The sequence below is a fragment of the Hetaerina americana genome, unplaced genomic scaffold (genome assembly GCF_022747635.1).
Source record: "Hetaerina americana unplaced genomic scaffold, ioHetAmer1.1.p SCAF_5, whole genome shotgun sequence".
Taxonomy (NCBI): Eukaryota; Metazoa; Arthropoda; class Insecta; order Odonata; family Calopterygidae; genus Hetaerina; species Hetaerina americana.
The window spans coordinates 90,430,462-90,574,640 of NW_027287095.1; the positions used below are offsets into that span (position 1 = coordinate 90,430,462).

Sequence of the window (144,179 nt, forward strand, 5' to 3'; positions counted from 1 at the left end):
GTGTTTAAGAAAATGGTTCGAGAATTGCTCATTGAAAAGTGTTATTATAGTGTAAAAGAATACCCGAGGCTTAATTTATAAATTTGTAGCATTTTCTAATTTTGTAATATTTCTTATTTTTGTAATAATTTCTATTTTTGTAAATCTTGTACTTGACAAATCCTATGCACTTGCCAGTATTATTACTATGCACGGAGTCTCTTGGACGAATAAATATTATTATTATGTTATTGATAAAATGACAGCACACACACCATTATATTACTGCATATATGGCAAAGTGAAAGATATGTGTTAAACTCGTCCTCCCTAAGGTCTTTCGAAGGATGACCAAATGAGCAGAGTTGAGTGTGTCTGAATGCGAAAACCTCCTACAAGGGCATTGCATTGATTCCCTGAACTCCTTGCAGTCCCCCCACCTTGGAACCAGCAGCCTATTTCCTGTTCCAAAAAGAGAAATCCTCCCTCCAAGGACACCACCATGGGACCCTAAGAGCCATCAAAGAAGCTTCCCCAGGTACCCTTGAGGACCTTCCCGAATCCATCTACCAGGGAGCCTTTGAGTGATGGAAAAGCCACTGGCAAAAGCATGCCCACACTCAAGTGATATACTTTAAAGAATTTTGAGGCATTGCATCTAAAATAAATCTATTTTTCTCAATAATCTTTATACAAACCATTTATGCTAAAGTAACTAACTGCATGGATTATCAAACTATGAAATCACCATAACTAAAAGAACCATAACTTCTGAATTAAAGTAATGGAAGGCTACATAATCTGTACATGCTGATAGGATGAGGAGAAGCTGATGATTTTAAATAACAAACACAACTTTTTCAGGTTTAATCAAAAATCATACTTCTTCATAATTTCTATATACAAACTGTGATAAAATGTGGCAATAGAAAATATTTTATATTTAAACATTAGAAAAATACATAAGCACAATGCCGCTTACACACTCACAAAACAATAATATATTCATCGAAATTTCAATATAAAACACATCATAATGAACATCATTATTATAGGAATATTTCACAACATATTTGAAAAACAACTATTTTACAAGGATATATAAAAATACATAAATGCATTAATATAAAATGTGATCAACAATATGGTTTTGACAAAAGCCAGATGCACATGGGTTAATCACCAACACTTGCACCAGCATTTCCCGGAAACATCTGACGTGGTACACAACACCAATTTTACTGACCATCTTTTCACCATTAAAACATTAATCACCAATACTATTTTCATGAATTAATTCACTGTGATGATTAATGGGTCCCATACTGTTGAACATTTAATGCTATTCAAGTCATCAGCTTGAATTAGACACGTCAGTGATGCATTCCAAATACAGTGCAATCATTTGATGTGCTTTCCCCTTCCCAGAGGTAAAAAATTAATTTTGGGCCCAATGAGTTGGCAAAGGCGAAAGCATTGGTGTGATGATATAATATCATGGTACGGTAGAAGGAGCACCTTTTATTTTATAGGGCTGCAGTGAGTCCAAATGCAGATAATGTAACATAGCCAATTTAAGTAATACTAGGCACTCAATGGTGTGGCAAAATGGAGGATCATTATTTTACACTGACATTCTTGCAGTGTTCCATACCTTGGCGTGCTTTAAAGCCAAAGGTTATAAAAACATGTAACAATTTTTATCACATTAGAAATAATCTGAACCCCACTTTGAATAATGCTTTCATGGAGAAAGGGACATTAGGGGATACAAATATCTGATCACAATTGAAAAAAATAAGTAGAGTTTTAGATACAGGCATACAGAGGCTTCTAATGTACATACAGGTTCAACAATTGTAAACATGGTAAAAAATAAGGCCATTAAGTGATGTATTGAGGCAGATTTTCTGAGAACTGTGGCCATGCATACCTGAAGTTCACCTTTTCCCCAAAGTTAGTTTATCAAACATTACATTAAAACTGGGTTCAAAAATGAGCAGGTAAAACGATCACCGTGGCAGTCACCTAAACAGGTAAGAGCGCAATCTACCTCTGGGGAGTTGACATCATCATTGATACAGGGCTAAGTTATTTAAAAATATCATTTCATACTAAAATTAGAAAATTCTTCCTCCATGACAATCATGGAGCTGACAATTTTTTAATTCAAAGTTAAAAATTATCATATGAAGCTAAAAATAAAATCACTGTAGGCAATTTGATGGCCCTACCTCTCTGAACAGCCCACTAAGGGTCGTGATGAATGTTGGTTCAGAGACAAGAGGCACGCTCAACCACATACTCCATTACAATGGCACACATTGTACTATCACATTCTCTTGACTATTAAGTCAACAGGAAATAATTTTTTATAATTACTCTCTGAACACACAAAAAATAAAACAGTTCCACATCATACATAGAATATCATTGGTGCAAATAAAAACCATTTGTGTTCAACAGAACAAAATCCAAGCAAGGCTGACCAAAGTTCATTTTTTTATTACAAAATGACAAATGCACTTTTAGTTGAGGATCTCAGGTCTGTAAAAATAAAAAGGAGAAAGAAAATAATAAAGTACAACATGGTGAAAAAAAGAGTACAGGGAGCCAGCACCAAACAATTGCAGCCATGCATTTTGAAGTTAAGAAAGCAGCCATAGGGACTGAATTACAAGCACCATGTTTTACAACACATCACACAAGCAACTGACACAGGGGGGGATGGACATAGGCAATTTATCCGCAACCAGCACATTTTTCAAATTGCTCAAGTAGTGTGATAGAAAAGAGTGTCATGATATGCAGTGCTATGCAGGGAATTGTCCAATATCACCCGCTCTATTCAATTAATACAAACACATACACACATGAATATGTGTGTATGTATGTATACTTACAAGGTCTGTTCATAAAAAAGATGAGACTGCTTGAATAAATACTTGATTTCATTAGTTACCTTTTAATCATGCTTATCGCCTTCAAAATACACCCCTTGACTGGCAATACAAGGCTCACAATTTTTTTCCAGCTTTTGAATGCCACCTGCAATGATTCTTTTGGTATAGCCTTTTAAGTCTGCGGGACAATTTTCTTGGATTTCTTGAATAGTTTCAAATCGGCGTCCTTTCAAGGTGGATTTCAACTTAGGAAATAAGAAAAGAGTCCGCTGGAGCAAGATCCGGAGAGTAGGGTTGCTGCTGGATCACCGGTGTACTGTTTTTTGCCAAAAACTCGATAACAATCAATGATGCGTGTGTCAGTGTGCTGTCGTGATGAAAACACCAAGACTTGTTTCTCCACATTTGTGGTGTCTCATACTTTCTCTTAACCTCTAAATAGTGCTGTCCGTTCACTGTTTGTCCTTTGGGGATACATTCATTGTGAATAATCCATTCTCAATCAAAGAAAACAATCAACATCACCTTGAAATTCAATAGCTACATCCGAGCTTTTTTGGGTTGTGGAGAAGATGACCTCTTCCGCTGTGAAGCATGGGCTTTGGTTTATATATTATCACCATAAACCCAGGTTTCGTCACCTATGATGATTGTTTTCAAGAAGTTTCGGTCATCATTTGAACAATCAAACAGTTCCTGGCTGATGTCAAGATGTTTTTACCTCTGCTCATCTGTTAACACTCACGGCAAAGATTTGGATGTTGACGTGCTGTATGCCCAAAATTTCTGTCAAAATGGTGAAACATGATCCAACACTAACCTCAACTTCATTGGCAATCTTCTTGAGAATTAACCTATGGTTTGCATACACTAAATCATTCACACTGTAAATGTGAGCTCGATGGATGTCGATGGTCGTCCACTTCTCGGTTCTTCATCGGTCGAGGTTAGTCCACACTGGAAGCGGTTGTGCTAATGCAATAACACTGCGCCTGACTCATTCATTCATTGTCGAAAGCCTCTTCAATCATTGCATTCCAGTTCCAGTTGCACTTTTTCCAAGGTTAAAACAAAAGCCAATGCAGAAGTGATGTTTCTTCATCACCTTCAATCTCATTGGTAGAAGATTTTGTACCGCAAGCGGGTGCAAACTCAGACAAAAAATGCTGTTTTACACAGACAAGTCGAGATAGGGCCACGAGCAAGGTGGTGTTTTACTTCTCGCAGACGCTTCTAAAAGGCATTACCTCACTTGATTGTAACCCCTCAAGCAGTTCACGAGTAGAAAGACCAGTCTCATCTTTTTTTGTACAGATCTAGTATATGTGTGTGTGGATGTTTAGGGAGGCAAAGTAGTGCTGGAGGCAGGAGCGAAGGTAGGTGGGGAATCCATAGAATTAATCTTGTAGGAGATCAAGCTTTAGTAGACCAGTCAGCCTAGAGGTTACATAAGAAATACCAGGAAGGCTATGCTAAATGCTGAAATCCAAGGGCAAAAAACTAGAGCAGGTGAAACTACATCCCTACCCTGGCAGTGTTAGGAAAGTGAAATGAAAGTGGTAGGAAAATAAGGTGAACTCCAATACGCAAAGAAGATTTCACAAGGAGGAGGGCATTGACGATGGTGAAAGAACATTACGAAAAGATTGGTGAAAACATTGTTATATTTGTTAAAGCATGGCATTGATTGTGGATTGGAGGCTTTTGAGATGTGGAGAAGGATGGAGAAGGTAAAGTGGACAGAAAGGAAAACAAACGAGGAGTTGCTGGGCATGAGGTGGGAGGAGGAGGAGGAAGGATTGATGGGAGAAATCATAAGGAGGCAGGAGAAAGATGAAAGCAGGGCATTTGGATTGGTGATGCGACGTTGAAGACTGTGATGGAGAGGGGAGGACGAGAGGCAGGCAAGGTAGGAGGAGGAGAGAGTCATGAATGACGGGTGGCAAAAGAGGACATGGGGAATTGAAGAAGGATCTATTTTAGTAGTGGGTGTCATTTTGTGTCCTGTTAGGCAAGGCTAAGAAATGCGGTGGTGTTCAGCCTGTGTCCACCCAAAACCTACCTTTAAACTGTAGAATATCACATAATGTCAAAATACATTCAATTATAAGTTTCAAATTCCCTTCATAATTTGGTCATTGGTTCACAATAAATGCCACACTCTGACCACTGCACAGAGATTATAAATCGGTTACTTATCTTATTACTTAATGTTGTCTGGTTACGTAGGAAATTTATTCTAGCCACATGTTCAACTCCAATGAACTAAACAGAATGAGTAACATGTGGACTTTCATCAAAGGAGAAAAATGAATTCTAAGTAATCGCTCAGAAATTATTCAAGACACGTTTTAGCATTTGCTGTTAAATACATGAAACAGTTTTGAGTAAAATATAAACAAAATCTGAAACATAATTTAGGAACAATAACTGCCTCATTGCTTAGGACTAGATTTCTTTGGCTTGTCAATTACAGCATATTCAATTTCATTATAAAATGTATGGTTTGGTACGTTCACATTACCTGCATCATCACCATCCAGTGTCTTCTTTCTTATCATACCATATCCCAAATGTGAATCATCGGCAAGTCTCACAGCTTGCATGCAATTTTCAACATCATCATATGCATTCCAACTTAACGTTTGATACTCAGGAGCTATATCTTCAGATACGTTTTTTGACTGTATCGGAGTCTGAGATTCGATATTACTCAAGGTAATAGGCGTAACATGTTTATACCTTGTATCTACACTGCTAACACTGCGCTTGGAACTTTGAGTGCCTAAATGCTGGAGCTTGTCATAATTGTCATCGTCGAAATCACCCTCCTGAGAATTCATCACAATTTTGGGTTTGCTGGATGCTTTAGTCGGATCACTTTCTTGCCGCTCCCAATGCTTTTTCCTTTCTTTTGTGAAATTGACATCACTTTCCGCTTTCGGGGAGGTCTCTTGGTGTGGCATTTCGGCAATACCCATCGTTCGCCATGCATCTTTCCTGAATTCAACTTTATCGTAAGAATGCTGACTACTTAAATCACTCTCCGGAGATGTGTGCTCCAACTTGCCGCCTTTCATTGGAGTGAACATGTTTACTTTTTGCTTGGCGTTTGCCCCGACGACGGGCAGGGACACTTGCGGCTTCTTGGCTGGTTTGAGGGGCTTCATTGTATTCCTCGGTGGCTTCATCGGAGCGTCCTCCAGAGAGGAGTTTATTGTCTCCACATTGATGGACAGGCCCGATCCAAAAGGCGGCATAGCCGAGAGGGGACTGCGAGATCCAGCCTCCATGCTGTTGAGTGCTGCCTGGAGGATATCATCAACACACACAGTCGGTGCATTGGAGAGGGAAGTGTTTGAGCCAGAGTCGTCATTCTTCGATGCCGACCAATAGTAACTGATGGGCAGAACACCCGATTTATCCATGTCCTGCGAGGCTAATGGAGATGGAAGCAATGGCAGCTCCCCGCTATTCCCTCCATCGAGTACTTTCCTCATATTCTTCATGCGACTTGAAATGCAGCGAAAAACGTCCATTCCATTCACGTGTCCAAATTGGAAGGAGCCAGCACCCGATGGACACTTCCTCCCAGCCTCAAAGGTGAAAGTGCCTTCCCTCTGTCCATAGCGACGAATGTATTTATACGGCCATGTGAGAAGTATTCTTGACTGCCCCATTAATTGTATTTCCGATTCAAGACACAACAAGGTGTAGGATCCAGGAGCTAGTCCACAACGCTTGGAAGCTTCTGTAGGTATGAGTTTAACATAATAAACACCTGAAGGAAAAAAAGAATAACATACCATCAGAAATTGTTGCAAAAAAGACTACAGAGGCATAATTAGCTATTAAAAATTTTTGTCGGCAGAGGGACCAAGGGTTCAATTGTGGATCTTCATAACCCAAAGTGCATTCTTATTATCATAATTAATAAAAGAGAATAATTAAAATGTCATAACACCTCTTTGAATTTCAATCTATGGAAACCAGCATCACAGTACAACTCCTGCCATGACCACAAATCATTGGAAGTGAGTTGCAAGCTTCAGGATCAGAAATCTACAGACAGGAAACGGTTAGCAGTAGCAATGACGAAAGAACAATGACTTTGACATCACAACCTCATCTCCACATTGCACTACACCTTTCAATATAAGCCCCCAATAGCTGGCAATGGCAAGCATCCACACCACAGAGTGAATGTGGGCAATACTGAAAAGCAATAGCAGGGGTAGTCATTAAGGTCAAAGGTGACCAATGAGAGAGATATCATTTTCACCATTAGAGGGATAGGTGGGAGTAAATTGGAGGAGGTAAGATTTCCATGGAATGGGTGAAGGGTAACCTGGCCACACACAGTTTTAGCACCCCAACCAATGGACAGCATAAAGATCTCTCCGAAAAGTAGTAAGACTTATTTTTTCATGGATAGACGGATGGATGGGTGGTAGTTTCTCTGGCTGGGTTCGAGGGAAGGGAGTCTCAGGAAAGGCTGGAGGCCGGTGGCAGTTGGCTCTCAGCCCTTGCGGAGAGTGGATCGTTTGCTTGCTAAGCTTCTACAACGTAACCTCATTATGCTCTGTCATGAACCAGTTATTGGATCAGTGATCAGCCAACAAATTTTGCGTAAAACTGGGCAAAACCAGGAAAGAGACTCATGACATGCTCAAGGCTGCTTATGGTGATAACGCCATAGATAGATCGGGTGTTTTTGAGGGTCACAATTTGTTTCCGGAGGGTTGAGAAGATGTCGAAGACGTGAACATTCAGGACACCCTTAGACCTCAAAAAGTAAGGAAAATCTCGTAAAAGTGAAGGCTTTGTTGGACAGGGATCACAGATTAAGTGTTTGCATGCTTTCTGAAGAACTTGGCATCCCTAAAAGTAATGTGCATCTACTTGTGAGCAAAAACATGGGCATGAGAAAGGTGTGTGAGCAAAGCTGGTGCTGCGTGTGCTCTCGGACGAACAAAAGGAAACTTGCACATAGATCTGCCAAGAGCTTCTCGCCTATGCTTCAGCCACCTTACAGCCCTAAAATTGTCCCACCAGCCTTCTTCCTCTACGCCCCCCTGAAATAAGGGCTGAAAGGACCTTACCATGGCTCGGTGGAAATGTAATAGCAGGACGTGACGACAGAGCTTACCAGCATTTTGAGTTCCGCCTTCCAGAAGGCGTACAGGACGAGGAAAATTCACTGGCAGTGGTGGGTGGATCCATAAGGGTGACACTTTGAAGACTATTGAGTGAATGTATCAATTCTGGCAATAATTATTTTTAAACAACTCATCCTACTACTTTTCATACAGACCTTGTATTGAAATTATTTTCAGGGTTAGGGCAAATAAATTGCACCACTTATTGTGTTCCATAAAAGTTCATTTACTATTCACTGCTGGTACGGGATATCAACCATAAAACAGCCGCTCATATTAGTCAACAGGGTACCACAATCCACATACAATTGCCCAATGATAGCATGTGTCTTGAGGTATCAAGGAAACCAACTCTTGTGCACCACAATTACTGTTTAAACACTAGCCTTATCTTATACATAATTGGTACAAGACCCAGACTTTCCCCACTAAACATATCACAAAATAGCTATGCATTCATAGTTGTGCTATTCAACTTTCTGGCATCTTTGATAACACCAACACAATGATTACATTTTAAGTATCACAAGCATAAATGTAACATTTATAATTTATAGGTGTGACATTTATAAAAGCCTAGAATGTCGATAACTACATCTCTATTTAAGCTTCTGGATTTACAAACTAAATCTTTGCCAAAAAAATACTGGCAGGTATAATTAATTGCCTTGATTTCATTTGCCTAATGCCTTCATTGTGAACCTTCTTTTGTCCATGGGTAACATATTGTGTGTTTTAGGGGGAGACTATGTTGAAGGCATCGACACCTCTTCTAACAGATGTTGAATAGAAAGTTTTGATAGTGCTGGCATGGGAAATGTATACTGCAGCATTCTAATTTGAGAAATGGATTTAGATTTGAACGATGGTTTTACTTAATGAAATTAAGAATACAAAGTAACTTTCCACTATCCGTTATTAGCGTACAACCGGTTTCAACGCTCAAGCGTCATCATCAGGTACAAAATAAATCAGTCGCAGTTCACTTATATACCAATCATGAGGGAGAGGAGGGGTGGGTGAGAGAGGGGGGAGAGGAGAAGGCGAAAGAAAATGGAGTTGCGATTGGCATTGATGGGGAGGGGGAAGAGGGGTGTTAAGTGTCAGGACAGGTGCTTGGTTGGTTTAGAGTGGGGTGGGGTGGGATGGGGGGGTTTGTCGGGTCTATCAGTGAGGGAAAGGGGTACTTCCGAGAGGGGAGAGGTATTCAAACAATAAATCATTAACCACATGACCCATTTTTAAGTTCTTTCTGATTTCAAGTTCTTCCCACTTGTCCATCCTCATTCCTTTTTCACTCTTGTGTAACAGTTCTGGGTTGAAATCACTCCCATGGTTTTCTTCCCATAGATGTTTAGCGAAGTGTGATTGTTTGAGGTCACAAGTTCTAAAACATTTGGTTGTACGCTATTAAAGGACAGTGGAAAGTTACTTTGTATTCTTAATTTCATTAAAATGAATTTCCACAAGGTTGAGCCAGGAACAATTGAATGGTTTTACTTATTAGTCATTAATATAGTAGGATAATTTTTCAAACTTTATTTGATTTCTACAATTCACAAACAATGCAGAAAAGAGAAAGCAATTTAAGATATAGGAGTAAAACTGTGCAGAGTAAAATGAACACAAATTCTCGTTAAGGAGATAATAGATTTCAAGAAATATGATAAGTGACAGTCAAAAATTATAGAATAAAAAATGCAATTAATGGAGAAACAAGAAATGAAGTGAAAAATGACCCGAGGACAAATTTGGAGACATTAAGCAAAATATAGCCATGCGGGATCAATGAAAAAGTTTACCTAGAAATCTGAAGGTAAATCAAAATGAAGGGAAAACCTTTAACTATTTTGGGAGGTGAGATGTGATAGTTGTTGAAGAAGGGTTTGAATTGAGATGGGAAGGATACAAGGAATGATTGCACAACAGACAAAGGGGACCTTGAAATCCCTTAAAAAGACAAAAAGGATCCAGATGAAGGAATTGGAACAATCAAACCCCAAAAGAGTTGAAGTACAGTGAAGTTCCAGAGATAGATCTAAAACAGGAGGACTTCCACAAACGACGGAAATTAGCTAGTGGTCTGATGCTGTCCAAACAGATCAGGCCTTAGAAGCACTTCAAGTGATTAGCAGAATGTTAACATTGAAAGGAATCAGCAAAGTTATGAAACATTTCATACGAACCTACTCATGGATTGTGAAATTGTGAAGGGTAGAAAGATTATTTTTTTAATGGACAAAAAAATTCTCTTGCATGCATAGATATGACATTGTTAAAAAAATGTATGAAGCCAAGTCTACAATGGCGATCAAATACACATATATTGAAAGAGAACATTTCTTCTCCCTGTATTCCAGCCAATACCAGAAGAACACTTGATGTGTACATAAGTAACCATTTGATGGAAACATGAGATTTTTCATTCAGGGCTATATTTAGACAATTATATCCATTGAAATTATATGCAGGAAGCGTTCTCCTCTTTCTAATTGGTGTCCTTCCCAAATTTTGTTTTCTACGAGGGGCGATGACCAAAGAAAAATGCCAAATTCACTAAATACATTTTTTATTATTAGGTAATCTACCTTAGTTCAATAGTTTCAGCCTCAACTTTGTGGAAGTTCATTTTAATAAATGAAAAAGAAACACTTTGTTCCAATCCCCCACTTTATTACAGGTACGACTAGTTTCGACGCTACGGCGTCATCCTCAGGTACCTGAGGATGACGCCGTAGCGTCGAAACTAGTCGTACCTGTAATAAAGTGGTGGATTGGAACAAAGTGTTTCTTTTTCATTTATTAGGTAACCTACCCGTTAAGGTAGGTTTTTGGATGGACATAATTACTAATTAAATAATTTGTGACCCCTAGGAAAACACAACATCCTACTTTACATCAGGTCCCTCTTCAGCTCCGAGTACTTTCTTCCTCCCTTCATCCCGTCCAACATCCCTATCCTGTTCCTTCCCTTTCCTCTTTGGCCCAACATTGTCCCCTCTATCACAGTCTTCAACATTCCACTGCCGGTCAATACCCCCTTCATCCACTTTTCCTGCCTCCATAGGATTTCTCCCAACAAACCCCTCTCTTCGCCCACCATACCAAGTACTCCCTCATTTGTTTTCTTCTCTGTCCATTTCACCTTCTCCATTCTTCCCCACACCCACATTTCAAAAGCCTCCAGTCTACGTCCATCCTCCTGTTTCAATGACCACGTTTCCGCATCGTACATAGCTACGTTCCATATCAAAGTTTTTATGAGTCTTTTCTTGATATCCCTACTCAACGTCCCTGTCATCAACTCCCTCCTCCTTGTGAAAGCCTCCTTGCCTAGCGCAATTCTTCTCCTTACTACTTCGACCGTTTTGGTCCCAAACACTCCCGAGATACGTAAACTGTTCTACCTGCTCTAGTTTTTGCCCTCCTATTTTAATGTTTAGCTTAGCCTTATTCTTTCTAGAGAATCGCATAACCTTTGTTTTATTAATATTGATTTTCATCCCATACCTGTCGCACTGAATTTCCAATTCACTCAGCAATGCTTGCAACCCCTTGGCTGACTGACAAACTAAAGCTTGGTCATCAGCAAACCTAACTGATTTTACCAATTCCCTGCCCACTTTCATTCCTACCTCCAGTTCTTCCCATGCCTCTTTAATCATTTCCTCTGCATACAGGTTGAACAGCAATGGTGATAATGGGCAACCCTGCCTTACACCTCTTCCTAAAACTGCCCAACCGGACTCCCTGTTCCCCACTCGCACCTGAGCAGTCTGACACATGTCCAGATTAGCCTCCTTTCCCTCCAATCTATTCCTATTTTCTGCAATAAACTCATTAGTTTTTCCCAATTCACTCTATCAAAAGCTTTTTCGAAATCTGCGAAACAGGCAAATACCTCCTGGTTGTGTTCTATATTTCTCTCGATTAATAATCTCATTACTGCAATGGCATCTCGCGTACCTCTTCCCTTCCTAAACCCAAACTGATAATCCCCTAAGTAATCATTTTCCTTACTCTTTATTCTTTTCTTTATGATCCTGAGAACAACTTCAGCTGCATGTGATATCAAACTTATCGTCCTGTAGTCCTCACATGATGTAGCCTTTACCTTTTTCGGAATAGGAACTAAAACTGATCTCACTAAGTCTTCCGGCCAAATTCCTTCCTCAAAATACATAATTTTCATTAAATATGCTTTACAAAGACAGCAATTTGAATGAAATATAAGGTGGCTAATAGCCATAATGGATTAACAAGAGTCAAAGATGAGGAATATTGATCGACTTTCTGCATTTATTTTCTTGTTCTTCCATGTGGATAATCAAACTGAAAGTTGAAAATCTCAGAACCCAACACCATGAGATGGTATACGTGTCTTGCTCATACTCATTACGACTACCAGTAATCACTAATATTGCAGCAGTTTTACCCACGTACCGATGCACATGAGTCAATCGATCTTTATTCATCAAAGAGCAGCGCTTGCCACTATGTCGTCAAAAGGAAAACATATAAATACATACGTCCATTACCATGGTAGTGATAAACATGGATTATAATTTCACTATTGATAAGTCCAGTTCAACATATCCACTTTTAGAATTGAAGGGGCTTGAAATCAACCAATCCTAAATTACATTTTTGAGCCTATTATAGCCAGTCAATCTTGCAGTGCGGGGAAGTTTGCTATAGAATTTCAAGGCAAGGTTATCCGACTGGTTAAAGGTTTTCGACGATCTGCATTGAGTAATGCCTAACATATTTCTTGACCTTTCATTAAGGCTGTGTATACTGCATCTAAATAAAAAGTTATGTACATTATCTTCTACATGCATTAAGCACTGGTAAATGAACATATATGGCCATCATTGCTCTTAGCCTGACAAATAGGGAAGGAAAATGATCATGATGGCCAGAGTCGCTTATAATCCCAACTGTTTTCTTTTGTAACATAAGCAGAGCTTCTGTGACACTTGCACGCCATTTGTACATGCAGGCTTTTTGCCTTAGGCCATGACTCAGGTGACTTTGGGAAAAAGGCAAAATTAGGCAAGTCTCAAATGTTCCTAAGGAATGTCATTTCAAAGTATCCTGATTAGGAAGTGATTCTTGGAAAGTTTTCTTGGAGACTGCATTTGCATGTATTTTCCAGGAAATATTAAAGAGTCAATAAAAAAACATTAGGAGCTTGACCTTAAGCTTTGAGCTTTACCTACACTTCTGATGTCACATAGAAGATATTGTGTTTTTTTCACAATTTGAAAATAGTTTATTCGCTGAGAAACATTCACTAGCTTGTTGTTGCACTTAAAAAAGAAATGACCTTATTTCATATTTTTACTGATCGTAACTTTCAGTGTTCCATGATGGCTAATACGAACACGCTAGATTTCGCCCTAAAAATGCATACATTAACACATTTTAGGTAATTTTTGAAGTAGACACCCTAACGGTGGAAATACCAAAAAATATCACCAATGAATTAAATACTAGAATTAACACTATTCCAAATGGAATGAAAATATGACAACAAAGCATACATAAGACTGTGTTACATGCTACCTGTACGAAAGTAGTACTCATGGATTAATGTTTTAAAATGTACTACTACCACTACTTGTTAATTAATAAATACAAACCCTCAGCAGAACTGCAGTAAAGCTCATTATCTTCCTCGACAGTTTTCGCCGTGGTTTCACAAGGGAAGGCAACCGACTGCAACGCGACTACCCAATCCAGCATATCTTCTTGCGAACAAGCAGCAAAATACTGCGTAACAGTTTTCGTTACAACCTATACAAAAAGTTGTCATTGTAATGGTGTAGGTTTAAGGACTACCATAGTACATAGTAATAGCATTCACACATTACATGATGGGCTTACCATAATAACGAATTGCTGATGCTTTTGGGAATCTTGACTGATTTTAACACAATTCTCTAATGTTATAATACGAACAGAGCTTGACTTCCTTGCGTCATCTTCACTATCAAATATTTCTAAGCGTTCAATACCATGTTGACTTAAGTTAAAGAGTTGACAGTACTTCTTGTGCCATGATTTTTGAAACTGAAAGTCACATTGATAAGGATTACTATTTCACCAATTTGAAATGGTAAATAATTAATGAACGAACACAAAACCTTACCTTCAATTGTCCTAACATTCCATGAGGAGGAAATAATAAATATCCTTCTTTCACAGAAGTTTCAATCTCCATTGCTTCATTGACACTACGCACTATTATTATTCTGCATTAAATTTGAATCACCTCATCTGTCTTCCTTTAGTTGCTCTTACATTAGCAAACGAGGCGCAAAACCGACAACAAGACTGACAACAACGGCACCAACTAATCAACATATAGTTCACCGACGTTGCCAAATTATACGTTCCGGAAATTCCGCCAAGTGAAAGTTGTAAAAAATGCTGAAATAAAATATCAAAGTTGATAAAGTAAAAATAATGTATATGCTACGTATTTCCGTAATTTGTTGCGATTAATTGGATATTGAGATAACTGAATTATAGCCACTTATTATATAATCTGAATACTATTTGAAGATTATTACGATGGTTACGTCCTTGATGGTTGGTGGATCTACCACTTAACCAAGAATGAGGAGGAACAATGGACATTCCAACGTAACAATGTAAAATAAAAGATTAGGCCAAAAAAAGGCTTTCAATTTACTCATTTTAGGTGGTGTTGAAATCAATGGCCATAATTCGGAAATAATTCATACGAAAGTATTGAATATTATTCATCATGCATAACAAAATGTAGCGTGAATAAAGTACTACGGCTTCTGGGTAGAGAACTCGAATCGTTTCTACCCGGTCAACGATTGTTAAACGAATTAATAGCTTCCTCATAATAGTAACGTATAATCATCTTCGTCGAGTCAAAATAATAACCAGTTGTTTGCGGGCAATAGACGGGATATATTTATTGCACGTAGAAGATGTATGTTCACTAAAAAAAGATACGTTGCCGCAAAATCGCCGGCTCTTACTCATCCGTTAAAAGCGTCCCTTCACGCCAGTCCTTTCCGAAGCTATATTTCCTTACCAGTCACTGCTGATAAGCATATTTCAGAGGAAGAAAAACCGCAGTCCATCGGGTTTCCGGTATAACTTATACGCATCTGAATATTCGGTTATGTGTTTTTAACGAACTGCTCACCGCCTGTGGTGAGCTACAACCATCAATGTGTTTCACGGTCTAAAGCGGTAGCAAGCGAGTATCGGGCAGAGTTTAACCTCACTGAGGGGACGGAGTTGTACCACGGCCTGCTACCCTGCCATGAAACTCCGCCTGACTATATTTTCAATATGGTGGTATATAAATCGGTAGTCTCAGTTAATAAAAACATTAGATTTGAGGGTAGGAGAATGATAAACGCTACCATCTTGAATAAAATGTGAACTAAACAGTTGAATAAACACATGAAGTAGAAATGGCTATGTTGGTTTTCTTAAAATATCTCACAAGAATTACGCCCAACTATATTCTGTCATTTAGATGCAATTATTAATTTTGTAACAATATTCTGTCCAGAAAATATTTATTTAATTTCAAAACAAGTCTTATTTGCAGCGTTTAACTATTTGCATGAATATGCCTCTGTGGGTGTAATTAATCTCAAATAAATATTATGCAGTGATCATATACAGCCTCTACGACAGTTGCGTTTCAAGTATAAAAACAAATGCAAGGTATGAACCATATTCCACAATAACCACAAATTTACTGATGTGATATCAGCACATTCAGAGAGTAGTAAGTAGTGTGCCTGATTGCTGTTCTTGTGAAGAGATTTTTTCCTTCATGGATTTCACCAAAACCACTCCATTATCTGCCCTCCTTCTAAATGGAAAACTTCTCAAGGGAGAATAATTAATTTTGCTGGGTATTCCCTGAAGCTGCAGAATTACAGGCGGTGTCAATTCAAAGGTCTAAGGGGAATTGTATGAATGTTTAAAGCCACAGCTGTTCTAATTCCTCTTAAATGTAAAATATTTGGATACCCTGGCCCACATCAGGAAATTTCTTGTTGATGATTCCTCTCCTTCAATTATGTGGCTCCTTCTCCTGTGAGTAAACAGTAAGTTTTATAGAAGAATGGTAATACCAAAGAATACTGTCATTTAATATAATTAGGTATTCAATTACTGACAGAAAAGATATCTCAAAAAATCTTGTTCCTGTCAACTCATTTCTGAAGAGGAAAAAAATTAAGATTTAAGCAGTGATTAAACACTTCAAAGAGAAATTTATGAATGCAACGGAAGTTCATCCAGACTGTCAGAACACTCTGGGGGACTCAGCTCCTTCATACTCAACTATTGCCAAATGGGTGCATTAGTTAAAGTTCGGTCTGGACAGCTTAGATGACGATCGGCATACTGGTCGGCCAAAATGTCTGGCCACTACCCATAAATTATTGCAAAGATGCATGTAATGGTCATGTAGGATCACCAGCTGAAAGTGCAAGAAATTGCTGAAGCTGTAGGGATGTCATCTGAACAGGCATATCACATTTTAACAATAGAATTGGACATGGGAAAATAATCTGATAGATGGATGCAATGTATCTTCATGTAATATCACAAACGCATCAGAATGAAAATTTCCACACATGTAACTTGAGTCCACTTCTTTACCCCAGAGACGAAACAGCAGTGGAAACATTGATTTACCACCACCAAAGAAAGTAAAGGAAATACAATTGCCGGAAAGGCAATGGCTTCAGTTTGCTGGGATGCAACAGGTATTCTGCTAATAGTTTATCTTCATACTGGTCACACAATTACAAGAAAATATTACGATAACCTTCTGGACCAACAACATCAAAAGATAACCAGGAAAGGGTCATGTTGGACAAGGAAGAAAGTCATCCCTTGGTGGATGGAGATTCTCTATAAACAAATAACTAACAGCCAAAGTAGACGAGTATTTTGCAGGCCTGAAGGAAACTAATTTCCAAGATTAGATAAAAACATTGGAACATTGCTGGACCAAGTACGTTAGTGTAAAGAGATATTACTTTGAAAAATAAAAAAGTTGCACTGAAGTAAGTTGTTTATTTTTATTCCATTCTTAGAACTTTTCAAATTACCCTAATATTCAATACCTTCAGTAAAATTATCATTTCAGATTACAATTGGATTAAGGGCTTCGTAAAACAAGTATTATTTTTAATGGAAAATTCCACCATACATTTCAACAATCTAAATTTTAATGTACCTTTCACAAATTCAAATAACTAATTAACTATGGTAAGAATATCGATTAAAGGAACTGAAGGGGGGGACCGAAGGATATTATTGTACATTTCTAATATTACCTTGACATCATCAATGGCATATAAAAGTGAACTTCTAGAATACAATTACAGGTGACAAATGAATCCTTGAAATTTCACACACACAGAGAATGTCATTGAATGAAATTCAATATTTTCTATTCAGGAACTTTGTGAAATCAAATGTTTATTAATGTTGAACATAAATGGAATTTGGGCTGCTCAGACTTAGTTCAGATGTGACAAAAATTAAATATGATAAAACTACTGAAAAAAACTTTCAACAAAATCTTGCAGCAGTAATTATTTGAGGCAAGAAACCGGTATGCTAGACAAAAAAAATCTTAGCATTGGTAACTGCAGCCATATCGTTAGTATACTCAATTCCCCCATCTCTCCTCTCTGTTAAATTATATGATTTCTAAAATACAGAATATTTTCAAAATTCAAGCAAGAACGCTTTTGTAGAAAGAATACTTCTGTTTAGAACTTAGGACTAATTTGTATAAATTCAAGATCCATCTGGGACATATATGATTTGTCAGTTACAGAGAAGAGAAAGTAGAAAAGAAATGATAAGATTAGGAACCTGGAATAGGATTCATACATGATGTTGGGAATGTTTAAGATTGAGAGAAAGTATGAAGAAATCAAGAGAATGACTCAAGACAGGAAGACATTGAGCTCAACCTCGAGAGAACCTGCCACACAGTAGTACTACCTTTGATGATGATGTTCAAAGAAACCCAAACCCTTAGTTGTGGCAACTTAATATAACACTCATTTCGTTTTTTAAGGATTCTGCAATGGATCTCCAAATATTATCATCCATTATTAAGATATCAAATATTATCGTCCTAACTCTATTTGCACCACATACATCATAAACACAATCCAATCCCCTTCAGAAATGGTGACCGAAAAATAATGAAATATGTTTCCTGTTCAAAAGTTTCCCAAACTTTTTGAATAGCGCACCTCCAGTTGGTTATTTCTTAATCTGTTTGTAGTCATTGTGTCCACTCAAACTTCCTAAATAACCACCTTCAACTACTTTGTTGATTAGTTATAAACGTTTATATGAAGGGGTGTTGGTGGAGTGCAGCAAAAAATCGGATCCAAGTAAATCAGCTCTTTGAAGGAGCAGTGTTGTTCGGTGGAATTCTGCGTGAAACCTTGCAAATCCTTAATGGAAACTTTTGAGTTGATTGCCAAGGCGAGTGCCAAGAATATGGTGAGGATGCTATGGCACGTACTGCATGTTATGAGTGGTTTACCCAGCTCAAAAAGGGGTGCAATCAATGGAAGATGATGAGCATTCCATAAGACCATCAACGTCGACTGATGACTCCCACACAAAGAAAGTGAACAATTTCGTTTGTGCAAATCGACGTTTGACTGTAAGGGAACCTGCGGAAGAGTGTGGTATCTTGATTGGTGGATACTATGAAATCCTGATGGAAAAATTGAGGATGCATCAAGTTTCCAGCAAATTTGTGCCTCGACTGATGGAAACAGATCTGAAAGAACATCGAGTTCAAGTCTGTCTGGAACTGTTTGATCGAGCTGAAGAGGATGAAATCTTCTTGCCCAGCATCATAACAAGGGATGAGTCATGGGTTTATGGATACAACATTGAAACTAGAGCAATCTAGGTGAACCATATTCCTATCTCCAAAAAAGTTTGAAAAGTTCGCTCGAATATCACATTGATGTTGACTGTTTTTTTCCGATGCGAAGGGGGTTGTGCATCACGATTACCTACTTAAAGGCCAGGCAGTCAACACCAAGTACCGCCTGGGGGTTATGAAATACCTAAACTAGAGAATCAGGTGACTAGGGCCTGAACTTTGGGAGGAGGAGCAAGTGGTTTTTTCACTTTAACAACTGGCTCGTTCATCTCTCAGAACTCTTTTTGAGTTTTTAGCCAAAAACTAGACCTCTGTGCTTCCCCACCCGCCTAACTTACCAGACCCGTACTCATCTGACTTTTTCCTGTTCCCCAAACTAAAAACCCTGCTCTTGGATAAGTGTATAAGTTGGGCAGGGGAGTACTTTGAAGGGAATTCTGACCGATAATTTGTTAGTGAAGTATTTTTTTCTAATTAAAAAGTTCAGTCACCTTTTGAACAGAATTCCTATGATTAGAACAAAGTGGACCTAGATAAAAAATTGTTCTCTAATGGAGATACTGTGTGATGATACCACATTACTTCCTGTAACTCGCCACTTGAACTTATAATGGAGGATAAGTCCATACTCACCAATGTCATGTAATAAGTTGAATAGCACTTCATGGAAAACCTTACCGAACCTCAAGTGAAGGGAGAAACTTAATTCTCTTGGAAAAAACACACAGGATTTACTTCTTTGTTATTAAAATAGTAAGGCACAAACTAACCTGACCTAGAAGTGTTTAGACCAAGATGGTCAAAGTAGTATAGACAAAATAAGAATAATTGCATTAGGTAAAGAAGTGTTCACAAGGAAAAGGTAATTGATGACAGGGATGTTGAGTAAGGATCCTAAGAAAAGTATTATCAAAAGTTTGATATGGCTAGTGGTTTTGTATGGTGGGGAAACATGGCCATTGAAGCAGGATGATAGGCGTAGATTGGAGGCTTTTGAAATGTGAAGGATGGAGGAGATTAAGGGCACAAAAAGGAAAACAAATGAGGAAGTGCTGGGTATGGTGAAAGCAGAGGAGAGGGGATTGTTGGGAGAAATCTTGAGGCAGAAAAAATGTATGAAGGGCATATTGATCAGCAGTGGGATGTTGAAGACTGTAATAGAGGGGAGTGTGTTAGGCAAATGAGGAAAGGGGCCAGAATAGCATAGATATGTTGGATGGAATGAGAATTTAAGAAAGGCTAATTGTGGTGTGTAGTGTCAGGTTGTATCTAGTTAAATGAAGCTAGTAAATGCAGCAAATTTCAGCGTGTGCCCAATTAATACAGACTTTAACTGGCAGTATACCAAATAACAATAATTTACCACTTCGGTTTTACTATCAAAGACAACTTAGGATGTTGTTGCAAACAGCCAAGATAATTTTATACAAAAGGATTATTTTAAATTACCAAGGATTTTCAATTGCAATTATTATTTGCTTTACAAGGTGAAGTTTTTTCATTCGAAGCATTAAGGACAGAGAAGTGCTTCCTGCACTCTGCAAGGCCAATGTCATGCTGATGACATCGCTCCAACTTGGTTTAAGGGACTCAGGGAAGGACAACCATTTGAATTAAGGTTTTTATTGGTCACATCTGCATACGGTGCCTACCACACGACCAATGCAACCCACAGAATTCAATAGAACAAAAGGTAAACCAAATATTTATTGGTCTTTTGGAGCAAAACATTTGCCAGTATTCCACAACAAAACAAGATATTGTTTCAATTTGAGGAGTTCATTCACTGAGAAGGGAGCTAGCTCCCTTCACATTCACTGAGAAGGGAGCTAGCTCCCTTCTCAATGAACAAAAAGGGAAGAACAAGGTTTATAAAGGAATTAACAATTGATAAAGAAGTTGGTCACATTAATTCGACAAATAATTTATTTATTCCCCTTTTTTAGTGGCATGCATTTTTTTAAAAGATAAAATCAATAGGCTTCTCAGATGTATAACATAAATAACAAATAATGCCATTTTTGAAATGGGTCAATTTTAAAATAGAAACAGTGCACAAAAGGAAACATTTTAAAATTAAGTCTATACATTAAAATTAAAATCGACTTAAGAGACAACTGCCATGCCGACACTTTACAGGTACAATAGAAAATTGACAATCATCTCTCTTTACAAAATGAATCACATCCGTGAAAATCATAAAAAAATATACATGCATATATATATGTGTATCTGTGTATGTATGTGTACATATATTTATGAGTGCACATGCATAGAGATATATATCTATATACACACACACATGTATATATATGTATCTGTTTGGGTGTGTGTGTGTGCATATATATATATATATACATATATATATGCAGTATTTAAAATGCAAGACAGAATTTAGAAAATAATGGAATACTTAACGGGATATTAATGATTACCATCCTCATGTAGTAATTTCCCATTGTTTCCTAAATTCTATGGCATAATGATATGAAGCTGACATTTGAGAAATATTATAAACCCAAAGTACTTGGGTTCAAAACTTTCAAATTCTTTTGTACATAAATATTTTGTCTAGACTTGTTTTACCTAATTACAATTCAACATAAAAATATTATGCTTCATGGTCATAGAATTTGAGGTTGTACTCTAGATCGGCACTGGTTGAGCCAAACCAATGGTCACAGCTTGCAGATTGAAATTGGCAAACGTGGATTAGGCATGAGTGGTGTCATCTTCCACGAAGTCATAGGCAACTTCTCTGGTAACGCACTCAACGTGGCTCACCTGAATGAGTATAGCAGGAGAAATATGTTACAAGAAATTCACAAAATGATTCAGGAGACAATTAAAATTTATCGATTTGCTGAAACCCTCAATCCAAATGATTAAGGGTAACAGAGAACTTTGAATCGGTTCTCCGTGGTAAAAAATGAGGGCTAGGAGGCAATAGTAATTGTTTATCAGGGACTCCAGAGGCTTGAATCACAATCAGACCATAAACTAAGTACCAGAAATACCATTAAGTGATATCGCCAATACTCAAGCTGAGCAGCATACATTAATTTATAAGTGATGGCACTTTGATCATACACTAAATTATTACGACAATAAGGGACTAGTATAGGAAAGTGGTCAAAACTAACAAAAGCACTTTTCAGCTTAGGGCTTAAATTAACACGGAAAGGAGAAACAAGTTCAAAAGACAACACGCAGCAGAAGGGGAAAGGAAAATAAGGAGAATTTTAAAAGATTAAATAGAGAATTAAGAATTGAGATGGACAAAGCAGGAAAGAAGTGATGTTGGCCCGGACGCTGGCAGGAATGTAAAGCAAGAATGCAGCTTCATCATAACTGTGATTTTTGGAGCAACATCAGATCTTCCGGGGAATCCACAATGGTGGCATAGGGAGTGAGGCACTTTGCTTCCATATTATGACTTACACAAGGTTTGCATAAAAAGCACCAGGAACAATTTTTTCATAACGTGACTGTATGGTGCCATCTCGGTGGTTGGGGGGGAGGGGTGACCTATAACATGCACCAAATGCCTTTGAGCATTCGTTCAGGTTATATCGTGTTTTTGTGTCCCCCGCCACATGCCCTTGCAGCGGCTTGCGGGGTATTATGTAGATGTAGATGTATTTTCAGTGTACCTCTGTTGAGTGACTCGGTGCAAGCACAAAATGCAAAGAATAATTGAACAGCGGTATGCCATCAAATTTTGAGCAGGACTGGGAGAATAGAGTACGGAAACGTTGGGTATGATTCGACAAGTGTATAAGGATGAAGGAATGTCATAAATTGCAGTTTTTGAGTGACACACAAGCTCTTCGAAGATAGCAGAGGGAGTTTAGAAAACGAGCTCCCCATTGAACAACCGTTGACGTCAAGAACCAACGACAACAAGCAAGACAAGTACTGAATTCAGACCACCGGTTAAGTGTGCGCATGATAACAGAATGGTATTGATAAAGAGTGTGACAGTGCACATAATATCACTGAAAATTTGACGATGTGAAAGGATATGCGCTAAACTTGTCCTCCCGAAGGTCTAAATGGACGACCAAGAACAGAGTCAAGTGTTCCTGCTCGGGATGACCTGCAATGGCATTGCGACAATTCTCCAACCCCCTTGCAGTCCCTCCACCTTGCACCAGCAGACTATTCCTTATTCTCAAAAGCAAAACCATCAAAGGATGTCACCATGGGACCCTAAGTCACAAGGGTTTTTTAAGAGTTAAATGGAAGAAGGGACAATTTTGTCTCAATTTTGCCCATATAGAGACAAACTCGCTCACTAACGCAAATGGAGGTTACTTTCTGGACAGCCCTTTTATTCAAGTGGAATTAGAAAACTAGGGGTGAGTATATGACGAATTTCAAGGGAATTTTTCAACATCAAGATCCATGCAGTTTTTTGGCACAAAGGAGGCCTTTATTTATTTTTGATGCTGAGGTCACTTTACCCTGTCGCTGCTTTGCAGAGTACTTTGTGGCTCAGTGTTTCTCTTGCACTGGGGAGTGCCTTCAAGAGCAACATTTGCCACTTTGCTCCTGTTTTGCCCCCTTACATGTGAGAGAACCACTGTACCACAGAACACTTCACAGGACAGCCATACCCTTAGGTAGCCGTGAAGGCACCAAATGAGCCATAGAAAAAGAAGAAAATAAATTTTACCGAGTATCATTTGAGACATTACCTTATTTCTAAACTTAACTCCATAAAATTTATTTGCATGTTCCAGCAGCTCAGGACGGAAAGTTGTTGTGATAAACTGAGCATCATTTGACAGCTCATGGATCATATTAGCAACTGCTCCCCTGTGCTGTGCGTCCAAGGCCTGGAAAAGGGAAAGAAAAAAAAAATAGCCACAGCATGTACAATGCAAACATAATCACACCAACTTGTTATGATAAACGACAGAAAATAGAGATGCATGCACCATGGGAACCATCCCACAGAGATTAAAAAACTATTTTCATTCTTTCAAAAGGGTTTTGGAAACACTGATGATGACTACAGATTGCAGGTTTTCCAGTAGCTGCTGAATTTTCAGCATTCTGCTACTTGTGCCTTGCTTAGCCATCGTCGGTCACATGTGATGACCAGGCAAGGTTTTTCAACTAATGATACCAGTTCCCAAAATTATCCAGTAATTTATAGAGACAATGTCACCCACTCCCTCCCAAGTCCGTATTTTATTCCTCCCCTATCTTTATGGATGGAGATGGAAGAAAAGAAAATGGCATGCCAAAGGAGGAGATGGTGGGGCTATTCTCAATAATTAAGACAACCCACCGTATAATACCACCATATCCAGGGACACCACAAATGCCCAGAAAGAGGAGCGAAAACATTCTCTGAGGATGATAATATGAGCTCCAAAAATAAGCATCTTCAGCTGCTCTATTCAAAGTGTTGGGATTGTGCACCTGTGTTGGTGATTGCAGATAGCATTTGACTAAGAAGTCTTATTTGGAAATTTCCAAGGGATTACGGTTAATTGGAATTTGAAATATCTGGGCTCAAAACAATGAACTACTGCCCATGTAAAAGATGTGACTATTGCTTATGGTGAAAATACTGAAGCCATCCCAGAAAGTATCCATCCAAGCAATATTTTGAGAAAAGTAGCCGAAAATAGAACAATGAAGAGGCCATAATTGTCCCCTTTGAAATAATCCCCTTGGCACACTTATCCCAGAATCTCTTCCACTTTACAAAACAATTGGCAAAGTGCTATTTCGGAATGGTAATCGGCTGCATCATCCATTCACGACTTTATCTCGTCAACCAACTACTCGGAAGACTGATTTGGTTTAAGGGGCATATCCATAGACTCATCTCTGGCGACAAGTGACATTGACCAAATCAATTTGCAACATCCGAACATTATAAGCTATATTAATATTCCTAAATATTTTAACAACATCAACAAATAACACTAGTGAACGTGATAAACATTAAGTACTGTGCATTACATTTTACGACTGAAAATCATAAAAGAAAACTTGTGTTGATATTAAGTGTTCATTTATGAAAAAAAATTGATTAATTATATTAACAATGGAAATAAATAAAATAAATGGGATTACTGAGACAATTGAGTACCAATTACCATTGCTTTGTAAAAAAACTTATGAATAATAAGAATGATAAACAATTTTTGAAGAAAATTGGTGGAATGTTTAATTTAAATATGATTACATGATTGTAACGAATTGGTATATTCTCACATTTTGGGGTTCTGTTAAGGAATATGGAAACATTGGAAGTAGTTGACGACTATGGGAGCACAAAATTGGGAGGGGCAAAATGTTACTTGTGGTTACATGCGTCAACACTCCAGATAATCTGGATTTCGCCCAACCCACACATCCCCCAGCCCCATATTATCCAGATTAGCAAGCATTTACTGTAACTGGGATGCAAATGAAGAAATTTTACTGCATTTTTATTCTACTATTGCTTTATATTGGCTAATTAATGTTTAGATTGCTGTTAAGAATTGATAGAGCAATGCTTTCCCCTGCATTTTATATTTCCCTAGAAATTACCACGAATTTGATTCCAATTTGAATGTCCATGTATTAACACACTACAGTTGATATTTACTAACTGGCTCTGCCCTTGAAGCCTGAGAAGAATATAATTTTTCAGGGTAACTATCAGGAATGGTCCTGTCACCATGCTGAAAATATTATTTCAATGTTAAGCGCATCTGCAACCATCAAGTCATATGAGAATCCAAACATCTGAGGATTGAAATGACGTGACATTGGCACGCCTCATCAATAAACTCACAGACTCAACACAGGGATGCTCCTCAAAATTGCCTGCCTCCACCATTCTGTATTAATTAACTCTTAAAACTGAATGCCCAAGGCCATGCTTACCTGATCTATTTCATCAAAAAGGTAGAATGGTGCTGGATCACATTTCTGAATCGCAAAGATTAAAGCCAAAGCCACCAATGACTTCTGACCTCCAGAGAGTTGATTCATTTCCCTCATCTCAGCATTCTTCCCGGTGAATGACACACGAATGCCGACTCCAGTGAACTGCTCCACAGAGAGGACGTTAGTCTCCTGAAAAACCACCAAGAATAATCATGAGAAAAATGACATCAGCAAATCATTATCTATTATTTGAGGAAGACAATCGGAGAGTTGAGTATCATTTAAGTGCACATTGCCTTTTAAATTCAAATTGGCACTAAACATTAAGAATGTTGACTCTTGAAAATACAAATCTTACATGCATGTAGGTACATGTAAAGCTGACATGCACACATAGTTAGGAAAATACTGGATGAGTGAAAGCAATGACACAAAGTCAAAGCCTACGGGAAAGTAAAAATGCAGAGAGTAAATATTTAGCAAACAACATTAAGTTTAGATATTTTGTTGTAAGCATTCCCTAAAAAACTAAAATAAATGTTAAATATACAGAATGCAGCATGATTAGTTCCTTTTCATATGTGGTGCTGAAACTTAATACGTATCTGTTGGGCTAATGGGTATGCCTCCCCTCTGTTAATATGAAAATACAGTGTCTCTCACCATATAAACTCAAAGAGTCTATAAGTGTAAAACCTTAGTAGTATTGGAGTGTTGTAAAAGCATAGAAAATGGTTGCTCTTCAGACAAATTTCCATAATATCAAAATAATAACAGAAACTAAGCATTGCATCAAAAGTTAAAATGATGATAACCACTCATGGGATCTCAAGAGAGAAAATTGTCATATAGTATCACATTTGAACTTGAATTTACAAATTATACTCCAGAACACAAAAACAAGGCAGGTGAAAGATATTCTGGACCAACCATGATGGATTTCCACCATTCTAAAATGAATTAACTTTAATAATATTCAGGTAGCTGCTAGTTTTTCAATGCATAAATTCAATTTTCTTCATATTAAGTGTTAACATCAAAATACTTTGATTCTCTCCCGTTTGATTCAAGTGTTTTTGGTTAATTCTAACCTGAGTAATCAGAGTGAATCTCATGTACCTTAAATATAAAATCTAATAAGGTGGTGTGATTGTAAGGTGACACAATAATCATCAAAATAAAATGTATAGGACAACAAGGGCGCACGGGTATGACTCATTGGGAGCCCTCAGTGAAGACTGTATCACTACAATTGAGAGTCGGAAAGGGGTAGTGTCAGGGGCCAATGGGGGGGGGGGGCAACTTGACAAGGAAGAGGAGAAGAGGGAGTTGCATTGTTAGGGGCATGACAGTTCATTGCATTTAGATAGTTAAAGAAGGAACTACTGAGGACAAAAACTAAAGAGAAAGACTGATGATAAACAATGGAAAATAAGTGATTGACCATACATAAGATTTGAAAGAATATGTCTTGACAAAGAATTTATTGTTTATGGCAGTAAAAATAATGGCAGAAGGAGTTTTCATTTAAAAGTTACTTGGCAAGGAGAATAGTCTTTTGAGTATTTCATCCTGATGATGGTACATTTCTATTAAATGATTTACACTAACCTTCATAAGGTAACTGTTTCTTGTTAATTTGTTTGTAAATATGATTTTGTAAATTATTTGAATAGGTTTTCGGGTTGCCTTTTCTGGTATTGCAAAAAAATTGGGTGTGAAAAGTATCCGCAAGATGGGTACTGTAATTGGAACACTTCACTGGAAACCGGAAGCATGGGTTTGATACAAGAAAAACATCTATTTGGGTAGATTTTTTTCAGCACAATCTCCTTTGACTTGATACACTTTTCCTAAGGTCTCGCCAACTTTTTTTAAGCCATCCAAAAAGTAGGATTTCGTTAAGTCCTCAAAACCCGAATCTGTGCTGGTCATGACCTCTTTGTTTGATGTGAATTGTTTTTGGCTGAGGCATTTTTTCAAGTTTGGAAATGGAGAGAAGTCTCTAGAGGCAATTTCTGGAGAATAAAGTGGAGGTTGTAATCAACCAAACTATAATTCCATAATTTTTGCCATCGAAACTTAACAGACCAGGTAACCCATCCAGATGGAAGATAATTTTTTTATTTGCCAAATGAGGATTTCTTTGCTGAACCATGGCAATAACTAAGCATAATAATCTCCATTTATCATTAGTTCTTTTTGCAAGTAATCAATGCAGATAATTCTACCTGCATTGCAAAAAACCATGACAAACTCCTTGTCCACCAATTTCACTATCTTCGCCTTCTTTGGAGCGCCTTCAGGAACCCACTGTTTCCATTGTTCTATTGTCTCTCGAGTGCAGTAGGGTACACAGCAATGCTTCGTCCACAGTAATGCAATGATGGTGTAACTTGTCAGGATTGCGACAGAAAAGTGCCAAACTAGCCATTGAATCAACCAAACAATTGCATTTTTTAATCTCCTCCGAGAGCAATCGCAGCACCCATCTTGCCAAGATTTTTTTTGCACCCAATTTTTTGTGCTTAATTGAAAACACTGTACCTTGAGATACATATACCTGTGGCCTCCCGCTAATTCATGAACTTTCATTCAATGATTAATCATCATTAATCATATTGTGGATTTTCTCAATCATTTGGGAGGGAAGTCACTTCGACTGGATATCCAAAATCATTATTGAAACACTAATCCTGCTCTTCCTGCGATTTATATTATCTAGTTCTCTACACGTTCCTCAAGCTTTGGCCATTTTGGAGCACATGATTGCAGTTTTTTTCACTTCAACCTTCATTCGCAAAATCAATTTTCTTTTTCCTCCATTCTTGTATCATCTCCTCAGTCAGAGGTGTGTTGAAACACCTTTCATCTGCTGTTTCCATGCTCTTAAGTGTAATTTTCGACTTCAAGTTTAAATGCAATTCTGTATAACATTCTTCTCTCTTTAAATCCCATGAGGTTAATCCAATTTTAACTTTTTTACAACAGTTAGTTTATGTATTTACATGTAGGAATGCACAGCAAATACAAATGAACGTGTTTATTATGAACTGAACAACACTATGATTGTATAAATGCAATTGAGTGCCTGTAGAGCCGACTTAACCGCGAGAGATACAATGTTTGAGCAGAGGGGTGACATCCCCATTATTGAAATACAAATCAGTTTTGAAGCTGTACCAGTGTGTTTATGCTCAAGGGAGGTACTTTGAAGAATTTGGAGGCATTATCTGAAATAAATCTATTTTTCCAAAACTTTTCCCAATACTTTTTATAAAAACCATGTATGGTTATCATTATGTACTAATGCCATAATGAGAAAAAATTACCATTGGATATTTTTACATAAATACTACTTGATATAATCACATACACATCTTTTCAAAATTACACATATATATAAATCTATTTTCCAGATACTTTTTATACGAACCATGAATTAGTTCAAGAAACAAACTCTCTTTGGCATGGTTCTGGTTCTCAAGAATTGTAAGAGGCAATGCATCACTACTAAACTCATAAGCTAATTAAAAAGAATTCAGCTGTATCCAAGCAACAATAGGGACAATTTATAACCGGGAAATGGCACGTCTTCCGGCTTGGTGATTCGATGAGAGAGACTTACATCCTGCTGGGAGCCAGAGGCGTCTTCACTGTCGGCCGTCCTCATCACCAGCTGGGCATGTCCAGAAGGCACGAGTTTGTGAAATACTTCACTGAAATACTTGGACACCTGTTTGAAAGTGAACTGGATCGCCTCAAACTTTCTCTGTTCCAATACCAACATTAACTCCTTGATTTTTTCATCTCTGTAAGTAAAAAATGAAGAAAATGCTTCAAGCTACAAACAAATGTTAACAGAAGACCTCTAAGCACAAATATTTCATTAAACTAATAATAATAACTAGTATAATTAATGAATTAATTTTATTGTTATAATGGCCACAAGTGTCCAGCTAATCAGTTGAGAACATTTGGACAGCTGTTGTCTCAGAGAGACCTCCTCCTCCTCAATAGCGCTTAGAATTAAGAAACAGAATGCCTGCCATGGTCAATTGAAGTTTTAATTCTACTGAAATTAACTGGCAACAAAAAACTCCAGGGATGGCACAGCTGATGGATCCAGGCTCTAGATAAATGGCATTAAAAAAATCAAATCCAGTGGCAGCTTATTCATAAGAGCCACTGAGCTGCAGGAGTCCCTCTGGATGCTCATAAGAATCAAGTTTCTTGGTGGATGATGTGACATTTCAAGTGTCACGGGGAAAGCAGGAGCCCATATATTTTAGGCACCCATTTTTCTCGAATGAAATGCGAGGAAAATTGCCCCATATGAAATGTGAGGAAAATTGTCCCACATGTAATGTGAGCATAAGCCCCACGACGTAACGTGGGGCTTATCCAGACCAAGTGCAACCGCCAGCTCCCGTTCCAATGGAGTCTGTCAAGAAGGGATAACAAGGACAATGGGAGGGATGGAACAAATATTTAAGGAGATATGGCACTATAAAGCCTGAAGTGTTGAGCTGAGCAAGGACTGTGCGGGGCAAGTGAGGGGGTGGGTTGCTTGAGGCAAGAGGAAGAGGCATGTGTGGTCTGAATGACATTCCACAGAATTGCAGACAATGTGAACAAATGGAGAGCAGGGGCTCTCTGTGGAGGGAGTTTGGCACTGGCACTCGAGGAACCACAGATAGTGTGTGGTACAGTGGTGACACTGTGCACCACAGATGGAGCACCTGACTATGAGATGCCTCAAAAGAATGCATACAAGGTGCATGAAGTAGCATTTTCTGATTGACGAATGTAACATAACTGTGAAACCACAAGCAAAAGACTAGCCCCATTGAATTTATAAATTTATATTTGCGTCAAATTTCAGCAAGTGGAACCCAAAAGGTTAAATGGCTGTTATACGAAAATACAATGTTTCCTTTCTCTTGGCAGTGATGGACCCTATCATGGATTCCAAAGTATGCAAAATACAAGAAGGCACATGTCTTTGAAAATAAATACGAACGAGGGCTCTGAAAAGCACATTTTAAATACAACAGGCTTGGCAACCTTTCGAAAAGACTGAATATGGCTTCTCGGATAAGTGAAGCACAGAAAATTAATGTAAATAAGCACAACATTAAGAATTGGAAACAAAATAAAGAGGAATATTCCTGAATATATTTGTCTGAATCAAGTTTTCGAGAAAATTTGCCATTGAGGCCACAATCATGGGTTTGCATGGATATCATCAGCCCTGAGTCCATATCTTTCATGGACTGTGCCGGTATTTACTGATGAGCCCATTGAAAACCGGAGATAGCATACCGAATCATCAGCTGAATTTAAAGGAAATTTTAAAACAACGCACAATGCACTACTTGGCAGCAATTTGGAAATAGGAGGATCAGAAACAGTTTTGGAAATTTGCTAAGGAAAATTCTTTCCCGCATGACATGACGGATGTATTTGAAAAGACACAGGAGACACTTGTGGATATTTTGACTCACACGAGGAAGGAGGAAAATAGCAAGAGAGATTCTGGGTGCCAAAATCTCAATTTACTGAAGGTTTGCTAAAATATATATTGGATCAACTCATCATCATGCTGAACAGTGACTGTGAACAACTATTGGCTCACGCATTTGATGGAACTGCACCATGAGTGGGGATAGAGACAGCCTGCACGAAACAGAGAAAAACACACAAAAATGCTTATTTCGTCCATTGCTATTCTTATCAGTTCAAGATATTATGGAGAAAGCCATATCCCAAAATTTATAGGTGCATATATTTTTCAGCAAGGTAGCAATTATCTCACTATCTCTGCAATGCATCTCAACATTTGATACTGACATCAAAGAGAATTCCAAGGAGTTCAAGCACAAGGTGGAATTTTAATAGCAGGATTATGACCACAGTTCACAAAAATATGAATAATCCGAGAGAATGATTCCCTGAACTTCGGAGGGTGCGGAATGATTAAACAGTGGTAGCAGCACTAAGAATCTTAAGGCTATCAAATGATCAAGATTTCCTATTTAAGGTTCTGCTTTTTTCAAGCAGTAACACCCATTGTACATATCTTATTTGATCAGCTGCAAACCTACTCTCTTGATTTTACCGCAGCACACTCACCTTTAGAAGAGTTTCATAAAGAAGTTTTGACCATCAGGAATCAAGAAACCTTTCAGTAGAGGAAACAGTGAATGTTGCCAACACTAAAAAACCAGAAGTGGCCAACACAGTACAACTGCTGCAGAGGAAGTCTGTGATATGATTATGTTTCAAGTAAAAGAAAGATTTGAATGCATGGGCACCTGTCTGCAGTGGGATTGCTTTATTCCCTAACTTTTTCAAAGTATGCCTGTAATTGGCTACACTCAAGGAAACTGTTAAAGCCTATACTGTAATTACTTCACAAAGACTGAAAACAGAATTACACATTTTTTCTAAAGGAAAAGAATTCCACCAAGTGTGTGGAACTCTGAAACTAGCTACAGAGTAATGGACTTCAAAACTTGCTGGGTGAAATGCATCCTCTGGCATAAGTTTTACTAACAATACTTGTGACATCCCCTGAACTAGAGTGGCGTTTCCCTGAACTTAAAAGGAGAAATACACTCTTGTAGAGAACTATGGTTAACAAAAGGTTCTAGCAATGTAGAGCAGAAGTAAGGAAACAACAGAAACAATGAGAAATTCAAATGACAAAATTACTGAAGAATTTTTGCACCAGAGAGGAGAGGAGAATGGACTTAACATTTAATGAACTTAGGTATAGTTCCATTAGGTCATTTTCGTGCTTTAGCTACTTGGCCACTTACCTACTGGAGCAAGTTCAATATTATTTAACTCTCATCCTACCTACACTGAGTAAACTGACCTATAAATGGAATAATACCATTCCTGTACAACTGATTTTTCCACAGTTTATTGAAATATTTAACTAGATGAGGACTTCCCTGGAATCCACTAATTACCATACCTTGGAAATCACTAAATGGACATCAAGTGCCATGTTTCAATGCCATACTCAACATATCAGGATTTCTGAGCAATTGAAAATAAAACATACAAATTGCTACAATTTAAATATCAAACTGATAAGTTCTCGAAATGGCTGATGACTGACCACTGCCTGATATACACCTTGGAACATGACATGTAGATGTAAAAATACTACAACCATACCCTCAAGCTGTTTTTGCAGTTTTTTAGGGAAGGTGACCAACAGCTAAGGTCATTTGTGCCATTAGGGATGGATGGAAAAGGAGGAAGGGTGCAGAGAAACCTGGCGTTGGCATTAGTCTACTCTTGTCGAAAGGCACCAAGGGGTCTGCAGTTTAATGCCCCATCCAATGGATGGCATAAACACTCGAAGCGCTCTCCACAAAGCACCACAAGTAGGGATCGAGATACCACTGAAAAGTATTTGTCGTCTCCAGGATTTGAACCAGGGTCCTTTTGGTGGGAAGTCTGTATGTTAGCCACTGAACTTACCCTCGATCCAGTTCCTCTTTCCTTTTGACGAGCTTCTCTTTCTGGTCAGAGAAACTCATGAATTGGTCCAGGGCTTTCTTGTTGACATGACTGTATTTCTTTAACTGGCTGTTAGCCTTCTCCATTTCTTTGAACAGCTGTGAATCACAAAGAGAGAGAGAGAGATCCTTGGTAAAACATGGGTCATAATTCAACATAACAATCATCAGTGCCATAATTTGGACTGAGCACAGTTAAATTTAAAGAAATATTATTTTTTAAATCAACTGTGGTTGAATAAAAGTCCACAAATTGAAACATTAAATATGTGCTTTGAGGTTTATGATGTGCTTTAGAAATAGATGGACGGACATCCAACACCATCACAACAACCTAACGGTTGTCGTAACTACAGTAACTGTAACGGTAACTGTCAACCTAAAGGTTGATTTGATAGATGATGGTAGATCTCACCTGGTACAACAAGGTTTGTACAAAAAGTATCAGTAACAATTTTTTTCTTCACATGTGCATGAAATGCTGAATTCAGACTGTCAGTTTAAGCGAGCCCACGATTGCAGATATTGTATTATTGGCATTTATTTATTTATTTAGCCATTAGTCCGAAAACAGCACTCTGGCCTTTACATCGGACTATTAACAAAGAATAACAATGGAGACGATTACAAACATCCAAGCCCTAGGTGGAAGAAAACCCACCCAGGCGGGAATCGAACCCGCGACCCATGGATTGGCAGACAAGGACGTTACCCCGCCGCCACCGAGGCCGGCATTGATAAGGCAGTGACAGTGCACACTGTTATCACTGAAAATTGGCAAATACAAAATATCTGCACTAAACACGTACTCCCGAAGGTCACGACGGAGGACCAAGAGCAGAGTCATGTGTCTGCTTACAAAGACCTCCTACAATGGCATCCCGATGATCCCTCAACCCCCTTACAGGCTCCCCACCTTGGCACCAGCAGACCATTTCCCATTTCCAAGAGTGAAATCCTCTCTCAAAGGACACTTCAACTATGGGACCCTAAGTCAAGCCGTCAAATAAGCTTGCTTGTGTACACTTAAGGACCTTCCGGAATCCATCTACCAGGGAGCCTTCGAGTTGTGGAAAAGCCACTGGCAAAAGTGTAGCCATGCTCAAGGGATATACTTTGAGGAATTTTGAGAGGCATTGTAGCAATGTTTAAAATAAATCTATTTTTCCAAAACTTTTCCCGATATTTTTAAAACAAACCTTGCATTAAACTGGCACTCTTAAAACAGACCACATCCACTAACCTGTTTCGAGCTGAAGTTGACATACTTGTCAAAGGCATCCGACGGCAACAGAGCCAGGTCTCTTATTTTCTTTGTGCACTCTCCAATCTTAGTCTGGAGCATGTTCTGCTTGGAGGCCATCTTCTCAAGGTCCTTAGCATCCTCCTCTATCCTCTCCACTATCTCCTTCTCCTTGGCCTTCCACTTCTCCATTTCCTGCTGGGCACCTTTTTGCTGCAATGGATGAATGCACTGAGAACACCACTTCACTTTTGAGGGAATAATATTATGCTATCATCTACCCAAAATATATCTGTTGATGCTGATCCTGGCCTAAGCATTTAAAAAACTCATATGACAAAAATTTTAATTGTTTAGCCACACCCAAACACTTATTAAAGGAAAAAGAAGTAAAAAAATGTCTAAGAAAAACAAGCATGGCATCAACAAAGAAGACTCCACAAAACAGCAATATTTACATAACATTCCTGGAAGGGCAGCATACTGATGAACAAATAGTCCAGTGTGAAAAACATTTAATCTCAACTGCATGCAACGCTACCTCTGCAAAAATGCACTCAACTCAACAGGTTTTTGGGGCCATTAATATAAAATCCACGTTTTAAGGGAATAAGAAGTGTTCCATATGGGTATTATATACACATAAATAAGTTAATTATTAAAATAGGCCCACCTATGGACTACAAACTTAATGTGGTGGAAGGGCTTGTGCATCTTGATGACCTATAGAGCTATGCCAATAGATAGGATAGGTCAAAGGTTAGCAGCCAGACGAAAGGTAGTCCACGCATCTGTTCCTCAGTGAGGCGGCTACTAAGGCATCTGACCCCAGTGGGGCGGCCATTAAGTGATGGTTTCACATTTAACATTAACTATTGAGGAAGGCAATGTGAAACCACCTCAATTGTTATTCCCAAGAATGGACACCATAATAAAACTTGAGTCCTGGCAACCATGGGAATTGGCTTTGTTGGTTATGCGTCGTGCCCAGCAGTGGGAAAGGTGATGCTACTGTGGTCATCATCTCATGAAATCCTAGCAAAGCAAAAGCAATGACAGCGGCCAAATAGAAGATGCAGAAAACAACCAAATTAGTTAGAATAGGAACGTGGAAGGTGAGGACAATGACAATGGCAGGAAAATTAGAGAATATAAAGCTAGAGATAGAAAGAGGAAAAATAGATGTCTTAGGTATATGCGAGGTGAGATGGAAGGATAGGGTGGATTACTGGAGTGATAGTTATAGAGTAATACACAGCGGAGGGGACAAGAGGCAGCGAGATGTAACCATAATATTGAAAAAAAGGGAAAGAAAAAGCATAGTTAACATAAAGCAAGCAATGGATAGAATATTACCAGTACACGTAAAGGCAGAACTGAGGAACATGGTCAATGTTCAGGTATACCTGGCACCAAGCAATCACACTTAGGAAGAAGTCAAAAGGGTATATGATCAGTTAGAGGATAAAACGGGAAGTGCTCCTTCAGGGAAAAATTTGATAGTGATGGCAGATTGGAATGCGATGACAGATATGGGATGAGAATAAATGTAAATAAAACAAAGGTTATATGGTTTTCCAGAAAGAGAAACACAAAGTTAACGTTAAAATAGGAAGGTAAAAACTAGAGCAAGTGGAATAGTTTATGTACCTTGGAAGCATTTTGGACCACAATGGTCAAAGTATTACTGACATAAGGAGAAGATTTGCATTAGACAAAGAAGCTTTTACAAGGAGGCAATTGATGGCAGGGACCTTGAGTAAAAATTTTGAGAAAAGTCTTGCTAAAACTTTGATATGGAGGGCACTTATGTACGGCACGGAAACGTGGTCACTGGAGCAGGATAATAGAAATAGATTGGATGCTTTTGAAATTTGGGTGGGGAGAAGGATGGAGAAGGTTAATTGGACAGACAGGAAAACAAATCAGAAATTGCTAGGTATGATGGAGGGGGAGAATGGATTTTTGGAAGAAATCAAAAGGAGGCAGGAGAGCATTTTGATTGGCAATTGGGGTTACTATAATAGAGGGGAGAACTGTGTGCAACTGAGGGAGGGGATTGGCATTCTGGACAGAATGACAAGAGGAAGGAAGTATGCAGAATTAAAGATGTAGCCTATTGTAAAGTTGGATGTCAGGTCATGTTTTGTTAGGAAAGACAAGTAAATTATAGTTTGATTCCATCCAAAACCCAATTAGACTGGTAGAAAAACAATAATGATAGACACAAACTTTACACTGGGAAGTGGATTTTTGAGAAAATAAAGTTAAAAGTGAATCATAGATGATGTGAATCCAGAGAGAAGGTTCATTATAAGGAACCCTCCTCCTGGCAGACCTCGTCACTCCAACACTGCTTACCTTTTTCATCAACTCCTGGACTTTTTTCTCCGTCTCCTTGAATTGCCGGTTCACTTCTTCAACCCTTGCCTCGATTGCCGCAAGCTCTGACTTGCTGTTATCCAAATGTCTTTTTCTATCCTCTACTGAGATCTCTTGCAATGCCTGCCAAGATATGAAATGAAATTTACAACAACTGAAATTGAAAAAGTATTGAAAATCAATTCTATAGGAATTATATATGAATCCATATAGAAACCATATGTTTGAAAAGTTTTGCTCCATATTTTTAAATCTTATGCCTTTTTTGCTTATATTTACATCAGATTGCATGAAAAACTGTTATTACAGCTTTCAATTGATTTATTACAAGCCAGCAAGACATTTGTTCATTAAGTGGACATGAAAATACACTGTTTAAAGTATTTTTCCAGAAACAAACAATCATACTAAACAATAGAATTACTAATATTTTTCACTGATCCTTTCCAAAATGTTAATTGCCAAGTTTCATTTCATTTTCAAAAATGTTTTACTCGCACAACAGATGTAAATACTACCGACTGGCAACAGTATAAAGCAGGGTGGCAAGTGTAGTGTGATAATGCAATCACTTACCTGAACAAGTTCATCTTTGCGACGAATCAAATTGTTCGTAAGGAGATTCTCCAACTTATTTTTCTCTGCCTCCAACCTCATACGGGTGCTGAATGCTGATTTGTTCTCTTGTGTCAGACGACGGATGTCATCATTCAGCTTGTCCACTTCTAGTTGATCCTGAACTGACAGCTGCTCCATCAAGTCCTATGGATGAACAAACACTTGTTTGATTGTTTTTGCTTACCTCTGATCCATTAAATTTACACAAGACAATTAAAGTTATATTTTTGAACAATACTGCTTTGGTTGAACATCGAGCATTTTTCAGGTAAAGGAGCACACAACACCCAAATATGCACATATATAATATAGGGAATAAAAGTGACGTGGACTGGTTGTTATGAACAATGGGGTGATGTTAGCATATTATGCGTACGATTTTGCGTTTTCTAGGGAAGAATGTGATTAGGTTATGGCATTTTTGGTGGTTTGTTTCGAGACGAGAAGTGTATTACACAGGTTTGAGGATTTTCCTTTTTAGGAAAATTTCCTGGGTATTTTTCATTTTTGAGACTTAAGTTCAAAGAAAATATCCTTAGGCTATAATAAATTAGCACCACTCATCTAAAAGGAAAACTATAAACTGCTGTGATGGTTTGTGGGAGAAGGAATTCCACGACGGTGAGCAAACACAGCCTCTCAACCAGACTACCCTTTGGAATTGGTTTGCGCAAATGTTACTTCCTCTTGCCAGTGACCAACTACAGACACAAACTCAACCCAAAATGGGATCTGTCACAGGGCTGAATGGACTCTTCTAAGGATGTCTGGGTTACGACCACATAAACACTCTCTGTGATTGTTTATGGGAATTAATTCCGTGCCAGAGACAACCACAGAGCCCACACACTCACACGATCAACGAGGGCCTAAATACAGGGAGAATATTACTCACATTGAGCAAAATCAAGGGATAGCAACAAACGGAAAGATGAGGGTTTGTGACAGATATGCATATTTTGACCACAAGATGACCCTCCTCACAAACTGAAGGAAATGAGCACTTGCAACAGAAGGTTTATAAGTTAATATATATCATAAATCACTCAAAACCTTTTGGTTTTATGTGCAAATTTTCATAATATTTCACAACATTTTTAAAATGTCCCCGAAGAAAAATCTTTGAGTAAATAGCCACAAGAGAATAAATATATAGTAGAAATGAAAAGTCAAGTAAAGGAAAATTGGTGAGCTTAGCTGATCTACCACACACATCAAGAGTCTGTAGACAACAATCCGTCTTAGATGCTTGAGAGATATTTGAGATGGATTCTTCAAGGAGAGTGGCAAGAATATCTATGTGATGTTTAAGTATACTCAGTGATGCTGACCGTTTGATTTTCATATGGATAATTGAAAAGTAATTGCAATGAGACACTATTAACAAGAATATCATTTGTGAGAGGAGAAAAGTGATTTTGTTTAGAAGATCTTAGGATCATCTACAAATGAAGGAGTATTTAAGGGGAGCCATGCATGGTTCCAGAGTTTAACAAGAAGAAATGCCATCCATAGCATTGTGAGGCATGGTGAAGCAGTAAGTTCCGAGTCAAAGGCAGCAGAGAACTTCATTGGTGACTTCAAGAGGCTCCTAGATTTTGAGGGTTACCGGCCCCAAAAGGTTTTTAATTGTGACGAGATGGGACTCCTATGAAAGAAGATACCAAAAGCAAACCTATACGTCTACACGTAACAGTATCAGAGAATTCATAGCCTAATCAACAGCCAATGAAAGGCAGTCTGATGCTGCTGCTAATTTGTGCCAATGCAAGAGGCGATCTAAAAATTAAACCCCTGCTGTAAACAGTGACCTTTGTTTCCGAGCAAACCCAAATGATTTAGTGACTGTGAATGTGGACATGTGTCCTCCTTTTATAGTTTTTCATTCCTGTGTATGATTGATGGGTCACTGTGAATATCACAGTCATAATAAAATCATAATGTAACATGACAATTAAATTGTAACTGTGTAAATTAAAACAACTTGTGTCATTTTCTTAATTTGATTTGTAGAAATGACAAAGTCCTTGTTCTAATTATGCAAATCCATCAATTCATGCAGGGGGAGGCAGGCATTTGGTACTCATGGTCACTGAGGAGACCCCGAGTACAAAATGGTAAGAGCAAAGAGCAAGGAGCCTTAATTAAAGTGCAACTTGGCTAGTGACGCACCTGGTGTAATTCCGATTCCAAACCCTCTTTTGTGGTCAGCATGGCCTCTAACGATGACTTGAGCTGGGCAAGAGAGCGCTCCTTGGGAGTCCGGGACCGTTCAATCACACTCAGTTCCTCTTTCATGAGACGTATGTCAGCTTTAACTTTATCAAAAATATCTCTGAAATCAGAAATATGCAATTTCAAGTCATCAGCCAGGATGCGGTTTCACGATAATGGACCCTTCATTGGGAGAACAAACAGTATTACTTACTTGGCCTTGCTGTTTTTCGTCTCTGTCTTTTGCATTTCTGAAACTATCTTGTTGATCTCACTCTCCGTTTGCTGGAGGGTGGACCTCAGCTCCGCTAATTCCCCTTCCGACTCACGAATCTGAACCATTAGCACGGAGCGGTTCTTCTGGATTTCCAGTCTTGAGCGAGACGTGTTGAAGTAACCACCAGTGAGTGAGCCTTTCGATGACACCTGGAGAAAATCACCAATTATTTAAAATAACTGCCATCAGGCAAACATTTCAATCTTGTCTTCAGTTTCTCTCAACATCTCATTCATTCATTGTTACAACCTGAAGACTAGTCGACTACAATTCACCTCTCTTTAAGCAAATGTACTTAAATACGGTAATTCTCTCTTACACCAATATACAAGTGCTTCCCGGCATCCTTTATCTGTCTGAATGGGGCCTCAAGTGTCTGGCGAAACAGTTAAAGATGAATCATAGGGAGGTTGTTGACAATGGTGGAGGGGAGGGGGAGTGAGAAGAGGGGAAGAGTGGGGAAAGGGGTTTCTCGTCAGAGAATCCACTGTAAAAGAGCACCTGCGGAGCCGGTTCAAAGCAGCGGGCACTCACACTTGTGGGGAGCAGCATGGGATGATGGGTAGTCATCAGGGTAAGGATGCAATATTAAGGAAGAAGGGGGAGTTAGGGACAATAGGTCTTAGGAAGAGGATCAATGGAGAGGAGGGAATAGGAGAGAGGGGGAAAAATATGAAGTCTGAAAATTATGCAGATGGCAAGTGCCATCTGCATCAAGCAAATGAGCATGAGTGTCATATTTTTGTGTTTCAAAGTGCCATCAACTGATCCAGCTGGTCCTGTGCAGACACCCTGGGAGTCAGTATCCCAGCACTCTACTCATATGGACAACCGAGCCATAGTGATATCAAATGCGGTGACGTATAAATACTAATTGCCACCTCTGGAAAGTTTGCCTTTAAAGAATGAACACGCAAACCCAGAAGTGGCCCTGGGGAAGACGAAACCCATGAAAACAAAGACTTGGAACACTGAGTTATTAAAAAAGAGACTTTTAAGAACTAACTTGAAAAAGGGAACCAAAGGCAAACGGTTATTCACCCACAGGCCTGGAGCTTCATTAACTTCAAATTTGCATGGCACATGAGGCCAAATGTGCCCCTCAAAACACACACAATTGTGACTGTGCCAAGGATTGCCTCGGCACACCACTCCCCGCCTCCACTCACCTGATCACCGTCCAGCGTCACACAGTCTAGGGCAGTGGTTCGGGCAAGTTGAGTGGCCACCTCAAGATTACGACAAATTAAGGTTTTTCCAAAAATATACCTGAGGGCTTTGTCATATTTCTCTTCATAGTTAAGTTTGGAGACCATTGGAATGGCATCCTGAAAAGGAAATCAATCATTCCGTAAGTAAATTCATGTAGGCTGCAACATTTATGAATGTTGTTTAACCATAATATGAAACTTCATTCATTGTCCTTGGCAAAAAGTCACTTCCACCAATTCTGGTGTACTGATTTTTATAATATCTTAGAGCTTGAATACCAATATGATGAAGATCCTTAATTTTGACAACTCAAAGTCCAAAATGCAGTAATACAGATAAAATTGATGTAATGACATAGAATATAGGAAGAATCATGGTAAGTTATGCACAAGGTGAGTATATTGCACATTGTTTTACTGTAAAAATAAATTGGTAATAGTGGTCAAACAATAAGATTAGAGATTCAACATCTGTGCAAAGATGGGCGTCTTAAAATTGCACTATAATGATAGCCCTTTTCCACTAGATATCTCGCTGAAGTGTTAACATTTGTTCATTATAACATTCCACCATATCATGCCTGAAATTATGCAATTTGTTCTTAAAATTGCATTTAAAAAAGTTGATTACAATGCCAAGCAAAACATACTTTGCACCATATTAGCCTGTCCATTCAAATTTTTGGGCAATTGTACTTTTAATGGCTTGTTTGTTTTTGACTGACTTTCATCTCCATCGGACAATGGCACCATCATGTTCACATAAAATTACCAAATAAATTTTACTAGAGTATCTTCAGATAACTAGAGTATCTTGAAAGTGATAAGAATTGGCTAGTAAGTGATGAAAACATTGCCATGAGTAATAACAAGAGCTCAATATATCAAATGATTTTTAAGGAATTGTGAGGTAAATTGACAAAAAGTTATTATATAATACACAAATTGTCAGCTTAAGTCTGAAAATTATTCCTTCGACTATCAGGTACTACTCATAGATTATGTTTGTTGACTGGCATTGGTCAATAGAGAGTGAAAATATTTTTATACATCATAATATCAGAGTTCTTGTAGTATTTTGCTTTCAAACAATTACTCTTCTCTATATCTACCATGCAGCCAAATTACGCTATTCCATATTTAATTGTGGTCAAACCTTATTCATTGTCAACTAAATTGAAATTCTTTGCAAGTTGGGGCTTACGTTTGTTTGGGGATACTGCTGCTGTTTCACATTCAAACGATTCAGGGGCATGAAGGTCACTTCTCCAGGTAACTTCTGCCTGTTCATTTCCTTCAAAATTTGAGTGCCAACGCGATCAGACTCCACAATGTGATGAAAGAGTCTGAAAAAGTGCGATTGAAGGGAGGGAGCATGAGGAAATGACACTCATCAAGGCATAGCAGGCAACACACATCAAAGCAAAGATAGTTTACAAGGTACCATTGGGCACAGAACACACCTGTTTCCAGCCGTTACCTCAACAGCTGTATAAATGCTTCTTTCACAGTCAAAGTTTTCTATCACTGGTCCGTAATACGCCTCTGCCACCTGCTCATACTGGCCACCACGCTCTCTGAATGTGTCCAAAACTTTCCTTACACTGTCTCTGCCATTCAGAATTGGCTGAAATAAGCAATCAAGTAATTAGGACGAAAGCAAAAAAATGAATTGTTCTTGGCTTGAATGCTACACTCATATTCAAGACAATTCAATTAATTCCATTGATGAAAAAAACCATAAAAACCAGAATATAAAAACAGCAAATTTTCAATTGAAATCTTAACCTATTGGATGAATAAACAGTTCAAAGTCGCCTACGACTGCCAATTACAACAACTGTCACAAGTTTTTTGGGATAACACAGCAAAATTTAGAATGCTTTACGCTGGCTAAAGTTGAATTGCTTGATTTGCACACACATGGTCTAAATCAGAAAATAGTAAATCAACCAAATAAACAGTTGCGGCTAACAAAAAAAAGTTATGACATTATGAGGTATCCTCTCATGGAGACAATATCAATCGACATTTCAGTAATAAATATAAATCAGCTAACTGCATGATATTGATTCTGCAAGTTCCACAGGTCCTTTCATTTGCAGATCTTGCTTTCCATTCCCCCTCCTCGGCACCACAAATTCTACCCAGACGTTCTTCTCCACCCCTGCCGATGCATCGGCAGGGGGGGAGAGATGGACACCGACACAAGTCAATCGCCCTTGGATTAGGAGAAGTCTCGATGGGCACACAAAGTTGGCAGGTGGGTGACAGTTGAGTGTTGTGCCATAGACAAGAAGCAAATCAAGTATCCCTGAGTTCCCTGCTCTTGAATCCACTGAACCCAGGTTCCCTCATTGTGAGGGAATAATATTTCTAATTTTAAGAACGGCTACATGAATATAACAGCAATAGTTTTCTGTGTCAGATGGAAATTTTGAGTGGGTGGATTGGTGGGAGAGATGCACTTAAACCCTCACAGTGCATAAATTCACACAATTCAATGTCATCAAGACATTATACACCTCTACCAATCCAGTTTCACAAGGTGGGGTCGTTCTTTGCGGTGTGCCGTTTTAAGTAATGTTCCAGACTTTTTAAAAACAGAGGAACTTAAAAATTTTTCACCTTTGTGACGGACCATGTCCTTTCAAGATTATGATGTTAAAATACTAGGCAATACTACCACATTAAAAAAATGTGTCAAGCGAAGACAATGTACACAATAATGTTCATTGATGTAATCATTAAGATACATTAAGTGGTTCAATAACTACTTCCCCACTTACTGATGGGTGATGTCATTTGTTTTACTGCAACTGTTTCATGTAGCACTTCATCCTTAGTCATGATTCGTTTCCCTTTTCCCTTATGATGGAAAAACCTTAGCAGAGACACTCAAAGGCTGCAGTTGACAAAAATCAATGCTTCTTTGGCATATCATGAAGAACCCAGAAGGAAAGTATCTTGAAAGCTAGTACAAGTATCATTTGTATTTTTCAGTCATTCATCAGTGAGTACAGTGTGGGATAGCGCACTAATTGCTAGGCTGTACACCCCTCGACTGATTACCTTTCCAGCCATGGAGCGGAGAGATTGATCTGCCTTGGCAAGGTCTTCCTTGAGTGAAGAGAGATTCTGCTGAATGGTATTTTCTTTCCTCCAATGCTCACTGGAAAAAATAGAACACGTGAACCTTAAAAAAAATTTCTAAAACAGGACTACTATATGAGATCTCCCAACACAATCTCTTTTGATCACTTAAGTACAAGTGTATCCATGTAGTAGTTTTTAGGGGAGGTGACCAACAGCTGAGGTCATTTGGTCATTAGGGACGAATGGGAAAGGATAAAGGATGGAGAGAAACCCAGCATCGGCATTAGCCAACTCTTAATAAAACGTACTAAGGGGTCCACAGTATAACGTCCCATCTGACGGACGGCATACTCACTTCAAGTGCTCTCCACAATGCACCTTAAGTGAGAATCCAGGTACCACTGAAATATACCATCTCCAGGATTCGAACCTGGGCGCTATGAGTGGGAAGCTAGTATGTTAGCCACCATACCATCGCGATGCCCTGTATCCTCGTGTAACCATGATGAATCATATATGACAAGCTCATTTGCCACACTTTTGGAAGGCATGCATGTATGAGCAAATCTGGTTCCATAAGCCTAACTGATAATCCACCGCAAGAACCAATCCCAACATATTATTGTGATTGTATTGGCCCAACAAACTCACTTCCTCTCACTCTGCAGTTGATCTTTTCTCTTCTTCAGTTCGTAGAAGCCTTTGTTGTGCTCGTCTATATTTTGCCTGTAGTTTTCCATCTCATTTGTTTGGTCCTGAAAGAAAAACATGATCATGAATATTGAACTAGGCACCACTTGGATTACAAAATAATTCATTAGGTGGTGCACAAGGAATTAACATTTTACTTGCATAAAACAAATAGAAAAGGAATGCAAAAAATGAGAGCAAGGGGAGCTAACCTCAATCTTCTTCTCCAACATAACTTTCTTTTCAGCATCCTTCCGCAAATCTTCTGTTAACCTGTCGATTTGCTCCTTCTTATCTTTTAAAGCCTTGTTGAGAGACCTGCCATGAAATAACATAAAAAAACAAGTTAAGGAAAGAATAGATTATTACACAAGTCAATAATAAAACGAAAATATGCTGATATTTAACACTTAATGAATGAACTGCCTGAAGTAGTATTGGGAGTACTTTTCAATTCACTTTGGTTAATTCAAGGTCATGATGATTTCCTATTTTTGTCAAAATGTTCTGCCCAGTACTTAATAGCTTCCATTCAGAGATACATGTGAGAGAAAGAAAGACATCCTTGTAATATTACAGGGCAAGAGGAGCTGAATAATCAAGGATAATGTGACAAACACCAAGAGAATGGGGGTTAGAGGAGAAGCCTGGCGTACACCAATACAGAATGCAAAATCCTCCAAACGGCATTACATGAATGAACCAGGAGGGCTACATTTCAAGAGAAGCAAAACAGTCCCACGCACTTGAGTTCTTTCTGGATCCACTGATCCCGCTGCTCCTTGGATGTAAACTGACTCCCACGACCCTGCTTGGCGTAGAGCTCCTTGCGCTTCTGCTCCTTCAGTGCCAAACTGTAAATTAAAGAAAAGTCCACAACATATTAGATTCTTATGATATTCGAAGCAGAGCCACGGGAACTTGGCAGAGGGACACATATACTGTTTGTATAAAAAGTATCAGTAACAATTTTTCCTGAAAGAGCATGAAGTGCTGAATTCAGACCGTCGACTGTGTGCACATGATCGCAGATTGTATTGGCATTGATAAAATGACAGTGCTCACCATTATCACTGAAAATCTGGCGATGCAAAAGATCTGCGCTAAACTCATCCTCCAGAAGGTCTTGGGATGGACGACCAAGAGCAGAGTCGAGAGTGCCTGCTTGCGAAGACCTTTTACAACGGCACCGAAACAATTCCCCAACCCATTACAGTCCCCCAGAATTGGCACCATCAGACTATTTCCTATTCCCAAAAGTGAAATCCTCCCTCAAAGGACACCACCACCATGAGATCCTAAGTCAAGCTGTCAAAGAAGCTTGCATGCGTACAGTTAAGGAAGATTCCACTTACCAGGGTGCCTTCAAGTCTTGGAAAAGCTGCTGGCAGAAGTGTTTCGATGCTCAAAGGTGGTGCTTTGAGGAATTTTCTAAAAATCTATTTTTGCAACATACTTTTCCTGATACTTTTTATACAAACCTGTACATAGTAAAAGTGAATGGAGACTTACTCTCTCGTGCACTCCTCCTCCCTTCGCTTCATCTCCTCATACTTTGGTTTCAGTTTCTCCAAGTCTGCTTCCTTCTGCTCAATGGTCTCCCTCAGTTTACCCAACTCCTTCTCAGCTCGTTCCTGTAGTTGGTGAATATGGTCGAGTTATTTAAATGTAACGCTTGACAGAGTAAATACTACTAACTAAAACAAAACCTCAATAACGGTAAAAAGAGGAATCTCAAAATCAACGCATGAATGCTATTATTTAAGATGGAATTACAATCGGTTTACTGAAATAAAAAGGAGAACCTACGTTTTATTCCTCTGCAGTGATATGCACAATGTTATTTCCCTGGCAAACATTACTAGAACTATTTGGCTACAAAAACACACCCATTGCCCAAATGTGAAAAAATCTACTGATGGAGTAGAGGCAAAGCAGAATTTGCATCTAGGATTGGCAACAATAACTACAGATATTAGATTGAAACCATTATTGTATTGACTACGTTGAATAGCTGAAATAAGGAAACAAAAGTAGAATCTAATAGCGAACTTTAGAAAACAACACGAGGTTATCCCACATGGAGTTGAAAAAGAGTCCCTTTCCTATGTCCTCTGATTGTGACATATGCACCTTAGATTTGTTGTCCCCCAGCACTTCATCCAAGAGATCCTTAATGGTGAGCTCCAATTTCGTCCTCTCCTTGAACATTTGCTGTTGCTCCGCACTAAGGGTGTCACGTTCCTCTTTGGCTGTTTGAACTTTGCCCTTTAGTTCTTTGACTTCCTTCGATGCTTGCTTGGCGCTCTCCTGGGCTTTTTGCAACAAGGATCGGTAGCGCTCCTGCTCATCCCCACTCGTCTTCCTCTGTTTCTCCATCTGAAAAGAACAAGGAACTGTATGATGCAAACTCAAAAACAATCAATGAACAAAACACCAGCCGGAGCAATAAACAGAAATTAATAGACATACATCCTCCAGCTTCTTCCTTGTTTCCTTCAGTTCGCGGTCGTGTATTGTATACTCCAGAGCCCTTCTCATTTTGTCCCACCGCTGGTATTCCTTCAACTCCTCCTTTTCCTCCTCCAATGTCTTTAACCTGTCCTCAATGGTTCGGAGGAACTCGCCAATCTTATCAATTTTACCTTCAGTTTCTGCAATAGAAGACAAAAATAAATTGCTGCAATAAAATTGAAAATAACGTTAAACATGATAAAATATTTCTGCATTTACAAATCAAGCATTACAATTAAAAAATACTTGATTTATCCAATCTTTCATTTGGGCACACAATTATCAAAATTCACGATCACACATGCTGAAATGACTGTATTACATGATACCTGCCAGCAAAAAGAACATAAAAAACCTGTATCAATCAATACATTATTGATATGTATTATATCTTTGAAAGATATTTGAAACTATGGAAAATTTGATAAAAAACATAGCATCACCCAAGTGCCATTAGGGGTTCATGTAAATACCTATTAATACAGACAAGAGTCATGTAAATATTGTGAGTTATTTATCGACTTACCCTCCTACATTCTGAGCATTTACTGAGCTAAAAATATAGCTATGCAACACTGTCCTTATGAAAAGACAAATTTAGCAGGACCTGGACCACTTCCTTTGGAATTCACAATATACATTCTTGGCATGACAAAATAAATACTTTATATAGTCATTATAATTAGACAGTATACTATATAACTACATCATAAAAAGATGCCATGAAACAGTAAAAAATATTATCTCATCATTACAATTATTACTACTATTATGATCAATGGTTTAACCCTTCAGCCGTGGTAGCTTGATCCTTTTCTTGCGTCTCTAAGTGGGAGGGAGGAGTGGCATCAGACCACAACATTCTCTTCTACAGGTAGAGAAAAAGAAGGCAGAGGACCTTCATAATCAATGCCTTGAGTGGGAGCCCTTTCCTTTCCTCACATCCCAAGGGGTGGCTACCACAGAGCACAATTGACTCTTTGTGACTCATCAGAGGACCTTTAAGTCTAGATATTATTTTCTGAAACTTTTAAATTTTGCATAATACAAGTGAAATATTTTTTCTAGCAAAAAATCTGATCGATAAGACATCAAGAATCATATAAACCCTTTGATATTGACAATTTCACATACTGCTTCCTTACTGGAAGTGGCATACATTTGGAAAAGTGTTTTCCATACTGCTTCCGGGAATGTGTAACCATCAAACAGGTTGGCTTATAGGACAACAGTTTTGCCCCCAGTCCTGGAGGCGTCTTCAGGTCAAAGTGGTATTTGTTGCAATTTGGCTGCTATATATAGGAGACGCTAGTTGGCCTGGAGTGCCCTGATTGGCTGTTTCTAGGCGGTAATGTGGAAGTACCCTTTTCCACATCGAAGTCAGGATGCAGCTATTCTCACATTTGAAATTCTTAGAATTGTTTTCATTATTTCTAAAAAATGCTATTTCCCAAGACTCACTGGAGAAGCAGCAGAAATGATGAAAAATCCAAAGAATTTCAACCATGAGAATAGCTACACCCTGACTTTGATGTGGAAAACGGTACTTCCACCTTACCGCCAAGAAACAGCCAATCAGAGCACTCCAGGCCAGCCAGCATCTCCTATACATAGCGGAAAAATTGCAACAAAGACCACTTTGACCTGAAGGTGCCTCCAGGACTGGGGGCGAACCTGTTGTCCAATAAGCCAACCTGTTTGATGGTTATCCTAAGAAGCAGCATGGATGCTTGATCAGATAGACATCACGGAAGCCTAAGGATTAATTGGAAAGAGTGCTATCGTATCTTGTGACGGTGGAAGAGACAAAGCTCCAATACATTGAGCCAGGGAGGCACCAGTTTGCAGGAGGAAGGAGTTGGCCCTCTTCCTTGCCCTTGGTATAAAGAAAGAAAAGTTGGGGGTTGCAAAGATAAACATTAGCCCTGGGAGTGAGAGACGGAATGTTTCCCCATTAGTTGCCAGTGCATTCATACTAATACACTTCCCGCAGCTCAAGAGTTAACATTGAAATGGGAACCGTAATGACTCTGCAAATACATTTATTTACCTTTGAGGATGGCTTTGGACTCTTCCTTCCTTTCATCATACACACGAGTGCCAGCAACCTCCCTCAACAATTTCAGTCTCTGTGAATCTGGAGCAGTGGCCATTTGGTTAATCTGATGGAATAATCATTTATACTGTTGCATTACCAAGAAGACTTTCAAATAAATTAACAAAATGATTTAAAGTCATACTGTGGTCCTAAATAATTAAGGTTATGTCAGGGAAATAAAAGGGAGGCATCCAATCATATAATATTCATTGAAGGCAGAACATGGTCATATTATTCCAGACAACATAAGCAAAGTCGAAACCCTCTACAAATGCTATCATAATGTCTACGTATCCAAAAATTTAGGGGTATAAAATGAATCCTCTCACACGCTTGAAGAGCTTTCCATCAACACATTATTATACCTGAAAGGAAAGAAAAAAGCTAAGAAATATAAAAATGAATAGAGCCAAAGATCAAGTTGAAATCCCACTAGGAACTTGCTGGAGACATTGCAGCTTAGTTGAAAATTTTTGTTTATAAGTCAAAGTTTAACATCGCACAAATGGAAGCTAGCTCACAGAACCCTCCCATACGAAGGTGGTGGTAGGGAGGACCCTCGCAAATAAAGACTGATTTTTTTACCATTGATATCCTCTAGAATCTTAGAACATAGTATTATCTGCACATGACGGCCGTCCTTGACAGTAGTAACGTACATTGCTGTAACCAGCACAGGTTTAAGAAAAGTAGATCATACAAAAAAAACTGGGTATTTTTCTTCGTGGTTTCCAGAAATTGGGGAAAGGGAATAGGAAATATGGATGTTTTTTTTTTGGTTTCCGAGAAAGGCTTCAACAAGGTTCCTTACAACAAACTGATGCAAAAACAAATATTTTATAGCATAAATTAATAAAACTTTCCCTGGGATTTAAGTAGACCAAAATGATTTCATTTCATTTGAGGTTAAAATAAGAAAATATACTAGGTATTTCCCATTGATAGCAAGCACCTTGCACTTTTTTATACCCTTTCTTGGAAACGCATGTCGTGATCATGTGCAACTATTACTGATACAGCGGACCTAGTAATATCATCATGAAAATGTATAAATAGAACATACATAATTCTTATCTTATAAAAGGCAGTTTTCAGACAAATGAACGGCTTAGGCCCTTACCTTAGCCGTTGGCGGGGAATGGTTAAGACATCTGTATCACTTATACTAAATTTTGATGGGTCATTACCATGTACATTTATATTATTTTCATTTTTTATTTCACACATTTCAATTCACAGTTCCTTCAATTCATTGTTTATGAACGATATGATTTTGCTGTGGCATGATCTTTCATGAATAGAAAATGAAGGATTGATCAGACACCATTGCTCCTGGTCTGTGAGCGCGTGTAGTCTTCTAGGGTTTAGTTTTCGACATTAAGAACTGCTCCTTACAAAAGTACCCGTGGAGAAATAAAATAAAGTGCTGACAGTATCATACACTGATTTTTAAGCTTGAAACCACTGATTTTGAAAAGAAAGGAATTCAAGAAAAAGGTAGTCGTGAGGCAACCTGGAGCTTCGGCGTTCAAGATGCGAGGGGAGGGAGGCAAGAAGAAGCAGTCCTAATATGACACACCAGAAGAAACGTGTGATGAGGCGGAAGAGATGTTTCCAACCAGAGTGCAAAGGAGACGGATTCTTCATTGGGTTATTTTAGAGACATCAAATACACATGGAGTGTATTTTCAAGCTGCGAGAGTTAAGTTGTCATGACGGCAAAGTGAATGACGAAGAGGACCAAATGTAAAACAAAAACCGCACCCATCACAGGCTCTTATGGAAAGAAATACAAAGGAATCTCAATTAACGAGCACCTCACATAGTGAGTTATTTGAATTACGACCAAAGTTGTTGGTCCCTAAAATGACCCGCTTAACGAGTGACTTTTTGCATAGCGAGTGGCAATTAGAGGGGAATTCCCAGAATGATTGAATACTGGCTGCTTCAGTTTGTGCTTAGCACTCGTTCCGCTAGCATCTTAGCGACGCTAGAGATCACAAATTTTTCCAAAATTCAATTCAGACTTATTATTACCAGTGATTCCTTGGAGCAAAAAATTAATAATATTTTGAGCATACTTTTATAATTGAATCTGAAGAAAAAACTGTAAGAATAAAGCCACAAAAGACTAAAATAAAAAGCTAAATCGTTGAAAATATGTAATATGCGTGAACATGGCTGATCAAGGGTGCACATCAGCAATTGGTCCACATCAATGATTTTCATTTTCTTAAAGAACAAAATTAAGGACAGCTTTATACAGAGTGACCAGAAAATCTATGCAAAGGGCACATATTCTCAACGATGTTGAAAGTTTGCTCCTCATATGGATTAAGGACAGCAATTTCAATGCGTCACTATTAGCCAGAATATGTACGTATATATTCATTGTTTTAATTTAAACATTTTTGTACTATCCATAAATACTTCCCATTATCGTTTCCCTCGCATTAACTAGCCCTGGGAATTCCACATTCTCTTTTAAAGCAAGTGCAAATATATGTATGCAACAAATAAGTTATTGACTGCATTACTGCTACTACTACTGCATTACTTTAATTTATACCATATGATGAATATGAATCCAAATCAGTACATCAGCAATCCTCAGTTATTATTTGCCCTTTGCCAGCCATTTGTTTTCTTCCTGCTCCCTTGATTGGTTTTGCTTTCTGAAGAAAATACGTTCTACCATCCAATAGTTCTCTGTTCTTGTAAAACTCCTATTCCACCCTTATTAACATGGATGAAAAATGGAAAAATTTCTGTATGCATATCCGTTTAAGTCACGACATTTTTATACCCAATTTGGTTACCTATACTTTATCGTGCATCAATTAGCACTGATAATCAGAGAGTATGTTGAAAAATAAGAGTGTTTTATCTAGAAAAATTAAATGTTATTAAAAGTAATCTAATGTTTAAGGTAGGTTTTGGATGGACACAACTACCAAACAAATATTTTGCTTCTCCTAAAAAAATATGATCCAACATCCTCCAATAAAGCAAACACCTCTTCATATCTATATGCTTCCTTCCTCCCTCCATTCCATCCAACATCCTTATCCTGCTCCTGCCCTTTCCTCGTTTGCCCAAAATTCTCCCCTCCATCACAGTCTTCAAAATCCAATATGCCCATCATCCAATTTTCCTACCTCCTTACGTTTACTCCCAACAATCCCCTCTCCTCGCCCACCATACCCACCACTTTCTCTTTTTTTTCCTTTACAGTCCATTTTATCTTCTTCATACCCAAATTTCAAAAAAGCCTCCTGTCTACGCCTATATTCCTACTTCAATGCCTGTGTGTGCATGCCATACATAATTAGGTTTCATTTTTGAACAGACTTTTCCAACGACCCTTGTACTGATAATACTAATCAGTAACGTTTTAATTTACATCATTCCACATGAATGAACATTTTTACTCAACATGACCAGCAAAACAAAATGTTACTAAGAAGAATTTCTATAAAAATAAATTCTAAGCAATGAGATACATTATACCCATGCATTACTAAATGATAAATATTTTATCCCTAGTTTTTCACTGCATAGAAAAAAATTGCAGAGACACCATTAGTTACAATTATAATTGGAATACCATTCCAACCTATCAGGTTTTAAAAACCTTTTTGATAATAATGCGCTAGTTAGTTTTAAGGTGCACAGAATTGGTAATATTACCTTTCCCTGTTTCACAATATAATATGGATTTGATCTAGAGAAACCTGCTGACTCTAGGAGGTTCATCACATCTGATCTAGGAACCATTTTCTTGTTAAGAAAGTACTGGTCTTTCTTGGCCCCAATAACTCGACGGAGGTACACCTCTTCTCGGTCAATCTAAGAATAAAACATGAATTACCCATTACTTTATTCAAACAACACATAAAGGACAAAAGTCATGATTATATAAATGTGCATAATTCTATCAAAATCCAACAAGAAGTAATGATAAAACGAAAAGGCAAATTCATAATGCCGAAAAAGTTAAAATACAGTACTGCAAATACATGTATTTGGAAAGAGCAAATGAAATGCAATACGTCAGAATGTGCATCACCACAATTAAATGCACATGTAATTGTTTATTCCATAGCAAAATATGCACCAGTGATTGAATCACAATTGTTGAATCACATTTCTTACATGCTGAAGCATATCAGAACTATTTGTTTTTCAAAATTTTCATGCGCTCAGTTCTCCAGGAAAATAGTGATTGATTGAAAATGGCGATTAAAATTTGATTGAAAGCCATTAGCAGCTCTAAAAGAGAACCTTCGAATATGAATTAATAAATTTCATTTTAAAGTACCTTCCTTTGTGTTGAAATAAAGGCTGAAAACTGGATAACTGTTTTAACAAAATTATAATATTTTACGTTTTTAATGAAGGGATTTATTCAGAGGCTTCATTTTTTTTTAAACATTTGGGTCTACCTAAAGAGAGTCTGCAGATAAATGCATCCTTTTTTTCAGTACAGGCTTCAACAGTGCCATTTGTTGAACAGTGAACAACCTTGCTTAACGAGCACCTAATACAGGGTGCGGCAATATACCTTCCTTTTTTGAAAGCATTTTGTATTTAAAAAAAAAAAGGAAGTTATGTTGCCATGCTCTCTATAGATAGTAATTCTAACCCCAAGCAAATGTATTGATCCTGGAGTTAAATTGGTTGACAAGACACTTTTTGCATATCGAGCGACGAGGAGATGGGACTTCTGGGAATGATTGCGCTCCTGCCACTTCAATCTGTGATTAGCATTTAATCCCCCCGCATCAGACATTTGCTATTGACCTTATATTTTTTTTCTAAACTTGTGTTCAGACATTTTATTTATGGTTTTTGGTGCAAAGTTTAATAATAATTTGAACATAGTTTTTAAAATGCCACCGAAGAAATCTTCGTAAAAAGAAAGCCACAACAGAGTAAAAGTAATGGTAGAAATGAAAATGTAAAATCATTGAAAATCAGGAACAATGTGTGAGCGTGGCTGATCTAGCACACACATCCGCAATCGGTGGACATCAACCATTGGCCTCTTCTTCGAGAACACAGACAAGACTAAGGAGGGATAAACGCTTGAAAAAAGAGTGACGAGAGTATCTACGCCCCAGTTATGCATTCTCAGTGATGTTGAAATGTTGATTCTCATATGTATAAATAAAAAGCAATTACAATGCATCACTTTTAATGTGAATATCACTTGAGAGTGAAAAGGAATTAGGAATGTAGCATAAATAATAAACTATTTCTATTCTTTTTTGTTTTTACAAATAGTTTAAATATATAATAAATATTTATTCAAAATAAGAATACAAATGTGTGTACATAAAATTTGCTGTATATAAATTAATATATATATACTCTGAGAGTAATTAGAACTTTTTACATAAGCTATGTTACTTTAATAATAGTTAAATTTTTATCTGCCAGGTCTTGTCAACCAAGCCAGTCAATTCTAAAAGTTGAGGAATCACGGAATGCCATTCCCCGTGCTGAAGAAGACACGGCTGTCCCTAGAGGACTAAGCACAGGAAAAATTTGAAAAACCATACGGTTGTGATATGCTGCAACATGTAAGACCCCATGACGCAAAAATAATTGTTTGGTAAAATGATAATGCCATCAATTATTTTGAAATAGGATACTTATATTTCAGAGAATAACCTAAGGCTGATTTTATCACCGAAAAAAATAAGAACTATGGCTTATGCTTCCAACTCAATTAATGTGGCTTCGAGTTTACATACCGGAAGACGTCCATCAGTATTGTCGAAGATGATTTCAACATATGCAGATATAACACGCGGGCCAGTGCCCTCATGGAGAAGGGCCTGTCTTTGCTCTGGGCGCAAATGAGAGAATTCATCACTGAGAACAAACTGGATAGCTGAAAATTTAAATGCAAGAGAATAAAAAATTAATTCAAGCATGATAACAAAATGAATTATTAAAAATAAAAAGAATACAATGAATCATTACTGATAACCAGAGAACCCCATTAACACTGATGATCAAATCGATGATGACACAATAAACCACTTTCATTTCACACATGACATATATTGGTACTCCACAAAAACTACGCAAACCAGTTTCAGACTCATTTTACTGTTGAGGCAGCAAGCCTGAATTCAATTTTAGTGAGAGGGTATTTCAAAGAAGATACCATGAACATAAGTGTTTCACAGATCTAACAGATTTCCCCACTGATATCATGTTACAAAATGAAATACACAATTAATTTAATTCATAGTAAATCTTTTCAGGGATGAGGAATTCTTGTCAACTGATGTTTGACATGTATCCGTTTTATGGTCTAAGCCAAGTAAAACTGTCTCCAATTCTTTTAGCTGAATTTAGAATCTTATTCACAAACATGGAAAATCTAGTGGTAGTGCATTTATCACACCTAGTCATGTGTGTCTTGTGATAGATATAAAGTAAGTGTTACATACAATAGTGACTATTACAACGATAAAACCAACCAGGAATCTCAACCCAAGGGTCGGCTTGATATTTGCTGGTAGAGTTCACGTAGTACTATGCCCGACGGCGTGTGAAATTCACACACCACGGTAGTAAGGGGGGCCAGTTCTTCCCCTGTGCCGCCTATGATTTATCAGGAAGTTCTGGTACCCGAAATATCGCACACTTCGGGTGACCAAAGAGGCGTGCCCGGGAATCGAACCTCAGCCCTCCTGTCAGTGGTCTACCTCTCGAACTACCACGCTACCCAAAATACATGCACCATAATTTTTACTCATTTCTAAATTTTAGTAGGGCATATTTTGAAGGCACTTAAGTGCCTTTATCTTCTCCTAAGCTTAAATCAACCATCATATATACTAGCTTGTTTTAACTCACTTCATTTCAATTTCTATTTTAAAATCTGTAATTTGATGCGCATCATGTATTGTACAACTAATTTCGAAAAATGTAAATATATATTCCTCACATCTATTTATTCCTAATACATTCCAAACATGTACATAATGTAAATTGGTAATGAAATATTTGTATATAGACCTTTCCATTAATACATTCTTTAATGTCATTTTAAATTAACTCCTACCAAAATATTGTTTCATAAAGAAATAATTTCATCGCCAATGGAAAATATCCAACAAAAAACCTCTGTTTACAGGTTTAAAGCTTTCGTATTAATTACATATTATGATGGAAATGATTTTGAATCAACTCGTTTAAAATTAACCTTTACATACCATAGAAGAAATTGCTCTTGCCGGATCCATTACGTCCCACTGAAAGCAAAAAGACCGTATGATTTTGAATTATGAGTTCCAGTACAGACATTTCATTTTTAATGTAATACGACAAGAACCACTTACCCACTACATTATGGCACGGATCAAAGGGTTCCACGACTGTTTGCTCTCGATAGCTTTTGAATCCTTGTATAATCACCTAAAGAAAACAAATGTTAACGTTCAGTGCAGGTAAGACTAGGCTGTAAACATAACCATCATTCCAAAGAATGCACTTTAAAGCAAATTCCACTGAAAATCACTGGAGGTAACATATACATGCAAAACCAACACCCTATGTCAAGCCTTTAGCCAACTTTTATCATGCTACGGCTAATGTACATATACCCAAGCGTCCAGCAGTAAACAAATAACATTACAACTAGGTGCAACTGAGGTTTTCACAACAAATACTGCAAGAACGTACCTGTTTTATGAACATGTTTACTCAATTGGCAAATTTGACCTATACTTATGTCATTAGCATGCCGAATACAACCCTCAAACTCCTTTTCCCCCCAAAACAAAGTTGACATTACATCTAACTGTAACAAGGCGGGAAGGAAGTCAACACCCCGACAATCAATAGAAGTACCTATTCATACTTCTCCAATAATCCTCAACTGCTAAATAAGTGGTGTAAAAACTATTGTTGTCGAAGAGCAATGCGCATTAAAATATATGATGAATAAAAACATGTATTGTAATTAACCTTTGATATTTGGAAGGATTTGTAGTATGGCAAAACAACGGCATATTTTCGCGGGACATTCGTATATTTAATAAAACATGGATATTTATTATTTATATAATATTTTGGGAAATGTTTGCGTCTTACACTTTTCATTAGATTCCTGATAACATTTCTAAAAGTGTGGTATTATGCTCCCACGAGATTAATTCTTTAATAAACTATGAGAATAACAAGTTGACCTTTAGGTTTGCATTAAATTTTTAAGTGGCTTTCTCCGCGTCTCATCGCTTGGCGTTGAATCTTCCTTTTATAAACTGATTTTGTTCATCCAGCTCTCAGTTGAATTTTAGCTCCTTGACTCAATCAAAGCTATAGTATCAATGTTTCCTTTGTTTTCGTTAACGTTTTTCTTGATCCTTTCGCAACCTCTTACTGCCGAAGAAAAAGCCAGGACAATATTCGGTACAAAGTTTTTAAAATACAATTTACTTTTAACTTTTTTTCCTAATTACATCATTTCACTGTAATAATCCAAAGATTTCTTTATTTTTCACATCTTCTTTGAACTTTTTTCTAGTTGCACTGGATGCAGTATTCTCTTCTATGTGGGATCCTGGCATATTTTCTGCAGTGAAATCCTTTGCTCATTTAGCAACTAAAAAGTATCTTCAAGAAGGAGCTATGTCAGTAACGTTTCTTGATGATGAGAATTTCATCTTTAAGAAAGGTATGATCAATAGTTGTTCTTAATAATTTACACATATTGATGGAAAAACATATTTTGATTCAATTCTAACGTCGACCTAGGTGAAAATGAACTTATCATACTTTTTACTATTGCTCGATGCAATGACACATGGCAATTGTACCATCAGCTCAATAAGGATAATATTCTTCAAGTTTCAATCACAGGTTTAGTATTCCTTAGTAGTAGTTACATCTAAATTATTAATGGTAGAAAAAAACCAACCTACCTAATTGAGTGTCATTTACCAATCATTGGAATATATTTAGGCAGCTGTAATAATGTAATGGAGAATAAAATTATATTGTAGAACCAGACTGTCCACGGTTACCCATCATGGAAGCATTGACAATACCTCTTATGGATTTTGAAGAACAGATTTCACAGATAATTCTTGACATAAGGTCAGAAAATGTGCTCCATTGGAAAGAAGCAATAATTATATATGACGACTCAATTAGTAAGTTTACTCTGGTAATATTTTCACATAAAACCACATTTATAATTTATTCACCACACACAGGTTTATTGAAGTTTAAAAATTAGATCTCTAATAATGATTAACATCAACTTCACAACATTTTAAAAATAGGTAACTGCTTTCACGTTCCATTCCACTAAATGTATTGTGGTGGGGAGTTCACTTGTGGCATAGGAAGTCCTGTCAAAGGCCCCCATTTTAACAATCATCATTGCTATGAGATAGGAATTATTTATATCAATAAGTACCTTCATGGATTTTAGTCTTCATGCATTGTAAAATTGCTATCATCTGGTTCTGTGTTATGTAATAGATTCAGTGATTGAGAGATGTATTATGTTTTAATTTTTCACAACATTTATCTCAAATCAATTCCAAAATGTTATGCCCGGGACTAGTTGGACTGAAAGTTGGTTTAGATTCATTGATGTTGGGAGGGTTGAGGGGGAAGGAAGCAAATAAAATATATTATGCAACACATGAAACAAGGAACCCTATATGTATGTTAAAACTATACTCTATTCATTATTCTTTAATTACACTTAATTATCGTACATGAAACTGGAGCTAGTATTTAAATTGGTGGTTACACATAATTCCGACAGTTTAAGGCAGGGAATCATTTTTTATCATTTTGACAGTATATTTAATGAAATTGACAGTATATTTAATGAAATCATTAATGATATACAACGCTGCAGTAGTTACCTAATTAAAGATTTTCTCATTGAAGAACATATTTAGGATTTAATTATTAATTGCACTTAATTTTTTGATTTGTCTAATAGTTTATGTAACCTATTGAACACTGAAAATTTGACAGTTTCTCTACCCATCTAACTGGTATTTTTATAATTGATTCACTACCCCATGTGTTGTTGCACTATCCAGAATGAACCTTCAGCTAATTTAAACTTCGGTTTAGGGACAAATATGTCTAACAATAAATTCTATTTCTGTGAAATACATTCTGCACTTGAGAAGCTTGTATTGATTTTTTCACTTTTATTTTATAAGATGAGTAAATTTGTGGCTGATGTGTTGCCTAGGTCCTTGGTGCTACTCCAGAACGAAATTTAAATCATCAGTTTATGCCACATAAGCTCATATATCTATATTACCCCTAAGTAGGATTGAAAGCCACCAGTTCACAATGTTATTTGTGCATATATGTGTTGGGTTGCATTTTCTAAGGCAGGTGCTCCATTCCCTCTTCATTCCCATGCTATCCAATTGATTGCAGGCAAAGCAATAAGTTTTTCATCTCAGCAAAACTTGGTTGCAAGTATGTAGCAGGAGGTGAATAAAATACATATAACTACTGATTGATACTACTGATATTTATTACTGCAAATAATGATACAGCATTGACTAATTAGAAGGATAACAACTCTGCAATTCTTTCAAATCCTAAATAGATTTTCTTTGAAAAAAATATGAGAAAAATGAGCAAAATCAAATGCAAGGAACACTGAAAGTTTAAGCATAAAAAAAACTGAAGTATGTCTAAATAATTTATTTAAATTTTTTGAAACCAAATTTAAATTTGGCTCTTTATGCTTGAATTGAGAGAGACCCATCCATTGTCTGTTTACCCTGTCTCTGAGGTATATGTTAAATCATAGTTTATAGTAAAATAGTTTATAGTTTATAAATCATAAATCATAGTTAAATCATAGTTTATAGTATCAGGAAAATTTGTGGCAAAATGGATTCATATCAGATATTGCTACAATGCTTCAAAATTCTTCTAAGTACAACCTTCGAGAGTCGACACACTTTTTGGGCTTTTCCAAGGCTTCCTGGTAAGCAGATTCCCGAAGGTCCTCAAGGGTACGCAGGCAAACTTCTTTGACAGTACTTTATGGTCCCATGGTGGTGGTGCCTTTGGAGGAATGATTTCTCTTTTTTGAATAGGAAATGGTCTGTTGGTGCAAAGTAGAGGGGACTGTAAAGGGGTTGGGGAATCGTTGCAATGCTGTCGCAGGTCTTCGCTAGCATACACTCAACTCTACTCTTGGTCGTCCATCAAGACCTTTGGGATAGATTTAGTACAGATCTTTTGCATCGCCAAATTTTGAGTGATAATGGTGTGCACTGCCATCATATCAATGCCAATACCATCTGTGATCATGGGCACACTTAACCGATGGACTTTTTATACAAATCTTGTAAGGCTGCGCTGAAAAATATTGCCAATCAATTAAAAAAGAAATTTCTTACTTAATGAAAAACACCCCTCCAAAATTTTTCATATGATGTGTTTTACATTATAAGATTTTATATAAAATGGGTAAAAGAAAAGCACTTTGAATGTTCAAGCATTTTACAGTTTAACATAGAATTTTTCATACAGTAACTTATTGAAAACAGTTTCAGGGGACATGATTAAATTTTGTATTATGTTTAGATTGAGAAACTGTGAAATATCTTTTGCTACAGTGATTCTACTCAGAGATATAATATTATGAAAATCTGGTATTTTGAAAAAAAGATTTTTCTGAATTTTGTAAAATGCTTTGAAATTCATATTTTCTTCCAAAAAAAGGCCAACATATTCTACCAATTTTATCCAAATCCAATAAGTCAATTGTCAACTTGTCTCTGAGAAGTGTTGTATAATAACCCTTTCTGTGTATTGAGATGGAAAGAGCATTTGGAGAAAATTTATGAAGAAAATGCTTGCAAGAATACTGAAAGAAGGGGATACTTTGGATAGCGATGAGATAGGAGACTTCATCCCTTAGTCTGAATTTCACTCTGAAGTCAGGGGTAGGGCAAACTCACTTAAGGGCAAACAGGGCACTGAGGGTTGATGATATCCCCTCAGAACCCATGAAAAAGTCTCAAAATAAGACTCTGACATACCTATTCAGCCCAACATGCTATATGCACATGAGAGAGAGGAAATACTGATTGGGATACCAGCAGAATGCAATTAATCGCCAGTGGAAGACTCAATCAAATTCAAATCCAAAGCCTCCAATCTACTTCTATTATCCTGCTTCAGTGATCATGTTTCTGCACCATACAGAACTATGCTCCATGTCAAAGTTTTGACAAGCCTTTTCTTAATTTTCTTACTAACTTTCCCTCTCATCAAATCTCTCCTCATTGTGGAAGTCCTTTGCCAAAAGCAATTCTTCTAATTAATTTGACCATTTTCATCCAAAAAACTTCAGAGATTCGTAAACTGTTCCACATGCTCTAGTTTTTACCCTCCTATTTTAATTTTATGCTTACCATTTCTCTTTCTGGATAACCACATTACCTTTGTTTTATTTACACTTGCTCTCACCCCCCCATATCTATTGCTCTGAATTTCCAATTCACTCAGCAATGCTTGCAACCCTTTGGCTGACTGGCAAACTAAAGCTTGGCCTAACAAACCTAACTGATTTTATGAATTCCCCGCCCACTTTAATTCCTACCTCCATGCCTCTTTAAACATATCCTCCACATGTACGTTGAACAGTACCGGAGATTATGGACAACCTTCCCTCATTCATATATGTGTGTATATATATATATATATATATATATATATATATATATACATACACACATATATGAATGTATATATATATATATATATATATATATATATATATATATATATATATATATACATTCATATGTGTGTATATATATATATATATATATATATATATATATACATTCATATATGTGTATATATATATATATATATATATATATATATATATATATATATATATATATATATACATTCATATATGTGTATATATATATATATATATATATATATATATATATATATATATATATATATATATATACACACACATATATGAATGTATATATATATATATATATATATATATATATATATATATATATATATACATTCACATGGAAATAGATATAAGGAAAAGGGATAGGAACACATATAAAGAACAAACATAGGAGAGGTGGGAAAGGCGTTATCTAGCAGATCACTAGTGCAAAAATATTTCCTTGACTGGGACTTGAACTATTTATCTTTTGACTTTCTGGGCTGATGCTCTAACCACTTGAGCCATCAAGGAAACATAATTTACATGGATATCTGCTGGGGCTTAATGCAACCAATTGCCCCAATTCTTTGGCCAAGAGATGGTGTTGGGAAGCTGTTTCACCCACCAAAGGAGAAGTGGACAATGATACAAGAGGCAAGGACAGTAAGGAAAGCAATCATATTGCATCATAAAGGATAAAAACTATGCATTTTGTGGCACGCATAACCAGAAGAAGGAGACGAGCCACATTGGCCAAATACACATTCATCCTGGAAAAACCCACCATATTGCAATAAATATTCATTCACAAGGATACAGACATAAGGAAAATAAATAGGAACACATAAAAAACATACACAGGAGAGATGAGGAAGGCAGAATCGAGCAGATCACAAGTGAAAAAATATTTCCTTGATTGGGACCTGGTATTCCTATCCATTTTCCTAATGTCTGTATCCATGTGAATGAACATTTGTTCTCCATATGGTGGGTTTTTCGTGTTTGAATGTGTGCGTATATATGGGCATACACACACACTCTGAGCTGATTGTTGTACTCTCCAAAGGTAGTATTTCGATGGGGGGTAAGGCCTTCTTGTTCTAGTTAGGCTATTTTTCTCAAAAGATTCCATAGCCATATCCTTTTACGGACTTTTGCCTATTCTGCATGCAACAGAATTACATTTCAAAGGAAAAAACATCATGGAATCATAAATTTGATGCCAGCACAGAAATATATATGCTGCAAGTGGTCAGATTTTAAATTCATCATTTAAACAAGGATGAAAGCCATTATCATGCTGTCATTTACTCCATGGTATAAATCATGCTGAGCTTCAGTGTTCCCATATGTAATCTCTAAGAATCTAGCACATTATCTTTTTTTCACGCTTTATCTTCAGGTTCCTCCTTGATAGATAGAATCGTGAAAGTTCTGTCCAAGGAGGTATCTAACGGTGATGGCCAAGTGGTGCCCTCAATGTCAACTGGCATCTTCAGGGTGGATGAAACTGAAAGAGACAACACAATGTAAGAGCATCCAGTATGGTTGCAGTTTAGTTTCCTAAAAATCGTTATGATAATTATTAAATTATTTTTCCAGTCAAACACAACTCACACAGTTCTTTAAGAATTTCAAGGCCTCCAGGAAACTCGCAAATTTTATAGGTTTTTTGAAACCAGAAAATATGGCGATAGCTTTGCAAGTGGTAACTATATTCACATCTAACAATAAGTACCTAGTAAATGCTATAAGATGTCCGCCAAAGTTAAAAATTCTGCTTTTTCATTCTTTAGGCTCAACATATGGGTTTGGTGCACACTCACAACCAGTGGCTGTTTTATCTGGAAGATCTGAAAAAAAATATAACTTCTTATGCACCATTGGTAATTGAAGGAGGGAATGTTGCCTTTGTCTACTCAACACAAAGGGTGCCTGAGTCAAGGGCACCTAGGCAGAATGAGAACATGCATCACTTGGCTGTAAATTGGGGAAACTACATATCTGTGAGTTGTTGAATATTTCAAAAATAAGCTCTCATTCTGCCATCCTGATACACTCGAATCTCCCACATTCATCTCTATAGCATCTCACAAGAGAGGCATACGAGGTCTAATGAAAAAGTATTGCTATTTTTGTGTTTTTTCAAAAATTATTTATTCATGAATATCTATTTTGTCCCCTTCAAAGTAATCCCCAATGGATATTATGCACTTGTGCCAACGTTTTTTCTAATCCTCGAAGCACTTCAAAAAATCATTTTTTGCGATCTTGCTCAGCTCCTTCTCCGATGCAGGTGTTTGGTAGGTGATGGTAGAGTACACCTAGTGTACTAAGCCCGACTGTATGTGAAATTCACACAACAGGGTAGGGAGGCCAGTTTATTTCTTTGTGCCGGTTATGGTTTCCCAGGATGATGTGGTATTCGAAAAATCATGTAGCTCTTGGGTCGAGCTGCAGGTGCCCAGATTGCCTTGCCTGGGAATCGAATCCGGGCCCCTCCGGTCAGCAGTCCAACGGTCTACCCCCCGGACTACCGCTACAGCGACCCATATATATTATATATATATTGCACACATTCAACCAGGAAAACCTGCCATATGTCGATAATATATTCATCCACATGGATGCAGATGTAAGGAAAAGGGATAGGAACACATATGAAGGACAAACATATCATTAATACATTCAGACACACTGTAATAATTTTTCTTGCAGAGAAATGTTTTAATTTGTCTGTTAAATTGTGTTATGTCTCTTATGTCTTTGTGTTTCTGCGGTAATGAATTTATGATATAGGCTCAGTCCCATAGTGTATTCACATCAGTTAAGGAGCAGAAAGAAACTATGAAAACGCAGTGGATTAACACCAGTAAGCCATTGTAACACATGTCTTTATATGGCGCTTCTTTGAAATATTTCATGCATTTTCAGATAAATTAGATTCTTTAGGCCGAATCTACGGAGAAAAATATTGTTTCAATTGAGAAAAAATTGGGTGGGGGGGTCCCAATGATAATTTGCCACTTTTCAGTTCGGGGAAATTCCGGGAAAGCAACGATTTTATTCGATTCATCCCACGTAGGATTCACGAAGATCATTTACTAGAGGCTCAGCCATATCTACGGGGACATGATGTATGAAATCGACTTGATGATTTGCCTAAAACTCAAATGACGTCTTCACAGGTTAAAGAAAAAGGGCTAAACGAGGTGAATAATCTACTCCTTCAAGAAGCGGGCCAGCTGATATTCGCGTTGGCGAATAGCTTGAAGCAGCTGAAAGACACAGAGAATGAGCTCTATAGTAAGGTTTCTGAAGAGGAGTGGGAGGCTTTGAAACCCACTCCCAAGGATCAACGCAATGCACTGCTATCGTATTTAAAGGTAAGTATTTGATCTGGTGAAACTAATTTTGAGATCATCATTGTTTAAGCATTATGGAATTTTTTCATGGCGATAATGCTTTGGAACATAAATATTTGTGATTTATTGGTCTACGAGGTCGTATGGCATTGGAGGAATCCTTGTAAACCCTGAACGAGTGGTTGAGTGCGACTCACAAAGGTCTAACACACGCGAGTGATTGAGCGACTGAAAACGTGAACTTGGGTCTTTTTTTAATTTTTATTTCAATTTGTTTTTCATTCCTGTGTGGGTACAGTGGGTCTCTGGCATTAGAGATGTTCTTGCACACCCTGAGTGCGTGTGTGTGTGAATGCGATACACGAGAGTGACTGTTATTCCTCAACACACCCTAGTGATCGAGTGACTGTCAGTTTGTTTCCTTATTTATCAATTTTGCATTGTTCGTGTGTGATTGAGGTACAATTGGGTCACTGTTTCCAAAACACACCCAAGTGACCTAGTGTGTCTGTGTCCTCCCTATGCTTACCCCCCCTTACTTGTCACTTTGTTTTTACCTTCCCCCATTTAAACAAACCAAGTGCCAGCCAAGTTTACCGTCTAGGCTATCGTCTAATAAATTGTAGGTAATATCGAAACAAAATTTGGTTTGTATTTTTTGGTGACTAATTGATGAAATTATATAAATTTTATATTACTAGGCATTTGCCTAGCTTACTTTATCTATATATTTTTAACTTTCATATTTTTAATTTTTTTAAAAACCCACCCATTAATGTGCAATCTTGAAGGTTTTTTCGTTCTGATTATCCCTAGAGCTGTCCTTGGGTAGCAATTACAATTTGTCCGAGCACGATCATGTACATAAAGTTGAACCAAGGTAAGGAGCCAAGTTATTTGTATTTTGTATGTTTTGATACCCTGCTAGTCACCGCTAGGGTGAGTGACAGTGGGTGAATCCGACTAATTTTGACCCGAATACTTTTTAACCTCTACCGCGGTTGGATGATGCTATTCCGATCAATTATTGTTCGTGGAAAAAATGACATCTTAAATCTATCTGTTCTACTCTTAATCTCTCTTCTTTTATTTACATGATCTCTCCTACCGAAGTACAATAAGGGCCATAATACATTTCCACCATCACTGCCAAAGACAACCTTCCAATTTATGCAAGAGATTTAAACTGTAGTTTAACCTTTTCTCCGCGAGTGATTCCCAGCCTAGTTCCTCTAATAATTTTTCTCAGTTTATCATAAAAACAGTTCACAAATCAAGCTCTTCTACGCTGCAGGCGATCCAATTCGGCAATCAATCCAACTTCGTGAGGATCCCACATCCTAGCAGCATATTCTAAATTAGGCCTAACCAGCGAAAATGAACACTCTTGCAATAATTTTGTATTGTAAACATGTTTTAAGGTTTCCCCAGTTACCACGGGTGACGTAAGCTGAATAAACTAAATAAAGAGTATAATGTATTCATTCCCCGTCGACGCCTTTAACACTGGTATGCGTCAGACACCTCTCCGGCGTCAAAGGAGCAAAGCATTTAGTCGTCGCCGAAGGTTAACGATGCGGGAGAGCGCTGTTCACTCCTAATTTCGTAATACATAGCGTGAACGCATTGACGATATTTTTCATCTCGGCGGACATTCCACCTGACGACCACCGCCAACGATCAAATCCAGACAGAGGATAAACACGCCAGTTTGACCGCAATCCTGCAACAGAGCTCGAATTCTTACATTGTCCTCCGGGGAAAGATGTTGTGACATTACATTTTCACGTAAAATAATGACTGTCCCTTTTATAGAACATTACAATTACGTGTGTCACACCTTTGATATGTTACGCAAGCATTACACAAATATAGATACACACAATGAATCGGAGAGAGTTTTGCGAAAATGAAGGCGATTTTCTCGTTTTGAATTCTAAGATATTCATGTGCGTAGGCACATCACTGGAAAACACGTTTCTGGATATTTCCGATATTTTTAAGACCGCATTCACATTGATTTTAACCCCTCTCAAGATTAAGTCCAGCTGGCTAGCTCTAATAGTGTCAGCTGGCTAGCTCTAATAGTGTCAGGGTGGAGGCAGAAATAGAAACATCGAATCAAGTTAATTCAATTCATTATGTTCAGCACAACTCACCAAAAACTTGTGCTCGGAGGAGGTCACCTCTTCACTTGAAAACTTCACGTGCATCTATAGACACATTTCACGCGACAAATTTTTCAGAGATTACTATTAAAAAAATACAGTGTCCGTTCAATAAGTATCGGGACTGGTTTCCTGTAGCCTCAACGGAGCAGTGGATGGGGGTCCGATCAGTCGGTTCGGTAGAGGGGTCCCCCACCACTCAGGCGCACTTTAGTTCATCTACATCTACATGTACTGAATACCCCGCAAGCCGCCGCAAGGGCGTGTGGCGGGGGGTGCTAGGACACCACCATAGTTCTGTCGCCTCCGGGCATGCGTTGAGACAGGTTGATTTTCGTGACGTGTGATTGTTTGTGGTGCCGTCGCGCCAGCATGGAGCGCTCTGTCGAGCAACGCTACGCTGTGAAGTTTAGCGTTAAATTCGGGAAATCCCCTTACGGTTACCCTTAAGAGTACCCTTAAGGTTACGCGTGCAGCTTCTTTGAAGGCACTTAGGGTCCCATGGTGGTGTCCTTTGAGGAAAGATTTCACTTAAATAGGAAACAGTAGTCTGCTGGGCCAATTCAGGACTGTAATGGGGTTGGGGAGTCGTCGCGATGACGCTGCAGAAAGTCTTTCCAAGCAGACACTCATGACTCTGCTCTTTTGGTCGTCCGTCCAAAGACCTTCGGGAGGACGAGAGTTTAGCGCAATCTTTCGCATCACCTTATTTTCAGTGATATAATGCTGTGTGCGCTGTCACTGTCTTATCAATGCCAAAATGCGCACACTTAACCGACGGTCAGCTGAATTCAGCACTTCACGCACACGTCAGGATGATATTGTCGCCGATACTTATAATATTCAAGCCTTGTATGCCGTCGGCCGCTTGCGGGAAAGAACGAAATCATCTCGGGACGTCATTGCGTTGTGACAGGAGAGCATCGGAGGTGAGGAGGCGTTGGGCGATGGGCAGACGCCGCGGGCGTGTTGCCGGCGGCCATCCGATTCCCTGGAGTGGCGTGTGGCGGCCGTGGAGTCGTGGGGCCTGGCAGCCGGGGAGGTGCCCAGCGTGTCTGTCGTCGCCAGCTGGAACCCCAGGGTGGGCCTCGTCTCCTGGGACCACTTCTTCCCCCACACCCACCACGGATTTCGAAGGAAGCATATCCTGGTGGCCACATTCCACGTGAGTTCGGGGGAGAAAATGGTCCGAATCTTTGGGGTCAATAACCTTGTTTCCGGATCGACGGTGCTTGGCCGTGATCAAAGCAGGCGTTGGTCGGAATATTACCCAATCAATCTGAATGATTGACTAAGCGAGAGCATTAGTTTCCGGGTACGAATTTGAAAAAGAATCGAAGTCTTCATGGAAACGTAACAGAGCATATTCTACTGTCCATCAGATGGACTGTGAGGCGTGTTGACTTCATGTGGGTACGAGCGACCAGTGGATCGAGATCTTCTGAATCTATATTTCGCCCGTAATGGCGCGGCGGGGTGGTGCTCGTGGATCTGGTGACGCAGCAGATAGACATGTAGATATTTTAAAACCGATGGACACAGGAATCACGCTGCTCGGGTTACTTAGTTTGTTGTACGGCGATAGAATGCGGTGGAACCCCATGATACGAGCACAATCCATTCCACGATCTTTCTAGTAAAGTGGAATAAGTAATTGCATATAAATTAATGTAAAATACGATAATGCGTTCCATACTGAGAAAACTTATGTACGAGGTTAATTCAAAGAAAATGATGCGCACATTGTTTTGGATCGCGGATCTCGTTCACCTTTCTTTCAACCTCGGAATGAAGTAAACTGGAATGCGAACTCGATTTATAAAAGCAAAAAGAGATCGCGATAAATTGTATATTATTTTTGAAAATTCTCTAATTATTTTTACTTTGAAGTTGCCAAGAGACATTTGTTTTTGCCGGCGTTTCAACATTTGGTAAAAATGCGACTCGGGATGATCGTAAAATAAATGTATGGCGAGGCATTGCCGCTGCCTCATTGGGGCGATGCCTCGTGCGCATGGCACGATGCATCGTATGCCTGCAAACATCACACCCGTGACTTACACAACACATTTAACCTGCTGTTTTGGACTTGAAACATCTTGAAGGCTCGTGGATATTCTGAATGGTACACAGGCATGGGTTTGATTTTTAAATCGCTGCTTGCATTTGCACAAAATAGCAGCGTGAGACGGTCTGTCATTGGCTTGTGGCCAGGCAATGTATTCTCTTTTACTGTTGCGTCCATAAATTTAGGTTCGCTTCGGTATCTTCTTCCATTGGAGACCTGTCTCATCAGAACCAAAAACCGTTTCGGGCCGGACACCCTCAGAATCCACTTGCTTTTTGAAGTCACCGATGAAATACTCTGCCGCCTTTGACTCATATCTTGCTGCTTTTCACGTTAATGGTGTCGTATTGCAATTGCTTTTTGTTTATCCATATGAGAAACAACATTTCAACATCACTGAGAATACGTAACCGTTGTGTGGATACTCTCGCCACTGTGCTATTTGAAGCATCTAACTCTCCTTAGTCTTGTCTGTGTTCTTGAAGAAGAGGCCAATCGTTGATGTCCACCGATTGTGGATGTGCGTACTAGATCAGCCACGCTCACACATTGTCCCCGATTTTCAATTATTTTAGTTTTCATTTCTTCCGTTACTTTAAACTCTTTTATAGCTTCCTACTTATGGATTTTTCTCCGGGGTCATTGCTAAAACAATGAACAAAATATAATGAAACTTTGCACGAAAAAATTAATATGAATATTAAACATATTCATAGTAATTTTTTCGTTTCGTAAACACACGTTTGGAAAAATGTAGTCACTAGCGACGCTAAGATGCTAGCGGATCGAATGCTAGAGACAAACTACAGTAGCAATCTTTTAATGAATTCGGGAATTCTCCTATCCACGTCACTCGTTTTGTGCAACTGAAGTGAGTCGTTTCCGGGACCAATAGTTTTGCTCGTTATGCGAATTACTCGCTGTGCGAGGTGCTCGTCAAGCGAGGTTCCACTGCATGCCTCGTCCACCACAAAAATAATGGGAAATATATCGTCTTATGACAATCTGTGATCCGGCCCCTGGGTGACACCGCTCACTTCCTTCGCCGATGCTTCAGATCGCTTCAAAATGGGAGACTTTACCGCTGACATTGGCCCTTAATGTCAGTAGCACGAGTGAAGAAACGGAATATATCTTAGCTGCATTCTTGCCACGTCCGAAATGAATATTCCACGCCTGAGGCGTGCGAGGGGAACCTTTTGTTGATGACGAAATAACTGGAAACTTGAGACGAAGATCGAATTCGGAGCAGGTGGCCTCGCACGGCGAGGCACGGCGGAAGACCATGCAGCGATCTTCCTGGTAACGCGTAAATGTAGAAGTCAGAAGCAAGAAAACTAAAAGAAGCGCGCTATGCGAACGGGACAGTTTCGTGCCCATATGACCTGGGAACTCGGTTATAACGGGTCTTTAACGGGGTTTATCAAGGGGCTACTAGGGACCGAACCCTATTCTAGGTTTTGGTTTTTAAGATTTTGGCTGAGGTTTATGGTAATTAGTTTTTCTGCCCTTGGAATTAATTTCTTATAACATTCATGAAAAGGATAATTTGAGCTTCTTGCGGCCTTTTCTAAGACGACTATATTAAATAATATTTCCTTAAGCCGTAAAGGGTTTATTACACCACTGTAAAAGTCAATATGAGGGGAATATTGAGATAGGTGTGATTATTTACGGGGAAAGTTAATCCCTCGCCAGTGATCTGACATGCATTCAAAATATTAGAACAATCACTTTTACACAGGGTGAATTTCCCGTATAGATTTACAAGAAAATTAATCCTATTGCTAAGGACCTTATCCGGGGAATTTACAAATACTATATACACATTTTTTTAGTAGAGATCTTTCTTTCAAATTCTCCCTACACTTGAAATCCTGAGCTGGAATTTGTAAACTGGGGTTACTGGAGTGATAGTTACGAAGTAATGTACAGCGGTGGGGACGAGAGCCAAAGAGGGCTTGCCGTTATATAGAATAAAAAAGTAGAAAAAAGCGTAGTCGACATAGAGCAAGCAACTGATAGAATATTACCAGTAGAGATCCGAATGGACGAACTTGGTTATTGTTCAGATATATGTACATGCCACCAAGCAATCATAAGGAGGAAGAAGTCGATAGGATATACTATCACTTAGAGGACATAATCGCGTGTGTTCCTGCAGGGAAATATTTGATAGTGATGGGGGATTGGAATGCGACGTTAGGCGAAGGAAGAGATGTGATGAGGTGGGGGACTACGGTTTAGGCACGAGGAATGACCGCGGGGAGAAAGCAGTTGAGTTCTGCAGGAGACAGGGGTTAGTCATCACCAACACCTAGTTTAAACACCACAAAAGGCGTATGCCAGGTGACTCAGAAAGGTATCAGTTAGATCATATCATGGTTAGGCATAGGTTCAGGAGCAGCGTGATCATTTTACACAGCTTCCCAGGAGCGGATGCGGACTCTGACAACAATTTAATTGCTAAAAAGTGTGGCGTCCGTTTCAAAAAGATAAGGAAGGGACGGTGGGTTAGGAAATGGAATGTAGTAAAATTAACTGGATTGACAATCACGGACAACATCCGTGATTTTCTCTAAAGCAGACTGCAGAGAAAATCACGGATGAGGATAAAGAGCAGAGTTCGATCGAGGAAAAAGGGGAATACATCAAAAAAGGGATATCGAAAGCCGCAAAAGAAACTATAGGAATCGTAAATGGGAAAAGGACAAGGGGACCATGGTTCGCGGAGGAGATGGTTAGGAAGATAGATAAGGGGAGGAAATGGAAGAATGTAAAACCTTGGTCGGAGAGAAGAATGTACAAAGAGTAGAATAATAACTGAGACGGGAGACGAATAGAGCGAAAGAGGCGTGATGGCAAGGATATGGAAAGTTTACAAAGGAAGGATTAAAACGGTGTACTGTAGAGGATGGTGAAAGGAATGTTGTGAAGCAAGAAGGGAAAAGCCGTGAAAACCAGCAAAGATACACAAATTATCTTTGAACCAAGAATGATTGAAGAGAGACGGAAAAAATATGCAGAGGAATTATATGGTAACGGCATTAGGCCAGCGAGCTTGGACATAGAATGAGAATACGGCGTGTGGTTGTTGATTCCGTGTCCGTCCAAAATCTACCTGAGGCGGTATAAAACCAATAATAATAAAAACAAAACATTTATGGCATCGAGCTAAATATGGTATGCACCACAATAATAATAAAAAATAGAGGGACTCTTTATCTCAATTTCCATGAAAATCTATTACCAACAATGTTGCCCATTTTAATGTACCTGAAAGCTTTTCTTGCTCCAAATCTTTGTTCATTTTTCGAAATGGCGTCTTCTTTGGGCGCTTAACCGCTCAAGTGTGCCCTTCACGGAATTCAATAAATTTCGTATGCGCTACGAACTTCCTTGGTACACAGGTTACGCGTGTCATTACAGCATCCTCCTTGGAATGTCCTCTACCTCAACGACTCTGGCAGTATTGTTGACCGTAAAGGATTGGCGTTTGAAATACTGGACGAATTGGCGAGGAATTTGAATTTCAGGTGAGTAATGTTTTCCTGATGTATTTACAATATGCTAGAGCTTGATTAGAATTAAGAAATTGCGCAATCGTCTGAGATGCACAAACCATGAGCCACTTATAGTTAATCATTCCTGTTTACGATGCCACACTAATGGGAATAGTAAAATGTGAATCTAACCGTGTTTTCCGTTAGTAATAAGTTTAAAATGTTGTCGGCGTTTCTCATACTTAATTGAATATTGGCCCATAAAGAACAGAACGCAAGTTTTACCGTTATTCCAAAGCCCGAATCTAAGCTCGTTATCAGCGAAGTTGAAATCCCAATGGCATTTCCATTCAATCCATGTGAATCGGCTCCGCAACATTTTGCTGCAATGCCAATCATTCACTCCCAAATGCTGTCATTTGCTCTGTATTGAATAATACAAATCAACACACGGATATTACAATAGTTGGGAAATGTAGCGATGAAAAAGTGAAGTAGAGATAGTATTTTTATTCAGTAAAACCCAACATAGAGATACGGCGAGCTTGCGGCGTTCTCCTAAAAAAAACACTGTCTTCAGAATTGAAAAATGGACAGAGAAGGGCCGACAAGTTCACAAAATATTCCCACGGAGAATCAAAAAGCGTCACACGTTCAATACAAGATCGGGGATTGAAACCCTTGGACCTGCGAAGAGTTGAAGCAGAATTAAAACTGAAAAAATACCAACCGTGTGGTGTTGCATCTAACATTTAAGATATAACTAAGACCTCCAATAACATAGGCAGGACAGACAACTGTCACCAAACACAAGGAGAGAAAATAGACTGCTGAACGAATAGATTCAAGCATTAGTTTTTCCAGCGCATTACATGATTTGTGTAAAAGTATCGGAAAAATAGATTTATTCCAGATATTGTTACAATTCCTCTCAAAATTCTTCAGAGTACTCTCTCCCCTTGAGCGTCGACACACTTTTACCTGCGGCTTTTCCATCACTCGAAGGCCACCTGATAGGCGATTTCTGGAAGGTCCTTAAGGGTTCGCGTGTGCAAGTTTCTTTGACGGCACTTAGGGTCCCATGGTGTTGTCCTTAGAGGGAGGATTTCACTTTTATAGGGAATAGGAAATAGTAGTCTGCTGGGGGACTGTAAGAGAGTTGGGGAATCGTCGCGATGTCGTTGTAGGAGGTATTTACGAGCAGGCACTCGACTCTGCTCTTTTGGTCATCCGTCAAGACCTTCGGGAGAACGAATTTTGCGCAGATCTTCCGCAACGCCAAATTTTCAGTGATAATGGTGTGCACTGCAACTGCCTTATCAATGCCAATGTGATATTTGCGAACCCTTAAACGACGGTCAGCTGAATTCAGCACTTGACGCGCACGTCGGTAAGCCACCCCCCCCCCTTGGGATGGGTGGTCCGGGTGCCGTGTAAATGATCCAATTTCATTTGTGAATTGTCAGTCCTGCATGAGTGGAAGTTGGTGACTGCGTTGCATGCTATATCGTTCTTTTCAATGGAATTCCTTTTTTGTTTTCTCATTGTGCAGTCAGTGGAGTGGTCACTAACAGCATAATAGTTGTAATGCGGGTTACAGATGTTGCATGCATGAATGGCGAGTTCTTTCATCCCCTTCCCTTGTACCCTGTGTGTTCATACGGGCTTCCAGGTGTTTTTGGAGTAAGTGGAGTAGAAGTAGAATGGCTGGTGACCTAACACCCCGTGCCACACTTTCTTGCGATGGCCTGCGGTGCAATAGTATAATAGGGAGTCGGTAAATATTCTTATCCATGATTAGATAGTTGCCCTCGGCTCACCGTAACTCATTTATTCCATGTCACTGCATCCGAAATCGATAAACCGAACAAATCCATTTACAAATTCCAAAAAACTGCGGGAGATGCCGCAACATTGACTTTTGTTAACGGAGTCATCCGCTAATATGCATTTCAATGCAACAATTTCAGAGATAAAGAGGACGCCTCGATAGCTTAACTGAGTAAAGCAGTCGACCAGGCATTTAGGGATCCGGGTTCGAATCCCGGGGGGGGGGCGAATGATTTTTTACACTCTGAAATTGTTGCATTGAAATCCATTTACATCTATACACTGTGTTCCGCAGTGCTTCGCAAGGAAGTGTGGCAGGGGGTGTTAAATCGCCATCCACATTTGTACAACTAATCCAATACTTCCGTTTCATTTGTTTTATCGTCCTTTGTAAAATGGGCTTTGCATGTCGTCGTGATTTGGAGTTGCACTGAGATTGTAAAGAGAACCAAAAGAGAGTAAGCTATTCGATGGCCTCTTGCCTAGTGTGTACTTGTGCCAACCGTTGAATTCGCATCCATTCTTCCATTTCAGCTACACGCTCCTTTACGAGAAAACCAGGGGAAACGGAATCTACTTCGACGCCAAGAAGCAGGCCTTTCCTACGTTTTCTCAGAAACCGGAAAACCACTCCTTGATTTCCGAGCACGTCGTTGAGGTGGTGCGCCGCAAAGAGGTAACCATTACAATGCATGCTCACACGAGATTGAGATTTTCCATCGATTTTAACCATTTCTCGAGATTTTCACGAATTTTCGACGCACTCCCTAATCCCATGAAGGCACACCTGCCTTTTGCAATCCTACTTCTTTCCAAGGTGTTCCCTGATTCGCCGAAGACTGGTGCCTCTTTCGGTAAGTGCTGAGGCAGTGTTCGTTTTCGAGGGTGAAATGACAGTTGAATTTCGCTTCCGATGAAAATATATGATTCATTGCCTCAATCACACTGTTTTTACGCATACAAGGAGAGGCAGTTGACCGCACCCTGCAGAAACCTACAGCGGGAACACCTACCTAGCCTTCCTCTCCAGACAGACCGATTCGTTGACACACGCGTACGAGAGCGCCCCTACGCATTCGCTTCGGCACGGACGTCGTACGCTCGACTAAATTAATAGTCCAGGCCAGGATTGATCGATGCTGGCTTTTCTCCGTCTTTTAAAACTCCGCTCGGGTGATCTTGGAAAGAAGGCTGTTACTTCCCGCGACTCATTCGGGAAGCCATACGAAGAAACCCGTAAGAAATGCAATAACAACTTCAATGTAGAAGAGAGCAGCGCCTGGAAACGCGTCTTCAACCAGATAACTCAAACAGGCAATCATAGAGCACCCACGGAGACCGTTTAAAAATTGTCCAATCAGAGATCACCCGAGAAGATAGATAATTAATTGACCAATCAGAGAGCACCTGAGCAGAGGTATAAAAGACCCATAAAAACTAGCATCAATCACTTACCAGCGTACTTTTACACATTTTTGCCCTTGCTGCTTTTCCACGACTCGAAGGTTCCCTGGTATGCGGATTCCGGATAAGGGCACGCGTGCAAGCTTCTTTGACGGCTTGACTTAGGGTCCCATGGAACTTTTGGGAATAGGAAATAGAAGTCTGCTGTTGCCAGGTCGGGGGGACTACTGTACGGGGGTTGGGGAATCGTCGAGATGTCGTTGCAGAAAGTCTTCGAAAACAGACAATCGCCTTTGCTTTTTTCGTCTGTCAAAAGACCTTCGGGAGGACGAGAGTTTAGCGCAATCTTTCGCATCACCTTATTTTCAGTGATAATAGTGTGTGCACTGACATCTTGTATCAATGCCAATGTACGATCTGTCCATGCGCACACTCCATTGATGGTCTGAATTCAGCAATTCACGCACACGTCAGTAAAACATTGTCACCGATACTTTTTGAATAAAAACCTTGCATGCCCCCAACTCTAAATGAAGACACTCGAAGCGCAGAAGAAAGATTACGTGGCGGCGAGACCATTCTCAACCAAACGCCGGAAACTCCTACTGAGTGACCGTGCATTATGAAATCACGGAGGCGATATCCTGACGCTTATGGACGTGTCATTAACATTTCCCATTTTACCATTTTTTCTGCAAAACATGAAACTTTTTCATGAAAGCAATTATTTAAATGGATTGAACTCAATGACCGGCAGAAAATTACTTAGAGAACGAGCTGAGGAATTACAAGCAATGTCAGCATCTAGGGTGACGGCCAGTTCCAATAATTTCACATCTTGGGAACGATTTTGTATCTTTCAGAACTTTGACGCAAAATGATTAATCCCGTTATCTATTTTATTATCAATTGCGTCATTATTATTAGTCCTAGTTCTGTAGTGCATAATACTAGTCATAAAATTGTACTGATACTTTGAAATGCACTAAATGGCGATAGATTTTTCATGGTATAACATATTATTTTCTACCAGGGTTAACAATAATTCTCCATGAGGTGCACAAGACTTCTTGAATAAAAAAAAAGTCAATACCTATCGCAATGAATTGCATTTATTTCTGTAGTTTTGAGATTTGTATGATTCTCGCGCCATAAAATAATTTGGGAATCCATGAGATGTTCGAAATTTATTCTCGCTTGTTGCATAAATATTATATTTGAAATAATATAGCATGGCTAGTTAATGACTGCATTAGGGATGTTAATAGTTATAGTTATTAAGCATTAAAGGGGAGGTGTTAAATATATATTAAAAATCAAGTAAATTATTTCCTTAAAATGTGATTTTTACGAAATCCTAATTTAATTTATTTAAATTAATTTTGCACAGTTTAAAACTTCATGAAGCAAATACGCCGGGAAAGCGTCAGGTCTTACTAATTTGAATCTTGATCTGCAAAAATATTTTTTGTCCCAAATAACACGAAAAAAGTTCGGTGTAATTTTATTAGTATATTTTATGTAGCATCACATTTTTCCTAATTTTTTCCACATTTCCCAGAAAGAATTAATTTCAATAGATTGAAATTGTCGAGGCCGTTGCATTGTCTCCCTAAATGTTCGCCAATTTTCCTACACTAACGAACATCCCCTTTCTGATAGATCCATCGACAGTGGGCGTGTGGAGAGCATGTCTTTGTATACTCGCACGCAATATTTTCGGAAGCCGTTCCAATTATTCGTCTCATTAAGGGATTCAACGGATGTACGTACCCAAGCGATGCAGAGGGCATCTTGAGCGATTGATCGTTGGTTCTAGTGAGGGGGCGAGTGCAGCACCACGGGGAAGGCGAGGCATTTGGTGTTGAGGTGCCATTCCGATTGGAAGGGGTCCTCTCCCGCCGCCCTGCGTCTGCCGAGACGGTGGACTCGCGAATGCCCTCTGACGCCGCTCCTCCTCTCTTACCCCGCACAGGCGGTGCTCGGCGCGGGGGCGTTCGTGGCCTCCGCCCGCCTCAGGGCCCTAGTCGAGGCGACGGCACCTCTTGGGGTCGAGAGGCACGCCTTCCTCACTTCTCGGCCGCAGGTGCTCAGCCGAGCGCTCATCTTCATGGCGCCCTTCGCCTCTGACGTAAGCAAACTCCCCCCCCCCCAATCCCCACAGCCAACATCACCATCCGTGTCGACGATTTAAGGATCAGATTGAAATGCCCAAGCCAGTAATATCCGCCAGCAAAACGCGATATTGTCGACATGATATTGTATGTCGTCGATACGCAGCGATATGTCGTCGATGCACGAGTTTCTGTACATTTTTTAAATTATCCGTTCGGATCTGAATTAGGTTAGTCCGCCAAATCGGAGCATATGACTTCGAAACTGGAACGTATGATATATATCGCTTCCATAATTTGAGGCCAATTACCATCTGGATGCGAGAAGAGGCATGCTGGGGAGAAAGAAAAAGTTTCTAAAACTTGTGGAGGAAATGATTCAAGGAGCATTGGCAGAACTGGAGGTAGGAATAGAGGGAGATTCGTAACATTAGTTTTGCTGATGATCAAGCTTAGGTTTGTCAGTCAGCCCAAGGGGTTGCGAGCATTGCGGAGTGAATAGGAAATTCAGCGCAATAGATACGGGATGAGAATAATTATTAATAAAACAAAGGTTATGCGATTTTCTAGAAAGAAAAAGGCTAAGATAGAGATTAAAATAGGAGGGCAAAAACTAGAGCAGGTGGAACAATTTACGTATCTCGGAAGTGTTTTAGACTAAAATGGTCCAAGCAGTAGGGGCATAAGGATAAGAATATCATTAGGCAAAGAAGCTATCCTAAGGAGGAGGGAGTTGATGACAGGGACGGATATTAATGGAAGGCTCGTTAAATCATAGATAAGGGATGTGGTTATATACGGCGCGAAAACAGTGTAGCAGAATGATAGGCGTAGATTGGAGGCTTTTGAAACGTGGGTGTGGAGAAGGTGAAATAGACGAAAAGGAAAACAAATGAGTAAGTGGCGGGCGAGGAGAGGGTTTTTTTGGGAGAAATCATACGGAGGCAGGAAAAATGAATGAAAAGCATATTGATCGGCAATGGGATGTTGAAGACTGTATTAGAGGGGAGAATGTTGGAAAAACGAGGACCGGGCAGAAATAATAGATAGGGATGCTGGACGGAGTGAGGGAGATAGGCCTGTTTTAGGGTAGGCTGTTGGGTTGTGTTTTGCTGCAAGAGAATTGTTTGGGTAGTTTGAAACAACAATATAAAATGTTACACTATTCATTATGGCGAGGATTGTATTTTAAACTAATGACTGGGGTATATCGGTCGTGGTGGATTATTACAGTCCAGGGAACTTGCAACTAATAATATCCTACTCACATTGTACGACCGTCAGAATTATCGCTATATTCAATAATTTTCAATTAGCAAAACAGAGACTATACTTTTCCATGATTTCACGCGATGTGTATCTTTGTCGATGCCTGTGTTCGCGTGTTACAAGATGGCGCCGGCAATTAACAGAATATATTTCAGGCCTCAAATTTATTTTTAGCAGTTGTCTTTTTCATACAAAACGGTACTCAATTACAAAATCATTGGCCGGTTTAATTTTCAATCTAACCGTCATAAGATTAAAGCTGCGACTTTACTTTTGTCTCAGTTGGAATCGGTTCCCTCCATTCGTGGGGAGCAATCGAAGTTCGTCTCTCTCTCCTTCCCAGACCTGGTTCTGCATCGCGTTGTCCATCCTGGTGATGGGGCCCGTGCTCTACTGGGTGCACCACCTTACTCCCTACTATGAGTTCCACGGCTTAAGACGCAAGGGCAAGATCACGAGAAGAAGACTCCCGGGGGGTGTCAAACTGACCGTCTTCGATAAGGTGTGGAAGTGCCTGTGGTATGTTTACGGAGCATTGCTACAGCAGGGTAAGTATCTTCTTCGTATGCTGCCATTTAACGCCAATGATACTCCCCAAAATGGGATCATTTACTATTTTTTTATAAATGATCTTAAGGCAGACATAATAAAAGATAAAAAAAGTAAACCCTAGAGTTCGATTATAATATCTTGCGGGTCAACTTTCACATGCTATAGTTGAAAACCCATGCAACAGAAGTGGCAATGGATTTCTCTAGATTAGGTGCCGCTATTTCTTAAATACATGTACTTACTATAACTTTTTACCATTCCCCGATGCCACTTCCTACGCTTTGTTTTTATCAACCATGGATTTCTTTGCCTTCATACTCTTAATTTTCAAAGTACTTGGAAGTCATCTAGTGTGTTTATCTTTATTTTTACCGTACACATTCTTTAATATTTAACTAATTATAAGGTGTGATAGTCGCCTCCAATAGTAAGTGGGGAGGAAAGTAGTCCACCTCTTTCTGTAATTTGTGGAAAAACTCGTAATTATCCCTTTATTCCCTCACCACGCAAGATGCCCACCCCTTGTTGGACGAGTTGAATGGGGCGATATTCCTACTCTCCGGTGAAGTCCCCACCCCCCTCACCGCGTTCCCTTGGTTCTCTCTCTCTCTCCCTCCATTGCTTCCCAAATGGTTGCGATGTTTGTTTGAAGGCGCGACACGCATTCTCCGTGACATTCCGCTGAACGAAATATTTGCTTTTATCATCCCATTCATCGATTCTTTCTTCTCGAAGAGAAATAAGCAATATTTACAGATCAAGGACTATGTACTACTTGCCCTAAATATATACCGAACAACGGAACTAGAAGATGTATTACGAGACGCGGTTGTCTATTGATAAAGTACTTGAGGGACGACGTGCTGATTCGGCGATATCCCTCCACATCATGGTTAGGGAGGTACTCGCTGTCATCGCGGGAATGTCGAGGAACCAATCAAGTACTCGCGCTGACCGAGGGGCCCAAAGAAACGATCTTCAAGTGAACCGAACGCCAGTCGGATTGGCCTGTCGCAAATGATACTCTGATGGAATTGCATCATTGGTTGTCGCCGTTTGGGACCCCACAGGGAGTTAGAGAATTGTATTGCGACGACCACAAGGATCAATGAAATGTTCTCGAGGTCAAGTCTTCATTCATAGATGAAACTTTTAATGTCCAAAGATGTATCTCAGCAGGCAGACTTGTACAACATCGACAACACACTGCAACTGTTGATGATACCAAGTGGGCAATACGCCGTAATGGTATCAGTACCGAGAAATGGCGATTACTTGGATTCAGATTGAAAAATGTCCTTTACAAGTAGTTTTAGTCGACGTATTCATAAGAAGTGCTAATATTCGAGGTCAACACCTCCTCGACTTGTTTTGCCAGATTTCGCGCTAACTCGATTAGTTCGCACGAATTCTGGGCGCCATGGGTTGATTTTTCCCGCCACCAGACGTCTCGCCCGTAGTACTACGAAATCATTTTCTCCATCACTAAAACAACGGCATCACTTACGATAGTCGATTCAGAGTGTCACACTACGCTTTTAAAGACCACTCAAAATGGCCGTCGACTTCCGAGGGCGTTCTTTTTTGCTCGACCTCCGGCACCCCAAGTGGTCGGGAGTTCTCATTTCTATAATTAACAGGCGATGAAAGCCGTTGTGTTCTGGGCATAGTTTTTTAAAGTACTGTACACTTTGAGCAACAAAAAATATTGTAAGCTATTGATAATTGGCTTGATCCCTCACATTTTTACTAGCATAAACTTACTAGCGAAATTTTACGACTAATGAAAAAAAGAATTTTGTTGACCACCTGCCCCGAAGGTTCTTTCATCCTATGTGGAGGAAATAGCGGAGGTTTACAAGGTCTGCCCCAAAAGTAGTTGGACTGGGTCGATTATAAAAAATTGATTGCCAGAATTGATACGTTCACTCAAGTCTTTGAAGTAGCACCCTTGCGTGTCCACACGCCTCCGCACCTCGTACGCCTTCTGGAAGGCGGCGCCCGGCGTGCTGCTAAGCTCCCTCGTCACGGCCTTTTTGAAACGCTTCCACCGAGCCGTAATGACGTCCTCTCAGCCCGGATTTGAGGCGGCGGAAGAAGTCTGGTAGGGCAACGTCAGGGATGTAGGGTGGCTGAGACATCGTCGAGAAGCTCTTGGCAGATCGGAGTGTGAGTTTACTTTTGTTCATCCGAGAGCACTCGCGGCACCAACTTCGCACACACCTTTCTCATTCCCATGTTTTCGCTCACAAGTAGATGCTGATCAATTTTAGGGAGATCAAGTTCATCGGAAACCATGCGAGCACTCAATTTGCGATCCCCGTACAACAAAGTCTGCCCTCTCGCAAGATTTTCATCACTTTTTGAGGTCGAAGGGCGTCCTGAACGTTCGGCATCTTCAACATCTTCTCTAGCATCCCGAAACAACTTGTGCCACTCAAAAACACCCGATATACCCATGACGTTATCACCATAAGCCCCCTTGAGCATACGATGAGTCTCTTTTCCAGTTTTTCTCAGTTTTACACAAAATTTGGGGCGTGGCGCTGTTCTAATAACCGGTTCATGACGGAGCGTAACGACGTCGCGTTATAGGGGTTTCGCAGACGAACGATCTGCACTCTAAAAAGACTGGGAGCTTACTACCACCATACTCCAACCTTTCCTGAGACTCCCATCCATCGAATCCAGCCAGAGAAACCGTCCGGACCTATATCCGGGAAAAAATAAGTCCTACTACTTTTGGGACACACCATTTAAGATGTTCCTCTATTAAAACACGACAAGACCTCCATCTTAACCGAAGAGACGGCTTGTTCGCTAGGCATTGGAATCTTTGTTATTTGCTCAATTTCTTCAGTAGAATCACGGTAAAACCCCTCCCGATAAATAGACTCGCTGGCCAACACACGCAACCGAGAGTCCTCGCACTTGGCTAATCCGTGGCCCTTCTGGGCCGCGTGGGCGCCCGGCAGGTGGCATCCAGGTGCCAATGGCTGACAGCGGACGGATAGTCATCGGCACGTGGTGGCTGGTCGTGATAGTTGTGATGACGACGTACTGCGGTAACCTGGTGGCCTTCCTGACCTTCCCCACGGTCTCCTCCACCGTCTCCAGCCTCGAGGAACTCCGGGAGGCGCTGAGCAGCGGAGACGCCGTCAGCGGAGAGAAGATATCCCTCGGAATCGTCGACGAGGCGGTGGACGGCGCCAGTCTGAAGGCAAGGACACCGCGCATCCCTCTCCCATAATACCCCTCTTCAGAAAAGAAAACCTTTGATCGGAGTCTATAGCTCAATTAAATGGTAATCCAAAAATATTTTCCCAAGCAACTTTCATGGCTAAGCATCGTATGGATATTTCAAACTTCCGTTTAAAATGCATTTGTTCCCACTTTCTCTCTCATCACTTCCCCGGATGAATGGCTTGAGCTGATCAACTCAATTAAGACCACCTGTTTAGCTGGCTTTTATCAGCTCGGTGCTATGCTGCTGAGAAATACTGCTTCTGCTATGACCACCCCTTCATCCATTCTTTTCAACCTTTGTTTCCTAGTGGGATATTTCCACGCAATCTGGAAAGTATAGGTACGGGTTTCACATTATTCAAATCTGGTAAACAACATCTTTCGTTGAGTGTCACCGGACAATCTCCCTTTTGTCAACTGTCGGTGGGTGTACGTATTATCCACTCAAGACATATCTTTCACTCTTCCCTTCATTTCTGAAGAGCTACATAATTTTCTTCCTGGATCGTCGACATTAAGCAACCTTTCATCTCTTTAACACTACTGCATTCAGGCCTTCGAGCGCCCATTTCAATTGGACGTCTGCTAAGTCATTTTGCTTAAGCTTTCCATGAAATTAATCACCAATTGCTATTTTTCAAACCAGAGAATCGCTTCGACATTCATAGTAAGTTTCTGAAAATTTTGACTTCATTATTAACAAACAGGCAGCAACTTTTGGTTATTGATCGTGCTCACTCTTCTCTTGTCCCTGTAACATCTGGTATTCCCCAATGGAGTGCCCTTGGTCCATTGTTATTTGCATTGTACGTAGATGACCAAGTTGAAAACAGTCGCAACTGCATCATGCGAAATTCTCCTCCACGTAGATGACTGCAAAATTTTCAAGCAATTAGATACCATCGACGACATCCCTAGCCTGTAGAACACCTTCAACGCCTTTGCTGAATGGTCCGATAATTGGTTCCTGAAAATAAATCCTGCTAAAACAAAAATCCTTTCTTTCACTCTCCGTAAATCACTCATAGCATATGATAATCTCAAATATAATCAGATAATTCCAGCAGTCACAACTCAAAAAAATTCAAGTGTCATCTTTGACACTGACTACACTTCCGTAAACATATCAAAAGTATTTCTTCTGAAGCTACGACATTGGTAGGCCTAATGCATGGTATGGATAAAAAGTATCGGGAAATTTTTTTTCTGACGTGACTGTACATCGCAGCGCGCTCGCGCATGTTTGGTGGTGGGGGGTCTGACCTTCAACATGCTCCAAGCGCTAATCGTCTGCGAGCGTTCGTTTAGGCAAGATCGGTTTTTAGTGAGCCCCTGTCGGGTGACTCAGTGCAAGCGCAAAATGCAGCGAACGATTGAACAGCGGTACGCCATCTAACTTTGTGATAGACGGTGGAAATCGGGTACAGAGACGTTGGGCATAATTCCACAAGTGTTCAAAAATGAAAGCGTAGCACAAACTGCAGTTTTAAGTGGCACAAGCTATATAAAGATGGCCGAGAGGGTGTGGAGGACGAACCTCGCGCAGGACGGCCGTCGACGTCAAGAACCGACGACATCGAGTAACGTGTGCGTAAAGTGCTGAATTCAGACCATCGGTTAAGTGTGGGCATGATCGGAGATCTTACTGGCATTGATACAAGATGACAGTGCACACACCATTATTACTGAAAATTTGGCGATACGAATGACCTGCGCTAAACTCGTCCCGAAGGTCCTGACGGACGACGAAAAGTATCTGCTCCATGATAACCAACTACCCGAGTGAAACCAGCATCGCGACGATTTCCCAACCCCATTAAAATTCCCGCTTTGGCACCAGCAGACTATTACCTATTCACAAAAGCGAGTGAAACTCTCCCTCGAAGGACACCACCACCATGGGTGCCGTCAAAGAAGCTTGAACGCGAACCCTTAAGAGTACCCTTATCCGTAATCCGCCTACCAGGGAGTCTTCGAGTCGTGGAAAAGCCGCAAGAGCACAAGTGTGTCGACGCTCAAGGGAAGAAGAAATTTGGAGAATTTTGAGGGTCATTGCAGCAATATTTAAAATGAAATTTTTCCCGATACTTTTTATACAAACGTTATGTATCGATACGGCGAGTTGTCTAATTTGTTAGCTCTCCGCTCTCTCTTCTTTGCCTGTGTTTCTCCTATCTTTAATAACTGCTCCTAAATAAGGGGCACAGCTCCTCCCACGTCTCTCAAACTCGCCTGTGATGGCCCGTTGAATTACTTTCTCTCCATCATTCGCCACAATTCATTTACACTTACGTAACTTCTCTCTAGATTATACTATCAGGCCTTTTCTCGGCGTTTCCTCCCATACTGACCGCCGTGCCATGAAATTTTTCTTAAAAATCGTCAACGTTAATTAAAGGTCATCTGAACTTCTTTACCCTTCTTGACTGCGACGCGGTTGGATGTCCTCTTCCATTGAGTCACAAACATTAGTCTTTTAAGACTTCCGCAATCGTCCTGCTATGCAACAATCACTCCCATTCGACACCCGTTCCGAACACTTCCCATTCCGTCCAATCCCTGCCGTGCGCTCTTACTCCCTCCTGGTTTTCTTCTTTGGACCTCCTCCTCCTCCTTCACTACTCACTCACTTCGTCATGCATGTTAACTGGACGTCTTTTATGTAGTGATTTTTCTTTTTTGTCTTTTTTCATTTATAACTTTTGTTTTCATGCATTAGGTTTTCATTGAGGTCAATTGTTTTTCCTTTGTTATTCATCCGAAGTAATTGGCCTGATGCTGTTTCTGGAATAAATTAATAAATTTTGGAAAAATGCTCATAAGAAGAGTACCGATCGGCAAATAAGCTTTCACTAGATGGAGAAAATTGATAACACCAAGGGCATAGACATAATATCTTTTTCCTGAAGGTAGAGTTTTTTTTCTTTTCCCAACCCTCCTTAGGCTTAAGATCATCTTATTGTCTATGTTTTTCTAGATTGGACTTTTAAGCATAATGCAGGTCATTTTTGATCTTCAAATACTACGAAACTTGGCACTGTGCCAAAGGAATATTTAAATTCTGAAATGCTTGAAATAATTCTACTGCTTTTGTGTAATTTATGGGCTCATACTCCACTATTGCGCATCAACCCCTCGGTATATATATATATATATATATATATATATATATATATATATATATATATATATATATAGATATATATATACCCATATATATGTATGGCCTACACCCTTCGTGGGAAGATGTATAATATCTGTAGCATATTTGTGAATTGTTCCGGTTAAAAGTGCCCAGTGTTATTTCCTGGCTTCAATTACAGCTGTTTAGTGTTAGTGTCACTTGCTCCCTCTGCATTGAGCTGATTACGAACGAACCTTGCCCAAAACAATGGGATTTTCCATAGGAATCAAAACATAGAGTAATGGAGGGGGATAACAAACAATTAAGGTTCAATGGATTATTCATTTATGGGGCCAGTTTCAATATACTACTTATTTCTTCCAGTCTGGGCAAGAGGGTTCACATCCTCCTTATCTATTCCTCTGGATGATAAAGGAAATAGGTAGAGATGTTATGAAATGGCTAGTCAAACTTTGATTTGCAGCATGGTTTTGTATGGCATGGAATTATGGTAATTGAAGGAAGATGACAGGTGGAGATTGGAAGGTTTTGAAATGAGGGTGTGGAGAAGAATGTAAAAGGTGGAGCAGAGAGAAAAGAAAACAAATGAGGAGGTGGTAGGGCATGGTTGGGGAAGGAGAGGGGATTGCTGGGAGAAACCCAAAGAAGGCAGGGAAGATGGACACAGGGCGTATTGATTGGCCATGGGATGTGAAAGACTGTGGCACAGGATAGAATGTTTTGCAAGTGAGGCAGGGTTAGTAAAAGGATGGGGATGTTGGATGGAATTAAGGGAGGAAAGTAGTACTTATGCAGTAATGAGGAGGGGTTTATGTTGTGTCCAATGTGAGGTTGTGTTTTTTTAGGTGGTAAACTTAAATGGTAAACTACCGAATGATAAATCAATTTCTATGTGCTAGAACCTAGGATTAATACTTTAGGTAGTAGGTATTGGTCCTGAGATAGGGGCACCTATGATTATTACCTGCCCTAGGTACTCATATCGATAACTAGTTTTCTCGCACAAGATACCTTTTCTGTAACTATGATTATCTGGGTAGAAGGACCATTGTATGAAAATTAGAATTGCACTTGAATCAGTGAGTCTGCACTTTCCATTCTGTTGCCCTAGCTCTGTACCCATTTTTTTAGATCAGATTCCGGTTTCCATTGTTCAAATTTCTAAGGGTTTCGAAGAGTTTGAGGCCTCAAACTGTCTGGTCAAAACATTTTCCTTTTGCACCAGGGCTCAGCAGACTCAAGGTTACACTACCTGAGTGCCGTGGCAGAGGTGCACCAGCTGTCGTCGGCCCAGGGTGTGGCAGAGAGGCGGGTGTTGGCAAGGGTGCGCAGAGGGAAGCATGTGCTCATTGCTCGCATCTCACACCTCATGCTGCTTGCACAAGAGGACTACCTGAACATCAAGCGGTGTGACTTCCGCCTGGGTGGGTTGGTGTGAACCTCAGCTGTGCCCACCACACTTGCTCCCCTACACTTAAACAGGGGAACTTTTCATCGGAGCTAAGAGCTGAGAAACGAGTCCCAGGTCATTGGCATCACCTGTTTCACTTTTCCGCCTCCCAATTTCTTCAATTAACCTTAAAGTATATACAAGGGCTGCCCAGAAAGTAACTTAAGTTTTGAAATGAAATATGAACCTCGTGACAAGACCAATTTTTATTATTTACATTTGAAAGGCACATTCTCAAACTGTTTTCTGCATAGTTGGCATTCAAATTGAGGCAATTATCATAACGATACAGAGAGCTTTGAAGCAATCTGCCGCTACCTTACATTTAAATCACTTGTTTATACACCAGCATGCAATTCTGAGTCACTACCAAAGCGGTTTGTTGCAACCACGTCTAGCGAGAGATCTTTTATCATAAATTAACGATTTTCACAAATTTTGTTATGTTGTTTTTCCCCGTCAGTTCATCTGTTACAAGGCAAGGCCGATCACTGCGGTGTCCTCATCCTGAACATTCGTGCTGTGGTCATTTATAAACTGAGAATGCACCACTACCTCCCTCTGCCTTCTGTCATTATTATTCCATCTCCTCCTATTCTTCGTAGAGTTGCCTATTAGTTTTTCAATTGGCTTGTGCTTTGTTTGCCAGTAAAAACCTCTCAAATCACAGATCGCACACTTCAAAACTTGGAACCAGCAGACTGTTGTTTCTCTTGGCAATAATTCCTTTTCTTTACTAGCTGTATAGCTATATATAGATCTGCCTTGTGGTTGTTTTAAACTTTTTCTGGAAAAATTGACTCCTTAATGGATAAAAGATTAGTTTAAGAATCTGATCAGCTGGTCATTATCACTAATGATTTTAATGTTTAAATGTCTTTGGAGAATCTCGGAAGTGTTTTGGACCAACATGGTCAAAGTAGTAGGGACATAAGGAGAAGAATTGTGCTAGGCAAAAAGGTTTTCACAAGGAGGGAGTTTATGACAAGGACTTTGAGTAAGATTGTTCAGAAAAGGCTCGTCAAAACTTTGATATGAAGCGTAGCTATGTTCGGTGCTGAAACGTGGTCATTGAAGCAAGAAGATAGACATAGATTGGAAGCTTTTGAAATGTGGGTGTGGAGAAGAATGGAGAAGGTGAAATGGACCGAGAAGAAAACAAATGAGGAAGTACTTGGTATGGTGGGCGATGAGAGGGTTTGTTTACAGAATTCCTATGGAGGCAGGAAAAATGGATGACGGGCATTTCGATCGGCAGTGGGATGCTGAAAATTAATAGAGGGGAGAATGTTGGGCAAACTAGGAAAGAGCAGGAACAGGATAGGGTTGTTGGACTGGATGAAGGGAGGAAGGAAGTGCTCAGAGATGGAGAGGGACGTGATGTAGAGTAGGTTGCTGGATTGTTTTGTTAGGAGTCACAAAATATTTATTTGGTAGTTGTGTCCTCCCAAAAACCTACCTTAACTGCTGTATTACCTAATAAATAAAAATGTCTTTGGACTGCAAGGATCAATATAATTTCTTGTGTCTTTTAAATTCTTACAAGCTTCTTCATTTCTCTTCTTCTTTCCCATTTCAGTACACGCTCCATGGTATTCAAGTTGCTTACTTGTGATTTGTCTAATTGCTATCCAATTGGGTGTACTTTCCATATTTTCAATCAGCTGTCCCCTTCTAATTTTGCTTGTGTCAGAATTGGTCAGGATCCTATGCTTTTAGAATTTTCTCTTTATAATTCACTTGAAATTGATACTTGGCCTCATTTTTTTAATATTGCTGACCTCAGTTTTGATAATTTTTTTAATCCACATTTATCTTTTTTATTGCTTATTCACCAAAGTTTAAAAGAATAGATAAGCTTGCCTTAGGCAACTGCTGGATTAACAATGAAATTCAAAGTTTGGCACGATATTCTAAGCATCTTTCTAGTCCTGTAAAATCACCGCTACAATATTCAACTCAAAACTCAATTTAAACAACTGGCAAAATAGTATGGAAACAACCTCTGAAGGTAAATGAAATTATAATAACAAACAAATTTTATTTTCAGATAATAGGTCCAAAGCTATATGGAAAAATAAAGAGTTCCAAAACTACTGATGAATCTACCCTGCCTCATCTTGAGGATGATTCTGGCGCTAAGCTAGCTACTGCTTTTGTTGAATATTTCACTTGCCCTTCATTTATTGCCTCTACCACTGACTTTCCTCCTCTGAAACCTGTTCCCTCCTCATCTCCTTCCTTTTTCCGTGTTCAGAGTCTGAACTGACTAATGTCACGTCCAAGTCTGGTCCCAAATTTAATGCAGGTTCTGATGAAATTCAGTATTATCTCATTTGTCTGTCATTTATGACCCCTCTTATTTTTCCTTATCAACATTTCTTTAAATTGCTGCAATGAATTTTCCCTGAATTTCAATTCAGGGATATATATATATATATATATATATATATATATATATATATATATATATATATATATATATATATATATATATATATAGTCCACTTATAGACATGACCCATCACCTTCCATGGGAGACTTCCACGGGGATTATAATCTCTTTCAGTTTGGATTGATACATTCATGGAATGTGGCATCTTGTTTCTTTGAGGGGTAATAATAGTAATGTATTTCATTTATCCTAATATCCATGAGGCATGTCAACCACTGGTGCAAGACCAATCAGCAAAATAATACAATTTGATATAATAGCAACTAATTTAGTAAAAAAAACTTGCTGAAAAAAATAATGGATTTAAGTAGACATATATATATATATATATATATATATATATATATATATATATATATATATATATATATATATATACTTCTTGCACCTCTGTGATCTTGCACCAGTGGTTGACATGCCTCATGGATATTAGGATAAATGAAATACATTACTATTATTACCCCTCAAAGAAACAAGATGCCACATTCCATGAATGTATCAATCCAAACTGAAAGAGATTATAATTCCCGTGGAAGTCTCCCATGGAAGGTGATGGGTCATGTCTTGTGGTGAATCCAAATGCAACTGCTAAATCCTCCTGAGCATGAATTGTCAATTACAGCTAAGGCTGCTGGTACTTGAGCTGAACTACGACTTGAATTGCTACAAGGAGCTGTTAGTAAATATTTAAAATGAGACTTGTTCAAGCTTCATCACACTGATTATTTAAATTCACCAATTGGAATGCAAGGATTAATAACACTTGATCACCCATAGAATACACTAAACATTCTAGAGAAAAGAACCCTTCAGTCTGGGAACAATGCGAAAAGTTAAGAGCATGAATTGACATCAGTGACAATTTTTGGGACAAACTTGTCATAGCTGTAAGTCAGGAGCAGAAGCAAACCTAATGTACAGGGATTCAATAAAACAAAATAAACACACTAACAATAAAAGTAGGACAGGCTCTTACTGCTATTCTCCACATCAAAGGAGACAAAGAAAAAGACTGTGCATTGGGTGGGCATAGATGGAACCTGAAAGAAGAAATTCACGGAGAAAAGATTCAAGTTCCCTATTAAAGGGAAATGAATAGCAATCCCCAGGATGATACCTATATTTCTGAACATTTTTGTATAGATGACGCGCGCGTTATTGATGGGAAAATATGGTAATGGAATTATGTCCCCTCTATTTCTCCTTATTGACAGTTCATTGCTTCAAGAAATTTTCCGTGAATCTCATCATATTTTCAAGGATAAAAGAATGAGCTGTTTTTTATTATCAAATTACATTTAAAAACAAAACAATAAGGTATTCAATCAGAAGGCTGTTTGATTGATGAGGGTAAAACTCACCTGTTCCTAGCCTCTTTTTCTAAGTGTTTAATTAACTTACATAATTAAGCAACAGGGTGTATAATGTAGTCCCTCCTCTAATTAGGAACCAAATGCTCTACCTTGCCATATTCCAATAATACTACCCAAAATTCAAGTTAACCACATATCAGTGGATATCTAAATATTTTTACTAATATAACCTTTAAATGTATGTATAATGATGTTTTTATTATAAAATTATATGTAGCGCTGGCTGATGCCCTTAATTTTTCTGAAAACAGATCCTCCAAATGCTCTTTCACATGAGACTATAGTCGAGTGTTTTACATATCCCATTCTGTGCTATATCCATATTTTTTATTCTTGTGCCAGTTCCCCAGCTATTAAAAAAATTGATAACATACTTTTCTAAAATTTTAGCATACATGGCTTGTATAAAAAGTATTGATAACAATTTTTCCTGACGTGTGTATGATTTGCTGAATTCATACCATCTGTTGAGTTTGCTCATGATTGCAGATCGTACTGGCATTGATAAGATGATAGGGCACACAATTATCACTGAAAATTTGGTAAAGCAAAAGATTTGCTGTAAACTTGTCCTCCCCAAGGTCTTTGGAAGGATGAACAAGAGCAGAGTCCAGTGTATGCTTGCAAATACCTTCTGCATTGTGACGATTACCAAACCCCCTTACAGAAGTCCCTCCCACTTGGCTTCAGCAGACTACTATTCCCTAAGGTGAAATCCTCCCTCAAAGAACACCACCACCATGGGATCCTAAGTGAAGTTTTCAAAGAAGCTAGCATGCGTGTGCCCTTAAGGACCTTCTGGAATCTGTCTACCAGGGAGCCTTCAAGTCGTGGAAAAGCCACTAGCAAAAGTATGTAAACCCTCAAGGGATGTACTCAGAAGAATTTTGTGAGCCCCTGTAGCAATATCTCAAATTCATTTTCCCTGAACTTTTTATACAAACCATGTACACATTAATTGCCATTTCTGATACAAAAACTAATTCAAGATACTTGTACGCCAATGAGATGGAAGACTGAAGCATGTACCAGCATTTCATTCACCAGGTGACCACCTCCATAGAGGAAATTTTGCTTGAGGCAAAGGCGTGTTTGCTCCTATAAGCATTCAAAGCTTGATCATTACTTCAAGATAGCAATTGGTCATTGGCCTAGCAGCAGTGTATTATTAAATTTTACTGTCCTGACTAATTTTTAATGGGCAGTAATTACGGTCTCTTACTTTTTCAGGAGGAGAAACATTTCTGGAAGAGAATTTAGTGATGATTGTCCCAAAGAACAGTCCCTACCTTAAACTCATCAATGAGGAGTAAGTTTATTATGTTCTTGACCTTTCAGTCACCCATGTTTATTTGATTTCAGTGAATGCTGAAATTAAGTGAGTGAGAAAATATGAAGCAAGTTGGTTTTGACAATTCACAAATTGGTTTATCAAAGTTGTAGCATGTGAATATATTTGATTGAATGCTGTATTTCTGGGCCCATAAGACAATTTACTTGTGGATTAGAGGCAACCTGATTTTTCAGGTGCAAATAAATAAAAAAAACTTGGATCAGACAGAAAAGGATTTAAGTATTCACCTGTTAACACATAATATGAAGAACATTGACTTTATGCATTAAAAAACTAGCAGCTACATGAATATCTAAGTTTATTCATCGTAGATTTCCAGTAATTGAACATCAGGGGGCCAAATTGCCTTTAACTTGGCTTTTTTCTGTGTTCTGAAGCTCAAGTTAAGAATTCAAGTCCAAATGCATTATTGTATGACAATCTTCTCTTTAAAGATCCCATGAGTTTATCACCTTTTTAAGGGGGATCGAGATGGTGCGTTGGCTAACGTACTGGCTTCCCACCGAGAGTGCTCAAGTTCGAATCCTAGAAGCTGCAGATATTTTTCAGTGGTATCCTGATTCATACTAAAGGTGCTTTGAGGAGAGCACTTTTTAAGTGAGTACGCTGTCTGTCTGATGGGAGGTTAAACTGCGTGTGACCCCTTGGCACCTTTCGTTAAAAGTAGGATAGCGCTGACACCGGGTTTCTCTCTCCCCTTCCTCATTTCCCTAATTGCTCAAATGACTTCAGCTGTTGGTCGCTTCTCCCAAATTCACTACAACTACTAATCATTTTAACTTTTTGTACTATCCTTGGTTTCTGTTGCGATTTGGATATAATGGAAATTCGCATCAAAAGCAACCATTTTCTATGCCTTTATGACATACTCATACTAATTAAGGTTTAATACCCGTAGACTGAGTTTATCGGGAGAGATACAATGTACGCATGTGTGTATTAGCAGAGAGTTGATGGTAGGCCCAACGCATTATAAGTTCAAGGCAGCCACACATGAGATGAAGCTAAATGCACTACATTAAGTAAATTTAAGATATATTTGGGATTTTTCAGAAAGTATTTTCAATGAAATATCAAAACCCTCTAGCTTACTAATGACCAAAATCAATCCTATTAGAGAAATTTATTATCAAAGTAATCATTTGCGAGAACAACTATTTTGAGAAAAATATTTTCAGTATTTTTCTGGTGAATCAGCTTGCACTTATGGATCAAAGTTATACCCTTAATTCCCCCATAGACACACAAGATGCTGGCTGATTTTAGAGCACATTTGGGAGTAAAAAAATGAGCATTTTATGGATGAAACAGTTTCTGGCGTCACTTGGTGGAAATTCTTCATATTGAAATTAAATTTAAAATACTTCGCCTTTCCACATAAACCACTTTTATTACGACCTAGGTTTCGTTATGGTATAACATCATCAGGTCAGCATTTTATGGGCTGGGAAATATAGTAATTTGTGTATCCCTCTTGAAGTGTCAGCAATGATCAATGATTTGGAGCGAGGTCCCTATGAATGGGTTAATGGATTAAAGTCAATGAGGAAGGACCTACTCACTGCCGTGCAAGACCAAAAGAGCACCCGGCACTATAGAACGTGGGCTTTTATCACTCATCCCTTCAGAGTAATGGGAAGTATGAGCTCAGTAGCTCATACTTCCCATTACTTCATTTTGGTGCTGTAGCCACACCACCAAAACTGATATAAAACAGGCACATAGGAGATTTGCAGAGAACTCTACTACCTCTAGAGGTCACAGATGAGGACCTCAATTAGGACCACCTCTCATTTCAACTGACAACACAAAAAGCACTCTTTGGGACTAACCGAGGTGATGGGAACCCAAATAGAAGAAAGGAACTACCACTGCAATATGGCATGGGAGCACACTTGGTCAATCATGGAACGTTTACAAAAATGAGAACCGTGAAGAGAGGAAAGGATGGCCCTTGGCCATTTGGAAGATACCGAAGGCCAGAGGGGCTGCTTGCTGCGCGTGAGCCTAGACAGCTTCTCCTGGTACCGTACTTACACACTCAAATGTGGTGACAGAGTCGCCTATCAAATGTTGCCGACTGACCTAGCGGAGGGAGGGATGGCAGGAACTTCACTTCATAAGCAAAGACCCTTCTTATACAGCACTCACTCCTGGATCAAGGGCGACATAAGCTGCTCAAGGGTTTTTCTTGATAACTCATCTTGTAGTAGCAGTAGTAGTCTCTATGGGAAGCGACAAACAGCTGAGGTCATTTGCACCAATAAGGATGGATGGGATAGGAGGAAGGGTGGAGAGAAACCCGGCGTCGGCATTAGCCTACTCTTATTGACAAAAGGCACCAAGGGGTCAAACAGTTTAACTTCCTATCCGATGGATGACGTACTCATTCAACAGCGCACTCTACAAAGCACCCCGAGTAGGGATCAGGATACAACTGAAAAATATCTGTCATCTCCAGGATTTGAACCCTTCCCTCTCTTAGGGAAGCCAGTACCTTAGCTACCGTCCCACCCCCGTCCCCACTAATCTTATTCCACATAAAATGAGTTCACTGATTGAGGCACAGGTGTATTTCATTTAAAGTTTATGCAATATGTCTGCATGCAAATGTGGAGAAAAATAAATGCTGCCATTGTCTATTGGCACCAGGATAAAAAGAATGCATCACGGAGGTCTAATTCAGAAGTGGACTTCTGACAGTTTGCCACAGAAGGGACTCTGCAAGGATAAATTCCATGAGAGGAGCAGCAGCGACTCAACAGAGGATGGGGAAGAGGGCGTGAAGAACAGAGAGGTCAAGTTAGATGACATGCAAGGGTCATTTTTCGTCCTATTCATTGGTGAGTGATTTGCATATTTTCTTGGCCACCATTCTGGTTCCGTTCACCATTGAACTACTATCCTCACAGATCACTTTGAATGCAAATCACCAATTAATAGTTGTGATCTCAATTACAGGTTGTTTCCTTGCACTTGTGACCATCAGCCTGGAATATATTTGGCATCGAAAGGATGCAATACGCGGGAAGTTAAATTTTAAATCAATTATGCGTTAAGTAATATATATTTGTGGAATCATTTGTGTTTTTATTATGTCTTCAAAATACACAAAAAAATCTAGTGTTAATGGTACAAAAATTGACACATGTACCTCACCTATCCATATACATCACACACACACATTTTATATATATATATATATATATATATATATATATATATATATATATATATATATATATATATATATATATATAATCAAGTAATAATTAGGTATAATAAAATATCATAATAAAGAATTAATAACAAGTGATTGAATATGCAATCATTTAAATCATTTATTTTCCTCTATGAATGAATAGATGATAAAACAATTGTACCAAATCATTCCCAACAATATAATTAGTGCCTAAAAGACCTGCATCACTTGGAATAATTTGACTCTTCTGTATTTTCCATTGGGCAACATGCATAAATTCTAATGGTTAATTCAAAGTTAGTTCACACTATGACCAGACGTCTGAATGAATGCAAAAGCAATGCAAAGCTGTTTTCCACTCACTGAGGACCAAATGCACGGCTCTCTCCAATTTAAATCCATTAAAAAGAGAATACTAAGCAATCCAAAATGAAATGAAGGTACTTTCCACCAATTGAAGATTGTGAAGTACCACAACAAAAGAAAAGTTTTAGTAAGCATATGCATATGTAAGACATTTATGGTGTATGTTTCCAATTTAAAAAAATCTGCTCATGTCCAGCCAGAAACCTTCCCCTTAGCAATGGTGCATGTTGACAAAGTTCTCCCTGTTTTTGAATGTCGATCCCCAAGATCCATACTTGTCCTTGGAGTTGTTCTTCTGCTGCTGCTCTTTCTCTTTCATTTTCATCCGCTCATGCTGCTGGACCGACTCATAGCCAGCTTTCCTGCAGAAGAGACAGGGAAAATCCTTAAACTACAATGATATTAAATGCATACTCTCACCCATTGGAGAGCCATATGTGGAAACAGAATTGTGCCTTTCCAAATGGAAAATGTATGCTTGATGGGTTTTCATACTTCATAGTTTATTTGCTATTTTAACATGATTTTTCAGATTTACTTGTGAAAGACACAAAGATAAGGTAATAACTGTAAACTTAAGTTTAATAACTAGATGAGGAGAGTGAATCAACATCCCCAAAAAAATATGTAAGAAATTTAATTCACAAAAACCATCCATTTCAATCATCCCATGATGGACTCCACAAATGGTATTTAGCAAAAGATTGATAATGCCAAAATTCAGCCAGCTGGTGTTAAGGAAGGGAATCAATTGATGAATGTAAGTCACGATAAAGTAAATAAGTAGTGGAGTAAATAAGCAGTGGATAAGTAAAATTTCCAACCATCAGCAATTTTAGCAGGCAAATGGGTAAGAATCATACCCAAACCTGTCATTCATGCACACCACACTTTCAATGAGGACAATTGAATCAATTCTTATTCCATGTATTTGTAGATGGGTAGCTTAATGGTTCTTACTACTGTGAGTTTCATGCAAAGAGAGGCAAATGCATATGAACCACGTACAAAAGATGAAGAATCTTTCTTTCCCAGAGTCATCATGGAACAAGCACCTGATGGCAAGTGAGTTATCATAAACAAAAGAAGACTTTCCTCTCATATTAACGCTGATGATGTAAGGGTTAAAAAAATAAATATAAGAAAAACCTGAAGCTGAAAATGTTTTAGTGCCCGGAGGCAGCCACTTCACTGCCATAAGATTGAAGTGACAAAGGGTAATAATAAACCGTCCATTATTCAGACAAGGTTAAATCACATATTACCTAATCTGGAGCAGTGAGATTGGTGAGCATGAATAGATATTAACACAAAAATTTCAACTGAATGCCCACAGCACACACATGCACATACGTACTCCATAATCTCTTTCTGCTTACAGCAGAATGACTTGAGACCCCATGGTCTCTCAAGTCATTTTTAATGTTTTAATTACACACAAACAAGTTGCAGAATCATTTCTAAGTCTGGAGTGGGCATTATAACACTTCAAATTAACTGTAAGAAATGTACCACATTTAATTCAAAGAAGTATGAAAATTATTAAGTAGAATAAATTATTTCAGGCTGCCATGCATATTCATTAAGTTCTCACTTATAGGTGGTTATACGTAAATAAGAGAACATATTAATGTTAATAAGTTTATTTAAAAACAGTAATTAATATAAAACAAAATTAATTCTCACTTGACTTTTCAATAGGCTCTGGAATCACCTAATGCATTAATGAGTGACAAACTGATAAAACTTTTCCAAGAATTTACAGTTTACATGTAATATAACATGAGTGTCCATCAGTCTTAGGCTAAGACTAAGAAAAAAGGTTACAAAAAGCTTTCCCAATACTAATTACCTTCCATTTCCTCCCTAATTTAAGGCAAAACATTCTCCCCCGGGACAAAACCTTTAGAGGTATAAATGGCTGGGTTGAAAAAAAAGGTATCAACATTTTTTATTAGAACTGAAACTCCTGTGGAAGCTGTAACCTTTCATTTCTCCTCTCTGTCAACACTGGCTCACTCATAATATCTTTGTTTATCCTCATGCACTGATGTACGCAACGGATAATGCCAATGAACTTCACCAACTGAAATTCAAACATCTCTGTGCCTCGGAGGAAGAGTGGGAGAGGAAGCTCTTTAGGGCGCATGACTTAAGAGGATTGTGGCCAATGTGAGATGCAAGTGGTATTAAGAGCATAATAGCCTCAAAAAACATAAGCTGCCCTCAAAAGCCTCAGTCAGGTCCACTTGATGCTCATGTGTGCTGTGCTGTTAAATGCTGGTGCTGTGTTTCCCTTTGTGTTTCTCCTAAGACATCATTTTCCTCACCTTATTTCCGTTTTGTAACATCCCTTTACCTTTTCCTTATTCCAATCCCACATACCGCTAATCCCTTATTATACCTAACCTATTACTCACTACTCCTTTGGACGATGTTAAAAATATTTGTCCACTTACATATATTTGGATCAATATTTTCCTAAATCAAGCATGAAGTGCTGACTTCAGACCATCGGTTAAGTGTGCGCATGATTGAAGGTTGTGTTAGCATTAAAAAAGCAACAGTGCACACTGAATTATCACTGAATATTTGGTGATGCGAAAGATTTGTGCTAAACTCATCCTGAAGGTCTTGACGAACAACTAGATGGTGGGAATATCTGAAAAAAATCTAAGTTTCCTAAACTTTTCCTGATGCTTTTTATACAAACCATGTATAATTCGTGGAATACCTCTTACATTTGTTAATAGAAATACTCAATGATCCTAGCATCAAATTGCTATGAACACATTAGAAAGTTTTACTGAACACTTATTTGGAACGGAAGAAAAACAAGGTTAGGTGCATAAGTGGATTGGAGTCACCATCTGCCCAAAAGCAAAGCCCTTTCTGTCTCCGTCCCAGTGTAAAGCCCCAACATCATTCATACCCTCTCACCTCGAGTCAGGGTTCCGAGACGAACATTGCGGGGAGAACGGCATCTGCTTTTCACCTTGGACCATCTTCCTTGTTGGTATGCCTCTCACAAAAGAAAGTTTCAATTTCTTTCGAAGTAAGGATCTTATGCCCTCACAAAACAGGAAATCAGTCTAAAGTTCCTACGGTTGCTGCCCTAAGTAAGTCAAGTTGCCTCAATGGAAAATACAGATAAGTGAAATTATTCCAAGTGATGATCCAAGAGTCTTCCCTCAAGCAGCTGAAAAACAAAAATTCATCCGTCAAATTAGATGGCATGCAACATTTTCATGAATGCATGGGATAGTCAGAAATGGCAAACTAAGTTAAGGTACCTACCCTACGGTACGTGATAGAGCTGTGTAAGGACTTGTAATTCTAGGCGGTTTCCAGAGTTGCCCAACCTACTACCTTTGCTAGTAGACAGGTTCTTCCCAAGCCTGAAAAAAATACATCATAAGAGAACAAAAATGGATACATTTAGACCTAATACTGACAAAGGAATAGCAATTCTTTAGCACAGCAAGAGGGCCATTTTATTTTGTATTAATGAAGTAAACTTCTTAACAGATATTCTCTTCCATTAAACCAGGTATTACCTGAGATTTGGTTCCAGAAAACATTGACCCATTTTGGGGGAGGTTTGAGACAACATGCCCACAAACCATTAGTATTAAAATTGCTATGCTTTCCAGGGTAACACTGAGTTGTCTCTCAAAGAATTCAAAGGCCTTGAGTGGCATAAAAGAATTGTACAATTTTGGGAGTCAAATAAATGAATACATTGTAGATGGCACAAGGTCTCAGCCCAGAAGGAGAGAACATAAACGTGAAAAAAATTGCACCAAGGATTCTTGAGATGGTCAAATAGAGCAAAATGTTTTTCACGCAATCAAAAAATTTCAAAACACAGGAAAATAGAATATAAAGTCTTGCATAATATTTGTTCTTTGTTCACTTGGATGAAATATTTTTAATATAGCTACCCACACATTAACTTACTATAGGAATCCACTTATTTTCAATAGCTGGAAGAATTCAAACCCTTGTTCTAATATTTTGTGATGGCAATATTAAATATTGGAACAGGATATACTGGCCAACTGACAAAGTTTAGATCATACATCTCACTACCAAGATAAAATATAAATAATGAAATTTGCAATTCAGAGCTCATGCATGTTAAATAAAGAAAACTGTGAACATAAATATTTAAATGAAAATGAATTGAAATGCATTTGTGATATTTTTCTTGTGTTCTTTAATCAAAGTTTTCTACGGTAAGATCCAAATTATATACATTTCAGATTGGTTATCTTTGCCTGGTACAATTTTTTGAAAGATATACGAGGGTCATCCGGAAAGTAGTACCCGTTCGTGAAATAAAGACACAAAAGTAAATATTAACAAACATAAAAAATTTTATTTGAAAGAGGATACTTTAAACTACTTCTCAACATAATCTCCAAGCAAATTAAGGCATTTGTCATAACGTGTGACAAGTTTCTGTATTCCTGCTGCATAGTCCTTCGCCGCCAGCTCATTGAGATACGCGAGGGACCCATCTTGCACAAATTTTTGCATAATGCAGATGGTATTTAACAATTTCATGAACAATTGTTCGAGAAACATTGGGAAAATGCTCACAGATGTCATCAATTGTGACGCGCCGATCGTTCCTCACGAATTCGTCAACTGAGCTCACCAGTTGGTCTGTAATGACAGACGGTCTCCCCGAACGCTCATCGTCGTGTGTGTTCCCCCTCCCCATGTTGAAGTTGCGACGCCACCGCCGAACAGACGACTCGTCCATTACATTGTCTCCATACACCTCCTTTAATTGGCGATGAATATCACATGGGCGAACGTTTCTTGCATTGAGGAATTTAATCACTGCCCTCACTTCACAACTGGCGGCGTTCTCAATTTTTTTAAACATTGTAAACAATCACAGAAACAACACAGGCAATGCTAGCGTCACGCAACTTGGCTCAGAGGAGGCAGACAAGCCACTGAAGCTATCTGACCTCGTCCAGCGGCTACTCGCGTCGTCAGCACTTCATGCGGCACGAACGGGTACTACTTTCCGGATGACCCTCGTACTTGTACATCCAAGCCCATTTCCAGTTTGGTTAATATGTTATGATAATTCAAGTAAGTCTGTATTCACCATTTGCAAATGCCTTGATTTCTTATGTTAATTCTTGGTGAAGGGGAGGATGTTGGTAACCCTTAAAAAAGAAGCCCAGGAATTGGGGCTTTTTGGACCTATGAGCCAACTCATGCCATTAATCTGCCTGAGGTATGAGGTCAAGGGACAAGAGTATCACATTTAAAGACAAAAAGGTCACTATCTAACTTCCTTATCCATTGCAGACCAAAATTGCTCAATTTGATTGGGATCTCATGATAATCAATTGTGTCAATGTGGCTAGGCCCTTACAATATGACTTTGTAATGGATCATCTATGTATCCCTAAATCCAAAATGTGTCATATAAACATAAATTCATGCATATCTATACAGCAGTTTTTATGAAATACCAAATTCCTGCTTCAAAATTGAACTTTCCAACCATAACATATTTTGAGGGATGAAATGTGAAAGTAGCTATCCATTTTATATTTACCCTTGTGTTTGTCCATATATATTTCCTCACCTTTTCCTCCTTAACCCTACACCTAATATGTTTTAAACTGCTTGGGTACCAATATATTTTGTATTATTATTAAGACAGGCGATGATGTTTATGATGGACACAAGCTGCCAAATGGTACAGCAACAAGTCCCTTGTCTCTCTCTAAACAAAAAAACCCAAGATCACAACAAGTTGCTCTTCAATTCCATATACTTCCTTCCTCCCTTCATTCCGTCCAACATCCCTATTTCTTATTTCGGCCTGTTCCTCCTTTTCCCCCGCCACACGCCCTTGCGGCGGCTTGCGGGGTATTATGTAGATGTAGATTCTAAACATTCCCCCCTCTATTACAGACTTCAACATCCCACTGCCAATAATAATAATAATAATCTTTATTTGCCCAGAAGACACTGACACAGTGTAATAGATACATCAGATAAGTGTATAGGACACGTCATATGTACATATAGATGTTAAACAATGATGAAATTCAGAAAAGCATGACACAATAATAAATTTTTTGCATAAAATATATTCCATATTCAGTATGGTTATTTTTTCTCCATGAATTCCATTACAGAATAAAACTGTTCTTTCCTTAAAAATGATATTAATTTCTTTTTGAACAGGACTGGATCCTTTACGTACTTAAAATCGTAAGGGAGCCTGTTCAGTGCAAGGAGGCCCATTGATTTAGGCCCCAGGGATGTATTTAAAGTCCTGCAATAAGTTTGATGCAGGTCTCTGCAGGCTCTGGTTTGGTGGCAATGAACGTTGTCATTTGTCATATAATTGGATATATTACTTTTAGCGAAAATGCATACGACATAAATGTAAATACATGGAACAGTCAGAATATTTAACCTTTTGAAGAAGGAAAGACAAGGTGCATTGTAGGGAGCATTGCATATTAATCGTATTAAACATTTTTGAGCTTTAAAAATTGAATCAGAATGAGGGGAAGAACCCCAGAACAGAATACTATAGATAATTAAAGAATAAAATTCTCCATAATAAATTGAAAGTAAGATATCAAGGCTTACAGATTTCCTAATACTTCTAATAAGAAAGCAAATGGAATTTAACCTGCTACGAAGATTGCATATGTGTTCATCCCATGATAAATTTTTATTTATAACAACTCCCAAAAACTTGGATCTAGAAATTTGAGGTACACACGTTCCCCCTAGGTCAATGGCCAATGAAGCAGGGGCTTTATTTTTATTAGAGAAGTATATGAGTCCAGACTTGTCAGGGTTGTCAATATGCCCTTAATCCATCTGTCCTCCCTTCAAACAATAATCTCGAACTATCCCCTCTCCTTTCCCACCATACCTAGCACTTCCTCATTTGTTGTCCTTAATGTCTGCTTCACCTTCTCCACATCCACATTTCAAAAGTCTCCAATCTATGCCTATCATCCTGCTTCAATGACCATGTCTCAATGCCATACCTAACCACACTCCTTATCAAAGTTATACGAGCCTTTTCTTAACTTCCACACTAACTTTACCTTTCATCAAATCTCTCGTCATTCGGAAAGCTCCTACACCAAAAGCAATTCTTCTCGTTACTTTGACCATTTTCGTGCATAAAAATTTTGAGATATGTGAACTGTTCCACATGATCCAGTTGTTGCCCTCCTATTTTAACATTTAACTTAGCCTTTTATCTTCTGGAAAAATGCACATCCTTTGTTTTATTTACATTTATTCTCATCCCATTTCTATTGCACTGAAAATCCAATTCACTTGGCAATACTTGCAACCCCTTGGCTGACTGACAAACTAGAGCTCAATCATCAGCAAACCTAACTGATTTTATGGATTATCTGCAGACTTTCACTCCTATCTGCAGTTCTCTCCATGCTTCTCCAATCATTTCCTCTACATATATGTTGAATAGCACCGGTGATAATGGACAATCTTGCCTTACTCCTCTTCCTAACACTGCCCATCTGGACTAACCGTCTACCACTCGTACCTGAGCAGTCTAAGACATATACAGGTTGCAGATTAGTCTCCTGTCTCTCCAATTTATATCTATTTAATGATATATATTCATTAGTTTTTCCCAATCTGTTCTATCAAATGCCTTTCCAAAATCTACAAAACATGTTAATATACCCTCATTTTATCTTCCTAATGACGTCATTACAGCAATGACATCACTTGTGACTCTCCCCTTTCTTAACTCAAATTCACCACACCATAAGTAATCATTTGCCCTGCTATCCATCCTCTTGTTGATTATCCTGAGAACCACTTTAGCTACATGCAAAACTGAACTTATTGTCCTGTATTCCTCACATTAAGCAGCCTTTTAATTATTTGGAATTGGAATTAACACTGACCTAACAGTCTTCCAGCTAAATTCTTCTCTCATAAATGCTAAAAATTAGTCCATGAAGATTTTGCCTCCCACAATGTTCTAAAACTTAAAGTAGTTCCGCAGGAGTGTTTCGTACCCTCACGGCCTGATTTAATTAATTTATCTTAATGCCCTTTCTATTTCACCAAGGATTAAACTTTAACATAGGTTACTTTGTCATGTTCTCTTAATCATAAAATATAATCTTAATCCATGCCATTTTCTCTTTCTATGTCTAACTTTGCCGGCCTAAGTTCTTTTCCATACAGTTCTTTAATGTTTTCCAACCATCTCTCTTAGATCTGTTCTGTTTTAACAGTTATTTTACCCAACTTCTCTCTAAATAACAAAATGGTTTTTCCTTCTTGTATAGCACACTGACTTCACTCTCCTTCTGTAAACTTTCCATATCCTCTCACTGCATCTTTCACGATGCTTCCTTCACTCTTTTGCTACCAGTCTCAACTTGATACTTGATTACCGTGGAAAAAGGTGCTTGCGCCATCAAAAATCATAATAAACCCACAAGAGAGTCTCTCCTTTTCTGTCTACTGAATGTTTTTGTTAAATATTTTCATCTAAATGTTCCAAGTATGCATGAAAAGGATAAATGTCATATGAATGGAGAGTAGTGACAATGTATGTAAAAAGAGTGACATTAAATGTAAAGCACTAAAGAAGAGGCCACTAGCATATTTCTTGGCGTTTCAACCACCCCAACCATCTCCCTCTCAGTTGTTTAAAACAGAATAGAGACAATGTTGTCTCCGTCAGAATCCAATATAATTAAGGAACCTAACGTAATTAAAACAATAGCAGTTAATAATGGTTGTCCAGAAGATCTAATAAAAATATTTACTGAAAGAAAATTAAACGAAAATAGCCTAAAGCAAAATTTATAAGCCCGAATATTTGAAAGATCCCACTGCCAAATGACAACGAATACTCTATCTAGGGAATATTTCTCAAAAAGCAATCAGGATTTCACCAAAAGAAAAAATTTAAAGTGCCTTTTACAATGGTTCATGCCTTAAGAACCTGATCTCTTACACTAAAGATAAAAGTTCCCAAAGACGAGAGGAGTGGAGGGCATGAATTAAAGGGCTTGGAGTGTAACACGAAGTATATTGGGCAAACAGGACAAACATTTAAAGAAAGGATAATAGAACACAAAGCAAGAGTTAAAAATAAGAACATAACATCCCTCTTTATGCAGCACCTCATTGAAAGTGACTTTGTGACTTAAGTCTTCATTTCGAAAATAAAGGTTAAAGACTATGGAGCAGTTGGAAATTTTGAAATGCGTCCATTGCAAAGAAGAACTTGCCAACAAAATTTTGTATCCCTCCACTCCCAACTCTTAGACATACCACTCTTCGAAGTCAATGATTGGCACCAAAGATTTCTCTTTACCTCCCACCTACATTTTAACATTTTTACCCCTCCACCCTCCCTCTCTGACCAAACCCCCCCCCTCCCTCAATCAGAAGCTATATATACCAAGTTGGCTTCCATGAGGACCACCTGATGTTGATGTTCAACATCGAATCCTGGGTTGAGTTTTTAAATAAAGTGCATGGAATTACAAAGTCAATAATTGGATTTCAGAATATGGACACTTGTAGAATACTTAAACATTTTGATGGTCATACCACCTTGGCCAAATGATGTAGGGAGAAATCCAAAGGAGCTAGGTAAGATTGATGCAAATATTGATTGGCAATGGTAAGTCGAAGATTGGGATAGAGGGGAGAATGTAAGGTAAATAGTAGACAGAATCCATAATCAGTTCATTGTTCTGTGGGAGTTCAGGGTGTATTTGCATATATTTATATGCATATGCATGAGTATATAATTAGTAATTATTGGGTTGATGGTGGAGTTCAAAGGACAAGGCTGGGATTACCAAAGAGTGTACCATCATAGATTCCGGTAGGAGTTGAAGGCATCGGTGACGATACTGATGCAAATGCCAGCCTTGTCTCTCAAACTTCTCCACCATCAATCCAGCACTTGCCAAATTCTGTCAAGCTTCAGAAAATGTACCCAAACAACTGCCATCCAATTATCCCATGGACAGCTTCATCAACCTCCTCCTGACAAAGGAATCTGATAAAAAATGTATAGATTCCTTAAAGCCACCAGAAAACCTTTCACCCTCTAAGAGACAAGCTCTCAGCAGAATTTTAGCATGAAACAAATATATATTAATCACAACAGTGGACAAAGGATCATCTGTCACCGTGATAAACAATAGAGGCTACAATGCTAATGCATTGCATCAATTAATAGGTCTCTCTTGCTATACCCCCATACCCTAAGATCCCAACCCTTCATATCAGAAGGAAACTCTCTTTCCTATCCAATTTTGGTCCCAAAAATATCTGCATTCCGCATTAACATACCACTACCTTTAACCTATAGTCATTTCACTCTCTTCTTACATCGAAGATTCGTACCACTTCCAGGAACGTTTACACTCAATGCCCAATTCCTCAAAACACGAGCATTCTCATGGTCACAATAGATGTCACCTCTCTTTACACCTCCATTCCCCACACAGAAGGCCTAGAATCCCTTAAACATTACCTCTCCCTATGAGCCACACCACACACCCCATCCACAGATTTCCTCATTGAACTGACCCAACTCGTCCTCACCAAATATGCATTCAAACTTAACAACAAAGTCTACTTATAAACATAAGGCATTGCAATGCAGATGCGCATATTTCCTGCATATGCCAATCCTTAAATGGACAAACCAGAGCACACGACTAAAATATGAAAAATCAAGCACAAAATCTTAACCTTTGTGTTTGATTTCTCAGGGTTTTGTAATATACAAATCCACGTGTTCCTGTTTTATTGCACAAATACCTAAGCTTTGTTATTTAGTAATATACAAGTTGGAAGTATGTATACTAGAATTATCAGCTTCGCAATTGGCTGACCATTGCAAACTAAATAATATCCGGGGGCTCAAATAATGGAATAATTAATGTAGATTTTCATTCATGGCCTAACATGTTCGTATGACATTCAAGCCTCGTTGAGAGGGGAAGAGAATAGCTGCCGAGGCAGATTTGGAGTGGGTGCGAAGGAGATAATGAGAGGCAATGTTGAAGACGATGACTAAGGGGAATGCTGGGAGGGGGAGTGCAGGCATTCTGGATGATGGAAAGCAGGCAGGGCAAAAGAATAAGTTAATGTGATCAGTAGTATAAGGTTTAAGGATACTATTACACAGGTACAGACTTGCATGTCATCTAAATTAGGGCCTAGAGGAATACAGTAGTGGATAGTGTCCATCAAAAACCTACTATTAACCGGTAGAATACTAATACTAGAAAACTAATAACAAGGAGGAATAACGCGGAGTTACGCACGCCCCTGAAAGTGAGGAAGACTTCATTTCATCCTCTGTGGCGCCCGCCTCCATAGAGAAACGCGCACCCAATTTCAGGAGGAACTACCGTCGCAAAGACACTCCTCACCCTCGGAGGCATCGCTAATCCTTGACCGCCCCCAGAGTAAAAGCTACACATATTTTTAGGATTTTGAAGGAAAGCATCGACGGCCCGCGATAGGCCACCGTGATTAGCGAGGGATTGCAGTGATTGTCGAGAGTTTTCTGGGATCGTTTCGCGAGGTACAGAAAGAAGGCCGATCACAAGAAAACCAAAATCGTGAGATCGAAACCAAATTATGAAGTCCCTGAGTGGTGGGCAAATTCAAATATTAAAGCAGGAGGGAATTAAGTACAAGAGCTGGAACAGAGTTGAAGTATTTGGACAAGAATTTGGCGGTGAATGGGGAATAGAAGAAGAATGTGTCCGCTAAGGCAGGAAAAGCAGGTTTATTTTTAAAAGTATCGGTAACGATTTTCCCCTGATGTGCGAGTGAAGTGCTGAATTCAGATCGTCGGTTTATTGTGCGCATAATCGCAAGTTGGCATTGATAAGACAATTAGTGTACACCATTCATTAAAAATAGGCGTTGCGAAAGATCTGCGCTAAACTCATCCTCCAGAAGGTCTTGACGGACGATCACCGGCAGATTCATGAGCGTCTGCTTCCGAAGACCTTCTGCAACGACATCGCGACGACTCCCCAACCGCCTAACAGTCTCCCCGTATTGGCACCAGCACACCCCTTCCTATTTCCAAAAGTGAAATCATCCTTCAAAGAACACCACCATGGGGACCCTCCCGTCAAAGAAGCTTCCACGCGTACCCTTAAGGACCTTCCGGAATCCGCTCACCAAGGAGCCATCGAGTCGCGGAAAAGCCGCACGTAAAAGTGTGTCGACGCTTAAGGGAAGTGCTTCGAAGACTTATGAGAGGCCTCATAGCAATTTCTGAAATAAATGTATATTTTTGAAACTTTTCCTGATACTTTTTGTACCAACCATGCACATAATTACCGCATAATATTGAACATTTGAATTATGCCTGCCTTTAAGTGGAGGATACTTTCCTCATTTTAAATATAACTAATCACGTAATTGACTAATTGGAAACAGCGTTACAAGGTATGAAGAGTGGGAAACCGAATGAATACCAGTCGATTTAACCAAGCATGGTTTTTTGTTTCGTCGTGACATTTATTACAACTAATAATCTTCTAGTATAAAACCCCGCTTTCCCCCTCACCCCCTAAAAAACCAACAGTCTGGTTGCCACAGCGCCCGAACTTGACTCTCTTCAAAACAAACCGATTTCCACCGCGGTTCAAACCTGCTCACCGCACAGGTCGCAAACAAAGATGGAGGGAACGTGGCCATAAAATGTGAAAACCTCAATCCACTCCAAAAGTTGATATCATTGGTTTCCGAGGTTTTCTCAAAGGACGCTGCGTGTGGAGGACGAGAGAGGACGGCGGCCAAATGGGAAGGGACCGAACGAACAAGACCTCGTCCGCGTAGGGCCCACAAAATGAGTTTCCCGACATTTTCCCAAGAGAAACTTCTTCACGGATAGAGGAATGAGGTCACAGTGGAGCGATGTGTTCACTGAGAAAGCCACCGATTGATATAATACGCGTTTCGAATGCATACATACGGCCATCGACAGAGGACACAAGAATGCTTAGACATGGCAAGAAGCAACGTCGCGTGCGACTCTCTTCTCTCAAGCCCCGGCCTAGCTGACCACTATCAATGATATGTCGTCCCTATTTTAAAAAAACATTAGAATGTCACGCACAAGACAGCCATCGCTTTTCAAAATTCGCCCCCTCACAGATGGGCAAGAATGAAAGGAAAAGGGATACATAACATGTATATAATGGACGGCCGTTAGTGGCTACCTTCGCCACCTGAAGAACTGAAGAGTACTTAAGTGTCTTCTGATGAAGAAGAGGATTCCTTCAGTGACCCAAAAAACTTAAGTTTTTTCATATTGACAATCTTCCTTTCCACACCTTTGATTGTAAAACTAACATGGCGAAGTTAATTGCGAATTTGTGTGAGAAAAACACACTCATGATCTGAAGATTATAAAGATGGTTGACATTGTCTCCGGACATGTATAACAAATTCTTTGTGTAATAGCGGGAAAGGTCGGTTCGGCTATGTTTATCGCACATTTGGTATCATGAACCACATCGTTATTTCATATACTTAAATGTTTGCCCCCTTTATCTGCAGTTCCCCGTCACGTAAAAACCACGGCACCCTACTCATCACGGCAGAGGAATGGAGAGAAGTCGTTGGCCATCGAAGTCAACCCTCGGAGAAAACAACACAAGAATGCCAAGGTCCATGCCGCAAGGTCTCCATCGGGAAAACGGGAACATTAACAAAAAAACCAGAATAATAAGTAGTCAAGGGAACTCGTGCATGTATCCGAAGTGGGGTACTTGTATTCCAAGAGTCGCTTCTTCCGAACGTGAGGATTATATGGAGGCACGAATGAATACGAAAGAATTCTCAGCGCGTAGGGAAGAGAATTCCGACCGCCCTCACCAATGCACGAGAGAGTGAAACGAACACGCTCAAAGTTACTGGCAGTCGTCGCCAACGGACACCGAATAAACAAGCAATCCGAGAACTTTTCCTTGGGATCTGTTGAGAGGTGGGCGATTTCTCCCGATTGGACTCACCTTACGGTTGGAAGAAATTTGGACGAAGCTTCGAAACCTATGACTTTGCTCTTCATCGACCAATGATAAAAATTGTCTTGGCGTGAAGACTCATGAACCACTTCAGGTTACTGTTGAGCTGATTGCTGCCTCGGGTGCCGATTTCTCGATACTGGTAGCTCCAGCGATCTGGCGGATATATCAACGGCTCCTCCTCCCTCCAACCACGGCAGTTCGCGCGTGCGCAGCACGCTTGTGCAATTGGGGGGGGGGAGACGGACTGGTTTCAATCCGCTGTCGCCAAGTGCCCTTGGCGCCACCATCGTGCTTCACGTGAACATCTTGTGATCGCCTTTCGGAAGAAAAAGCGTCCGCTTGCGTACCAATCCTCTCCCTCCCTCATCTCAGCACCAGTCAATCTCCATCGCGAAAAAACGCACTCATATGCATCAATAACAAATTGTTTTTCGAACAAAATCGAAGCTTTTCTACTTTAATGGTAACAAATAAAATTTTGAGTTATAATAACAGGAAACATATAAACATCAACTTCCGTGATTTAAAAAAATTCGATCCTGTTAACACCAGATTCTCAATTTATCATAAATCAAAACTGAGCTGCCATATACGAGGATGATGACAAGCTTCTCCTACCATCCCTCGTCTCTCTCTCTCTCTGTGGGACGGGAAGGGGGACGCCTCTCGCCGTCCACTGCTTGCCCACAGCGGTGTGTCACATTCCCTACCTGTGACTTTAGGGACGGAGACCAAGAGTTTGCATGTCCATGTAGAGATAGTATAAATTCCACTTCTTATTTTTCAATTCTGCATGACCTGTCTTGTTATGGTGGAGGCTCCGTCGTATGAATGATTTTGGTTCCTTTTATTTCTTTTTTTCGCATACCAAATAACTTAATTTATTAGGTAACTTGACTATTGTTTCGAATAGGGCCTTCCTCCCGCATGTACTTCACTTCAGTCCAACTTTCACTGCAATATCGCTCACGCGGCCTTAGTGACGTTTATCAACCTGTCCTTTGTCCAGTGACTGCCATGCGCCTAATCTTAAAACGCCTGAAGTTTGATCGAAGGGCCTCAAATAACTCTCCTGACTCCTGGTTCCATTCAACAGCACCCCTTGTCAAATATTAAAATGAAGTAAGTAACGTTGTAATTCCACTCGCACACTTTATTTATAACGCGACCAATGCTTTCGACGTTGCACGTCATCATCAGGTGGCCCTCAAAGAAGGCACATTTGTACACACGTAGCACACATTTGAAACAAGAAGACACACTTGGTCCACTTTTCTTATATTCCATGTCTCCGATCCGTAGAGTGCCATGCTCCACACGAACGTGTTGACGAACTGCTTCCTTGTTTGCAATCTTATGTTCTTTGAACATAGTAGTTGCCTCTTCTTAATGAACACCTTCTTTGCTTGGGCTATTCTTCGCACACATACATACATATACATATATAACATAACATAACATATACATTTATATATATATATATATATACATATATGTACACACATATGTACATATACATGCATGCATACCTTCAGAGCTGTGAAGGGAGGGGGTTGGTCAGAGCGGGGGAGGGGAAGGGAGGGTCGAAATGGTAAAAAGGAGGTTAAAATGTAGATGGACGGGGAAGGAAATGGAAGTACAGCCTGCAGAGTCAATCATTGGCTTTTAATGGGAGTTTGTTTGGTTCTTAAGTGTGTGTGTGTGTGTGGAATTTTATGTCCCCTGCCTGTGTCCTTGGGGAGGAGACCGTTGTATGCTACATGTCCATGTTATATTGAAATTTCCCCTTCTTACTTTTCAAATTCTAGCTTGCACGTTATTTTATCAATTTTAAGTACATTCTAAGGCGCAAGTGTTTGCTAGTTGATAGTATACATGTATTTCCATGCGTGTAGAATGAAAGGAGTTTTGCATGAATGTATACGCCACGGTGGGTGTAGGTTTGCATGCATGTGTTGATTCTGCATGTGGTTTTATTCTAGTTTACGGGTGGTGGCCTAACATCTCCGGCCACACGCCCTTGCGGCAACTTCCGATGCATTATGCAGATGTAGATGAATTACAAAATTACTCACTTCAAATCAATACGTGGTTCAAATTCTATAAAATTATGCCGGAGTCAAAAACCTCCATTAAGGTTTTAAAACTTGTTCAATTTGATTTACATGTGTTCTCATTTTTAAGATGAGGATAAAAAACAAACTTTACACTTCCACAATAAAGATTTAATATTTCATGACCATGGTTTCGGTGCTACGCATCGTCATCACCTGACCTGATGATGCACAGTATCGAAACCATGGGCGTGAATTATTAAATCTTTATTGTGGAAGTGTCCAGTTTGTTTTTATCCTCATCATGAAGGAATTCCACAAAGTTAAACCTGAAACTGTTATATTGCTCATTTTTATTTTAAAAATTTGATCACGTTTTCCCAAAAAATGAAAATTTCTCTTCTCTTCCTTTAATCTTCCCAAGCTTATTTTAAAAACTATTCTATACATCGCAGCTGGCTTACTCCATTTTTTCTATATTTTTAACTAATCCAATTCAGAATAACCAATACCTTTAAGCTAATCTAACTGTTTTGAGAGTGCCACGCCGAGTGCATGTCAGGCGGCCTTTCGTCTCTCCTTTTTTTTCTTGCACTCGCCGAATATTGCGGGACATGTGGCTCCCACAATGAGTTGGTCGACGTTGATGTCACTAGTCCCCCGGACGAGATTCTTTAATTATCCAAAAACTGATGCAAAATGTGTGATAGCTCGAGTTGTTGACAGATTACAGTAACAGAAGCATTACATATGAAAAACAGATAAAAGGCATTTTTAGGGTGGCGTGGTAGTCCAATTGTAGCGCGCTGTACTGCTTACCGGAGGGCCCGGGTTCGATTCCAGTGACAACTATGATTGAGCATCCTGAGCTTCTACCAAGCTGCATAATTTTTCGGATACTGGCAAATCTTTCTGGAAAAACACTTTGACGTCAATGAAAATAAGAAACTGCAACCTCTACACGTTCTGATTTGGGAATATCTCATGTCGATTTTCCCTTGGCACAACGCCAATCCCAAAAGTTGGGTATCTATTTTTTATGTACGATAACTCAGGGGATTTTATATAGCAGCGCATATTTTAACAAATGGCAGTGCGAGCAAAGTAGAAGAACCAGTCTGCACACCACTACCACAGCGGGATGCGTACCGAGAGAGGGGACGTTTAGACACCAAGACGGTGGCTTTAGTCCTACCCACCGTGGCCACGCTAGGCCGAAACATAAGTTACTTTCTGGACTACTATCATAAAGAGAAGGAAACATTTGTTTCCAATAATTACTGTACTATTTGGAAGCTTGAACATTTCTTTTTCTTTAATAATTGTCATTACCGTCAATTCTTCTTTGGTAGGCGCTGGTTGAGTTCTTGTATCTCACTCTAACATCCCAGCTCGCCGCCCTGTCGCTGAGGTAGCGTTGGACTGCATCTTTAACCTCGTCATCGTCACTTACACTGTTCTAAGTGTTCTTTCAACTGGATAAACAAAAGGTTGTGGTCACTGGGTGCCAAGTCAGGAACGTTAGGCGGGTGGATGGCCAAAGAAGCCCCATCCGGAATGTTGTCGCAGCGGGAGAGCGACGGTTGGACGGGAGACCAGGGGTCGAGCGTTGCGGTGGAGATTTGATACGCAGTGCGCCGTATAAATTCTCGGGGAGAGTGTTCGCGTTGCCGCTGATGTTCTGCTGTGAGCGTTCTTGGGACCAATATCGTACACGCCTACCGATATTCTAAATTTTCGGTTGGAAATCCTCTGGATGCTTCGAGGAACCTTATAAACCAAAATGCAGATATCGTCGATAGGGATCCTCCGATCCAAACGAACGATTTTTCCAAACTTAGCGACTGCCCCATGGGACGGTCTCCCACTTCTTTCCTCCTTCGTCGTGAATTTCAACGCGATCAGCTGCAAACTCCCATCGCTATTTGCGGCAATTACACCATGATGTTACTACATGCTCCACTCTCCATTCACTTTCGTCAATTGGCGATGCATTTCTCCCTTTGGTTCAACTCACTTCGCGTTCGAAAACAGAATAACTGCGCCAACTTCGTACCTGGCTGTAGCAGTAAGCGAGGACCAACGGTTGCAGAATTAATGGCAGATCGTCCCAGCGTGCCAATGTGTGGCACGTTTGGGAGGAGTAGAGGAAGCAATGTATGCAGCAGCCTGGCCATCAGCAGCGCAACACACCGTTTCTCCATGGCCCCAGTGCTTTGGAGGATACATAATAATTAGTTCCTAGAAATATTCAGTACGTAAAGTTAAGTTAATCAGTCAGCTAAGTTAATTAAGGGAAATTCGCAAACTCAGGTTTGCTGATTACCAAGCTCTAGTTTACCAGTCAGCCATGGGGTAGCAAGCATTGCTGAGTAAATTAGAAAATAAATTATAGGGGTGAGAATAAATGGTAAAAAATAAAAGTAATACGTTTTTCCAGAAAGGAAAGGTTAAATTGAAAGTTAAAATAAGAGGGCAAAAACTAGAGTTGGTGGAACATTTTACGTATCTCGGAAGTGTTTTGGACCAACACGGTCAAAGTAGTAGGGACGTAAGGAAAAGAATTGCATAAGGCAAAGAACTCTCACAAGGAGGAGAGACAGGGACGTTGAGTAAAGACGTTAAGAAAAGACTCGTAAAAACTTCGATATGGAGCGCAGGCACGGAAACGTGGTCTTTTTCAAATGAAAAAGACTTTTGAAATGTGCGTGTGGAGAAGTATGGAGAAGGTGACATGGACTGAAAGGAAATCACATGAGGAAGAAATAAGTAGGCGAGGAGATGGGTTTGTTGGGAGAAATCCTAAGGAGGCAGGAAAAATGGATGAAGGTATTTTTCTTTTTTACGGTTGGTGACCTAACACCCCCCGCCACACGCCCTTGCGGCGGCTTGCGGGGTATTATGTAGATGTAGATGTAGATGAAGGGCGTATTGGTCGGCAGTGGCATGGTGTAGACGGCATGTAATAGAAGGGAGAACGTTACGCAAACGAGGAAAGGGGAGTAATAGGGCATAAGGATGCTGGACGGGATGAAAGAAGTTTATGGAAATAAAGAGGGAATTGCGGCTTAGGATGTTGGGTTGTGTTTTGTTAGGAGAGATAAGAGAATTGTTTGGTTGTTCCATCGAAAACCTATTTTAACCGACATATTACCGATAATCAATGTCAAATTAATTAAAATTTAAAAACATAATCAGTCAAAAAAAGTGACAAAAAAGGAGGAAACGTTATATGCGTCTGTTTGTGTGTGTAAGGATGGCGGTTACAGCACATAACGAAAGTCACAAACGGCGAAAAACAAATTCAACCCCAAAGTACACACCGTGGCTAATACACGGGTAGTAGGGAGGTGACAACGGACCGGTGTGGTGGAAATGAGAGGCACGGACAGAATTGGCAAAGGAAGAAACGCTGGGTGGGATGAGAGAAGTGATCTCGAGGAATGAAGGAAAGAATGTCGCGGCATGAAGAGAAAAGCGGAGGGAGGGGAGGAGAAACACCTCCATGGCAGGCAGGCCACCCGCGACGATGGACTGAGCAGATCAGATGAGTTTGATGCGAACTTATTACGTTTCAAGCTAGAGTCCGTCTCTATATAATATTTTATGTTGATTTATTCATTTTATCTCTCATTGGTGGACATTTAATTCCCATCGGGATGGGTTTCCAATCGCTGAAGGAAAGAAAAATGTTTCGAGTTTTGCAAAACTATTCGAATTGCGAGCTTTGAAAACAGCTTACAGGTAGGTCGTTTCCTAATACCGCGGCACTTTCGACGGCGGAATCATGTTGCGGCGTGAGAGACACCCTGGCGTCTTGTCATACGAAGGTAATTTGAAAATTTCTCGAGGGGGAATAGATTTAAACGACTCACCTCAGTGAAACTTTTTTATTTTTCAATATCGTCTCCCTGTACACTAATACACTTCGTCCAGCGATGTTCCAAAGTCTTAATCCCACCTCGAAAATTATATTCTTTCAATACTGCAAAATGCCCGTTTACTTCAGCTGTTACTTCTTTGTTTGAAGAGGATCTCCATCCACCGAGGAAAATTTTGATCTAAAGGAAGAGATGGAAATCGGATGGAGCCAAATCAGCCGGATGTTCCAACAATTCGTATCTTAGCTCACGTATTTTTGCCATGACAACAGCACGTGTGTGGGCGTGCATTGCCTTGATGACCGATGACCTTTTTTTTCCTTACCAAACTGTCCTTTTTTTCGTGTATCTTTTGCTGTGGTTGGTCCAGGAAGTTAGCATAGTATTGTGTATTAATTGTTTGACCAGTGGAAAGATAACCTATTAGTGGAATCCCTTTCGCATCCCAGAACACTGAAGCATCACCTTTCGGGCCGACTGCATTGCCTTTGCTTTTTCTTTGGTGGAGGTGAATCAACATTTTTCCACTGATTTGACTGCTCCTTTGCCTCTGGAGTATGGTGGTTGGACAAAAGTGTCACATGCACTCACAAATGGCGGGTTGCTTATAAAACGGATCAAACATTGTTCAGATGACTCATTTGTGATCCTGAGTCAAGAGTCGCTATACCTATCTAGCGGAGAATTTTCCCATGTCCAATACGTACCACTGTTAAAATGTGATGCGCCCATTTAGATGACATCCCTCCAGCTTCCGCGATTTCTCGCACTTTCAGTCGACAATCCTCCATGACCATTCTATGCACTTTTGCAGTAATTTCTAGGGTAGTGGCCAGGCATTTTTGCCGACCACTACGCAGACCATCGTCGAAGATATCTCGACCAAACTAAAACTTGTTTCTCCACTTGGCAACAGCTCTACATCTACATCTACACAATACCCCGCCAGGCGCCGCGAGGGCTTATGGCGGGGGATGTCAGGTCACCACCCGTAAAAGAGAACAAAACCTCATAACAAGTCAACACATTCATGCAAACCTATACCCACAGTGGCGTAAACATTCCTGCAAACACTCTTTCAACTTACACGCATGCAAATACATATACTATCAACTAATAAACACATGCACCTTATAATGTAGTAAACATTTATCCAACAACGTGCAAGCTAGAATTTGAAAAATAAGAAGTGATATTCCACCACCACAGGGACATGTAACATACAACGGTCTCCTCCCGCAAGGATACAGGTAGGGAGTGCGACCCAACGCTGCAGGTAGCGGGGGGGTCCCCCCCCACGGAGAGTAACGAGGGATGGAAGGGGAAACTTAAAAACAAACAGAACAGAGCAAGCAATACTGTAAAGGGCACTACGTTATTTAATGGCATTCTAATGCGGTCATGCGGAAAGAAAGGGTTTTGACAACAAAACACACGAGGTCAGTGAAAGTGCATGAAATTGAGTAGAACTAACTATTCCCTTGACGCTGAGGGTGGCGAGTGGAATATTTGCTATCCAAGTATAACCCTGCAGCTGCTATCTCGTATTATCCGTGGGAAGAAGGAGTCCTTGAGTCTGCTAGTTCTAGCATCTATTTATCAGACTTTATACTCATGATCCAAGGGACCAAAGTATGTTGGAGTGCGAATGATTTGCGAGACCTAGGTCGGAGTCCTTGAGTCTGCTAGTTCTAGCATCTGAAGAATTCTGCATGTCCGGGTTTTCACCGCGTTGTTGTTTGAAGCCGACAACAGTTTCGCCGAAGTTTCATCCGGCGTCTTCAGGTCGAAGATGAGGGACTCAGATTTTGGCCGTCCTTATATAGGTGGTCCCGTCCAAGTGCTGCTCTCTGATTGGTCCTTTTTCGGAGGACTCTCTTCCACGCGTTGTGGAGATGGTAGCCTTCATCTCTATTGAAATTCGCCGGGTTTTTGGCTATCTCAATAGCTTCTCTGATTAGGCGTGGGTAATATCTACTTTCTTTACTTATGATTGTAGCGTCATGGAATAGAATATCATGGCCGGGTTCACTCCATTTATGCTCGGAGATGGCCGAGAGGTGAAACTGTTTGTTCGTAGTAGCCCGGAGGTGTTCTTTCATCCGAACTTTCATAGCTCGGCATGTTTCCCCGATGTAGGCTTTCCCGACCGTTATCTAAACGCAACCTCTCACCACCATCCGCTCCAAAAGACATCTTTGGTGGACACACTAGTTCACAGAGCGTATGAAATCTCTGACGCCGATTCTTTGCTGACTGAAAAGAAACATCTCCTGAGAGCGCTAAAACAAAACGGCTATCGGAACGATATGGTCCTAAAAAGGACCGCCAGGGAAGAAAGGCGAAGACGAGATTCTGACAAGTCAATCAAGCAGACGGAACCGGACCCAAAGGCATACGCGACTATCCCCTTCGTATCCGGAACATCCGAGAAGATAGCCAGAATCCTTAAAAAGCACGACGTGGTGACAAGATTCAACTGCACCAAGAAAATAGCGGACGCGCTCCCCGGACCGAAGGACAAAATCTCGAAAGACCTATACGAAGGGGTCTATCAGGTACCGTGTTCATGTGGGAAAGCCTACATCGGGGAAACATGCCGAGCTATGAAAGTTCGGATGAAAGAACACCTCCGGGCTACTACGAACAAACAGTTTCACCTCTCGGCCATCTCCGAGCATAAATGGAGTGAACCCGGCCATGATATTCTATTCCATGACGCTACAATCATAAGTAAAGAAAGTAGATATTACCCACGCCTAATCAGAGAAGCTATTGAGATAGCCAAAAACCCGGCGAATTTCAATAGAGATGAAGGCTACCATCTCCACAACGCGTGGAAGAGAGTCCTCCGAAAAAGGACCAATCAGAGAGCAGCACTTGGACGGGACCACCTATATAAGGACGGCCAAAATCTGAGTCCCTCATCTTCGACCTGAAGACGCCGGATGAAACTTCGGCGAAACTGTTGTCGGCTTCAAACAACAACGCGGTGAAAACCCGGACATGCAGAATTCTTCAAGCCACCGCCGCGAAAATCTACGCAGCCATATAGTTCTAGCATCTATTTATCGGACTTTATACTCATGATCCAAGGGACCAAAAGTATGTTGGAGTGCGAATGATTTGCGAGACCTAGGTGCTGCAATATGCGGATCTGAATTTATTTAGTAAGTTCAACCTAGCCTTGAATCGTCTCTCTTCTAATGATTCCCAACCCATCTCCACAAGCATTTCGGTGACGCTTTTCGTTTTATCGTAAGGCTTTTTAACGAAACAGGCTGCCCGGCGTTGAACCTTCTCAATATCCCGATTGAGGCCTTTTTCAGTCGGATCCCATACTCTGCATGCATATTATAAATGAGGCTTAACCAGATGGGCAGTCGAGTATGAAGGAGCAGTCTCCCAGAGAGTTCTGTAAGTCGGCAAGAATTTCCTCACGAAGTATTTAATCACACGGTGGGAACAACGCGATCTGGGGGACCCGAAAAAAACAAACCGCGAGAGTTAACAATAGGTTTGGTGCAATAGGAGAGCATGTTTCGGGTCTGAAACTGGGGCCTCTGAACAGTGCTCCAACCTCAGAGGGGTCGCACTTAACACCTGTCTTCAAAATCTTCAGTTCCTTCAGCGATTGGACCCCCTACCCTGCTCCCTCGTGGCATCTCGCGGGATAGTCGTAAACAATGGCTGTTTGTCATTAATACGGAGGATTTTGGTCCAAACTATGGAATGTAGCGCTGAGAAAAACACCAATTCAATCGAGGACACAGGCTTAATTGACATACGGAATTAATTAATGATTTTTGTGACTCGTGAAGTAAAATAATACTTGGTTGAACATCACTATACTCCGCGAGATATCACTGTGTTTGATTGATTGATTTAATGTTGCTTTTTTCGCCAATTCCGTTAAATTCCAGGAATTTGCCCGTGAATTTTACTCGTGAAGTTGAAACAGCTCGAGGCTTCCCTAATTATAATTTTTTCACGAAGAGAGTAGCCTTGATGGAAGGAGGGAAATGGTGTTCGTGTCTTCCCCGTTTCGCCGGTCAACAATCTCAAACTTTCTTTCGCCCTCCCTTCCACTCGCTAAAGGGCAAGAGTATTCTGCTCAAATACGTATGTCTCTTCCCTTCTACGTCTGGGATTATGAGTTCCAAATGTCTCTTCGTCTGCATAGATCCATCGTCCTACCGTTCATCCTCCCCTCTCCCTGAAACTCTCTCACTCTCTCCGCCATCCGAAGAGTCTCAGAACGTGTCAGACATCCTTTCCTCAACACCCCTCATTACCCTCCATTTCCCTCCCATCCTTCCTTAGTTCTTCGATCCATCCATCTGTTCCGCTCTACAACGAAGATTCCTCGACGTCCCATTAAAATCTATGGCCATGATGAACAGAACACCAAAATGGAATGTGTAGCCTCGATCAAATACTTGGGCGTTACCCTCACTCACGACCTCCTCTCCTGGGTGATACATAAGCATACACATTGAATATGTTGAAGGGTTGACAAAAAAATAGGATTAATTAGAAGAGTACTGGGTAAATGTGATGAAAAGCTAAAATAGAGATGTTATCTTTCGCTGGTTAAGTCTCATTTGGAATATGCTGTATTGGATCGCATGCAGCGTAGAGGAGCTAGATTTGTAAAGCGTGTTTATGATAAACTGAGCAGCAAATCTAGATAATTAGAGGAGCTAGTTGGGGAATCACTCACGGAGCGAAAGTTAAATTACATATTAAATTACTCTTGCATAAATTGGAATGACGTCTCTTAAGTAGTGATGCTGAAAATGTATTATTACCTCCATCGTACTACGGCAGGAAAGATCATGTCGGTAAATTTAGAGAGATCAAGTGTAGAACAAATGAATTTAAGACGTCATTTTTCTCTCGAACGATGTCCAACCTCGCTACGAAGGAAAGCTGTTGTGGGTCAAGGATAGTCTGGTGTGTAATCACCCCCTGCCAAACACCTTATGCGTTAACTTGCAGGGTACTAAATAAACTAGACAGTCCCGTCTTGCCTCTTCCTCCAACAATCACTGCCCATTAGGACACTCGATTCCCCAAATGCACCTGAGGCATGTCTAGATTTCGAATAATTCATACATCCTCCACCAGTCCACACCCATTTCCTGCGAGACATCCTAATGTGCGCTCTATCGAATGCCTTCTGGAAATTCACGAAATAAAAAATACATCCTTGTTGAACTCAGTTGAACTCAAATACGTCATTATTGCTATGGCATCACACACACCCTTCGCCTTCCTGAACCCCTACTTATCTTCTCAGTAATACTCATTATCCCTCCTCTCCATTCTTTAGTTAATGATCTCATCTTCTGCCTGCGAAGTAAAAACTCAAGGTCCTCGCCCACTGCTGCTTCTCTCTTCTTGGAAAAGATTGGAATCAACAATGATCTAACGTCTTCAGGCCAAACTCCGCCCTCGCATGATTTCTAATTCATCAAGGGTTTCTCCTAAACTCTTGAACATCGTATGCAAGAGACTGTTTTAGCCGTTACTCTGTGGAATTTTTCCATCGTATAGAAAGAAAGAAAACACAGCAATTCCACATTTACACTTTGTTCAGACGACCATGGTTTCACCACTGCGTGGCATCTTCAGGTGAAGATACCACGCAGTGGTGAAACCATGGTCGTCTGAATAAAGTGTAAATGTGGAATTGCTGTGTTTTCTTTCTTTCTATACGATCGTATGCAAGGATGTCATTAATCCCCAGTGCCTTTCTTGACACCATAACTTGCTAATGATTGCCAAATAATTGTTATTCCAGATAAATACGAGTAGGATGGCTATTGGTAACAAATGTAGGAAAGATTAACGATTGGAAATACAATAGATCACCAAATTTAGCTTCCACATGAGGTCATGTTGTCGGTAGATCAAAGAAGGATGAATATTTCGAGAATAATTTAGAACGGAGATCTCTAAATTTAATCCCCGAAAGCCAATCATTCTTTCGAGAGCTTTGAACACCGCAATAGGTTCACGGGAGAGAGGAAAGATATGGTAGGAAAGCTTAGATAAGCAATGGCGGACAATATTGGGAGGCGGTTTTTCGGGGTTTATGAATCATCTGAGCTGGAAATAATTAATATGTTCAAAAAACACAAAGCAACATTTCAATGCACTTGGTACCAAAATAGGGGCCATTAAACACAATCAATGATAGACTTTATACAAACTAAGAGACAAATAAAGAATTGCAGCCATAGATATTAGAGCGCTGAGGGCTGAGGTGAGTATTGATGATTGTGAGAAATATAATGTCGGTCCCAAAAATAAGTAGACCCTGGAAATGATTAAGGACGCCTACGGGGATGCTGCCGTGAGCCACTCAACAGTTTTCGAGTGGCTTAAGCTGTTTCCGGAGGGGCGGGAGCTCGTTGAAGACGACCAGCCCGCCGGTCGCTCGTCAACTTCAAAGATCGATAAAAGTGTGGCGAAAGTAAAGGCGTTCCTGAACTCCACTGGCGTGCAAACATCCGTCTGATTGTTGATGAGTTAGGGATTTCGTACGGTAGCATCCAAAAAATTACTACCGACGAATTGGAAAGGCTTGCGCCTTTCGTTTGTGCCCAAGAGTCCTGAGTGATGGAGAAAAAGTGAATCGTGTGCACATTTCTAAGGAAATTCGGAACTGTTTCCGAGAAAACCCAAATTTCCTTGACAATTTACCAGACTTCTTCCTCTTTCTTCGGCTCAAGCGGGACCTCAATGGAAACCGATACAGCTCCGTGGAAGACGTCCAAGGGTCGTCACGGCATCTCTGAAGGGCATCTCCCGGAAAGTTAGTTTCAGAAGGCGTACCCGTAGCGGGAATCGCGTCATACGCGTTTTGGTGAAGCAAAAGGGTGCCATATCGAGGAATTCGAAGGATTTGTACCGATTAGTTCAATAAAAAAATTTAAATGAATTCAGTCCTACTACTTTCTCATCCTTCCCTATTTATCCATTCTTTCTCCACCTAATCCTAAGACACCCCCCACTTCTATTTGCTACCCAAAATTAACAAAACTAATAACCCCGTTGTATCCAGCATCAACTCACCCACTGAACGGATCTCCGCATTAACATACCACAACCTTTGACCCATTGTCACTTCGCTCCCTTCTTACAGGATGTTACCTCTCTCTACACCTCTATTCCCCATAAAGAAGGCCTAGAATCCTTTAAATATTATCTCTCCCAACGAGCCACACCACACAACCCGTCCACAAGATTTCCTCATCGAACTGACCCAACTCGTCCTCACCAAAAATGAATTCAAACTTTACACCAAAATCTACTTACAAACAAAGACACTGCAATGGGCAAGCTTATGACTCCTACATACGTCCATTTATCCATGGAAAAACTCGTGCATACCTTTCTCCATCAACAAACCTTTAAACCAGTCTTCTGGGCCCGCTAAATTGATGACATTTTCTTCCTTTGGCCCCACGGACGCGAAACTTTATCCTCCTTCATTTCCTCCCTCAACTCCTCCTGCTCGCTATGTTTCATCACACCTATATCTGATTCGAATATTAATTTCCCGCATTCACTTCCACAACAATATATTTAAAGCCTTATTCCAAATTAAACCGGCCAACAACCAACAATACCTTCATTTCAAGAGCTGCCACCCATCACATACAAAACACTCCATCACTTTCTCACTATCAGTCCTTGGCCTCCGTCCCTGCAACAACACCCCTCCCAAAATAAATACATGGACCAGCTACACTACTCTCTCAGGAAACGCGGGTACCCTGAAAAACTGCTTAGCAATTCAATTATCAAACAGTCAACCCAATAAACTCCTCTCCCCAAACCAAACCACCCAAAAAGCCCTCACCTTATCACCACTTTCTTCCCCGGAGCCCACAAAATTAAACATATAACCCGTGAACTCTTCCCAATTATTAGTAACAGTCAGATCACATCACTGTTATTTCCACATTGTCCCTCCGTTTCGTTCAAACGCCCGTCGAACTTGCGAGACACCTTCAAGTCGAAAAAACCACCTGAGGGCACCCCTGTCTCTTCTCCGCCCCTGTCCGCACCATTCAACTGCCCACTCTGCAAATGCTGCCATTTTCTAAGACTCACCAACTCCTTTACTACCTATTCCCAACCGGACGCCACCTGCTCCTCAAAAAACATTATAAATCGCCTCTCCAGCAACTTCTGCCCTACCATCTACGTGGGCGAATGCACGACCACCCTTTACCTCCGCATGAATAACCATCGCTATTCACCCAAATCTCCCACCTTCCTTCATTATCTCATCCCTACTCACACTGCTTCCCACAACCAATCTTTAGATGACTTTTTCTCTGTTTCGGTGATTGAAACGCTTCCCAAATCTGAAAGAAGCATAGAGGTGAGAACACACGATATGGGGAATATATACGAGGGTCATCCGGAAAGTAGTACCCGTTCGTGCCGCATGAAGTGCTGACGACGCGAGTAGCCGCTGGACGAGGTCAGATAGCTTCAGTGGCTTGTCTGCCTTCTCTGAGCCAAGTTGCGTGACGCTAGCATTGCCTGTGTTGTTTCTGTGATTGTTTACAATGTTTAAAAAAATTGAGAACGCCGCCAGTTGTGAAGTGAGGGCAGTGATTAAATTCCTCAATGCAAGAAACGTTCGCCCATGTGATATTCATCGCCAATTAAAGGAGGTGTATGGAGACAATGTAATGGACGAGTCGTCTGTTCGGCGGTGGTGTCGCAACTTCAACATGGGGAGGGGGAACACACACGACGATGAGCGTTCGGAGAGACCGTCTGTCATTACAGACCAACTGGTGAGCTCAGTTGACGAATTCGTGAGGAACGATCGGCGCGTCACAATTGATGACATCTGTGAGCATTTTCCCAATGTTTCTCGAACAATTGTTCATGAAATTGTTAAACACCATCTGCATTATGCAAAAATTTGTGCAAGATGGGTCCCTCGCGTATCTCAATGAGCTGGCGGCGAAGGACTATGCAGCAGGAATACAGAAACTTGTCACACGTTATGACAAATGCCTTAATTTGCTTGGAGATTATGTTGAGAAGTAGTTTAAAGTATCCTCTTTCAAATAAAATTTTTTATGTTTGTTAATATTTACTTTTGTGTCTTTATTTCACGAATGGGTACTACTTTCCGGATGACCCTCGTATATGCTCCCGTCATTTAAACATCCCGGGCTGAACCAGGGCCAGTGAATGCATCCAATAGCTGCCTGAATATCCCCTCCCGCCCCCTTGTCTATTTCTTATTGGTCCCTTACCTCTCCTTCCCTCACCCTTCCCCCGAACATTCCTCTCCGCTCTTCTCTGAGAACGTCATTCTGATTAAAACGGTGTGCCGTTGAAACGTCAAAACTACATAGGTGAGAGTCCCTTCTTTGTTTCTCAGATTCAAAAATCTACTTATGTGTTTATACATATACATATATATATATATATATATATATATATATATATATATATATATGTATATATATATATATATATATATGTATATATATATATATATATATGTATATATATATATATATATATATATATATATATATATATAGCGTGCACAGAACGTGTATATATATTTATTTATTTATTAAGTAATATACCGGTTAAGGTAGGCTTTTGGATGGACATAATTACTAATTAAATAATTTGTGACCCCTAGCAAAACACAACATCCTACTCTAAATCAGGTCCCTCTTCAGCTCCAAGTACTTTCTTCCTTCCTTCATCCCGTCCAACATCCCTATCCTGTTCCTCCCCTTTCCTCGTTTGCCTAACATTCTCCCCTCAATTACAGTCTTCAACATCCCGCTGCCGGTCAATACCCCCTTCATCCACTTTTCCTGCCTCCATAGGATTTCTCCAACAAACCCCTCTCTTCACCCACCATACCAAGTACTTCCTCATTTGTTTTCTTCTCTGTCCACATTTAACCTTCTCCATTCTACCCCACATCCACATTTTAAAAGCCCCAAATCTACGTCCATCCTCCTGCTTCAATGACCACGTTTCCGCGCCGTACGCTACGCTCCATATCAAAGTTTTTACGAATCTTTTCAATGCAATGCGTCATTACTGCAATGGCATCACGCGTACCTCTCCCCTTCCTAAACCCAAACTGATCATCCCCTAAGTAAACATTTGCCCTACTCTCTATCCTTTTGTTTATGATCCTGAGAACAACTTTAGCTGCGTGGGATATCAAACTTATTGTCCTGTAGTCCTCACATGATGTAGCCTTTACCTTTTTCGGAATAGGAAATAAAACTGATCTCACTAAGTCTTCCGGCCAGATTCCTTCCTCATAGATAATGCGAATGAGCCCATATAGCCTCTTCCTCCCAAATTTTCCTAAACATTTTAATAGTTCGTCTTGTTCCTTTTCTATGTCTCACTTTATTGGTCTAAGTTCTTTACTATACAGTTCTTCTATATATTCCTTCAATCTCTTTTGGATCTTTCCTGCGTTGACTATTTTCTTACCCACCTTATCTCTAACTGCTATCATCGACCATCCTTTCCTACTCCCCGATAAAGATTTAACTTTGCTGTACAGCGCACCAATGTCACCCTTCCTCTTGAGACTTTCCTCTTGAAACTTGAATCCTCACACTGGGTCTTCCACCATCCTTCTTTTGCTTTATTTGTTCTCCGCCTCAATTTATTGTTTAATTCTTTGTACTTCATTTTGCCTAACTCTGAATTTACATTTCCCATTTCTGTTCGATAGTACTTAGCTCTTTACCATCCTCCGTGATTTCCTCTACCGCCTGTTTGTATTCCTTCCTTTTCAAACCATTTAATGCTTCTACATTCCATTTTCTGACTCGCCGCCCCTGCCTTATCTTTTTGAAACGGACGCTACATTTCATAACCACTAAATTGTGGTCAGAGTCCGCATCCGCTCCCGGGAAGCTGTGCCCATTTATCACACTGTTCCTAAACCTGTGTCTAACCAGAATATAATACAGCTGATACCTTTCTGAGTCACCTGGCATTTTCCATGCATACCTGCGTCGTTTGTGGTGTCTAAACCAAGTGTTGGTGATGACTAACCCCTGTCTTCTGCAGAACTCAACTGCTTTCTCCCCGCGGTCATTCCTCATGCCTAAACCATTGTCCCCGACCTCGTCACCATCTCTTCCTTCGCCTACCGTCGCATTCCAATCCCCCATCACTATCAAACGTTTCCCTGCAGGAACACACGTGATTATGTCCTCTAACGGATCGTATATCCTATCGACCTCTTCTTCCTTATAGTTGCTCGGTGGCATATATACCTGAATAATACCCAATTTCGTCGGTTCTGCTTTTATCTCTACTAGTAATATTCTATCCGCTACCTGTTCTATGTTGACTACGCTTCTTCCTACCTCTTCATTTAATACTATGGTACCCCTAGTTGGCTCTCGTCCCCGTCGCTGTATATTATTCTATAATTATCACTCCAGTAATCTCCGTTATCCCTCCATCTCACCTCGCATAGACCTAAAATATCTATATTTCCCCTTTCCATCTCTCGCTTAACATTCTTCAATTTCCCTGTCCTCATCATTGTCTTAACATTCCACTAACATTCTAACTAATTTGGTCTTCTTCTCCTGCGTCTTCTGTCCTGCTGCTGCTGGTTTTCCCTTGCAAGGGTTTAGTGGGATGACGACCGCGGAAGCCTTGCCTCCTCCGCTGCCGGGCACGACACATGGCCGGTTGGGACGAGCCCCGTAGTTGCCAGGACTCAAAATCTCTGCATTGTCCATCATTTAAATCTTGGGAATGATAATTGAGGTGGTTTCCCGTTGCCTTCCTCAATAGTGTATTTAACATGACACCATCACTTTTTGGTCACCCCACTGGGGTCATACGCCATTGCAGCCACCTCACTGAGGAACAGACGCTGCGTGGACTACCTTTCGTCTGGCTCCTAACCTTCAACGTATCTGGCATGGGTGACCCTACCAGGAGCAATTACTAATACTCCCACCAGCACAGCTCTAGGGTTCATCGGAACGTACAAGCCCTTCCACCACGTCAAGGTTGTAGTCCGGGAAGGGATATATATATATATATATATATATATATATATATATATATATATAATTATATACACATATATATCTAGCGTCCCTTTCCCCATCTGATAACCCTACAGAATTAAAAAATCTAGAAATGGCGTATATATGGCTTTGCAAGGCCTATTAACATCTGGGACTTAATGCCGTTCATTAATAACTCCACCTCCCTCTCACTCCTTCCCGATCTCCGCTCCCCTTTCGCCTCTCTTCCCTCTGTTCCCTCCTCCGACCCTTTCTTTCTCCCCTTCCCCTGCCTCCTCTTTCTTTGGCATACCTCACCTTCCCTGGACTGGCTAGTAGTACTATCGTTTCTTCTGGGGAAGACGGAGCTACTCTCCGCCGTAATTATCAAGAAATATCGTAAGTGCTCTTTTTATGCTTATATATATTATTAATTATGCATGCATACATATTATTTATATACAAAGAACCTAAGACTGGAAACAAGGAAGCAATTCGTCAAGACTTTCGTGTGGAGCATGGCGCTCTATGGATCTGAGACTTGGAACATTGGAAAAGTGGACCAGCGAAGAATAGAAGCCTTGGAAACATAGTACTGGAGGCTGAATATTAAATGGAAAGACAACGAACAAGTAACGAACGAGGAAGTATATAGAAGAGCAGAAGAGGATAGGACCTTATGGGGAACTCTACGGCAAAGAAGAAATGGATGGACCGGGCACACATTGAGGCACAATGAATTGATTAGGAATATAATAGTGGAAAAAATAGAAGGGAAGATTCCACGAGGTAGACCCAGAGACATGTACATAGGACAAATTAAGAAGGACGTAAAAACAGAGGGTATCTCTGGTTTCCCCACCTCTACTGTGTTCCTATCCCTTTCCCTCATATCGATTTTCATGTGAATGAGTATATTTACATACTATATATGATTTATATTTATATATATTGTATATATAAAACCATAAACACAGTAATAAACCCGAAGGTCGGTTAGGTAGGTGATGGCAGAGTTAACCTAGTACTAAGCCCGACGGCGTGTGAAATTCACACATCAGGGTATGGGGGCCAGTTCCTTTCCCTATGCCGGTCATGGTTACCCAGGAAGATCTGGTACCCGAAAAATCACATAGCTTGGGTTAAGCTGCAGGTGCCCAGAGTGCCTAGCCCGGGAATCGATCCCAGGACCCTTCGGTCAGCAGTCCAACGCTCTACCCACTGGACTACCGCGACCCACATATTGTGAATAATAATGTGCACCAAGATTACGCTAACGCACAAATACATAAACACACACAAAAGAAATTCACAAGTATTTCAAATTTTCGGTTGCACGACCACCTTTCTCGAGGGAGAGAAACTCCCCTCAAGACTGGAGGGGCAGAGTGTGGGAGGGATACTGAAACGGAGACTATAGCATTCATGGAAGGTAGCGTTATGTTCAGAGGTGTGTTTTCGGATTAGAAGCATCCCAATCAGGGAAGAATTCTTACAGGAAGCCCGGTGGTTATTGATTCTAATATTGAGGGGTGTGGTACTCTGTCCAATATAAAAGGCAGGTCATAGTTGGCACTTCAAAAGTTAAACCACATTGCTAGATGTGCAAGTAGAGTAGGGAATTGGTGGGAGAGAGTTAAAAAGTGGATGGGATAGGGATGGTATTTTTGCTTTGAAAATAGGGCATGTTTTGCATATAGGTTTATTGCAGGGGAAGGGAGTGGCTTTGGGTCGGGGCGGAGATTAAAGGAGTGGATTTGAGGAGATCTGATAAATTAGGCGGGCGTTTGAAAGTAACAGAGGGAAATTTTGGAAAGAGGTTGGTGGTGGAATTATGATTTTTAGGATAGGGTTTAGGTTTTTTAGCATTGATCTCAAAGACTCTAGGCTAGGAAAGTATGTGGTACAATTTGAAAGAGGGTGGCTTTCTGCGGTGGAGGAAGGTTTGGGAGTGTAAGCACGTCTTCGGATTCTTTTGTTTCTGAGGGATTCAGGATAACCTCGTTGGAGGAGTGAATGGTGTAGATTTGAGAGGAATTTATCAAGGGAGTCGGGGTCAATGCAGATCCTGTGTCCTCTTATGGAAAGGGAATAAGGAATGGAGCGTTTGCTGTGATATGGATGGAAACTGTTATAATGGTAGTATTGTTGGTCGGTTTTACATGTACGGAAGTGCGGAATTATTTCTCTATTAAGGATACGTTTACACCTAGGAAGGTGATTTGGGAGGAGGAAACGATAGAATTGAAGGAGACAAAGCATTGAGGTCGGAAATGAACGTTTTCAGGGAATCAGTGCCATGTGGCCAGAGAAGGAAAATATCATCAATATATCTGAGCCACAACAGAGGTTTCAGGGGTTGTTTAATCAGGAATTTTTTCTCTACAAGACCAAGAAAGAGATTTGTACCTGCTTACCATGGCACAACGCTTCAACTGCAAGTAGAGATCGTTAAAGGAGAAGGAATTACGGGTGAGGGTGAAGTCGTTAAGGCTAAGGAGAAATTGTGGCTTAGGGCGTTGGGAGAGGTGGTATTGAAGAGCGGAGAGACCTTCTGAGTGGGCAATGGATGCATAGGTTCCAAAGGGCTGTGGTATCAATTTTGGCAATGGTAATATCGGGATCTGGAGGAAGGGAGGGAGGTTAATTTTAGCCTTTGCAGGAAATGTTATGAATCCGTAGTGAATGACGGTAGGGATTGGACTGTTGGCTGCAGGTAGTGGTTTACAAATGCATATTCTTTCCATTGGGGAAGATAAAATCCGACGACCGAGATTGCCAGGTTTATGAATCTTCGGAAGGATATAAAAATGTGGGGTGCGTGGGTGGAGAGGGCAGAGGAGGGCCATGTCGGAAGGAGATGGACCTTCATTGGGCCCGTCCGAAGTAATAAATTCAATGCGTTCCTCCTGAATCACGGGATTTGAATATTTGGGTATTTGTCGGTAGAAACAGGTATTAGAGAGCTGTATTGACTTCTCTTTTATAATCTGTTCTGTCTAAAACTACAACCGTTGAACCTTTGCAAGCATAAATTATGATAATATTTGGATTGCCAATTATTATTCTTAATTCTGAGGATTCAGCGCGAGACAGGTTTGGGTTGTGGATTTAGGGACTTAGGGAAAGATGGCTTGGAAATTCTGGACAGGACGAGTTTTATAAAAATTTCCCAAAAGCCAAGCCAACCTTCAGCTGTAAATTACGCTGTGGTAAGCTAGGCGCATCCAAGGAGTTCAAAAATTCAGATGGCTAGTCGGTGACTTCACCTTCGTTTGTTACACAGTCAATAGATTTGCATGAATGCAGAGTACCAACGATTTGATTCTGAATTACGAAGTTTAAGTCTTCCACATCTTTGTTCATAGCCGCCGAAATTGCTCGCTCACTCGATCATTTGTGATGTTTGTGGTTATCAATGATGTTTGAGAACACTTAGTTGATGAGCTCATCTTTCGATGAAACGAAATTGCAAAAATTCCGAGGAAATGAAATCAATCCGCTCGATTCGTTGACAGAAACCCGGCCACTACCGATAGTCAACAATTACTTGGAGAAATCTTCAGCAGATGGATCGTTCAGCAATGCAACTCTCATGTTTGTTGCCAGTTGAAGTTTCTTCACATGGCGCTACAGATTTGATGATATGGGGCAAGCGTTTATTTCATCGGCAGCAGTCGATCTTGGAATGACTGGCAGTGTTTGGCGGAAATCGCCAGACAGTCAAATCATTGCGTCGCCAAAGCATCTCGAGTCATCGCGCAGATCTTTTAATGTCCGGTCAAGTGCTTCTAATGCGCGTTTGTGCACCATCGTACAGTTGTGCCATATGATGATTTTAGATGCTACGAAAATTTTGGCCATTGCAGACTGTTTCGAAATGTTACACGTTTTTCTTCAGAAGGTTTTGTAGGTTTAACGGCAACTTTAACGCTGAATGAGCCGTGCGGCATCCTTCTACATCTACATCTACTTAATACCCCGCAAGCCGCCGCAAGGGCGTGTGGCGGGGGGTGCTAGGACACCACCCATAATTTAGAAAAGAAAAAGAAAAAAAAACCGCATGCAATAACGACAAAATCATATATGAAAAAAAACATGGCATACATTCATGCATGAACACTTACACCCCACACACATGCAAACACTCAAACTACCAACTAACATACACATGCACCTGAAAGTATACCTAACATCTCTATAGTGTTTAATTTTGTTCCGACTTGTAAATTCAACGTTTTTAATATTTCTAAAGTGACTTCGGTTTCTTGCTATTACGATTACTGATTTTTCGGGGAAAGAATGAGTATTTGTACCTATCTGTCTTGGAATCTATCTCCATTTCCAACAATGTGGCCGCTAAGCTAGAAGAAGCAACTGCTACCGCAATGTCCGATCTCGCACGAACAGTGGCCAAAAGCAATGATATGAGGAATGTCTTCCAAGTTCCACCAGGGGCACCCAGGAAAGATAAGTCACCATTTCCATCATAAATTGCCTTCATTAATGTATCATACACTTCCTTCTGTTGGGGGTTCAGCAGGGATACATTTGTTTGAACTGATTGGTCTAATTTATGTCGATCATATTCACGTTCACGGTCTAATTCTCGATTAAACGCATCGTTCATTCCACGATCTGGTGTGGGCATTCCCAACTTCACTAATAAATTGCCGCACATGAGGTCCCACATGTCTTCAACCAACAGAAAATCCTGGTTATGCATATCCTAATTTAGCTCAATATCGATATTTCTTGAAATTATACGAATTCGATGTAAAATGTCTTCTGCCATCTTATCCTTGTATTTCCAAGAAACTGCGGGAGATCCTTTTATTTGTTCCACAGGTTAGCTGGGTTGGATGGGAAGTATGTTGAAAGGATGATAGCAAATAATGTGCGTATCTGACCTGGAGATGCAGAAATAGTTGTTTCAGTCATTGTCGTGTCCCAATGACTATGGTTTTCAAGCAAATCGAGCTCTTGGCATGCAGCACGAAATGTTGCGTACACTAAACTAGTTACAGATCGTAGTGATTCGAACGATGTGGGCCCTCGAAAATTCACCTGTAACAACCGCAAATAGAAGCATTCATCATTCTTCGGATGAACTGTATAAATACGACAAAGAGCGTCAGTAGAACGCACACCCGGAAGACCAGGAACCGCGTCGTCTTGCTGCCGACGCTGAAATTTCTTCAATGAAGCGTTCCAAGTGTAATAACGTGGTATCTCTGAGTAAAGGAACGTTCGGGCAAACGGATCGCTTTGGCAAGTCGCAAAGAAACTCATCGATGTTGTCGCTGGAGGTGCTTCCGCTCGTTGATCAATATGCGACGCGGTGAAATGAACTCTTTACCCATTCTCCAGATGCACCGCCAAGCGAACAGCAGTGGGATGACGTTCGTGAATAGGGAATAAGAATATACGCCAAATCGCCTCATCACAGTTCACATATCGACAGAATTGATAGCTGATAATTTCATCGATGACATCGGTGGTTTGAATGCCAAAACCCGCCATATCGCCGCCTTTCGTGACATTTACAGATGTATTTGATCGACTTCACGTAATTGCAATACTCAACGTTGCAATCTTGAATGTTTTTAAAATCAGGGTAGAATATGGATAATGATATTTTCGGCATAGCAGCATAATAATGTAAAACAAACAAATTGACCGGTAATATAAATGTTTGTTTGTTGTCGGTGATTTGTTTACAAACACGTTAGTGACGTGTCAACTAGAGTTGGGCTTAGCTCGTATTCAATTGAGTTGAATTCTCAATCCATTAAAATGTTTTTAATATTGTTACGAAGCTGAGTTATTAAATTGGTAAAAGCAAAACAATCATTTAGTCAGTTGTTTTGACCTACATGATAGTTGTTACCAACTCTTAAAAAATACCACTAAAATCAAGATTAAATTTTTTCCGTGAACTTTTATGATATTCTAATGGCTATTCTACTATTCTGGGCTGAGACGAATCCGAATTTTATTCCCTCTAGTTATGTGTTGTTTTAACGCTAGTGTTTATTTGTTCTATTATTTTTGGGATCTGAGAGGCGAAACCTGATCTGAAGTGACAAAAAGCGCTGGATTCTCCTTTATTTATCCCTATGTTTGACCTGCGCTCTTACCTACCAACTACGCTAAACCAAATATATATATATATATATATATATATATATATATATATATATATATATATATATATATATAATATATATAATATATATATAATATATATATATAATATAAATATATATATAAATATATATATATTTATACATATAAATATACATATAATATATATTTGTCTATAGCCCTTGAACGCTTGGCCGGCACAATGGAACACAGAGCTTAAACTGTTAGAAATTGTGAGTGTCCTTTTACGTGTTTTCTATTTATATTTTGTGCCGTCCATTTGTCATATTGCTCTCTTCAGTGCTTCGAAAGGATCGATGTATATATATATTGGAGAGACGAAATATTTACTTTGATATATCTCGCATTCGAGAAACGCGGAACCACACAACTCGGCTGCTGGTCCTGGGCCATCCGTAACGTCCTTGCATGATTCGTTTTCCTTCTTTTCCCTCGCGAAGGTTATTAACTCTGGGACGCCAACTTCCCTCTCGTCCCTTTGAGAGCGGGAAGCAGACCACCCCCGTCCCCCCTTCCCCACAAACACACACACACGTTCCGCCCCTCCGCGCATCGCCCAACGGCCGGCACATGTTGCGTCAGCCCAAGGTGGGAAGAGCGGCCCCCGGGCGCGAGAGGGGACGACGGAGTAGACCAATGCCAAGGTGACCAGGGCCCTCTTCGTCCGGGCCGCTCCCGCCTCCCTCCACCTCTCCGCAAGCTGCCAGGCTCAGGAGGGACGCAGCCGGTCGGTAGCTTGCGAAACCACACCGCCGCAGCCCCGTAGACTGACGTGGAGCGGCGCACGTATTGCGACAAATATTTACTCTCCATAGCCAATACATGCTCTCGAGCCCACCTCTCGACACAATTTCAATCGATTGATCGGCCCGCAATACCTTCTTCTGGCTGCTGCTTTTTTTTGCTTCTGATTCTTAACGACAGCTTCTTATTTCTTCCCTTTTTGACCAAGCGCCGTAGGCGCTTCCATTGTGTTCCTTTCCGTCCTCTTTCTTACGTTTATCCCCCGCGCCGACATCTCAGGGGTCTCTTCAATCGCTATGGCTTTGACGACCGCATTTCCGAGCCAGACCAAACTACACCACCAGTGAAATTTTCCCTATGCATCCCATCAATCAACTTTTTTTCTCGGGGGAGATTCGAGATTTTCCCGCAACTCTTATTTCGTCGTTTGCTCTTTAACTTCGTTTTTGAATGATTTAATCTCCGCCGCATTTCGTAACGGCAGGTCAACCGACGTGAAATTAGCGAGAGAGGCTATGAATAAGAGAGGTGGAACAAACAAGCGCTTCGAATGAGCAGTGGGTTGCACTGGAGGGGAGGCCAGCAATGAGAGGGACGGCACTCGTGGATTCCAGAAGAAGTGCATTCGTTTTTTCCTCCTACAGCTACATAATTCCCGCAAGGGCGAGTGGCGGGAAGTGTTAGGTCACCGCCCGTAAAAGAGAATGAAGCCGCATGCAAAATCAACATATTTATGCGAACCTACACTCACATAGGCGACTGAGATATTCATGCGAAAACCTTTTTTAACTTGCACGCATGCAAATATATATATATATATATATATATATATATATATATATATATATATATATATATATATATATATATATATATATATATATATATATATATATATATACTATCACCAACCTAAACATGCTCATAAATATTCAATATAAATCAATCCAATAACACATAAATTTGAATTGTAAAAAGATTGAATTCCACTAACACATGGGCATGCAACTTACAATCGTCTTCGCATTCAAATACACAAGTAGACATTATTAGTAGTAGTGCATTATTTAATGAGGTCATGCGGAAGGGATTTGACAACAAAACACACGAGGTCAGTGATAGCGCATAAAATTGAGTAGAACTAATTATTCCCTTGACGCTGAGGGTGGCAAGTGGTAATTTTGCTATCTATAACCCCGCAGTTACCATATCGTATGGTCCATGGGAAGAAGGAGTCCTTGAGTGTACTAGTTCTGGCATCTACGACGGTAATCCCAGAAGTAACCGACCCAACAAATAAAACAAAAATTTTGGAAAAAAAGTATTTATTTGTCAACGTAATCTCCTTTCAGCTCCATACACTTATCCCAGCGATGTTCAATAAGTTCGATACCCTTTTAATCATAAGATCTGTCATGCTCCTCAAAATAGCCATTAACTTTTGACCACCGAGCCATTTTTTCAAGTTTGCGAACGGAAAATAATCCAAGAGGGCTAAATCTGGCAAATAGGGTGCATGATGTAGCAATTCAAACTTTAATTCATGAATTTTGGGCATTGCAATAACGGATATGTGAGCCGGTGAGTTGTCTTGATGAAACAACAATTTCTTCTAAGCCAAATGCGGCCAATTTTGCTTGATTTCTTCGCTCAAGCGTTACAATATGTTCGCATAATCCTCGCCGTTGATAGTTTTTCCTTTTCCGAAATAGTCAATGTTAATTATCCCAAGCGCATCCCAAAAAAGCGACGCCATGACCTTGCCTGGTGATGAAACGGTCCTCGCCTTCTTTGGATGCGGCTCTCCCTTTTGAATCCATTGTTTTGATTGTTATTTTGTCTAGGGCGTGAAGTAATGGACCCATGTTTCATCCATGGTTATGAAACTGCCCAAAAATTCTGTTCTTAGTTGCTTTTCAACTTTGCTAAACGCTCCTTTGAAACATCTTCACGACACTGGTTTTGCTCGAGTGTGAGCAAACGCGGCATCCATCTTGCACACAACTCTCTCATGTCCACATTTTCAGTTAATATGTGATGTACCACACTTTTTGAAATTCCTACTATATCTGCTAGCTTGCGCACTTTCAGCCAACGATCATCCAGTGTTACTTTTGGATTTTCTTCACCGTTTCTTGAGTCGTCACCTCATTTGGTCGACCTAGGCGATGCTCGTCTTGACAGCTCGTACGGCCTCAATTCAACTCTGCTACCTAATATTTTACTGTTGTAAACAAAGGAGCAGACTCACCCAGAGTAGAATCCAGTTCATCTTTTATATTGGTTGGGCTGGGGACTTTAAAAAATGTATGGTATCACAAAACAATGACCAATTTTCTCATATTCACTGAAAACGTTCACTATTTATCGCTGCCAAACAAATACTAAACAACGTAGCATCTTCAAACTTGAAACATATGCTTTCTAAATTGCACACTTTCTAATAGAGTAATATTTTTCAAACAACTATCGCCATCTCTAGGTCGGGCCGATTACTTCTGGGCCTTCCAACAGATTTCCCGAATTTTATATACATGATCCAAGCGACCAATGTATGTTGGTGTGCGAATAATTGGCGAGACCTCGGCGCTAAAACCTGCAAATCTGAATTTATTTGCTAAGTTCGACCTAGCAATGAATCGCATTTCTTCTGACGATTGCCACCATAACTTCAGACGCCAAAAGTTACTGTAGATGAATATTCTAAATAAGGCCTTATAAGGGCGTGGCAATAACATTTCTTTACCCTATTGTTACTCCTGCCAAACAATTCCTCTAATATATCCCAATTTTTTATATGCTTGTCCGCAACATTTCTCTTTTGTATTTGATTCAGGACTGCGACTCAGAAAGATTAAAACACACTAAACTTTATACAAACTAAACATACTTTCACTGTAAACTTAAAATTAACTTAACTACGGCCGTGAAACAATGGAAAAACAAAATAGCCGAGTCCGCGAACTTGATTGGCCCTGAGTTTGTTTAAGGGGGTTTGGTAAGGAAAAGGTGACAAGTTAGAGGAAAATTGAAAACTCACACTCGGTCACTTGGTAGTGATTGGAAAACAGTGGCCCTTGGGTTCACTTGGGTTCAATCACACAGAAAAAAGGCAAAAATAAAAGAAACACTCAAAACCACTCGATCACTATGGTGTGTTAAGGAATAACATTGCCTCTCGTTAACCGTTGACATTTTGTAGAGTTGCATGTCTTAACGCGAAAATATCTGTTACATTCAGACGACATGGAGGCCATCATTGAATGTAAACGTAAAACGAACACATGGCCCTGAAACAACAGAAAAACGAAATAGCCAAGACCGTAAACTTGATTAAACGATATATATATAAATTAATAAACCATAAACACAGTGGACAATCCGAAGGTCTACCCGGACAACCCGAAGGTAGGGAAGGTTTGGTAGATGATGGTAGTGTATTAAGTCCGACGGCGTATACAGGGTGTGTTCCGGAAATAATGCTATTGAATTTCCCGCACCGCTCCTATTGGGCGGAGTGGTATTGAACCACTTGGAGTTTGTTGGGGGGAGGGACGCTAAGCTTTGCCGCGAAACCAGTCTCAGTGCTCTCCATGCTGTGGAAGCGGCAGGACGTCAGTTATTGTTCACCTCGGCGCGCCGACCGTGTCACGAAAAAAATGGAATCGACGATCGAGCAACGTTACGCGATTCCTAAGCACATATATAAAAAAATATATAAATGTATGTATATATATATATATATATATGTATATATATATATACACATATATACATATATATATACAGGGTTCGTCCGAAATATAAGTGTACTGATTTTTTCCCGCCGCTCCAGGCGCGCCCAGCACCGCTCTGACGGGCTGCGATTGGAGGGGGGTATGTTGGCAAGCGACGCTGAAAAAGGCAGTCGGCTCTGAGCTGTGGTGTAGTGAGGAGCTCTGTTAACGCGAACCTCCACGCTCGACCCACGTCACGGAACGCGATGCCGAAGTTTTTGGAGCAGCGTTATTCCATCAAATTTGTAAAGCTTGGGAAATCGTTTACCGAAACTGTCGGTATGATTAACCAGGCTTACGGGGAGTCAGCCATGTCCAGAAACATGATCTTTCGGTGGCACAAGATGTTCGTGGAGGGCAGAGAAGAGGTCGACGACGAACCACGGCCTGGACGCCCATCAACGACACTCACCGACGAAAATATGCGAAAAGTTCGCGATGTACTGAACTCTGATCGTCGTCTTAGTGTTCGGATGATAGCAGAGCAGTGTAATGTGCCAAAAACAATAGTGCACGAGATTATTAGGCACCAATTACAGAAGCGAAAAATTTGTGCAAAGTTGGTGCCGAAAGTGCTCAGTGATGATCAAAGACTCAATCGTTTGGAAATCGCGACACAACTTGCGGATCACTGCAAAAATGATCCACATTTTTAGAGAACGTTGTTTCGGGTGACGAGACGTGGATCTTTGAGTACGACCCGGAGTCGAAGAGACAAAGTGCGGAGTGGCACACCCCATCATCACCCCGTCAAAAGAAAGCTCGCATGAGCAAATCTCGGATCAAGGCGATGCTCATTGTCTTTTTTGACAAAAGGGGAGTCGTCCACTACGAATTTGTACCTGAACGACAAACTGTAAATGCTGCATTTTACGTCCAAGTGCTCGACAGGCTTCGAAAACGAGTCGCCCGCGTCCGGCCAGCGATCAAAAACATCTGGCGGCTGCATCACGACAATGCGCCGTCTCACACCGCGCTTGTCGTGTCGGACTTCTTGGCCAAGCACGGCGTGGCAACGCTGCCGCACCCGCCCTACAGCCCGGACTTGGCACCACCGGACTTCTTTCTGTTCCCGAAGATAAAGAGGAGTTTGAAAGGAACGCGATACGGGACTTTGGACGCCGTCAAAGAGGCCGTGACGACGTGTCTTCGAGAGGTTCCCGATGATGCCTTCGCGGGAGCGTTCCAGGAATGGGAACGCCGCTGGAACAAGTGTATCGACTCACAAGGGTCCTATTTTGAGGAATATTAGCTTAAGATATGTAAAAGTGTAATAATGTTTTTTCCTGAGCTCAGTACACTTATTTTCCGGACGAACCCTGTATATTATTATTATTAGGTAATCTAACGGTTAAGGTAGGTTTTGGATGGATGCAATTACTAATTAAATAATTTGCGGCCCCCAGCAAAACACAACCTCCTACTCTACATCAGGTCCCTCTTCCGCTCTGAGTACTTTCTTCCTCCCTTCATCCCGTCCAACATCCCTATCCTGTTCCTTCCCTTTCCTCGTTTGCCTAACATTCTCCCCTCTATTACAGTCTTCAACATCTCGCTGCCGGTCAATACCCCCTTCATCCACTTTTCCTGCCTCCATAGGATTGCTCCCAACAAACCCCTGTCCTCGCCCACCATACCAAGTACTTCCTCGTTTGTTTTCTTCTCTGTCCCTTTCACTTTCTCCATTTTACTCCACACCCACATTTCAAAAGCCTCCAGTCTACGTCTATCCTCCTGCTTCAATGACCACGTTTCCGCGCCGTACATAGCTACGCTCCATATCAAAGTTTTACGAGTCTTTTCTTAACATCCTTACTCAACGTCCCCGTCATCAACTCCCTCCTCCTTGTGAAAGCCTCTTTGCCTAGCGCAATTCTTCTCCTTACGTCCTTACTACTTTGACCGCGTTGGTCCAAAACACTACCGAGATACGTAAACTGTTCTACCTGCTCTAGTTTTTGCCCTCTTATTTTAATGTTTAGCTCAGCCTTTGTCTTTCTAGAAAATCGCATAACCTTTGTTTTATTAATATTGATTCTCATCCCATACCGGTCGCACTGAATTTCCAATTCACTAAGCAATGCTTGCAGCCCCTTGGCTGACTGACAAACTAAAGCTTGGTCATCAGCAAACCTAACTGATTTTAGGAATTCCCCGCCCACTTTCATTCCTACCTCCAGTTCTTCCCATGCCTCTTTAATCATTTCCTCTGCATACAGGTTGAACAGCAGGGGTGATAATGGGCAACCCTGCCTTACACCTCTTCCTAATACTGACCAACCGGACTCCCCGTTCCCCACCCTCACCTGCGCAGTCTGAGACATGTACAGGTTGCGGATTAGCCTCCTTTCCCTCCAATCTATTCCTATTTTCTGCAGAATACTCATTAGTTTTTCCCAATTCACTCTATCAAACGCTTTTTCGAAACCAACGAAACAGGCAAATACCTCCTGGTTGTGTTCTATATTCCTCTCGATTAATAATCTCATTACTGCAATGGCATCACGCGTACCTCTCCCCTTCCTAAACCCAAACTGATCATCCCCTAAGTAATCATTTGCCCTACTCTCTCTCCTTTTGTTTATGATCGGATGGGACGTTAAGCCGCGGACCCCTTGGCGCCTTTCGTAAAGAGTAGGCTAATGCCGACGCCGGGTTTCTCTCCACCCTTCATCCTTTCCTGTCCTTCCCCTATGGCGCAAATGACCTTAGCTGTCGGTCGCCTCCCCTCAAAACTACTACTACTACTACTGAGAACAACTTTATCTGCGTGGGATATCATATATATATATATATAATAAATTGGACAGCAACAATATAGAAACACATAAAAAGATCACTCACACGTTATTTATTGATCATTTCGATGGAATTCTGCTCCGTCGTCATCGGAAGATATAGAAGTAATGACTGCTGGAATAATAGAGGTGAGGGGTGCGAGAGAAAGGGAAGGGGGCCAGGGGAACACATTTATACATTTATAAAATATTAATTTGGATTTGTATGTGGTTTTATTCTAGTTTGCGGGTGTTGATCTAACACCCCGTGCCACAAGCCCTCGTGGTGGCATTGTAGATGTATATGTGCAAAAATGTATCCAAGCGAATTGAACGCATTGCCTACAACTCGTTAATGACCACTTCTCAAGAAATGAATTTATCGAGGGACACCAGTCTGGATTCCAAAGGAAATATCGTACATATTCTGCATTAATGATGGCGACTGATGACATTAGTCAGACTATTAATAATAGCATCACTATCCTTTGATCTAGATTTCTTTGACTTCACTAACGTATTCAGATGTTGAAATAATGATATTCCTCTACCCACTGCCAAAGTTTTCAGCTCAACCATTTTATGATTCTAATCCTATCTCAAAAACAAGGAACGGCGGTAAAACACTCAAAGTGTAACTGCTCTCAGATCCGTGCCATTGTCCGCATGGAGTTCCTCAAGCCTCCATCTTAGGACCCCTGATACGCACGCACATATATATGTATATAGCATCGGGCCGGCTAGTCGAAAGATTCGGTTTTCAAGTCCCGATTGAGGAAACATTTTTTCGCTCGTCTTTCAAATGTGTGTGTGTATACCCTAGAAAACCTTAATCGCACCTAAGAAAGTACTTATATACAACAATATGTAATGACAGTATACGTACATTCAAATCAAACTGTAGAACTCTTAAAAAGATGGGTCTATTAAATAAAAAGAATAACATGCCGGAAGTAACATTCAAATAATCGACAAATATTTAACTACCAATTCTAATTATCTCCTACGCGATGGTTACAATGTCTATAATGATCTCTAATGGTTCGAAGAATAAACGACAATCCAAATCTATCCCTTATACAATAAATCTCCCTGATTTTATGTAGGTGATCTGATCTACCGTAGTAATTGGTGGCCTGTAATATGTGCCTAACATCCCCAAATAAGCGACTTGCCTCAAATTTACGCAGTGAATTTAACCAGTATTTAAGCCTACGGTCGACTAGAGGCTCCCATCCTAATTCTTCCAATTATGTCTTAACA

The 144,179-nt window shown here is 39.9% G+C and overlaps 4 protein-coding genes across 5 annotated transcripts; 1 reads left to right on the forward strand and 3 right to left on the reverse strand.

Moving 5' to 3' along the window:
* Positions 1 to 891: 891 nt before the first annotated feature.
* Positions 892 to 14,401, reverse strand: Dok (docking protein homolog). 2 transcript variants are annotated; one of them, XM_071592188.1, is made up of 5 exons: positions 14,196 to 14,401; positions 13,931 to 14,116; positions 13,687 to 13,840; positions 5,407 to 6,663; positions 892 to 2,526 (listed from the first exon to the last, which is right to left on the reverse strand). In XM_071592188.1, the coding sequence occupies exons 1-5, from the start codon at positions 14,265 to 14,267 to the stop codon at positions 2,486 to 2,488; spliced, it is 1,710 nt and encodes a 569-aa protein (XP_071448289.1). In that variant the 5' UTR covers positions 14,268 to 14,401; the 3' UTR covers positions 892 to 2,485. The 2 variants fall into 2 exon arrangements, with proteins under 2 accessions (XP_071448289.1, XP_071448288.1); XM_071592187.1 differs by having other exon boundaries at positions 892 to 6,663.
* Positions 14,402 to 20,894: 6,493 nt separating this feature from the next.
* SMC3 (structural maintenance of chromosomes 3) lies at positions 20,895 to 57,596 on the reverse strand. Its single transcript, XM_071592285.1, has 26 exons — positions 57,472 to 57,596; positions 57,129 to 57,204; positions 57,003 to 57,041; positions 55,527 to 55,666; positions 53,458 to 53,616; positions 49,720 to 49,831; positions 47,628 to 47,809; positions 47,289 to 47,534; positions 46,668 to 46,789; positions 45,902 to 46,009; positions 45,368 to 45,473; positions 45,117 to 45,220; positions 44,442 to 44,541; positions 42,833 to 42,996; positions 42,574 to 42,715; positions 41,328 to 41,486; positions 40,096 to 40,307; positions 39,840 to 40,002; positions 37,626 to 37,811; positions 37,029 to 37,172; positions 34,668 to 34,880; positions 33,387 to 33,523; positions 29,515 to 29,698; positions 25,884 to 26,075; positions 23,687 to 23,827; positions 20,895 to 21,770 (listed from the first exon to the last, which is right to left on the reverse strand). Exons 1-26 carry the CDS (start codon positions 57,484 to 57,486, stop codon positions 21,699 to 21,701), a joined length of 3,618 nt encoding a protein of 1,205 aa, XP_071448386.1. The 5' UTR covers positions 57,487 to 57,596; the 3' UTR covers positions 20,895 to 21,698.
* An 823-nt stretch (positions 57,597 to 58,419) lies between these two features.
* Positions 58,420 to 97,056, forward strand: LOC139694164 (ionotropic receptor 93a-like). The gene is made up of 16 exons (XM_071592593.1): positions 58,420 to 58,465; positions 58,546 to 58,650; positions 58,794 to 58,943; positions 63,903 to 64,029; positions 64,103 to 64,208; positions 64,297 to 64,506; positions 65,689 to 65,886; positions 73,531 to 73,637; positions 75,969 to 76,110; positions 78,814 to 78,969; positions 80,565 to 80,769; positions 83,749 to 83,993; positions 88,390 to 88,588; positions 93,673 to 93,751; positions 96,449 to 96,639; positions 96,758 to 97,056. Exons 1-16 carry the CDS (start codon positions 58,420 to 58,422, stop codon positions 96,853 to 96,855), a joined length of 2,364 nt encoding a protein of 787 aa, XP_071448694.1. The 3' UTR covers positions 96,856 to 97,056.
* A 56-nt stretch (positions 97,057 to 97,112) lies between these two features.
* Positions 97,113 to 111,593, reverse strand: LOC139693979 (uncharacterized). Its single transcript, XM_071592357.1, has 4 exons — positions 111,434 to 111,593; positions 100,662 to 100,762; positions 100,305 to 100,563; positions 97,113 to 97,726 (listed from the first exon to the last, which is right to left on the reverse strand). Exons 1-2 carry the CDS (start codon positions 111,487 to 111,489, stop codon positions 100,663 to 100,665), a joined length of 156 nt encoding a protein of 51 aa, XP_071448458.1. The 5' UTR covers positions 111,490 to 111,593; the 3' UTR covers positions 97,113 to 97,726; positions 100,305 to 100,563; position 100,662.
* Between the last annotated feature and the right edge of the window lie 32,586 nt (positions 111,594 to 144,179).

Coding starts and splice junctions, on each gene's coding strand:
- Dok (XM_071592187.1), bottom strand. CDS start 14,267: ATGGAGATTGAAACTTCTGTGAAAGAAGGATATTTATTATTTCCTCCT. Junction 13,841..13,930: donor ATCAGCAATTCGTTATTATG/GTAAGCCCATCA, acceptor CTTTTTGTATAG/GTTGTAACGAAAACTGTTAC. Junction 6,664..13,686: donor TTACTGCAGTTCTGCTGAGG/GTTTGTATTTAT, acceptor TTTTTCCTTCAG/GTGTTTATTATGTTAAACTC.
- SMC3 (XM_071592285.1), bottom strand. Junction 46,790..47,288: donor TGGGGGACAACAAATCTAAG/GTGCATATGTCA, acceptor CACCAACTACAG/GAACGAGCTGAGAAGGAGTT. Junction 42,997..44,441: donor TCCGCTCCATGGCTGGAAAG/GTAATCAGTCGA, acceptor TGCTTATTTCAG/CCAATTCTGAATGGCAGAGA.
- LOC139694164 (XM_071592593.1), top strand. CDS start 58,420: ATGTCAGTAACGTTTCTTGATGATGAGAATTTCATCTTTAAGAAAG. Junction 83,994..88,389: donor TGGACGGCGCCAGTCTGAAG/GCAAGGACACCG, acceptor CTTTTGCACCAG/GGCTCAGCAGACTCAAGGTT. Junction 93,752..96,448: donor CTTAAACTCATCAATGAGGA/GTAAGTTTATTA, acceptor TATTGGCACCAG/GATAAAAAGAATGCATCACG.
- LOC139693979 (XM_071592357.1), bottom strand. CDS start 111,489: ATGAAGAGCAAAGTCATAGGTTTCGAAGCTTCGTCCAAATTTCTTCCA. Junction 100,763..111,433: donor AAATTTCTTCCAACCGTAAG/GTGAGTCCAATC, acceptor TATTTTTTTCAG/GCTTGGGAAGAACCTGTCTA.